Source organism: Ixodes scapularis, unplaced genomic scaffold (genome assembly GCF_016920785.2).
Source record: "Ixodes scapularis isolate PalLabHiFi unplaced genomic scaffold, ASM1692078v2 PGA_scaffold3__209_contigs__length_174095766, whole genome shotgun sequence".
NCBI classification, from domain to species: domain Eukaryota; kingdom Metazoa; phylum Arthropoda; class Arachnida; order Ixodida; family Ixodidae; genus Ixodes; species Ixodes scapularis.
The window spans coordinates 114,540,426-114,681,425 of record NW_024609868.1 but is presented as its reverse complement, the minus strand read 5'-3'; the positions used below and the strand labels follow the sequence as shown (position 1 = coordinate 114,681,425).

At 47.8% G+C, this 141,000-nt stretch overlaps 3 protein-coding genes, 28 non-coding genes and 4 pseudogenes across 31 annotated transcripts; 2 read left to right on the top strand and 33 right to left on the bottom strand.

Moving 5' to 3' along the window:
• Positions 1 to 290: 290 nt before the first annotated feature.
• On the bottom strand, positions 291 to 16,417 carry LOC115321141 (annotated as a pseudogene).
• Positions 16,418 to 16,686: 269 nt separating this feature from the next.
• Positions 16,687 to 18,866, bottom strand: LOC115321140 (annotated as a pseudogene).
• An 11,829-nt stretch (positions 18,867 to 30,695) lies between these two features.
• Trnaq-uug lies at positions 30,696 to 30,767 on the bottom strand. The gene has a single exon. It is a non-coding gene; the product is annotated as a tRNA-Gln (tRNA).
• A 6-nt stretch (positions 30,768 to 30,773) lies between these two features.
• On the bottom strand, positions 30,774 to 30,845 carry Trnae-cuc. The gene has a single exon. It is a non-coding gene; the product is annotated as a tRNA-Glu (tRNA).
• Positions 30,846 to 30,916: 71 nt separating this feature from the next.
• On the bottom strand, positions 30,917 to 30,988 carry Trnaq-cug. Its single transcript has one exon. It is a non-coding gene; the product is annotated as a tRNA-Gln (tRNA).
• A 6-nt stretch (positions 30,989 to 30,994) lies between these two features.
• Trnae-cuc lies at positions 30,995 to 31,066 on the bottom strand. Its single transcript has one exon. It is a non-coding gene; the product is annotated as a tRNA-Glu (tRNA).
• Positions 31,067 to 34,624: 3,558 nt separating this feature from the next.
• Positions 34,625 to 35,584, bottom strand: LOC115312981. Its single transcript, XM_040217192.3, has one exon. The coding sequence runs from the start codon at positions 35,582 to 35,584 to the stop codon at positions 34,625 to 34,627; it is 960 nt and encodes a 319-aa protein (XP_040073126.1).
• A 365-nt stretch (positions 35,585 to 35,949) lies between these two features.
• Trnaq-cug lies at positions 35,950 to 36,021 on the bottom strand. The gene has a single exon. It is a non-coding gene; the product is annotated as a tRNA-Gln (tRNA).
• A 6-nt stretch (positions 36,022 to 36,027) lies between these two features.
• Positions 36,028 to 36,099, bottom strand: Trnae-cuc. Its single transcript has one exon. It is a non-coding gene; the product is annotated as a tRNA-Glu (tRNA).
• Positions 36,100 to 36,170: 71 nt separating this feature from the next.
• On the bottom strand, positions 36,171 to 36,242 carry Trnaq-cug. Its single transcript has one exon. It is a non-coding gene; the product is annotated as a tRNA-Gln (tRNA).
• A 17,694-nt stretch (positions 36,243 to 53,936) lies between these two features.
• Positions 53,937 to 54,595, top strand: LOC115321152 (annotated as a pseudogene).
• Positions 54,596 to 67,897: 13,302 nt separating this feature from the next.
• Trnaq-uug lies at positions 67,898 to 67,970 on the bottom strand. The gene has a single exon. It is a non-coding gene; the product is annotated as a tRNA-Gln (tRNA).
• A 5,090-nt stretch (positions 67,971 to 73,060) lies between these two features.
• Trnae-cuc lies at positions 73,061 to 73,132 on the bottom strand. The gene has a single exon. It is a non-coding gene; the product is annotated as a tRNA-Glu (tRNA).
• Positions 73,133 to 73,283: 151 nt separating this feature from the next.
• On the bottom strand, positions 73,284 to 73,355 carry Trnae-cuc. Its single transcript has one exon. It is a non-coding gene; the product is annotated as a tRNA-Glu (tRNA).
• Positions 73,356 to 73,506: 151 nt separating this feature from the next.
• Trnae-cuc lies at positions 73,507 to 73,578 on the bottom strand. Its single transcript has one exon. It is a non-coding gene; the product is annotated as a tRNA-Glu (tRNA).
• A 151-nt stretch (positions 73,579 to 73,729) lies between these two features.
• On the bottom strand, positions 73,730 to 73,801 carry Trnae-cuc. The gene has a single exon. It is a non-coding gene; the product is annotated as a tRNA-Glu (tRNA).
• Positions 73,802 to 73,953: 152 nt separating this feature from the next.
• Positions 73,954 to 74,025, bottom strand: Trnae-cuc. Its single transcript has one exon. It is a non-coding gene; the product is annotated as a tRNA-Glu (tRNA).
• A 151-nt stretch (positions 74,026 to 74,176) lies between these two features.
• On the bottom strand, positions 74,177 to 74,248 carry Trnae-cuc. Its single transcript has one exon. It is a non-coding gene; the product is annotated as a tRNA-Glu (tRNA).
• A 151-nt stretch (positions 74,249 to 74,399) lies between these two features.
• Positions 74,400 to 74,471, bottom strand: Trnae-cuc. The gene has a single exon. It is a non-coding gene; the product is annotated as a tRNA-Glu (tRNA).
• A 151-nt stretch (positions 74,472 to 74,622) lies between these two features.
• Trnae-cuc lies at positions 74,623 to 74,694 on the bottom strand. Its single transcript has one exon. It is a non-coding gene; the product is annotated as a tRNA-Glu (tRNA).
• A 151-nt stretch (positions 74,695 to 74,845) lies between these two features.
• Positions 74,846 to 74,917, bottom strand: Trnae-cuc. The gene has a single exon. It is a non-coding gene; the product is annotated as a tRNA-Glu (tRNA).
• A 151-nt stretch (positions 74,918 to 75,068) lies between these two features.
• Positions 75,069 to 75,140, bottom strand: Trnae-cuc. The gene has a single exon. It is a non-coding gene; the product is annotated as a tRNA-Glu (tRNA).
• Positions 75,141 to 75,291: 151 nt separating this feature from the next.
• On the bottom strand, positions 75,292 to 75,363 carry Trnae-cuc. The gene has a single exon. It is a non-coding gene; the product is annotated as a tRNA-Glu (tRNA).
• Positions 75,364 to 78,923: 3,560 nt separating this feature from the next.
• On the bottom strand, positions 78,924 to 79,883 carry LOC115314424. Its single transcript, XM_029973482.4, has one exon. It carries the CDS (start codon positions 79,881 to 79,883, stop codon positions 78,924 to 78,926), a length of 960 nt encoding a protein of 319 aa, XP_029829342.2.
• A 444-nt stretch (positions 79,884 to 80,327) lies between these two features.
• Positions 80,328 to 80,399, bottom strand: Trnae-cuc. Its single transcript has one exon. It is a non-coding gene; the product is annotated as a tRNA-Glu (tRNA).
• A 151-nt stretch (positions 80,400 to 80,550) lies between these two features.
• On the bottom strand, positions 80,551 to 80,622 carry Trnae-cuc. The gene has a single exon. It is a non-coding gene; the product is annotated as a tRNA-Glu (tRNA).
• Positions 80,623 to 80,773: 151 nt separating this feature from the next.
• Positions 80,774 to 80,845, bottom strand: Trnae-cuc. The gene has a single exon. It is a non-coding gene; the product is annotated as a tRNA-Glu (tRNA).
• A 5,182-nt stretch (positions 80,846 to 86,027) lies between these two features.
• Positions 86,028 to 86,099, bottom strand: Trnae-cuc. Its single transcript has one exon. It is a non-coding gene; the product is annotated as a tRNA-Glu (tRNA).
• Positions 86,100 to 86,250: 151 nt separating this feature from the next.
• On the bottom strand, positions 86,251 to 86,322 carry Trnae-cuc. Its single transcript has one exon. It is a non-coding gene; the product is annotated as a tRNA-Glu (tRNA).
• A 5,205-nt stretch (positions 86,323 to 91,527) lies between these two features.
• On the bottom strand, positions 91,528 to 91,599 carry Trnae-cuc. Its single transcript has one exon. It is a non-coding gene; the product is annotated as a tRNA-Glu (tRNA).
• A 399-nt stretch (positions 91,600 to 91,998) lies between these two features.
• LOC115321151 lies at positions 91,999 to 92,649 on the bottom strand (annotated as a pseudogene).
• Positions 92,650 to 103,062: 10,413 nt separating this feature from the next.
• On the bottom strand, positions 103,063 to 103,134 carry Trnaq-cug. The gene has a single exon. It is a non-coding gene; the product is annotated as a tRNA-Gln (tRNA).
• Positions 103,135 to 103,140: 6 nt separating this feature from the next.
• Positions 103,141 to 103,212, bottom strand: Trnae-cuc. The gene has a single exon. It is a non-coding gene; the product is annotated as a tRNA-Glu (tRNA).
• Positions 103,213 to 103,281: 69 nt separating this feature from the next.
• Positions 103,282 to 103,353, bottom strand: Trnaq-cug. The gene has a single exon. It is a non-coding gene; the product is annotated as a tRNA-Gln (tRNA).
• Positions 103,354 to 104,742: 1,389 nt separating this feature from the next.
• On the top strand, positions 104,743 to 106,661 carry LOC115323534. Its single transcript, XM_029983934.3, has one exon. It carries the CDS (start codon positions 104,839 to 104,841, stop codon positions 106,252 to 106,254), a length of 1,416 nt encoding a protein of 471 aa, XP_029839794.2. The 5' UTR covers positions 104,743 to 104,838; the 3' UTR covers positions 106,255 to 106,661.
• Positions 106,662 to 141,000: the final 34,339 nt, after the last annotated feature.

Sequence of the window (141,000 nt, the reverse complement as noted above, 5' to 3'; positions counted from 1 at the left end):
CGTTCAAGTGCCGTCTGACGACACTCCATTTAGAACGGCGCTCGACTGCGGCCGTAAATAGCCTTCGGACGGCATTCTAGCATTCTTAATAATATTAATAATGATAATAATCTTTATTTGCAAGAGTAATGTAACCCCGGGTGGCTTGCAAGGCGAAGGCGGAAAGGCGAGAGCCCGTACACTAGTGTGCCTGTCAGCCAACCACCCGGGGCAGGAAATAACAAAACAAACAACAACAACAGAGAACAAATAAAAACAAAGTGAAACCGAACATTGATCATAGCGTAGATTCATTTTAGGTGCTTTGATCGTGAGAATGCACGGCGCAATGCAGCGGACTCGCCACGGTTGTTGGGGAGTGGAGATCGAATCGACAGGGGGGCCACAAGAAAGTCGCTGAGGACGGCGGGGAGTACGGAGTGCGAGTGGCGCACTGTTCGGGCATGCAGGAGTTCTGGCTGCCCGGATCGCTTTCCGATCCTGATGCATGAGTAGAGGTGGGTATCACTCATGGACCCGTCGAGCAACCTACAAAGGAGCCCAACCCGAGCCACTGTTCGGCGGTGGCAGAGACTCTGCCACCTGAGGGCCCTAAGGCGAGCTGCATATGGCGGCACAGGGACTTGCCGGCCCAACATCCGAGAATGAAGTGTTCGAGTAGCCTGGCGCTGCACGCCCTTCAGCCTGTCGATGAGGTGAGCCTAGAAGGGGCCCCACCCCAGTTAAAAATACCCATGGGTTCCAATACGCCTCGCAAGTGGGCTCATTTTCGTCTTCTGCGCATGAGAAAGGAGGCGCGAAGGCGGGAGAGGAGGTTGATGACGATTCCGACTAAGCTCCGCCCTCGCACATGTCGGGGGAGGCCGGGGGGTAAACAAACATCGGCGTCAGCCATGGCGGCCGTGTTGTAGCGGCGATCGCGAGTCTTTTATTTATTGTAGCCCGCTTAAAATTTGCCGAGTCCACAAGATCGAGCAGCTTTGTGCCCCTTACGATTCCTCCGTCGTCTGCTAGAGGCATTTCGAAGATTCCAAGATGAAGACGACGAAGAGCATCAAAGAGAAGGCGCTTGCCTAGCCTCGCGATTGAAACGCCGGTTGCGCCGGTCACTACGAGACCGCCGCCCGATTGTACCGGTAAGTTGCCTTTTATCTTGTTCTTCCTTTACGAACACAACGGATTTTGCCTTCTAGCAGGTCTTTATAAATCTTGTGTGGCGGAGTCGATGGGCGCTATTAATCGAAAAACGGCCGAGAATGTAGCGTTTTCGCGATCCTCCGAAGCCTATCTTCGCAGGTGATACTTAGGAATATACACACTCGTCATTTCGACTCGAAGCTGCACAGAGGCCGTATAAGCTATGTTCCGTTTCATTTTAAATGCGGTCGAAGTTAAATCTACATGGGCGAATCCCGAGCTTTGATCATAGCTGCCATGCATGTGCGATCTTGCAGTACAAGCGCTGATCAGATTCTCGCGTTTGTAATTTTCGCTTCGTTCGCATTTAGGTGAGACGCAGTATAGTCATACATCGTATTTGGTATAGTAGTTGCAGTCTACGGTTGTAATCATGGTACTGTAGAAAAGCACAGAGCTCAAAACTTGCCGCAAAAACGCGATCGTTTTTTCTTTCAGGAATGAAATATGAATGTCTGTTACGTGTAATACAGTGAACCAACTCGGACAGTACAAATTTGCCGTTTCACATTAGCCAGTATGAGTGAATTGCCGACGAAGTACCGATGCCGCCTTTCTGCGAAATGTGTTGCGCAGTGTATCTTGGAACCACATCGACGCTGTCAGTGTCTGACGTGTTTTTGCGTGTCGCTTGTCTCTTTTTTCGTTCCCATACCAAGATAAAAATTCGGAGATCGCACACTATCCAAGCCTAGCTAACGAGCGCCCCATGGAATTGACACGGGAGTAAACAATGACTAACATGTACATATTTTTGTTCGCTCAGCAGACTGGGTTAAGCAAAAGCCAGTGTGTAAGTGACAAACTTTCTAACATCATTTGTCATTTCTAGGTCCCAGATGGGCTGTTGACATCCAGAAACACACCAACAGATGGTGGTCATACAGCGATTGTGAAGACATTCCCATTTGGATCCGCATTCCTAGTCCACTCATTGATAATCTTTCCTTGTTTCATCAATGCCCAAGTATGCCAGGCGCCGAGCGACTGCTCGCATGTGTTAGTAATGGTGGCATGCGAGGCTTCAGTATTGTCGCTGCAGATAGGGCTCACCCTCACACCAATGCTGTTTGTGGTGTACCTTTCCATGGAATTGTTTGGTTGATTCCAATTTGCTAGAAACGCCAATATTCAGTTTGGTGGGCCTTGAGTCGTCGAAGAGGTCTCGTCTCTTTCCTGGGGGTAATACCATGTCAGCTGCTTTGCATGAGCCACTTGGAAACTGTTTGAACCGCTCTAAAGCACTTGTGATTGACCTTACCTGTTGTGTCCATGCTAATGCTGAAATATAAAGTTCACTGAACCAAGTTTTACTAATGAACAAACACAATCAGTGGAAAGGTTGAATGGCTTTATTCGTTTTCTCGAAGTATACAGTGTTTCATACATAATACATGATGCTGGCAAGGCTACTTTCATTAGCACGCAGGCAACTTATTCTACATTCTGTTTCACGATAGCTTGGTGAACTGTGGAGGCTACGGCTTCTGCGACCCAGTAAGAATGTCGGAGCGAGGCACATGGACACATGTCACAGGAGCGTTCGTGTCACCGCGCCAAATGCAAGGACCACCCGCCAGAACCGGCTGTGCAATGTTTTGAGCAGAAGTGGTCGATTCACGGCTACGGTTGTTTGAACTTCGATCACAAGCCATGTTTTTCTCAAAAAAGTGTTGATCTATATTAAGTGTCGCTAATCAGTAACATGTGTCTTCGTCTTTCTTCAGTGTCGTGTAGTGTTGCTGTCCGAAGAATCCGACGGCAACACTACTAAAAGAAGAAGAAAAAACAAAGCCTAGAACTATGTTTTGTCGCAGATGGCGTTCTTGCTGTGGCAATAACGAGGACTCGACCGTGGAGTGTTGTCACGTGCCTGGCTCCGATGCTCTTATTGGGTCACAGTGTTTGCCAATTTACTTAGAAACGGAGTATAGTGTCTCACCTGTACTTGCTATAAAGAAATGAGATGCCAGGTGTAGCAACTCTCGCAGCTGTAGCCCTTATATTATTCTTTGCTATGCTGTTTGGAAGAATACATAAAAAAATCAGTTTACAAAGCCGAATCTAATTTTTTGCCCTCTTGCATGTTACAAAAATAAAAGCATCACGCCTGAACACCAACATCTGTCTCTAAATTATTCCTTGCTGAAATGAAAAATAAATATACTGTGAATATGAACCAATACAATCTCAAACAGGTTTAAGAATGGATATGATTCAATAAACAATTATTTCAATCTGCAAGCTTGAAATCAAGTATGTGTGTGCATACTTGACCCTGGTCTTTCGACTATTCCCCGTTGACACTTGTTCTCGAAGGATAGGGACTTCGTCGATTTCACGGCAGTTCAAGCATTGGTCAGGCAACATGCTCATGTTTATAGTTTCGGCTGTGCTATAGGAATAACAAAGGTGAGTTGTGTATTGCTGAATCAAAACAGAACTCTCAGGTCTAAAAGGCTTCTTAAAAATGCACTAAATATGGTTTTGACTTCATAATTACATGACTCGAACATAAACTACTCACTTCAGCAAGTCTAAGAATTCACAAATAATCTGTGAACATGTATTCTGCTTTTATCTTCATTCACTTATGAAACTGATTGCTTATATAAAATATGCAATCAGCCTTGCACACCTCCCCATTGCGAGAAGGAAAAGGGAGATTCGTTGGCTTTTTTTTCTCGCCGGAAAGCAGAAAAAGAAAAGGAACAGGTTTCAATGTGCACATTCCGTTGAAGTGGGACAGTTACGGAAACAAATTCTGCATCTTCAATATTCATGAAGTAGGCAGATTACTTTCAAGTCATAAGAGGATAAAGTCAGAAACAACTTCAGCTCGCCTTCAATCAAATTTTCCCTTTAGATCCAGGGACGTTTCACCTTCATAAGGTCATCAGTACCAATTGGCATCCATTCAGGACTGTAATGGTAGATGTACTAGCTTGACCTCAAGGTCGCAGTGCCCTCCTTTCATCTGCTTGCAGTGCGACCCCTCGTGCACTTGGTCCCAGATGGTGAAGCTGGTGCTGGACAGGATGTCGTCCCCTGTAAAAGAGTTGTCCCAGTAGTCAAACGATCCGGTTACACTCTTGAGCAGCGTATTTGTCCTCCCACGCCATTACCAACTGAAAATCAGTGAAACCCCATTTTTTAAGCAGCAGAATGCATAAATGGACATGTCTATTCCATTCCCTTCGTACCGAATACCTGCCAGCATCCAAGGGATGCAAATCAAAATAAATAACATTGCATTATTTGCTCTTTTGAGACTCCTTGAACTTAAACCAACTTAAACACTACCACAATTTTAAAGCTGGGAACTTCGAGGACACCTCTCCATATACCGAGATTACATGCTTGTCCCACTCCTGGCTTGTCCTCAGCAGGGTTGGCCAGCGTGTCCCTCATACTCCCGGGTTTTTAGTCTTGGAAGTTAAAGCTTTGGTTTTTGTCATTGCTTGGTTGCTGGTAGATGCTGGAGGAAGCTTGTACTGTTACTTTGAAACATCAAGTTTACAAATTGAACACTAACCCGTATTGATGGTTGGATACAGAAGCTAGATTTGTCATGTCAAGGAGGTTGTCATAAAACAGTGGGCAAGGGACTGAAATTAGCGGCAGAGTGAGCGACCGAGGCGCATTCGGGAGTATCAAAGAAGACGAGGTGTGTGAGTTTTGCGCGAAAGCAGGACGATCGGCCAGAGATGTGAGAATGTGGCGTCGAGAGAACTTGAAACGGGCTAACTGCATGACTGTTATCTGAGCTACATTAACCAGAGGAGAAGAGAGAGTAACAAGTGAACAACACTCTATGGCCAAGGAGGTAATTGACCAGGTTATTTCACCCAAGCATCACAGTAGTCATTTCAACGACCAAGAAAAATACATCCAAACATCAGCACAGCAATAACAGCAGCGAGCCAAGGAATCGGGTTGTGTGTATGTTTATACAGTCTCAAACTTGATCTGCCTCAACGGGCGATGAGTCTCCCAGCTGTAGATGACCGCTAGCCTGGGGCCCTTAACGTGCATCACGTAGCAGTGATACACGACCGCACGCCAATACAGTGCTCATCCAGATCGAAACGGGCAAATGTGGGGATTGAACACACGATTCTGGGTTCTGCAGCGCGAGCTTTCACTCCACATTCTCCGAGCTGGTGCGTGCAAGCCCCCTCGCCCACCAATCCCGCAGTGCCAGGGAATAACATATAATAAATGACAATGATACAGTGGTCTGCAACAGGTAGCTTTTCAGTGCCTTGAGAAACGAGGTTGAGATCACGTGACACTTTCCTGCCATATATGGCTTGCAAAATAGAGATGCATAAGTCATAAAGCAAGTAATAATTTGATTTTGTTTTTACTAAAGACATCAGCATCTGTATTTGGCTTCCACAACTTCTGAAAGCTACCTCTGAGTGCATAGAGTGGTTTCTTTCATAATCTTACCTCCATGGAGAATTTCCCAGCTGGTAACGGGGCCGTGAAACGCAGACCCCCTGAAGTCGCACAGGCGCCGAGGGCATTACACAGGGCCCGCAACATGTCCTCCGAGCAGAGGGCCCTTTCAGTAGCCCGGCAGCCGGTGGATTCTGTTGGAATGATAGGGTAGGGGGAACACAAGCATTTGCAGGTTAACGGACCTAAGAAAACTAGTAGGCAGGTACGAAAACATGCTACTCGCCCCCGCAGCGTTTGCCTCACTGGCACTTTATGGTGAAACAAATCAGCAGCGAGCGACTGATGGAACACGCGTCAGAAGAACAGTTCGTCTTGAGTTTAACACCCTAGGACGGCGCTTTATCGCGCGCGTAAAGCATTGGCGTAGCCAGGTTTTCTTGGGGCCGGGGGGGATTTCGGGTGCGAAGTACTGAACACTCCCTCCCTGGCTACGCCACTGGCAAGAAGTGACATCGGATGTCACTTAGACACGGCGCTATCACTGCTAAAATAGACTACCCTCGAACACCGAGTCGTGACTGCGAAGTTAATGACCCACATACAGATATCCTACCACACTATCTGTTTGGACAAGTGGCATACAATCTGTCGCTGGGGGGAAAGACTAAGAACGGACAACTGCGCACTCGGCTCGGTCGTACCACACCGATCGCCTAATCCGCTGCTTTTTCGTAACATTCCGTTTTACTTTGCTATACTCCTTTCACGTGCAACTGTTTGTGAATGATGCGAACTGTACAGAAACGACGTAACTCACCTCAGCGAGCGCCATGGCGCGGTTCTCCGGGTTCCAGCGCTGCGGGAGATCGGCCTTCGAAAGCTCGGCAGCCCGTTCAGCTCGCCGAAGAGGGCTGTAGCTACACTTCGGTGCTTCACGGAGACACCGAGACACTTGCTGGCGAAAAGGGGTCTCCGCCAAAAAGTAGAAAGGCTCACTCGCGTCGCACATCACCGTGCTGACGTTGGGGGGGCTCACATCAACATCTCAGTTAAGAAGAAAGTTAAGGCCACAGAAAGGGATCGGTGGCTAGAGGGAATGCAGACAAAGACTGCTCTGGAAAGCTATAGATTAAACAAAAGAGTTATTGCCAAAGAAAGCATTTATGACAATTCTAGGGGAAGCTCATTGCTGTTTGAGGCAAGAACGGGTGTTCTGCGAACCAGAACATACAGAGTGAAGTACCAGGAAATGGATACAGTGTGCATTGCTTGTGGAGAGGAGGACGAGACGGCTGAGCACTTGATACTCTACTGTAAAGGGCTTCACCCTATGCCTACCGAAGACAACATAGATTTAATAAAGTCATTGGGTTTTAGAGACAGCGAAGGGAGAGTGGATTTCAAGACTGTAGAGATTACCAAGCAAAGATTAAGTGAATGGTGGCAGAAATCGAGAGAAAACTAGGTATTTTCTTATTCACTGATGGCAAGGGGGTTTCATAGCCTCACTTTCTTTGCACTGCGGAGTGAATATAGATTTCACATTTAAATATTCTAAGCTTAAATGGTAAAACAAAATGGCTAGGTGGCGTAAGCTACCGCCCGATCCAAAGGGCTCAGCCGTATTCATCCATCCATCCATCCACCGCCGAAGACCGGGACGCATATTGGTGCTTCGTATGCTCCCAGGGTAAATTCTTTCGCGTCAAACGAAGTAACGTACATTTCTAGGTATTTCCGGTCTCTTTTTTCCGTATGCCGCGTCTTCGTTCAAGCACTAGCAGTGGATTTCCGAGAGCCACAGAAAAGGCCTTCCGCAATGGCTGCGGAGAAAAGACGACACCGCTTTGTTTACCCCCGAGCTCCCGCCCGGAGCCGTCCTCCAATCAGAGCGCGGCGAGGTGACGTCACGCCACCGGCCTGCGCGAAAGAGCAGACGGCTTTCCCTCCGTGAACCCATGTCAGTTGGTACCAAACGTAATCTGAGAAATCCCAGTTGGAATCACGGAATCCAATTGGTTTTGGCATTACCAATTGGTGACTCCAATTGGAATTGAGATTTCCAATTGGAACCTAATCCACCAACTGGCCATTCCAATTGGGATGCATTCTTCCAACTGGTCATCCCAGTTGGGATAGTTGTTTCCAATTGGTATCCAGTGATACCAATTGGTGACTCCAATTGGAATTGGGATTTCCAATTGGAACCTAATCCACCAACTGGCCATTCCAACTGGGATGCATTTTTCCAACTGGTCATTCCAGTTGGGATAGTTGTTTCCAATTGGTATCCAGTGATACCAATCGGGTTACATTTTTCTAATTGGTTATACCAAATGGAATGTTTCCTTTAGCATCTTTTTCGAGATTTCAATTGGAATGGCAGTGCCCAATTGGTATGTGATGCACCAACTGGCCATTTCATTGAGTATCTAATTATTCCAATATTAATTGAAATAAACAACTTCCAAATGGTAAATGGTCTTATTGGGATTTAAACTAATCATCGGACATTCCAATTAAGGGAGGACACTATTCAAAAGGGTCAGCTTTGCAAATTTTTATCTGTGTATACATAAACTGTACAAAAGATTAGTCGTATTTATCAGGAACGCACTGACATCGTTTAGGAAAACTATAACTGGGAATTAAACTAACGTAATACGCCACATTTTTTTTTTTCAGTGCAACTGAGAAAAATTTTTTTTAAGTAATTTATTTTATACTAACATCACCTTGACAAATCAAATAGATTTTTCCATTTGTAAAAAAAAAAAGAAATTAACAATGACACCGTTGCGTTGCCCATTAAATTCCAGTTAGCAAAAACAATGAGTGAGCCTTTCTTTTTGTGCCATTGCAAAACAATAGTTTTCCGAAAGTGAAATTTATGCCCAGAAGTGGACTGGAGAAAAATGTGTTCAAAGTGCTTGAACCTCTAGCTTTTCTTTAGCATTGATGGACCCAAAATAATTTATAACAAAATAACTATGCAGTCAAAACAAATGAAACTTTCTGGGGATATTCTCTAGATGTTAGTGAATGTAAAAATGGCCTTTTTCAAAAAAAAATATATATATATTTTTTTTTTTGTATCGAAGGCATTGAAACAATCTACTAAAATCTCTATTGAAGAGTTTTAGTTGATCATTTCGATAACTCCGACAACGATACCCGATACTCTGCCACCTCCTTTGCGCTTGCATTAGGGAGTTTTAGTAGATCGTTTTCGAAGGCCCGCTACCGCTACAGGCGCGCGCTTCAGAGCACGCATAGAAGTGGCAGCGCGAGCTCCCGCTACAAAGAGCGGGGCCCGAAAACACGATCTACTAAAACTCTCTATTATATCGGGTATCGCTATCGGGTCTGATCGGATCACCTGCCCATACTTTTTTAAATCTCAAAATGAGGACAATTTGTACATGAAAATTGAAAGCGGAAGGATTTTTTTATTTGTTTTGTATTGTGTTGTAATCGATTTCTTAAATATCGCGTGTAATTTTTTTTCCGCTAAAATCGGCGGGAATCGTTGGAAGCATCTGTGCACACTGGGCAAACAAAGATGGCGTCCGCGTGTGATCTCTAAGTACCACTGATCTCTATTTTAGTAGGCTGGATCGCGGATCGGGACCCCGTCGGTGTCGCCACCGGCAGCCATTGCTTGACACCAGGCAATACACGCAAATCTATGGGAGAAACGCACAAAAGTAAGCATACTGAAGCACTTACGGTGTGCTGAGAGGCGAGTATTTTATGGTGCGGTGCGATCCTTATGTCGAGTGTTTGGAGATCGAATCAGTATTTGTCAAACGTCCGGTCGCCGAAGGAAAAAATCAAACGTACCGGAGCACCTATCGCTGAGCTGGCAAGCTTGCTCTCGTAGTGGAGTAAACAAAGGGACTTGCCGTCAATAAGACCGTCCTTAGGGAAGCCCAGAAGTTGATGATTGACAAAGAAGTTCCATCTCGACAGCGGCTTTCCGGGAGTGAGCGAATTCTGCGCAGCAAAGCCTTCGAGTTTGTCGTCTGCTAAACCCAACTCAACGAAACCGCCACCGACTCCGCGGTAACTCTAGGTAACTCTCGCCTCATTGAGCTGCACTACAGCGGAGTCACTCTTGACCACAAAATATTTATTTATAAGAACTGCGAGGGCTGTCAGTTTTAATGTTTGTACGCAAGCTATTTGACGGGCTTATCGAAAAGCATTTAAAAAGTTTCAGTGCCGACAGCGGCTTAGAAACAGGGGAAAACGTCACTTTTTCTCGTTCTTCCCATAGAGTCCCATGCATTGGCTGGTGTCAATCAATGGCCGCCGGTGGCGACACTCGGCCCCAGCTGCCGAGGCCGCGATCCGCCATCCAGCCCACTACAATAGAGATCAGTGCTAAGTACAGTCAGAGCACTAGAATACTTGGTGGGGCGGCTCGGCAACGGGAGCTCGTGAGGCCGCGTGTATTGACAGTTCGTGGCGGCGCTGTAGTCGAGTTATCCGGCACGCGCAGCACGCCTTTTTTTTTCACTTTGAGCGGTGCACGTGTCGGTACCACGATTTTATACACTCCGTTTCACTTTATGTTGTACCGCAGCGAGGGCTAGAAGCGCGAGCTCATAGCGTTGGCAGCTGCCCTTGGTGCACGAGAGCTTGTGCCGCCGAGATGTGCCCTAGAGCAAGGAGCTCGCGCTTGTAGCCTTTGCTGCAGTACAACACAAGGTGAAACAGAGTATAGGGTACATAAAAAAATCGGTATTTTCAAATCTTTTCTTTTTTGAAAAGTTTGCGGTAGGCAAAGGGTTAATGAACGGTTTAATGGGCCATGTTGCAATTGCAGCTTTAAAGGGAGCCATTGTTAAAGGCCAACCCACTTTAGAAAGTTCGCGAACAAACAACGAGCTTTGAGCGAAAGCAACAAGGCTCTCGCTTTTGTTGTGTTTGTCCGTCCCTTCTCGTTTTCTTCCTCAAGCTTAAATATCTCTACCAACCCGCTCGTTCTGTCCTGAGATATTCATCGCTAAAATTTTGCCTTTCTTCACTTAATTAAAAAACCGGGCGCTGAAAGCGCGAATGAGGTTGTGCTGATATTGATGCGTAGAAAAATGACACAGTTGTTTCTGTCCCCGCGTCACTAACTCGACAGCGTGTCTTTGGTGGACTCGCCGGCGCCACACATCAAGACGACTATGTCCACTATTCTACATATTATTTTCATAACGCGGTTTCTGAATCAAGCGAAGAAAGGCAAACTTTTACGATAAAATTTGCGAACCTCGTTGCTTTTTCGCGAATTGTCGAAATTGTGTTTGCCTTTAAAGGGGCGGTGAACCGATATTCAATTGGAATGTGTTTCACTTTACACGAGCTTACTGGCACTATGAAAATGATCGCCTTTGTCCTTGAAATTACACCGCAACAAAGGAGTTTCTTAGCCAGTGGCGTTGCGTGTGAGTATCCTCGAGTCACTGGGACTCGATCGGATACTCACACGGAACGCCACTGGCTGAGAAACTCCCTTGTTGCGGTGTAATTTCAAGGACAAAAGCGATCATTTTCATTCAATCTCTCCTTTGCAAAATTTGATGACGTAACTTGGGGATCGCAGTACACCCCAAGGACGATATTTGAATGCGGTTCATAGATTGAACCCGAGAATTGCGTGCGCACTCGATTTAAGCTCGTGATAATTGCTAGCTTTAGAAGCATTCGGGTAGTGGCCCGTGTCCAATCGCTGCAACGACGACAACAGCCGAGCCATAACAATGTCTGGAACTCAGCGCGTGTCCTGTGCTTTACCAACCCCAGCGCGTGGCTATGATCAACATTGGCGGCATATAATCGGCTCCAGATCACGTGGCCGCTTGTTCTGGCTGCGAGTTGAGGGGGTGAGCGCTGCTTGTTTTTCTTTAATTTTATTTTGGGACTTCTACTGCGTCGGGTGAAAAAACGAACGCGTGTTTCATAAGTCAGTAACGTCAGGGATCCGTTCTAAGTGGTATTTGCGCAAAGTACAAAAACTGTTGCATTGCCCTTTTAATAACAACTCCTTTTAAAACTGCAATTGCACCATGGCCAATTAAGCGGCTAATAAACAAGTTAACTAAAAAAATTTGGTTAATTATTAAACATTGCAACGGTTATTCACCCATTTATTGTCCACTGAGTCTTACAGATATAACGAAAGACGGCATCCACATATCTGTCACATCCTTTTTTTTTTTTTTTAAATATGTAAAGTTCTGTAAAGAATAAAACAAAAACACCCTGTATGTCTGCGTGAACCAGATACGCCCTTTGTGGAACCATGGGTCTTTCCCTTCAAATACCCAGCTCAGGCGAGACTTACCTGGTTGTCAGAAAGCAGCTGTTTGTTAAATATATTGTTATGGGCGTGTAGGTTTCAGATGGCTTACCCTCAAGAGGATAATGCGCTGCATTGTGACCATGTATGCGCTGCACATTGTAACCATTATTTCAATGCCGTGCTGTAAACTATTACAACTTTTTCTTTGCCTGATCTACGTGTAATCATGTTTTCTGCTCAAAATTATGTGAAATACTTGCTTTTTTAAAAATCTTATAAAGCATTACTTGTTCAGCCCACGTTGTCACAGTTTTTGGACTTAAGTTCAATGTTAAAACGCGTGATAAAAATTGTCACGACTTATAAGCCATTTCTTACAAGTGAACGTCGGGTGATCCTCGGATGGTCGTGGCAGCCATGAAGAAATGGAAGATTCTCACTCCTTTGCGACCGTCGCTTGGGTGGTTCGTCGCATAAATGAACACAAGAATAAGTGACAAGTGAAGCGAGCTGATTAAGGTCAAGAAAAAGAAGACGGGCAGAAAAGATGACAGAGAAGTTAACCTGGGGTATTAAAAGCATACTAAAACAATCTCGGACTTTAATATGTGCCGTTTCGTTTCATTATAAAATACAATAGGAAAAAAAAGAAAAAAAAAACTGCTTCCGAGTTTTAGATGTTCCTTTCAAATATCTAATGTTCGGCCTTTGCAACCAAGGAAATGGGCATTTCATTTAAAATGCTCGCCATCAGACAAACCGAAAGTCGCAGCTAATTCTACGCTGAAACAACTTGCAATCCGCTCCTTTAAAGTCGCAATTGTTTTTTTTAATCTAAAGTAAGGGTAATGTAGCTTGTACCGTCCAATACGTTGAAGCATCATGTTGCTAACGATCGTGTCGCAGCGTAATTGATGCCGCTGTACGACCGCTGGCTGGTCGTAGCTGTATCAGAAATCCTATGTGCACTCCACCAAAGCGGCACCAAAGATTCATATTTTCGCGCGTGCAGCCGCGCATGCGCACACCTACCGGATAACGCGCCGGTGTCGACACCTGTCGATTCAATACCACGCGCTTCAAGCGAGCCCCTCCGGTCCCAACACTACCCAAGTATTCTCGTACACTGTACTCTAAGCGCATACGGCTAAAGTGAACTATTTAACATGGCTCCAATCATACCGATGGCACGCACAACATTTGTTGCATGGTTACAGTAGAGATTCAGCAAGTCATGTTTTATTGCTGCGAGTGCTGAGTAGTGTGGTTATAATTACTTTATTTTTATTTTATTTTTTTTATTTAGAGGATACTACAAGCCATCGAAGGCCCAAGTAGGTGTGGGATACAACATATACATTCACACATAAAACGAAAGCAAATAACACGACATTAAAAGGTTTACAACTAACTAGCAAATATACAGGATATATTATTTAAAAAAAAGGGGAGGGGGGGAAAGCAAGCATCAAGCAGTATGTAATTCCATCATGCACTAATACAAAATGACCTATCCAGATGTAGTATGAAGGTTTATACAATCCTAATGTCCATGCGAAAAAGATGAAGGTGCAGCAATGTACAAAGCAAAACATGTTAGTTATCAAGACGCTCGAGACCTTCTACAAAGTTGGTGTCGATAAATAGTTCGAGAGGTAAACCGTTCCAGTCGCTAATAGTGCGCGGGAAAAAGCTAAACTTAAACATATTAGTCCGCGCAAAAATGGGTGTTAGTGAAAACTGATGTCTGTGCCGCGTAGCTCTTGACGCTAAAGGGGAAATATATTGCAATGGGTCTATGCGAGTCTGTCCTTGCTGAAGATGAAACAAGAACTTCAACCGCGCTAGTTTCCTTCTGGCCTGAAGAGTCTGTATTCCGTTAGCCTGCATAAGTAAGCCTCATTTGGCCTGCCGCCTCGTTGGAGCGCGAAGGATGGATAACAAAGTTTAAGGGTGCAAGGTAAGGAAACTTCTTTGTTTCTTTTCTTGATGCTTGCTGCATTGCAAATAGGCGATTTCTGATTAATAAATATCCTGAGACACTCCTAGCTATATGGTCAGTGCAGGGTAGGAGCCTGAATGAATAAAGCTCTACAAAACAGACTCTTTTGAGCTGTCCGCTTGAGAGTCTTTGTTTTACCCAGTGTAATGAAATGTCAGTGAAAAAAAAAGAAAAAAGTGTTTTAGGCGCATCTAAAAAAGAAACTGGATTCCTCCTGAAAGCACTGACCTGCCACAGTTTACCTTAATACCCATAATTTGCTTTTGAGATTATGTCTTAATTTACTTTTGTATTATTAGACAGAGTGTACACATTAAGTGTCATGCTTTCAGAAGTTGTAATTGTGGTGTGAGCAGTTACTAGTTAATAATCTTGAGTGCATTGCTAATGAATTACAGGTTTCAGTTTTCAGTGGAAAATGGAGTAGGTGTCAATTTCAGTGGGAAAATGAAGTACAGGTGTCAATTTTAGTGGAAAAATGGTGGCTAACAGCTCTCGAATACATGAAGCTGAATGGTGCCAGTTACCAAAAATGGGCCCCATTCTCGTAATATTTTTTTTGAAAATCAGTTATAACTTAATTGAGATAAATTAGTTCTGAAACTTTGGCATTTGGTTTCAGACCGCTGACGCTACATTTGGGGGGAACGCGGTACTTAAAGGGGCCGTGTAACAATATTATGTCGAATGTTTCTTACTCTACACAAGCTTACTGGCACCAGTGGGACCCGAAATACTCGCACGCAATGCCACTGACCAAGGAGCTTCTTTTTTGCCGCATAATTTAAAGAGTAAAAGCGAATACCTCTTTTCAATCTCTCCTTTGGTTGTGGGGATAGTGTTGTCTTCATTGTCAACAATATCAATCCTCAGGAGTTTGCCAGAAAGCTTTGTGATACCCACGGTGACAAGATTTGAGTGTGGCTCATACAGTGGACATGAGCACAGCGTGAGCATTCTATTTGAGCTTAAGACAATACCTCGACACGCACTCAAGTAGTGGCTCGTGCTCAGTTACTGCGACGACAGGAGTAGCCGAAGCTTAGCAATCTGTGGAATTCATTGTGTGCCCTGTGCTTTGCCAACTACAGGGTGTGGATATGATAAACATAGGTGGCATGTAATCAGCTTCAGATCGTGTGGTCACTTGCTCTGTCTGCGAGTTTAGGAGGTAAACGCTGGTAGTTTTTTTTTCTTCTGAAACTGCCATGCGTGGATAGAAAATCTATGTGTTTTATAGGTTGTGAATGTCAATGAATAATCAAAAGCTGTATTTACTGAAAGTACAAGGTTTGTTGTACTGCCCCTTTAATGACGCGTCGAGCATCATACAACTTTGACCTCATGTGAGCCAAGTGTTTACCCATTTGTTTTAGGTCTAGACTTTGCTACATTCTTTCACAATGCTTCTTAGGTATGCAACTTAACTGGTACACATGTTCGACATGCAGGAGGCAGAGCTGAGCATGAATGAGATGGTTATCCTGTCATCAACTGCATCCAAGTTCCGCGAAACATTGGTCTCAACGTTTAGTCTCTAATATTTAGGTATCCTGCTAGTCAAAATAAAGGTTTCATTTTACATATACTCTTCACTGTTGTGCACCCTGTGCATATAATGAATGTCCAGTTAAGCTAATTGCTTCTTCTTGCTTCAAGATTTGTGCCAATGAATGGTAGCCAAAGAACAAGCAAGTGGGCTTTGTAGTTTCGAGTTTGAAAGTCCCAAAACACAACTTGTTACACTTCCAATGGGGAAAATACTAATTGGAATTTTTATAATTGGGAGTCAGAAAACAGATGGTTATGGTTCCAATTGGAATACAACCAATTGGTTACGGTTCCAATTGAAAAAAATGCCAATGGGTATTTCTCCAGTTGGAAGTCCGAAAACACAGATGGTTACGGTTCCAACTGGAATAGTACCAACTGGTAATGGTTCCAGTTGGTAAAATGGCAATGGGTTTATTTCCAATTGGACAGATACCACTTGGTATTTTTCCAGTTGGGAGTCCAAAAACACAGATGGTTACGCCAGCTGGTACCAATTGGAAAAACCAATTGGACCAATGGGTATTTTTAACTGGGACACAAAGCAGCAGTATTCCAGACGCAGGACTAGGGCAGTGTAGAGCGCGCGGAAAGTTTCATGTCCCCAGTTCATTGAGACACGTGTGACAAAGCCAAGAGTCCGCCGGGCCCTGGACACAGTGTCTGCAATCTGAGACGAGAAGTCCAGAGTTGAACTAAACACAACCCCAAGGATCGGGAGGGACTGAACACTAGGAATGGGAGAGCCTGACAAGTGGCATGCAGGAGGAACAGTGGAACGGCTGTTGGACACTCGCATTGCAGCACTTTTTGTGGGAGCTAATTGAGAGGCAGTTCGTTCTTGCCCAGCAGTCAATGTGGTCCAGGAGACTCTGGACACCCGGCGTGGAGAGTATGTCTGCTGGGGCCAGAATGGTGGTGTCTGCATATTGCACCAGCAGACACTCTTGCAATGAAGGCATGTCGTTCACATACAAGAGGAATAATGTGGGCCCCAGTACTGAGCCTTGGGGTACCCCTGAGGTGACAGCGAACTTATCAGAGGCCTTTCCATGGAACAATACACGGTGGGAGCGACCGATAAGAAAGCGGCTCGGCCAGAGCAGCAGGGGGCCACGAACACCAGATTGTGCAACTTTCTGGAGGAGGATAGAGTGGTCGAGGGAGTCAAAGGCATTGCACAGGTCTAGTTGAATGACATCAATTGGAGAACGGTTATCTAGATTATTGCTTATGTGGTGAACAATAGTAGCGAGAGCTGACTCACAGCTTCGATTGGGCCTAAAACCATGCTGGGTGGCAGAAAGAAGGCCGTTGTTGTCTAGAAAGCGAAGAAGGTGCTGGTTGATGGTGCGTTCAAAAGTGCGGCAGAGGATAGAAGTAATAGAGATGAGCCTGTAGCTGGAAGGGTCGTTGAGAGGTTTCCCTTTACCCTTGGGAACTGGTGTCACAAGGGCCTTCTTCCAGGCGGAGGGCGCGTAGGAGTGGTCGAGAAAGGATTGGAAAAGTGAGAGCAAGGAGAAAGATAGGTAAGGGAATAGGGACTTGATGAAAGTAGGGGTGAGCAGGTCAGGCCCAGCACAGTGGGAGGGCGGGATCAGTCGGGCAGCTTCATGCAGGTCGTCGAGAGACAAGCACAAATATGGAAGGCAGGTTACAGGTTGGGAGGTGGAAGCTTCAATAGTCTGCACAAGAAGGTCGGGATCTGGAGTAGAGGAGTTGTGGCTGAAAGCAGAGGAGAACTGTGAAGCGAAGAGTTATGCTATGTCCATGGGGGACGTGATGGGGTGATGGTCTCTGGAGAAACAGGGACGCTGTCGGCTAGACTGCAGCCCATTGAAATACTGCCAGAACAGCTTAGGGTCCTTCTTTGCCTTCATAGAGATGGTGTGGGCGTAAGCACTGTGAGCACGAGAGATGGCAGACTTGGTTGAGCGCTGCAAGTCCTTAGCCCTCTGAAGTAAAATCTGGCACTGTGTACGAGCGGCACTTTTGAAGAGGGCTCGTTTCCGGCCAGCCATTTTCCTGATTTCGGGGGTGATCCAAGGGGACCTCTTCCTTCGCGTGGAGCTACGCGAGCATGGTACGCATTCTTTCTGGATGGCGCCAACAAAGTCACACCAGAGTTCGTAGTTGTCAGCGCAATCGTCTCCCACGGTAAGACACCAGGGTGCAAGATGTGCTAACTTAGCCATATGGGCATGGTCGGTCTGATAAAAGTTCCACAGAGTCCGCGCGAACCGGCCTTTCCGAGAGAGACAAGTGGCATACTCAACCTCTATTGCTTGGTGGTCGCTTCCGGACAGGCCAGGATACAGGTCACAGGAAAGCATCCGAGTGATGTCTGTGGTAAAAACTAGATCGAGAAATGATGAGGCACAGCCCTGCGCTAGCTGGGCTTAATAGGTTGCAGAGCGCGGCACACTTGTTGGAGGTCCACAGCAGATGTGATGTTAAGGAGAATATCATCGGTGTGGTCGCTGGGATAAGGTTCTTGGCGGCTCCACCAGTCAATATGGGAGTTGAAGTCGCCAAGGAGGACGACATCCTTGTAGCACTCAAATCTCACGCAAGAGAGCGAGGCGCCCAAGAGTGAGTAAGATTCTTCGCGGCGGTTGGGTGGGCAGTACACACAAGCAAGCAGAGCAGTCCCACGCTGGAGGAACACCTCCACGAAGACAGCTTCGAGGTCTGAGGACTCAAGATCCTCCCTGCGATTAACGCAGAGACTGGATGGTGTTGCGATGAGGACACCGCCACCCCTCCCGTGTCTGTCCTTCCGGAACACCGTGTGAGAGGGATCGAAGAGCTCGCTGTCGTGGAACCCGGGATCGAGCCAGGTTTCGGTTAGGAGGATGACGGCAGGACGTGCGAGTGACGCGACAGTGGCTTGGAGGTCGAAAATCTTATTTTTGACACTACGGCAGTTAGTGTACCATAGCGTCAACCCCTTGTTGACACCAGAAGGATGGGTTTGGTTTTCGGCATCAACCCGACGGCCGTCCTCGATGTCGGGCGTTGGCGACGGTAAAAGGGGGCACGGAGCTTTGCTAGGGACGTCGAAATAATCGTCCGAGAAGTGCGGCAGCGAACACACCATGCACACCCACGGATCGCTGCAGGATCGTCCCAGCGACATATGGACGCAACCGCGGTGGAACCACCCCTCACAAGTGCCACAACAGAGAGCGGGCCTGATTGGGACAATCAGGCCGCTCTCTGTGAACGCTTCTGTGAACGCTTCGTGCAACAGGCGCAAGCAGCAAACTACTTGCGCCTGTTGCACGAAGCGAGTACGGGACGTACTCGCTTCGTGCAACAGGCGCAAGTAGTTTGCTGCGGACCCGGGTTGGGAGCGATATCGCCTGCGGAAACCAGGCACCATACGATGTGGTGACGGTGAGCGTGCATCGTGAAGCCAGCGGCGGAGGACCGACGGCGATCCGTCGAGTAGCCCGGCCGGTTAGGCCTAAGCGACGTCGTAGCCCCAACGGCAACCCAGCTGGAGAGGGGTGAGTAGGTCAGCAGACGGATCAGGGGATGCTTGGAATCCATTCAATTCCAATTTCATTCCGGGGAATTGGAGCTCCCTGCCATTCCTTTCAACTCCTCGGAACGGAGACACTGAACCCATCCCACTCCTGGAGTGACCGAACCCTCTATTCTAGTTCTCTAATTCCTAAACACGATGAAATGGCCATGGACAGCCACATTCTGTTCCTGAAAAAAAGCAGCATAAAGCTGCTGACGTTATGAAACATTGAGACGTGCAATATAACATACTAAACAGCTAAAGTATGTACCAAAGACTAAAGAAAAAAAAAAGCACTGAGCAAAGAAAACCTCGATTATTTTTTTCGCAGACTGTCACACATACATCTGCAATTTTAATAAGTTGTATACAACCCGTCTACCAAGCCACTCGTAAAAGTTGGTACCGTCGGTTCAACGTCAGTGCTCTGTTCGTCGAACTGAAGTTTTGGGGTGTATAATATGCGACAAGGGGTGTAAGAATATAGCCTTTTTTTTTTTAGAGTGGGGTGCTACTTCAGGCATCGATTGGGCGATCAAACGTAAAGGCAGGCGAGTCGCAACAGACGCCAATAACCAAAACCACACACGTTCTTCGCCAACGGCCCGTTCACCCGGCACAGATACATGATTAGCAGGTTGTTTGTTTGATAAGGCCTTAAAACTATCTAGCTCGTGCGTGGCGCAAGAAGCCATCCTGCTCTCTGCTTCGAACACTTGCACGACAGCACCACTAATGCGCTGTTAGAAGCGACGCCGCGCATATAGCAGCCCCAAATCTCCAAGCATTGCGGCAAGAACAGAAATCCGCTGACAAAGTGGAATCGGTATACGGCTCCAGCACAAGGGACTGCAGCACCATATTATGGAACATGTCTTAAAATGTAAAATGTTTACGTTGGCTGTACGATTCTCGCGTTAACATATTCAGTCCACATCTTCATTTGTGTTCCACACAAACTAGAAGATCGGCTGGTTAAAAGTAGGGAGTGGAACTGGCCATCATTGCGGTTCGGTTCGGGTTCGGGTTCAGTAGCTTTGCATTTTGTTCCGGTTCGGATCTGGTTCAGCGATGCATGTGAAATAACGGTTCGGTTACCGTTCCACTAAGCGCGAACCAGTTCAAACCGGTTCTTAGAAAATTAAGTCCACAGCTGCCGGCTAGAAGAAAAGGTGAGTTCACACATCGTCATCTGCATTAAAAATATTGGGTCATCACAAGCCGTGCTGCGAAACAAGGACAACAAATAAATATATATGCTTAATTTTGTTTTGTGATCTTGAATTTTTAACACAAACACCGTTCTATAAAAATGAAAGATGGTTATACAAGCGCTTGGAAACTGTCAAACTACAGTACTCGGGTGTAAAGTCCATCAGCCAGCATGCACAGTGACACTGGGACGGTAGCACTAGGTAGTACTTGCAAACTACCCACAAAAACAAATTAGTCGTTTAGACAGCAGGAATTTAGTCTGCCAGAGTATGGCGACATCGTTGCCCACTGTAGATGAGAATATTAGACAGTGCAGTAGGACTGCTAGTCGGGGGTCTTTACTGACACCACGCAGTACTGATAACGTCCGCACGCCGGTACGATGTTCCTTCAAATCGAAACGAACAAACTATACCCACACCGCACGCTTGAATGACTTGCTCGTACGACTGAGTTGAAGAGGAGGAAGACAGCGAAGGCCTGTTTAAAACAATTAAAACAAAAGACACAAAAAAGTCAACGGGCGACTGCTGTTTCTAGAAAATTCGTACACAACGTTCTTCAAGCCGCGTCCAGAGCTCTGGGCGACTGACATCCTGGCGCCGCAGTGTAGCGCTCGTCGCGGTTTTTGCCACTTAACAAGAAACGTACCGACAGCCGTCAACTTTTTTTTTTATGTTGAAGTTTACGTTTACTTTCTCGGGTTTCCTCTTACTTGAATATTGCTTTGCAGCAAAAAAGAAAACGCACCCACTCACACACACACACATACTCGCACACACTAAGAAGATATATTTAGCCTCTCGCAGTTTCAACTTGCGACGTACTACCGCGGTGGATACTGCGAGTTACATTAGCCAATCCATAGACCGTAGCTTGTCTCGTGTCTTCGCAGTTCCCGTGTCGTTCCGCCCAACCAGGAGGGCACGTGACACCCTCCAGCTGTGAATTGGCTCCGGTGTCTCGTAGCGTCTTTTGCGGTTCATCATAACGTGAAACAAATTATTGAAGTGCACGCTTCCACACCGACTGGCCGACGCCATTCATGCTGCACACAGACGTAAAATATATTTGTTTCATTATTATGGAGTTGTCTCCATGTCGTGGCTGCTGTTCGTTTAATCAAAACTGAGCCGTTGACGCCACCGTCGCGAATATTTTTCTACTCGTCGCCACTGGCAAAGATGGCGCGGCTCACATTTTATTACGCCAACCCGTTACCAATGACACGGTAACCGCCACATGAGATTACGGTTCAGTTCCGGTTCAGGTTCAATATTAAATGTATGATTTGGGTTGCAGTTTTGTTCCGGTTCAGTGAAAAATAACAATTTTGCTCCGGTTTTCTCGACATTATGGTTAAAATCTACCTGCTAATCGCGTACGATTATAACATTCGCATTGTCGCGTCTCGCGGCGCCAGAAACGACGCCTTATTCGTCTACAACTATTCAGTGTTGGTTGATTCATGGAGGGCACGCCATTTTCATCATCGAAGGAGCGCAAGCTAGTGAGACAATCAAGCCGTCAGTCACATGCAGTGCAATGATGCTGCGAATAGACCCTTTCCGAAACTCAGTCTGGCAACTTTGATCACTATCATCATCTGTGGAACGGCATCTGTGCCATACCAATGGCGGCCTTCTAGTGACTGATAAAGGAAGACGTTGAAGATGCTCCAAAGCGGATCTTGCGAGGCCTGTGCATTTGGGGGTCAGTGCGACGCGACGTAGGAATGGCACACAAGAGCTACGTAAGCGTTTATTTCTAATAATTCAGATTCAGTCAATCTGTGGGCAGCACACAATCGGCTTTAAAGCTCTTTGGCGTATAGAATTTTCTTGAGGCATCTGAGTGGGTTGGAGCTTTGTTCTGAATGCGGGTTCTTGGTCACCATCGAATTGAAAGTGGTCGAGGAAGAACTCACACTGAACAATTCCTCGCGTGCCGTTGACTTGCAAAAGTGACGGTGCCGACACAAGTTCATTTCCGCCATTGATATGGCAAAACCTTAACTGTTTTACGAACCACCAGATGGCACTGAATTTCGGAAAGGGTCTATTGCGCCATCAGCACATTGGCCCGAAATGAAAATTGACACAGCTCGCATAAGAACCGAGCCCATTCCATTCCCACTCCATTGCGGGTAAAAGGCATTTAATTCCATTCCCATTCCATTTCCCCCATCGCTGCCGCCATTATACTCCCCATTCCATTCCGGGGTCCCGTAAGTGCAGAATCATTCCAACTCCGGAGTGGCAACTCCGCAACACGACACTCTATACAGTGCGTTTTCATAATTCATGTATGTGAAATATTGTAATTTAATGAAATTGGTCCTTTACGCAGGTATGTTGTCTAAAAAGGGTTTTCAGTCGTGATGCCTTCAGTATCCACGCTAAATTCAAATAAGTTGTAAAATATTTGTATTCGAAAAAATTCGATCCCTCAAGACCAACATTGCCAGAATCTAACTTCGCGTGTATGCATTTCGTCTGGCTCGAATATTCTTTTTGAGCATGAGACCATGGATCATAAAAAGCCATGAAAACCGATACAACAGCACAATGCCAGGTTGTATTGATGGGTGGATGAGCGTTGGGCTGAGGCTGCCCTTCATGTCTAGTTCGACCTTCTAGAAAAAGTTAAAGCCACCTCATATGTTTGTCTTTCAAATTCGTCGACACTCGAGATAGAACCATGGCTTGTGCAGCCCTAGGAAGCAAATCGCGCAGCACTGAAATGAGTTGCCCTTGGAAGCGAATGGCGCCGGAGCACTCACTCGTATAACGTGTCTCGCGCGTTCCCAGAATAATGCTTGGTGGTACTTGAAGAAAACACCATGCGTGAATAGAGTGGACTGTACTTAAGACTACGTCACTGAACCATGGGAAAGTAGTGCGCCATTGCCTTCCCTGCCTGCTAGCCGGACACAAATTGATACTAACATACAGACGACTAAACCTCGGAAGGTGATCGGCTGATCGCATCTCTCATAATGGCAATTGCCATTTCGGTCCTTTCGAGTCTTCCAAGCTTCGAAAGGGTCGTTCTGAACCAGTCGCGCCAAGATTGTTATAGAGCATCATATCGCACTGAAGGCGTTCCTCGCCAATATAAGAGTCTTTGGCACTGTGCATGAAATGCATTTATCAACCATGCTTATCTCCACAGATCTCTTACAATGTTATTATTGTTCTTGCATATTCAAAGAATAAATTTATTTTTCAAATCCGCCAAGCACCAACGCTGCATGTGACAGCGATGCGCAGATGTGCGCTTGTTTCGTCGGTGTGTGGATAAAATCTCGGTATTCAAGAAATGTGTGTAGATAGTTTTATTAGATGGTTCCTATGACTCCGATAACGCTACCCGATACTCCGCCGCCGCCTTTGCGCATGCATCATATCGTTATCGGGGGTATTGGAGATACCGGATTGGCGCATCAAGAAGGGATAGGTCAAGGAGAAACTGCTCATTCCATGAACCGCAGGGAGCTTGGCATTACTTTCCCAGGATTCAGTGATATTACTTTGTACTTTCCAAAATCCCTACACGCATCACAGCGGGCGATGAGACCTTTCGGTGGCGCCACCTGGCGGCCGCAGTCCTCTGACGTAGCGAATATGATTCTAGCAGACTACGCACGTAGCGAATATGGTTATCGTCGCTCGCTTTCAGGCCGATTGATAACAGTTTATTCATGTTTGTAAAGGTGCATGAAGTTTTTGTAGATTCTTATTCCAATACAGCCGAGTCACTTTGTTTATGCAAACTTCATAAACGAAAAAAAAAAAAAAGAGTTTGACATGACAGTTTGAGCAGTGTGCGTCACGTCTGTTCTCAGCGTCTCCGATTCTCGTTTTATTAGATCTCTGGAGGATCCTGTAGAAAATTTAGTTTTGCCGTCACCAAAGTGGTAGGACGGCACAGCGCGCACTGTTCTGTTGCGTGACGCCGCACACTTGTTTTGGCTAATAAAGCTTGCCGATACCGACGCTTCCATGCTGGGGAAATGCGAGTTGTTGGCTAGCACTTGTACGTTAGCCCGAGGAGCAAGTAAGTTTTTTTTTGTTCTTTTGGGGTAATGTTTGCCATCTCCCACATCGCATCTGTTGCAAAGCAATTCGCCTGATCACGATTTCCTCTCAAAATAAAACTGAAATCCCTCAACCAATTTTAGCTAAATATTGAATACAAATTCAAATACTCTCTACGAGAAGCGCACCATAAGTTTAGCGGACAAATTTGGGTCCGAAAAAATACATAAACGTTCGTAGTCCACGACAGGTGTCTAACTAATTTTCGGGGCGCTGAAGTGTAACCGTCTTATCATATATTACGGGTCTCAATCGCGGACGTTTCTCGTCGACCGGTCGACCCGGCGATTAACCAGGCGCTTGGCTGAAGCAACTCTGGGAGCCAGTCACCGCATCTTTCAGTGAGTTGTTTCAAGGAAACATTTGTTTACTGATTAATAAAATGCAAACAAACAAACAAAAAAAAACAACAAAAATAAAGTCTCAGCTTGGAACTAATAAGCGATCAGCATTCACAGAAAGCAGTGAAACCAACAGCGCACACGCTTCCATGGTTTGCCGAAATGTTTAGGGCTGAGCTGCTTCAACTTCAGAAGAAGCTCGGTTAGCACACCAGGTATTGTGTACCAGATCGACACTCTGGCGTCTAGCTACGGCCATAAAGTTCTGCGACTGCCCCCGTATCACTGGGAGTTCAGTCCACTCGAACCTATATGGAGCAAAGGGAAGGGCGATCTAGCAAGCACGTTGAACATGTCGAAACAAGCCTGGGAACGGGACATCATTGTCGACTGAACGAGTGGTGTTCAGTATTCGTGACTTAAGGCAGCTCCTCCTCTGACGAATCTAGCCCAGATATGAGCGACATCGAGGAGCTTGCTCTTAAAAATATTTGCTGTGAGGACGACAGTATTGTACTGGCAGGAAGGGTTTCTTATTGAGGAGTTTCAGCGAATATAGGGGGCGCTCCGATCGATCCAACATGGCGGACAAAAGGGGGATAGATTTGCGACGCCCGTAGACCCGTAGCGTATAAATAAAACAAAGCGTGTCGTTCTCTGTTTCTTGTCGTGTGCGAGACGATCATCATTTCAACCAAGACCTACCGTGATGCTACAGATGAAGTGTTCAAGCCAGTCGAAGGCAAGAAATCTTGCCATAGTCAAGAAATGTGTGCAAGTGTTCGACGTGAGCTTTCACGCTGGTGCAGCTGTCATCAAGTTGAACCGAATGTATGCGGGTCCAAAGAAAGGTACATATCAACAATGTTCGGGCGTTGAAACTATGACGCCGTACTTTATCTAAAACTAAACTTATCGGTCTGCGGCTACAAACATTTTCGTTGACGTTGCTTAAATGATGTGACCATTCAGGCCTCGCATTAAAAGGTGTTGCGAACTCTTCGGTTGCTCTAGTTAATGGTGCTAAAAAGTGGTTGGATGGAAAGTATGACAACTACAGCATACAAGGGACGATTGAGGTCTTTATCCTGCGTTCTATGTATCGAAATATCGGTATCCTTGGTGTTATATTGCGATCAGCTGGTTGCCGATCATCCCGTTTTTGCGCATAATGTAAACAAGCCCCGGAAGCGCCAATCTCATTTCGATGTGCTTTTGCATCCCTACAAGCCTCGATTTGGCTCTTGTGGAAAGCTTTATTGTAATAGCAATAGTCTCATCGGTCATTCGAGTTATATGTGCCACGGTGATATGTGCTGTGTGTGATTGGCTGACAAACAAGTCTGTATTAAATGCGAGGAGGATAACGAAGGTAAAGCTTTTTTAACTGTTTTCTTTATACAGAACAGGGCAAAGCTTCTAAAACAAGAGCAACCTAAGCTGATATTTGAGTGTGCTCAAGAATGAATTGCAAAAGGTGCTTATGCTAAGTGGTAGATGTATGCAGTTGATTTTCTGTTTGCTTCTGAATTGTAAATCGGAAGATATGTATCAGGCAGAAGACATGTGTCCTTTTCAAAATGTGTTTTATTACGGCACATAGGTTTTCATGCACAACCCAAGAGTTCGCAACACCATTTAATTCGAGGCCTAAATGGTTACATCATCTAAGCAACGTCAACGAAAATGTTTGCAGCCGCAGACCGATAAATTTAGGTTTAGATAAGTATGCGTCATAGTTTCAGCCTCAAACACGCAACATTGTTGATATGTACCTTTCTTGATGACAACTGCACCAACGTGAGAGAGCCCACGTCGTCGAACATTTGCACACATATCTTGACTATGGTATGGCAAGATTTCTTGCTTGAAGTGAAGATCATCTTGCTACGACTAGCTACGACCACCCACCGCAGCGATGCAGGCATCGAAGGGGCGCAACGCAGTCAGTCGCCGTCACCCGACGCTGCTCGTTTGGCATTCAGGGCTTTCCACCCAGGTGCTTCGTTTGTCCTGGGCACCGAGTGTTATTTTCTGTGCTTGTGTGTGCTCAGTGGCTAGATATGGGCTTCAAGAGCTGTTCTTCAGGCTCAATAGCGTTCGCCAAAGAACTTCTCAAGAAAATGCCACACAGGAAAAAAAAGCACGAAGACGCAACGCACCAGCTTGGCGAACTATGCACTGGGTGCGGAAATCGGGCCCTGCGAATTATACACCAAATGCAAACTATCTAAACAAAACAAAAACAATTTTAGGCTCAAAATGGCTTCTGCGGACTATATGCCTGGACACTGGTGCCTATTATGCATTGTATATTCACTGCTGTTAGTTGTGGCTTGAGAGTGCCTTCCTGTAATGATGCAGAGGGGTCCACTGATCCTTGAAATAAAGATATTTAAGCACATCTAGATGCATTGTCCCTTGAAGCCAGATGGTCAGGGAGAAGGTGTGCCATTACCTAATTTGCCAACAGCACACCAATGGTCACGATCAAAACTCACCGAGTCAATGGGCAGTTTTCCACCACAATATTTATTGCCGTGTAATCACCAATTTGGTCCATTAAAAGTCTTGAGCCTGTAGCCTATAGCACATCCATTCTGGATCTGCAGAGCTTATGCTGTAGACATGCATCATCACATGAGCATGTTTCTTACGAATCTTAAACGTAAAACGCTAGTTATGCAACGACATTCCCACATCGCATTTTTAGCAAATTGTATGGTCCCACCTGTCACACTGTTAGCTTTGGAAGTAAACCAATTCACAATACCACCAGTGGCATACATCGTGCCAAGCATTAGTGCCGCATGTGGCACAAAAATGTCCTAAATAGGGAAGCAAACTTAATCGATCGTGTTGATTAAAGCACTTAAGCACGGGCGAAATTATCAATCAAAGAATGTCACTCGAAAGGGAAGTTTTCTCGCTGAACGGATATGACTTTTTATTGGGAGTTCCGTAATGTAAGGCCGAAGACTCCGTGATAGGTACAGAAGCATTTTCAATCGGTCGTGCGTGGCGTGCTAAAAACAACAAAAACAAATGTGGATTAAGAACGCGATAGATTCGCCTTTGCACGGAGTACTTACGCTCAAAATCATGTCAACATAACGCGACTATGGCCCACCTTGCTGGCAGCAATCTTAAAATTTATCCGTGTAGTCGTCGCACCCATGCACCAACCGAAAGCGTTGCTGCAAGCCCCTCCGCCGTCAACTTTGAGTCGCTGTTGAGTCTGAAGAACTGCTCTATGAGGTCCATATCCAACCACTGAGCACATACACAAGCACAGGAAAAAACACTCGGTTCCAAGTGCAAGCGAAGAACCCGGGGCGGAAAGCCCCGAATGCCAAACGACCTGCGTCGGGCGACGGTGACTGACTGCGTAGTACACAGGTTGCGCTCCTTCGATGCCTGCATCGCCGCGGCGGGTGGTCGTAGCTAGTCGTAGCAGTTCGTGTCATCTCTGTTGCTCGTACCGGAACGCTAGAGCCGCGTAATATTCTTGCTGTCGAAGTTTATAAGCCTAAGTTCGCGGCCAACGCATTTACACAAAGCCAACGCCCAGCGAACCCACTGAGCGAACCTATCCCCCTCGTTTTCTTTCGGCGACCGGCCGCCAGGGCGGTGACACCGTCGCTGAAACTCCTCAATTGTGATCTTCATGACATTTTCAGGTATCACCACTTTATGGTGTGTGGTTCGGAAGACTGTATGAACTTCTTTCCATTAACGTTTTTCCATTGGTTTTGCAAGACCTCGGTCACGAGTGTAATATTAATCGGAATTCTTTGTATACTGTAAGCTGTTCTTGACAAAAGTCCTGGCTGACATCAACTGAGATACCCGATGCAAGAGCAGTTTGGGTACAAATAAAAATAACTGCTAACTTAAGATGAAATCTTCAAGCCACAAGATGTTTCTGTTCATTGCATTACCATTCTGCTTTGAATTTGAGTTAATAGTCACACTCATTATATAAACCTTTAATCTCCGCTGCATTTAAGTGACATATTAATTTATCGTTAAATCCTGTAATCCCGGACAACTGAGGAAATGCGGTCAAGCTATGGGAGCAAGTGCACTTTGGCTAATAGCTAATGATATGCTGCTAAATTCCTCGAAAATATACATTTATAGCAAACACACACACAAAAATAGCCCCGTCGGTGCATTCTAACTTCGACCACCCGTGCACTCGTGAACGCAATAGCAGCAAGTTCGAAGCACTTTTTTTTTTTTCTTCTTTACTGCACAGAGCACAGAACGCGCAAAACAACTTTAACGCACTTTTTTTTTTTTTTTTTTTTAACGCGGTACTCCAAGTAAAGAAGGAGTAAAAAATCAGCTCTCACCGAGATTTGAACTCCGATCGCTGCATTCGGAGTCCAGAGTGCCAACCATAAGCACCAACTGCTGGCAGTCGCGGACAATGGCTGCAAGTTGCGCGTCTGCCAGAAAAGGACAGGTACCGAAGAGCGAAAGCCGAGGGGACCTACCTACGGGGGTGCAGCCCGCCGGCGCTCTTCCGCAGGCATTCGCGGCTTGGGGTTGAATCGCTCTCTCCGTGTTATTCCCGTGCGCCACTTCAACTCTGTTCGCACTGCGGCGGAAGCCTCTGCGGAGCGAACGTCCGGTGGTTGCTTGAAAACGGCATCCTCAGAGTCACTCATCTCCGACTCGCCGTCGGTTAGAGTGCCTGCATTGCCCGGGTCCGTGTCTCCTTCAGGCTCGCTGTTGAGTTGTCTGGTCTGCTAGATGCTGCACGGTACCTTGAGGCCTTGAGCGGGGGCTCCTCCATCGTGCGGCTTGGGTCACCCCCCCCCCCCCCCCTTTTTTTTTTTTTTCGGTGCATTCTTCACTGTTATTTCAGACGGCATCGAAACCACTGCAGCGGGCCTCCCGGCGTGGTGCTCGCCGCGGCTGCCTGAGCCTCTTCTTCGTCCATGGCGTGTTCGTCGACATCCCCGCTACGGCAACTTCTGTCACCGCTGCGTGAGTGCGCGCGCAGTTCTCTTTCTCGTGTCCGACGCGGTTGCACTCATCGCATCGAGGAATACGACAGTCCCTGTGGATATGACCCGTCCTCTTGCAACGAAGGCATAGGAGGGACCCTGTCGGGAACCCAACACGAGCACATTACCTTCCTGCACACGCAGCTGGTGCGGAAGAGTGCCCTTGGTAACGCCATTCTTGAGCGTCATCTTCACGAACCGCGTTGTGAATTGAACGCCCGCAAAACCATCCGCTCTCCACGTGTCGCGGGTAACTTCGCTCACCTTGCCGTACGGCTCGAGCGCTCGTCGAACCAAGTCGTCGCTCACGTGAAAGGGGAGCCAATGAAGCTTTAGGCGTACCTCACCGTCGTTGGGATCTACGACGAGGCACTTCTTGCTCTTCACTTGTAGCTCCCGGGCTTCAAGCAACTTCCGCGGGACGTCCGGCGACTGGAAAGTGAAGAGCCAGACATGATTAATTTGGTACGCCCCTCCCACTTTTAGGGCAGGAAGGGCGCCCAAGCGTTGCAGTTCGCCCTTGAAATCTTCAATCTTGTAAGGGCGTCCCGTAATGTCGGCGTGAAGAATCACCGAGTTCAAAAACATATCTCCTGATGGCAGGGGGGGGGGGGGGGGGGGCAGGGGTGCTATGTTGCGCTTTTTGGACTCCCAGGAGACTAGGGAGAGGGAAGTGACGTCAACGACACAGCAAACACAGATTGGGTGTTGATTTCGTTTCCTTCTGTCAACATCCAATCTGCGTTTGCTCTAGTCGTTGACGTCACTTCCCTCTCCCTAGTCTCCTGGAAGTCCAAAAAGCGCAACATAGCACCCCAGTACTACTCGATAAGGATCCGGGGATGGTTCAGCCGAGATACCACGGCCGGCGACGGCCGCTATCGCCGCTCCTTGGGAGCTCATGACCCTGCGTCCGCTCGATACGAGTGCCGGAAACAGAATCAACCACTAGTCCACGCCGGAACGGCGAGTGCTGAAAAGTATGTGCTTTTTCTCTGGCGATACTCTAGCTGCAAAGGGATTCAAAAAGAGAAAGGTCTCACCGAGATTTGAACTCGGATCGCTGGATTCAGAGTCCAGAGTGATAACCGTTACACCATGAGACCCAATCCTTCCGACGCCGGGAATCGAACCCGGGCCTCTTGGGTGAGAGCCAGGTATCATAGCCACTAGACTACGCCGGAACGGAGAGTGCTGAAAAGTATGTGCTTTTTCTCTGGCGATACTCCAGCTGCAAGGGGATCGAAAAAGAGAAAGGTCTCACCGAGATTTGAACTCGGATCGCTGGATTCAGAGTCCAGAGTGATAACCGTTACACCATGAGACCCAATCCTTCTGACGCCGGGAATCGAACCCGGGCCTCCTGGGTGAGAGCCAGGTATCCTAGCCACTAGACCACGCCGGTGTTTTATTTCTTTATTGCAGGAGGAATGCAAAAACGGTCATGTCACTTTAAAAAAATACTCTGCAAGACTTATTGCAGGGTACATTAAAATCCTCGCATTTCGAGGAGCGGTTTACAAATTTCTAGCCACTCGGGTTTCGTTTTACGGTTTGAAAAAACACTTTCCACTTGCTTAACAAGGCTGAAAAAATAATGATGCACTTCTTTCACACTAGGGTCGGCATGACGGACCGCCATGCGCGACCTCCAAATACTGCACAAACCCAACAACATAATCATATCAAAGGGTATGCCATCATCGTTACTCACATTCAAGAAACGTATAACTGATTGGCTAATGCACAGTTGTTTCTTCAACGTGCGCTGGAGCACATCCCAAAAAAATACCGCATCCCAGCAAAAAATGAAAACGTGCTCGATGGTCTCAGGTTTCTTACATAAAATACAGTCTACCGACCACGGAACATCAATACCCTTTCCTTCAAGCCACACCTTAACGGGCAGTGTATTGGAATGCAGTTTAAAAAAGAACGTTTTAACGGAAGGGGGAACGCACATATTCTTCACTCGCTTGAGCACATCTTGGCCCCCGCTACAGACTACAGTTCTATACAACGGGTTTGGAAACAAACTTATCAATAAATCGCGTGTAAGTGTTTTCTTGCTAACAGCAGACAAATATTCAAAAGAAAAACGAGCAGACAAAAATAACACTGCGTCTACCACCTCGTTTTGATATCCCACTAATCTCTTAAGTTCGCCGCCATGGGACGAAACGAGAAAAGATGGTAAATGAGGAGACAATTTGGTTTGTATAAATGTACGTATGAAAGGATGCTCTTGGTCTCGTAGAAAAAAGAATCGGGACACAATCTGTTTGCAAAACAAATGCGAGAGACCGAGACCACCGTGACGAATCCGATGGAAAAGATTGTCTCTCCTCATCGGCTCCCACTTTGAATTCCAGATAAACGTGGCAAAAACACGGTGAAATTTCTGCACATTCAAGCGAGCACAATGAATGGCCTGCATCACGTACCATAAATTTGCAATGAGAAAAATATTACATACTGTCGCTCTGGCAAATATGGACAGCTCACGCTGCTTCCAACGGGAAGCGCGTCTGTCCAGGTCGGCGGCGACTCCCGACCAATAGGATTTGCTTTGCCTGTAACAGTTTAGTGGCACACCGAGGTAAGTGCACGGCACACGGTCCCAACACACCCCTTCAAACACCGAAGGGGTTGTGGCCCACTCTCCGTGCCAAAACCCACGGCACTTGCTCAAATTTAAGGCTGCCCCTGTAGCCTTACAGAAGTCTCTTGCCAACTTCACAGCCGCGCTAATACTTGGCTTATCGCTACAAAAAACCGCGACATCATCTGCATAGCTCATGACTTTTATCTCCTCATTTTCCATCCGGAATCCGTGACATTGATTACTGTTCTGAACACTTAAACAAAAAAGTTCCAAATAGAGGTTAAACAATAACGGCGACAAGGGACATCCTTGTCTTACGGATGTTCGCACACGTATCGGTTCAGTCAACTCCCTGTTCACAATGAGCCTAGTGGTACACTCTTGGTACGCCATTTTAACCCCGTCCAAAATACGCTCGCCCACATTCACGTGCTTTAAAACATCAAAAATGACATCGTGCTTAACACGATCGAAAGCCTTATCTAGGTCCAGTTGAAGCATGGCAACTTGGCCCATGCCATCGTCACATGCCTCCAAAACAGTTCGGGCAACGTGCACATTCGTCAAAATAGATCGACCCTGTATTCCACAGGTCTGATGATCTCCAATGAGCTGGCAGGCAACACTCTGGAACCTCCTCGCTAGGATTTTAGCAAAAATCTTGTAATCTACATTACACAGAGCTATCGGGCGGAAACCAGTGACTTGACGTAGTTTCGCAACGTCATCACTTTTGGGAATTAACACAGTGTATGTACGTGAAAAAGACGGCGGCAGTACTTTCCTTTCGTATGCTTTACAAATCACTTCTAAAAAAAGCGGAGCGATTACGCTTTTGTATTTCTTATAAAATTCGGCGCATAGCCCGTCCGGTCCTGGCGTTTTCGAGCTCGGCAAATCGTCTATTGCTCTCTCGACCTCTTGAAGAGTGATCGGCTCTGTGAGGTTTTCCTTCTCCTCTTCCGTTAGTTGCGGCAAGGACTCTAGAAGTTTTCCACACATAGGGTCCTGCCTTCCTTTAACTTGGGTTTCAAAAACTTGCCTATAGTGTGCGACAAACGCCTGCTCAATACTACCGGGGCTCGTGTTAATCACTCCGTTGTACTCGATTTCGCCAATTTCGTTGCGAAGCGCGAACCTTTTCTCATCCGCCAAAGACCGTTTAGTAGGCTGTTCTCCCATCAAGTACTTCTCTGATCGAGCCCGAACAATGGCTCCGCGGTAACGCTCTTGATGAAAATGCGCCAGGCGTTGCTTAACCGTTTCCAAATCTTTAAGAGCTGTGCCGGGTCGCTCACACTCAGCTCTTGACAGAGCTTGCAAATCTTCGATTAAGCCACGTTCGTCGCAACGTGCCTCGTACGCTAAAATCGACGACCTTTCGATAGCGAGCATCTTTACTTCCTGTTTGATGAGCTCCCATGTCTCGAATACATCGTCCCTTGCGATTTTAAAAAAACGTTTTGAAGACGTTATCTACCGCTGCAAGAAAACTTTCATCATCAAGCAGTTTTGTGTTAAGCTTCCACAGCTTCCAGTTAAACTTGGCCTTCGGCGGCGCTTTTTCGTCGATCGTTGTCGAAATCATGCAATGATCCGAAAAAAACACTGGTGTGACGCGATACTTTCTTAGCATTGCTGCCGCGGAGGCCGATACGTAGACTCTATCTAGGCGCGCATGAGACGACGCTTGGAAATGGGTGAAACGAATCTCGCTCGTTTCATTCGTCACCGTTCCGGCGTCAACCAAGTCAAAGTCTTCAACCAGTTCGCTTAAAACTTGCGCACTCTTGTCGCTGCTCCGCCTCAGGGGCGTCCTGTCTGCTGCCCTTACAACGCAGTTAAAATCGCCCAACAACACAATCGTTTTATCACAATCTAGAAAACGGCGTAAGCCAATAAAAAAGGAAACACGGTCTTTAACCGTACTAGGCGCATACACACAAACAATTCGCCACTGAAAAGACGCCAAGGAAAAATCACACATGATGAACCGCCCTTCCGTGTCGGTGGTTACAGCTAACTCCGACAAGGGCAGGGACTTTTTAAGAAAAAGAAAACATCCGGCAGAAAAACCAAACGCGTGGGTGACACAAACTTCGTACGACTGCAGAAAAGGCCTAAGCGCACTAGCAACCTGTTCCTCCTCAGCCATTTTAGTCTCTTGCACCGCTAAGAAATCGGGTTTCTCTTTAAGCAGCAAACGCTGCAATTGGTATTGTTTTTTCCTGGCGCTCAAACCTCGAACATTTAGCGATGCGACCGTTATTGCTGGTTGGAACGTACAAATCATGTGTCTTGCTGTAGCACTTGCCTTGGCATTCGGACGTCAGTCTTTGTAACCAGGCGTCAGCCGCCTTACTTGCTGTTGAGTCGCCTCCGGTCATCTGGGGTTAAGGTGGGCGTGGGCTGGAAACGCCCCTTCTTTGTCCTCTCCATCCAAGGGTTGGGCCTGGGTGTCATGCCCGGCGTCGATGGAGGGTTCTCGTCGAGGCCACGCTTGATGGACTCGGTGGTTTCGTCCATAGTGTCGTGACCTTCGGAAGGCGCCTTCTCGAAAGTCGGGGGGGAGGCCTCGCGCGGGGCTGCGGTCTTCTCCATTGGCGTCGCCGTGGGAGGGGGTGCCGCGCTGCCTGGTTCAGGAAAGCCACCAGCCACCTCCTTCTTGTCCTTTACAGGCGAGATTTCAGTCGAGCCGTCCGCTCCAACAGGATGGCTGCAGGGCTCACCAGACGGTGAAGCTTCGTCTTGTTGTCCCTGAGCGGAACGCTCAGCCTCGTCGACATCCATGGTTAGGGGCGAAAGGTCTTCCGCCGCCGCTCCACCAGTTACTCGGGCGTAGGTCTTTACGCACTCCTCCTTCTCGTGGCCGAAACGTGAGCACACCGAGCACTTAGGCACGCGGCAGTCGCGCCTGATGTGCCCGGCACGCTTACAGCGCAGGCAGACCGGCGCCCTCCCCGGGATTACGATAAGGACGTTCGCCCCCTGAAGCCGCAGCTGATGAGGCATTCCGTCGGGCGTGACGCCGCTCTTCAGCGTCATGCGTGCCACCCGGGTAGTCGACTCGATGCCCTCGAATCCCTCGACGCGCCACTTCTCACGTGCGACTTCTATAACCTTGCCGTAGGGTTCCAAAAACTTGCTCACCGCGTCGTCCGTCACATGATACGGGACCCAATGGAGACGTAGACGGACTTCCGTGCTGCTGGGGTCGATGACGACACACCTCAGGTCCTTCACCTTCAACTCTTTGCAGTCGATGAGCCGCTTCTTGGCTTCCGGCGTTCGCAGCGTGGCTAACCAGACATGGTTCATCTGGAAAGCACCGAGCGCCACAATCTCGGACAGGACGGCGCACCGCTTCAGTTCTTGCCGGAAATCTTCGATACGATAGGGGCGGCCTCTCAGATCGCAGTGCAAAAGTACTGAATTTAAAATCGTTGCACCCATTGGGATGGGAGGCAACACCACCTTGTAGTCCTCGGCAGACGATGACGCAGCAAAAGTACCGCGGCCAACTGGGGCCGTTGTCGCAGCTCCGTTAGAGCCAGCCATCCTGCGACCGTTCTCGGCGAGTGCCAGAAGCAGAATCCACTAGACCACGCCGGAACGGAGAGAGCTGAAAAGTATGTGCTTTTTCTCTGGCGATACTCCAGTTGCAAGGGGATTCAAAAAGAGAAAGGTCTCACCGAGATTTGAACTCGGATCGCTGGATTCAAAGTCCAGAGTGATAACCGTTACACCATGAGACCCAATCCTTCCGACGCCGGGAATCGAACCCGGGCCTCCTGGGTGAGAGCCAGGTAGCCTAGCCACTAGACCACGCCGGAACGGAGAGAGCCGAGAAGCACGTGCGTTTTCACTGACGATACTCTAACAAGGAGATTAATAAAAAAGAGAAAGGTCTCACCGAGATTTGGACTCGGATCGCTGGATTCAGAGTCCAGAGTGCTAACCATTACACCATGAGACCCAACCCTTCCGACGCCAGGAATCAAACCCGGGCCTCCTGGGTGAGAGCCAGGTATCCTAGCCACTAGACCACGTCTTTTTTTTTCTTTTCTTTATTGCCGTTTTTTACAAGTCAATATATACAAGTCTGAGGACAAAAACAGCAAAATTCCCCCCCCCCCCCCCCCCCCCAAGTGAGAGAGAGTTTGATGAGTGGGAGGCACGGGCAGAGCCAGGGCGTGCACCAGACACAGAAAGAGGGCTTGACATGCTCTCTTGGCCAACCAGAAGCCCAGAAGAATCCTCTAGTGGTGGTAGCGAGAAGCAGTTTTAATCGTTTCAGTGAGTGCGTAAGAGTTAAACGTAGTAATCCTTCATGGTTGAAAATAGGGTGCACGTGATGTTTTGATCATGATCATGCAGAAGGATGCAAGAAACGAATGTTCCGCTCGAACTCTGTTTTGCGTACAGTGTGACTGCTCGGACGGCAGATTCCCTGCCCTCGGCGCTTGACGTACAGATTATGTCGATCGCTCCGCAAGTCACCCTTTTCTACCAAGATTTTTTTGGATGACCGTGATTGAAACATCACGTGCACCCTATTTTCAATATGGTGCACGTCATGCACCATATTGTATTTTTTTAAGCATAGACGATAAAGCATCTCGTTTATTAACCATACTCCTAACATTTGAGAGTAGAATTGACAGGTCACGACGTACAGGCTTAGAGTGCGTGTTCTCTTTTAAGATAAAAGGGCGTCATCATCACCAGTTGCAAACGTAGACTGAGACGAGGCTGGAGCTCTGGCTGAATCACTGTTTGATTCCAGTTCACACAATGAGTCAGTAGCCAGCAGGGTTGTAAAGTACCTAGATACAAGTAACTGGAAATAGGTATCTAAGTACTTATGTTGTACCTCAGGTAAAAACATAGGTGTTTTCATTTCTCGGTATCTGTATCTGTATCTTAAGAGCATTTTCCAGTAACTTGTACCTAAGTGAAGTTGCTTTTTACAGGTACTTTTCTATTCACTTGGTCAAAATGGTAGAAACTATAAATCTTGAAGCATTAACACACTACCATGTGCCGTGATAAACGTTGAGTTGGATACGACCTGGGACGTAGACCTGATCGAACGACGTTTTAGCGAACGATTTTTCATCGAACGACACTTTTGCGAACTCGGTGTTCATTTGAGCGAACGGTGGATGAGCGATGCCCTTCTAGCGACGCCAATTCGTCGAATCGCTTCGGAATTCCGTTTAGGGAAACTAGAGATCTGCTTCGTTCATCTCAAACTGAAATCGACTTCATTGCATGTTTGAAGCTCCTCTGACAGCTTTGCAAGTGAGAAGATAACTTGAAAGATGTGCGCAGTGTCTGTTGCCTGTATGTCCTGGTGGTGGCTCTCTTTTGCCATGAGTACAATATAAAATACAATTGAAAATAAAATATAATTACAATCGTAAAGCAATGTAACGTAGCGTATATAATACAATTTCCACTCTATAAATTGAACTCAAATTTTGCAGCTATCAAAACTGAAAACGTTCCGAAGGAAAAAAAGAAGAAAAAGAAACGTACTTTTCTTCCAACTGACGACGGAAAAAAAGAAGAAAAAGAAGTTTGAAGCTTATTGCTTGTCGTCGGGAAGGTTAGGCGCATATGCACTTGTCTTATGCGTTTCTTCATGCGGCCGACGTCTTCTGGGCCCGTCGACGTCAGCACCGGTTCTGAAGGAAAGAACGTCAACAAGCGAGTTTCGTCGGTTTTGGCGTGACATAGTAAACAGTGGAAGCTATGGCCTTGGCGAGCCGATTGGAGCGGGGGGATAAGGCACATGAAAACTCAACTCCGATGTGGACATCGCATTGACACCTATAAAGTTCATTGATCAAACTCGTTTTTGTTTGTATTCTTAAATAAAAAGCTTCACTTCCAGTATATTCTGACAAATTCGGGGAAAGTAAATAAAGTATCTTTGAAGAAACTGTACCTGTACCTGGGAACATTTTTAAGCGAGTACCTAGGTACCGACTTAGGTATATTTTCGTGTGAGTAACTGTAACTGTATCTTAGATACATTTTTGAAGTAACTTTTACAACCCTGGTAGCCAGTGAGCATACATAGTTGGAGTTGATCTGCTGCGGTTTCACATCCGGCGAGTAATCTTCTCATGTCCTCCACACTGTTGGCCATCAGTACGAATTCATCAGCATAGGCAAATCCGAGCAGGTACCACATCACCACATTTCCGTGTTGGCGGTGCAACAAGGAAAAACCAATGCCCATTTCTTCGACTGCTTTATCAATACTTGACGCATACAACATATATAGCATCGGCGACGAAGGACATGCCTGTCGTGATCCCTTTTCAATGTAATCTGGCTTGAGTTCACACCATTGAAGGCTGCATTCACTCGATTGCCGTCATACAACCGCTGTATTAGCCTTATACAGGCTCCGGGCATGTTAATATGCCGCAGCCGTTCCAGCGATGAGGGATGCAATTGTATGCTTTGGGAATACCCCAAAAGCAGCATACCAGTGACTGCATTTCTGCCCGAGAAATCTCAATGCATTGTATCAGTGCGAAGAAAGTATCGTCTAAGCGACGGCCAACTCAAAACCTATTCCGCTGCTCCGTAAGCATGCCGGTTCCCTCTGCCCATTGTGTGACGCGCCAATTGATAATGGTCGCGAACACTCTGTAGGCACATTGACGGTGAGCGGTCGGTAGTTACGCAGCAGCCTCGACCGCGCCTCCAGTCACTGGGGATCTCGTTATCTTCGCAGCATATGCGACTGAACAAGTGCGCCAATTTCTCACGTGCGTCCCTTCCTTATCCCTTAAGCACCTTGGCTGATATTTGACCTAGTCCCTGCGTAGTGCTGCCGTCCAATCGCGCAAGTGCACGTTCGACGTCTAGTCATCCCACTAGTGACTAGTGTTACGTTGTCAATAGTTAAAGAAGGAACCGAGAGATCCCTGACGTATAGGTTCCCGGGGGACATATTCTCTGGATTGTGGCTCTTCTGTGTCTCCCCAAAAGGGTGTAGAGATGTTAATATAATACTCTCTTTACATTTTCTTCCTCCGTTATTGGCATCCACCAGCTGTGGAGAACTGTCTCTGCTGTTGGGTACCAACACAGCGCCAAAATGTTTCGGCCGGTTTTTTGCCACCTTGTCTAAGCGTCTAAGCATCCAGGATCTCTTTGCAGTCGTGGGCTTATTTTTTTTCTTCGACTATATCTTGCGTTATTGCCTTCAGCTTCTGATAGTCCCCCCAGAGTTGCAGGGTCTCTGGGGCTTTTCCAAGAGTTTTTAGTGGCCAGCGATGCTCCCAGTTAGCTTCCTGCCAACGCTGGACGGTTTTCCCAATTTCAGCATCCCACCATGGGACAAGCCGATTCTTCCTCTTATGCCCTTCACTACCAAACGTGTGGGAATAGCTTAACGCCGCGACATATTCTTCGTATGTGAGAGCATCTATGTGCTAATCACTTTCTTCAAAGTCCCGACATACAGCCTCTACGTCACTGTCGCGCAAATAAAAATGTTAATTTGCGATTAGGACGGCTTCGTTTCGTCAGATTGTGCCAAAGTGGAGTATTACGCAATTGTGACCGATTCCAACGCTCCAATCCCAATTTTCATCCACTATAACATTTTTTGAAGGTGGCCTGCCTGCATCTTGGGAATTAAAGCGTAGTCTAAACAGGTTCTTCGATTCCGGGCCATTCACGTGTGTTGTCCCTGACATTCTTCTTTCAGGTTTAAAAATTTCAGCTCTAAATCTTCCGGCATCTGTCTCAACATTCGGGTATTGTTGTCTTCATGATCGTCAGTCTCTACCAGATGACCATCAAAATCTCCTATGAGTAGCATAGCCAAGCTTCGATCTATGTTTTGAATATCATGCCGAATACACTCCAGTATGGTCTTGTTTTTCTCATGCCCGTTTTCTCTCCAGAAAGGTAAATAGTGTATATGGCTTTCGGTATCTTGCCCACTTGTCCATGTACCCGTATGTGTTCTTGAAACGTTTCAGACATCCTAAGCCATGCCTGTCCAGCGCATGCCCAAAGAGGACCCCCCTCCCCCTAGCGGTCGCCTTCCACCCTGTTATACCCAGCGCAGTACAAAGAAGGGACTACAGGGTATCTTCCGCATCGCGCAAGTGCGCCTCAGCTACCTTAAACAAAGAAAAGGTTTTCTACTAGGAGGTTTAAGCACACCTCATTCCATTTTCGTTTATGTCTTGCACCAAACAAATAAAAAAAAAATCATGAGCCATTCCACTTTGTCAAGGTGGATGACCAGCGAAGCTCTTTAGCACACGACACAGACGTGACAGATAATTTTGAACAAAGGTACGAACACATTTATTGTCTTTATTGGTAGTCCTCGATCAAGTGCAAATGGTCACCGACAACTTTGTTGCAGCGCAAGAGTGCGCTTTGTAGGATCCCGCACATTGCCGATGCTGATCAAATCGTTGTCAAACCACAGCCGATTACACACCCTACAACTACACTCAAACTGTCTGTCCAGAAAGTCCCGCTCGAATTTAGCGTATGTTCCATTAAAGTTTTCCGGCTTAGAGGCATGGTAGCTGCGTCTTTGGGATGCGTTCTCCGCCCCGCGATGTTCGTCGTATTGCCTGGTTTGCCGCATGCGCTTGGCGTTTTGTGCACGATCTTCATCGGTGGTGCTTGCCGCCCGCCGCCGCCGCCACAGACATTCTCGTTGCAGTTCCTGGCGTTGCTCTTCGTAGGCGCGTTGCTCTTCGGGAGTCCGGACTATATTCGGCCTCCCCATTACGACGGAAGAAGAGAAGTGAAATTGAAAACGGAGAGCGGCAACTCCGTGTCTTTTTAGTTTTTTATATACGTTCGCGTGGACGACTATCGCCGCCCCGAGGAGCCGGAGGAAACTAGACACGCGCGACAGAACCGCCACCCCGGGAGAGGGGAAGGAAACTAGGCACTCAAGCTCTTGGAATGACGACAAAGAAAGGGCGCTGCGAGGTTTGGTTGACGCACATGAAAATCCACGGAACTCCAGCCATTAACAGCTTCGCTGTAAAAACAGAGCAATGACAACACTTCCTTCCTTCCGAGGTCTTCTTAGCGGCCGCGCCAGGTATTCGGTCAAAACTGTGCTTTCAGTTTGCCGATTACCTATTCCTTTTCATGTTTCATGGTTGCCAGCTGTTGGCGAAATATGTGATTCACAAAGTGCACTAACTGCGGCGATGGGGTGCAGCTGGATGGTGGGCGTAGCCAGTGAACCAGTCGTTTGGTGCTGGTTTGCGCACATAGAGTTATTATAATGTACGCTAGAGGTTCAAGTGGTACTAGTGTGCTGACGCAAATTGAAGCAGACAGCAACCAGTCGAAAATTGACTTCCGGTAATGCATTTCTATGGGAAAAAGTGAGTGAATTTTCTCCCTGCGCGCGGTCATAAGAGCAAATATCCCGAATAATTCGCACGTACTAGGTAGCTTGGAACCTTTCTCAGTCAGGCCGACGAAATAATTGGTCACTTACGGCGTTTTTCTTTCAAATTCATCGCATTAAAAACGGTGCTAAAACGGCATCGTACGTGTATTTATCAGTGTTGCGGAATGGGCACCCCCCTTCAATTCCAATTCCATTCCGGGGAATTAGAGTTTTCGATAATTCAATTCCTTTCAATTCTTAGGAATGGAGACACTGGGCCAATTCCCACTCCTGGAATGGCTGAATCGTTCCATTCCATTCCTTTAATTCCTAAACATAAAAATTGGCACTTGACAGCTACATTGTGTTTGCCGGCATAAGCAGCATAAAGCTGGCATTATCAAATGCAGAGACAATTGAAAGAAAAATAATGCAAAATTCCTCAAAAAAGCACTGATTTTACTAAGTGGACCGCTGGTGGCACAAAGTGTTTATTTACAATGTACGGCAAACATCGAGAAAGCCCCTTGATATGTCGATGCTTCTTTAGGACATCGGTCTCGCGACCACGTGCTTCGCAACAAACAGCAAAACTTAAATCCACTCATTTTCTTTTCGTTTTTTAACTTTTTGGCATTTGACTTTTAGGACACACGCGGCCAGCGTGTTCGTTTGATAAGATCATAAACATATCCAGTTCGTGCGTGCCGCAGAAATAAGCTATATTACTGTATTCTTCAAATACAGCAACACCTGGAAGCGACTCCGTGCACAGCGGCAAGAACACATCCTCTGACAAAATGCAACCTCTGCGGCGCAGCACGAGGGACCGTATAGACCATGTCACGAAACCTGCTTTAAAACGCATAAGTTCACGCTTGCTTTACGAATCTCGATATTTGTTATCATATTCAATTCAATTTTTGGCTGGTTCGCCTGCCCTTTTCCACCCTTCGCATACTCATTCTCCTGTTTCCTCTTCAGATGGCGAATAAAGTTCGATGATATACGCCGACTGCACCGTGTATAGTTTCGTTGCACAACTTTCAGCGTGCAGCTTGTTTATTTTCTTCGCGACTAATGTAGAAAAATGTTTTCTACGATGCCACGACTCGACCTGTATTTGTCTTGTCTTCTCGTCCGAATTGTGATGTTCCTCTTCGCACTAATCAAGTGGCGGGTTCAGGCAGCAGACGGTACCAACCGATTCATTCTTCTACCTCGGTGTCGGTTGTTCGCGTTGTGGAGACGGGTCGGGAAGTCAGTGTTGAAAAAGCTCTTCACATCAAGATACAATTCACGGGGTAATACCGCACCGTTCGAATTGACATTCCCCGTGTTTCCTCAACAAACACCGTCCAACTGACTTCTCACCGCCTCAAATAGGGTTTAGGACAAGGAGCACGAATACAGACCGGACAGCCGAGACGCGCGGAAGCCAAAACCTCAGTGGCAGCTAGCACTCAGCTCACCTTCTCAGTTGCCCTCACAGCAACGGTCGCGCCTCGTCTAGCGCGGGACGATCTCTCTGCAGGTCTAGTCAGTTCGGTCACACCACGAGCGGTGATGATAGTCTACTTCACCTTACGATGGACCTCAACAGACAGCACGAGAGCCATCGTAACCAATCCAGTGCTTCCTGAGTGTCGCGTGAACCTGCAGTCCCGCTGATGGTGCTGGATTGCCTAGGGTGACTCGTAGCGTCCGCAGCGGTCCATCGCAAGGTGAAACGAAATATGCACAGACTAAAGTCAAAGGAAATGAGCGGGAATCCGGTGGCTTGCTTGTAACCCCAACCCACTAAAACATATAACACAGAAAACAAGAATCGGAACAAAGACCAAGTAAAAGGCGGACTTACACTACAAATGCAGTATAAAAAAACAAGCCTCGGAGCAAAGCGCAAGAGGAGAAGAGGGAAGTGAATCTCGCTTTGTTTTAATGCCGAAGCAAACCCACATTTCGCACTTCAAAGGAGTGCGCACGAATGAACGTGGAAGGCAGCAGGGTTGGCTGCCTGCTAAACAACGCGCCTCGAACTATAAGAAAACAATACCTGATCATCTTTCGACGCGCCCGAGTCAACGATCGAGTTATCAGAGCTCTGCGAGTTAGGAGCCGCTTCCGCTCCCAGATCTGTCTGTGCGCGCGCGTGCATTCTACAAACCGTCGCAACAACAATAAAAAAAGAATGACAAGAAGGATGATGAGTTGTGCATGGCGGTTTCTTTCTTTGCCGCTCCCTTCTCTTTTGCTTGGTGCTTGGTTTCTTGTTTCGCTCTCGTGTAACGCCATCGAAGCTCGACGCCTGCGCGTCCGTGAAAGGCGCCACGTTACCCCCCTTTCCCCCTTTGCTCTTTGCTTTGACGCTTGTTTTTTGTATTGCATTTTTTTGGCGTATAAGTCTTTTAGGGCTCCACGCGGGCTAGCAGTTTCCCGCTCATTTTATTTCTGAGCAACTGACTCGCTGACTGGCTCGGTTTAGCTAACCGTAAACAATAAAAAAAAAGGGAAGAACCGTGCCCATTCCATTCCCATTCCATTCCGAGCAAAAGGCACCTAATTCCATTCCCATTCCATTCCCCTCAACGTTGCCGCCATTCCATTCCCATTCCATTCCGGGGTCGCGAAAATGCGGAATGATTCCGGAATCATTCCAACTCCGGAGTGGCAACTCCGCAACACTGGTATTTATGTGCACTGTCGGACATTCTTAGCGCGAACACGACGTCGGCGCTTTTCAGCTTGAGGGATATACGTGCCAAACGAACGAAGGACATCTGGAAATTAAGGGAGACGGCAAGAAAAACTAGATTAGTAACTACCTGCGCATGTACGATCAAAATAAATTGAAGTCCACGTAATATATTCCGATTTTAATTAAGTAAGTGCCCGCTTTATTCTTTCTGCTCTATGCGAACTTCTACGTTCAAAATACACCAGCCCGATCGAAACCTTTGAGAACAAATGCAAGATATAAGCTGCCCGGCTGAGGAAACATAACGAAGAGTCACATTTCATAGCCGACGTGCTTTGTTATTTACGTTTTGAAGGCTTTTATCCGCTCATGCACGACGGAGTCATTTCCATAAAGTTACAAGACTGGCATATTAGCAATATATAAGCGTCACCGAAATGCTGGCGAGCCTTGAACACACTCTATATTCCTTTCGATTGTAATTTTGCTTTGAATCGCCGCTTGTTTTTGCATACGTGCTGCGGAACACACGTTTGGGATGGAAATGTAGCGAAGTTAAACATTGTTCAATAATGAAGAAAAATGCGCTAACTAAAGTAATTACACCTTTACAATGTTAATTAAGGTACATACTAGGGTGCCTCAATGTCCTTCTGTTTAGGGTGATGCCACCCTTTGTAGTACCCGATGCCGACAGCACGCGCTCACGGGGAAAATACAAAGAAATCAACGAAAACAAAATGTCGCCATATTACAGTCAACGCCACAATCGCGTGCAGGGCCACGCTCTTTCACGCGCTTCTGAACAAAAAATAAAAATAAACGTGTGAGACAAAATGGCGAGATGCCACCACCCTAAGCAAAGCGCACATGAAGGCACCCTAGTACATACTATTCGGTACGCCCCAAAGAACTAAAGTGTTCCGTGTTATTTTCCGTGGAAGAGACAAAATGCACGCGCGTTTTCCCATAGGAATGCACGTGGGCACCGCAAAAGTAGACTGATTGCTGTCTGCTTCAATTTGCGTCACAGAAGTCACATAGACACTAGCGCCAATTGAACCTCTAGCGTATATTATAATAACTCTACGGTTGCGCATACACAGGTTTCATCTCGTAGTTGGCCCCAGAGCAAGCCGTCCTTCCTGACTGTCTGCCCTTGGCAGTGTCATTCCACACGTCTGTCTCTCTGGATACCCGATTTGTGCGCATGAGAACCGGCGATACCCATGCCTTTTCGTCGAGGAGTTGCCGGTGGGAGGAGTTTCCTTTGATGTAGCGAGGTATATGCCCGACCAATGGCGGTTTTCACCTTTTGGCTTCCAGTCTCCTCTTCTGCTATTAGTGATGAGTTCAGGATGTTGTGGGGTCCACCAGGGGGTGGTCGAGTAGCCAGCCTTGGACGGTTTTGAAGCATCCCTTTCTCTGTTGACTCTTGCGCGTGTTCCCTTATTGGATACGTCCCATATCGCCCTGTGTTGTTCCTTCTCTGGACTGTGATAGCGCCCTTTCTTCTCAGACCTTAAAAACGGCTCGCCACCTGTTCCGTTAGCATTCGGGCGCCTTCTTCGCGATAGCGAATCCCGTCTTTTCGTATTGCTCCAATGCTTGTCAGTTCTCAACTTAGGTCGGTAATCCTTGCTTTGATACGATTGCATAGCTGCTTCAGCTTGACGTTCAGTAGCTTGGTCGCAGCGTGCATTTCTTTGCCTCTTTCGTCAACCTCTGGCACCGAACAGATGGCTAGGAATGACGTGCATTGGGTTCACTTCAGCCTCATGCGTTCTGCAATTGTGGCCGGTTGCTTGCTCTTCAGGATGTCATTCACTACCACGTGCAATATATACATACGTGGCGCATTCCTCGCCTTTTCCTCATATGTTTCGATCAGCTCATGCGCTACCTCTGTCGTGGCGCCTATGTTCAGTACAAACTCTAGGCTTCGGGGAACTCGGACTTCCTCGAGAAGAGCTCAAGCAATACGCGTGATACTGCCATCACCGGCGACAATTACTTCCCAAATGATCTCCGGTGGGGATCGAATCGGCTCACCCTCATTTACCAGGTGTGTGTTGTCCTTCACTCTCCATTGAGGTTTCACTACGGGCGTGGCACTTGTATCACTCTTAGTGTGGGTGTCAGTGGCTGTCGCGTTCAGACACTCATTCCTCTTGCTGGCAGGACCTGCTGGTAGGCTTAAATGTATCGACCGCTCTGTCTAGCGACATTTCTCTACCTACCATGCTCGTAGTAGGGCCACTCGTAATTCCCGCACTGCCCAGTGAGTCTCGACTGTAGTCAGGTACCTCATCGTGATACTCTACATTTATGCTGCCCTCTGAGTTTATTTCCTTAGTGGTGGATGGGCAATCCTGTTTGCTGTGGTCGCACTGCAAAGGGGTTATATTACACCCCCTCTGATTGTCTTGCCGTCAAGAAGGCACATCTTCGGAATTTGTTACGTTTACCTGCCGTAGAATGTCTGTGAGGGTTTTCAGGAATAAAATATCTTCAAAGAAAGTCTAATAACTGTATAAAAGAGATTAAAAATTTTACTGAGAAACAAGACGTATATACAAACTTTTAACCGATAAGAAATCAATTTGAAAGACGTAGAGTAATTGTACATATAGTGGATGGCCAATCGCAAGCTGATCTTATTGAAGTTATTAAATTTTCACGAAAAAAGAAAGGTTATAAATATATTCTAACCCGTAAAGATATATTCTCCAAATATGCACGGGTAACACCGCTAAAGAACAAAACAGGAGTACAAATAACTCAAGCATTCTTTAAATATTTACGTCAAAGAGAATACACAAAAACATTCAAACAGATCAAGGGCTAGAGTTTTATAATAGTAAAGTACTGAGATTGTTCGAAGATAAAAACATTAAACTTTTTAGTGGTTACTCAGAACTTAAAGCATCGGTTGTCGAAAGAAGGTTTAATAAAGCAATAAAATAAAAATTAGACGAGATTTTTAGAGTGCAAGATAACCATTTTTTGTCTAATGTTTTAGATAAAGTCGTTAAAACCATAATACATCCTATCATAGCTCCGTTAAAATGACTCCGACCGAAGCCTTATTAAAACAAATGAAGAGGTCGTCAGGAGCGCTTTGTATTCGCCGATACGTAATAGAAAGCCGAAATTCAAAGTTGGTGATACTGTGAGATAATGAAAATATAAAGGGTTTTTTGAAAAAGGGTTACAAGCAAAATTATACGTCTGAAGTGTTTAAAATCAAAGAAATCTTCAGTGATCCGTATCAGCATTTAGTTGACATGAAAGGAGAGGACATACTGGGAACGATTTATGAAGAGGACATGGTGATCTTTGTGTATTGTTTTCATGTTATTCCTTGAAGGTCGTTTTTGAAGGTCAGGGGAAGGGGGATGGTCCAGAACTCTCCTTTTCTATTGGCGACTCCGAGAAGCTCAGGAGAGTAGGTTCTTTCGACTCTGTCGTCTGCTATGGCTGCTTGGTTCTCGTAGGCAGCATAGAAACAAACATCGTTTCTAGTAATCATTTTTAAGCTTCCGCCGTGACCTTCCTACGCACTGACTTGAAGAAGGTTTCTACTGTGGAAAAATCGCTTTGCTTTCATATGTAACGCTGATTTTACGCTGCAGTGCAAGGAGTTTATAGTGTTCCGCATGCTGAACGACAAAAACGACATCCTTTCGTCTGCCGTTATGAGTCGCGAATAGTACTCGCGTTCGCGCATCTTAGGCGATAAAGTAGACTCGAACTCGAACCTGGTGGAATCTTAAATCGTCTTGTTTGAGCATAACTCCCGTACTGCACTGTCTATGTCAAAAACCGAAAAAAAAAGAATAATATTTGCTAAATCAGGCCACACTGGTATCGCCGTAATCGTTCTGAATCGAACAGAACCCTCGATGACGTTGACTGAATCTGCCCCGATTGGATGGCGGGTGTCTCTGATCGATCGCAGATTGGAGTCATTGCCGCCTGATTGACTCTAGACAAGACAGAATCTGACATGGATCTAACATTTTCGTACTTTTCGTACGGGCTGCGTGCTGCGCAGCGTAAGCGTTGTTTGGTCATGACATCAGTGCCGTCCCGTTTCCTGCCCTGTGAACTGCTATATAAGCGATGCCAATAATCCTTCCTTCAATTTTGTTCACCGAGCCGGCTGCGTCCGTCTGACTATCTTATCGACCGAATGCCGGTTGATACATAAACGTTTTCAGTTTAGTGAACGCTTCGTAGCATATTTGCTGTCGAGTTTCTTTCCGCGTCCGTTAAAATGCCGGTGAGCTACATCTCCTCATCTAACGGTCTTTCGGTGGGTTTTTCTCCGGTAAGCCTTTCCGATAAGGTTTTTCCGGTATGGTTTCTCTGGTGAGCTTTTCTCCGGTGGTATTTCTCCGGTGAACTTGTCTCCGATAAGATTTTTTCTGGTGACCTAATCTCCTGTAACAAAATTTGCGCCCGCCCCCCTCTCCCACCACTGCGTCACATTCGCGGTCACCAAATACATCATCAATTTTCGCGAAGGAGCGACGAAAATAAAATAGTCAGATTTTTGGTTTAAAAATTACACAGTAACAAAAAAATGCGGCTGGCTCAGAAGCGTTTTTTGCTTTGCAGTGTATATTTCTGTTGGATTTTGTTTCACAGTTTTAGTACGCTTGTATAATATGCGCAACATTCAGATTCAAAATACTTATGACCCCTTTAAGATCAACCCATGATAACGTGGGTAACTGAGTACCTAGAAGGGCGATCACTGGTGACCCTTGCGACAATTGGCACGACATATCTGACCGTGTACAAGGTTCAACTTGCAACCAGGAAGTGACGGTCAACGGTGTATTGCCCACAACTCGACACAGGATCAATCGTCAAACAACGACTTTCACCTTTGCCTCCAACCGCGTCTCGATCAGTCACCCTTTCAAAAGAATTCATCTCGCGAATAATCGACAATCAAAAAAGCAGTGCGCAGAACGGTGGATCGCATGCTTAGTGCAATCGCATCCCCATCGCCATATATTGTTACGAAAACCTTGCCAGGCATATCGGTGTTTTTTTATCGCGTTGCATTCGTACTTTTGAAAACTTGCTTTTGTCTCAGCGGTTTCCATTACGCCCGCTTTCTTTGATCTGTCAGGTCAGGAGGAAAGCAGCAGGCAGGACGAAGAGTGGGCCTCAGCTTCCGGTCAGTAGGGTCTTCGAACGAGGGTCACAGAGGTCTGACATGGATCTGACATTTTCGTACGGGCTGCGTGCTGCGCAGCGTAAGCGTTGCTTTGTAATGACGTCAGCGCCGCCCCCTTTCCTGCCCTGTGAACTGCCATATAACCGGTGCCAATAAACCTTCCTTCAGTCAGAAAGATATTTAATATTTTGAAAAGTTTTTCGATGAAAATTATTTCGGAGAAACAACAGCTGCATGGAAACAAACGTCTGAGGCCTTGTTTGGTAAAGAACGACTGTCAATGAAGTTGGACAGAAACATTCGAAGGTGAGAATTACACGGTCTGGTGTCTAACGCGGTGCAGTACACATGGTGCACGGCACTCCTGAACTTGACTGACTGGACTGAAGAAGTCGTTTAATATACTCACTCTTAACTGAAATGAAACGTGCCAATGTAATTTTTTTTTTTAAATTTGCAACACTATAACTAGTAAGAAGCTAAATAAATTCAAATATTTTTTATGACCCTTGAACTATCGACATGTACAAAACAGACATATGGTAAACGGCAGACATGTGATTGCAAGCAGAAACAAAATTGAGTTCCGAATAATTTTAAATATCTTGTGATGTCAAGGTGTGCTGCGACTTCTAACCCGATGTTGTTTCCAATCCGGAAAAGATATTGGCACATAAACGAAAAGCGCCGAATAGGCAGGGACTATAGAAAGATATTTTTTTTTTACTAAATCGTAAGGGGCGTGCTGGTAGAGGCTTAAGGTACACAGAAAGAATGAACACAAAGAGGACAAGAACACAGATACGTACTCGTCTATGTTCTTGTCCTCTTTGTGTTTATTTTTTCTGTGGTTTTTGTGCTTCTTTTATAAGTCGTATCTTCCAACATTTGTATATTACCATTCGACTATGATCAGAATAGAGCTTCAGGCTGAGAGATTAATAAGCACTGATGTGATTTGTTATTTTAATATTTTTAGAAACTCTTAGAGCCCTAGTATTAGGGGCTGTAAAATGTGTAAAATACAAAAAAGACAGCACGAATCGTTTCTGCAACATTACCTTATTTGGAATTAATGTTTTGAAATATTTTACCACATAAAACAATGTAATATCACGTTACTTGGACACTATTTTTAGAAAAAGTATGAGGAAACTTTAAAAAGCGCTGAAAACAAATTATACTGCCACAGCCGGTGCAGCTTTGCACTCAGGAGTGCGTCTTTTATGCAGCACTCTAAAAAAAGCCCGTGCGTCTACTTTCCCGCACGACACTAGGAGAGCTAATGACCAAAACTTACAGAGGCAGCTCAGCGAATGACGATGTCGAAAGATATGTTTAGATAAAAAAAAAACGCAGTCTGAGTTGTGACATCAAGCAATGCAAGTGTGACGTTTTGCGTTGCTTAATGTCACAACTCAAACAGCATTTTTTTGGTCTAAACATATGTTTCAGCATCGTCATTCGCTGAGCTGCCTCCGTAAGTTGCGGTGATTGACTGTCCGAGTGTTGTGCAGGAAAGTAAACGCACGGGCTTTTTTATAGAGTGAATACGCAGCGTCAGATGTTCGATGAACCGCAACGGTTGATACATTTTCATCAGGTGACGCAGTGTTTGAGCTATTGCGATTCTTTTTTATATATTACATGTCAAAAGCTGCAGCCTATGGCTACAGCTGAATGAGCAAAAGTAGCTCAGTTTCACAATATGTGGGCCGTCACTCAGCGTTACGGCGCGATACTGTAGAAATCAGTAGGGAACCTTACAATAAAATGGCGCGGTGTTTTTTTTCTCTTTGTAAGTACAACTATATATCATGCATTTAAATATGTTTACAGTATATTGTGATTTATCGGAGCTTTTTTGCGCAAGCAACATTCAGTAGAGTTTTTGCGTCGAACAGGATGAGCAGCTATTATTGTGTCTAAAGCTGTGAGGTGATAAATGTCTTAATCTGCGGCTAAATTCAGAATTCTATGTATACCTCGTGTTCTTAATCAAATATACTGTTCATATATACGTGTAGAGTCATAGACAGCTTAATAAGAAGCGCAGGGTATGACTTTTGGTGCTCACACATCTTCATTTGTGATTGGTTCTTTTGCAATATTATCGGCTAATGCCGCAATGTTATTGGCTGTCGGAGTGGTAACAAGATGGTGCTGGGAACTTTTCGCACCCCCCTGCCCTGCGCTTATAATGCGGCCAGAGACTATCTAGTAAGCTGGTGACCTCTCTATGTTTCTCAAATAAATATGAAGAACCTCGTAAAGATGAAAGTGTCTGAGACAATGGAAACTGATCAAGCTTTCATGCATGCCAGTTGTGGCTTGAGTACGAAATTATCCGAGTGGCACTCCGGTCAGTTCCAATATGTGTCACATACTCGGTCCTTCTACGGCAAGGCCAAGAATACATTACTTACTGCTTTTTTCCGTACATCATATCGTCATATCACAAATATCCCGTGTCCGCATATTAATATCTTCTATTAAATTATATAAAAAAACTATGGCTCTCTATGCTCACTTTCCTGTAGAACGCTATTACAGCCAGTTACGGCGAGGAAGAAGAGGATTCCAACCAATAACAAAGCTCAGAATACGACTCGGCAAAGAGAAATAGCATTTGAGCAGGGATAGTGAGCACGCGATCTAGCATGCTTACTGTCCCTTCGCACAATGCATTTTTTTGTGATTTAAACGTATTCTGGACTTCGCCGTTAGCTGGAATCCTCTTTTTTTCCCGCCGTGTTTGGTTGTCTCAGGTGTTCTGCAGGAAAGTAGGTTCACAGACATTTTTAGAGTGCAGGCCATTTCACGCGCAGGAAAACGCTCGAAAAAATTTTTGGTATTCGCAATATTAACGCCCTATAGATGGTGTGGCGGTAGTTCCAAAAGAGGAGAAGAGACGGGGATAGACTTTCCGAAATTGTTCGCGTCCCAGCTTGCTGATGCTGACGCTGGTCGGTGGGCTTAAATTATTTTTATTTCTCTAGATATGCGAAGCGGTCAGGGCAGGGGCATATCACAGGTAACGAAGATGTTATAGTGCGTTAGCAAAACGAGCATCTTGATTTTTAGAAGTTGCGGAAACCTCGCAGATTTTGTGATTTCGTGATGCTTGCACTGTGCTTGGCCACGTGTGCTACTAAAGTGAGCCTTGACTGTCAAGCTCAGGAAAAGCAGCATTCATAGTGTTGATGTCTTTGCGAGAGGCTCACAACTCAGTACACATCCTCGCTGTTTTAGTACGTTGCGACACTTGGTCAACCAGTACCATGGTTTCTAATAGGCAGTTTTAGTATAGCTTGAACCCAGGCTACCATATACGATGCGGCATCACAATCGGAAACTCGCTCTGCACGTCTGAAGAATGTTTTAGCGTGTAATCGGAACGCTGCCGCGGCCATGGTACCTGCGGTAACGCTAAGTTAAAACTGCATATTAACGCCATCGGCGTGTTTAGTTGTTTTATTTATTGCTCTATCAAAAATTAGTAGTTCGCTTTAATCTACAGTCCAGTCAGAGCGACAGCTGCGACGCGTCACGGCGAAGTTATAAGGCGTTGGCGTCGCGTTCACGCATCGTGGGGTGCGTGAACAAAAGCGTTTGAAACAAAATACGTAAACTGTGGTCAGTTTTTTCTGAACGCTTTTGTTTCTTGTTTGTTCCAGAGCGCGTGAAAGCGCGTCTCCCGGTACAAGCCATTGGTATTGACAGTGCTACGACGGCATTTTTCTATCGCCTATTTCTTTGTATTTTTCCAGGGAGCGCGTGCAGTGGGCATGGAGACTACAAAAACCTTAAGTTTTAAGCGGGTTGTAGACGCTGTGGCGTAGATCGGTTCCACTTCCGATCACCTTAGCGAACGGACGTGTTCATGATTAGCTCCACGTCAGCGGTAGCGGCCGTGTCCGACCGCGGTTATAAGGTCGGCTCTTCGCCGAAGGATTATCGTCTACAGCTGCCGACGTTTCCCATCGGAGAGGTGGCAGAGCTCAGCGTCATTTCGCACGCTGAACTCGAAGGGCGACTGTACAGGATCGAAGATTTCAGGTCGCTGTTGCAACAGGTAGGCGTCTTGTCAAACGGGGTGGGTCTGGAAGCCAATCAGATGAGGTACGTCTGGCTGCTTAAGCTGCATACGTCGGAAGCCTAGGAGAGGCCTTTGAAAGTCGGGAGTCTCCAGGTGAATGGGAAGACGTGTTTTCTGGTCGACCCAAACTGGAGGTAACTGAGCGTCAAACTTCATAGGGTCTCTTTCGATGTGCTTGTAGATGCAGTTCGGCGGGCCTTCGAACCGTTTGCGTTCGTCAAGGAGGTCACGCGGGAAAAAAGTAAGGTGGACGGTTTTGTGGACGTCCAGTCCACGACCCTTTGCGTTCGGATTACCTTCAAAGAGGGGCTCCCGCTGGAAAGCCTTCACCACCAGCTTCGGCTCGGCGGGGGCAACGTACGTCTTGGTAGTGGTCTCCGGCCACGCACCGATATGCCTCCATTGCTGTTCCACAGGGCATATCCGCCGTGACTGCAGGGCACCTCGGTGCGCCAAGTGCAGCGCCTTCGGACACGAGACCAGGGACCGCGTCAAGACCTACGCCCGTGTAGCCGACAGAAGTGCCACAGAGGAATCCTCCGAGCTGCTGATGGACGAAGAGGAGGCGGAAGGAGCAGCAGCACCGGCGTCACTGAAAGAGCACCAAGGGCGGAAGCAGCTGCATGGAAGAACAGGGGGGCTTAAGGGAGGTAGAGGCCGGGGCTTCTTAGTCGGAGCTATCGCTCAAGGCGGCTCCAGAAGGATGCTATGATGCCTCTGACAAGGAGGGGAAGGCGACGTCGGAAGACGCCATAGAGGGCCCTCCGCTAAGGGATACTGAAGAAGCCAAGAGTGGCGACGACGATATCGTCAAGACCGCTGAAAACATGGCGGTGAAACGGAGGTTGGATGACTTTGCATTTAGGAGTGGGGTGGTAAGACTGAGACGCCTCGAACGTGAATGGTGCGGCAAGGTGGGGCGGTACAAGCCCCGGCCTGCGTGACCCGCACGCCAGAAGGAACAAACTTTAGTCAGTTCTCTCGTACGTCGCTATTTGTTTCACACTGTAAGTGTCGTACTCTCGTACTGGTCTCCCTCTAAAACAGCCTTTTTCTGAATAGGACTTTAAAATTTGTAACTTTAAACGTGCGCTGTCTAAATGCATCTTGCAGGCAATGCCAAGTGACCCGACTGTTTATTGAAAAAGACCTCGACGTAAACGCCATGCAAGAATTAAAAATAGAGGGCGAGGCACAGACGGAGAGTATGGTGCGGCTCTTTAAGTCACGTTACTATATGTGCGTCACTCACCCTGTTGGGACGTCGGGCAGTTGTATTTCATTTATTAGAAAGTCTCTAGGGGGACTGTGACCCAAATGGTTAGCTGTGAATTGGGACGACTTGTTCTGTGCGATCTGTCTATCTCAAATTCTAATTTTCGCATTTTGTGCATTTACGCTCCTAATAAAGTTAAGGAAAGAAAAGTATTTTTTTTTTAATATTTATGACTATCTACAAACTGATCGAGTTGTAAGCTAGTTGGGGGATTTCAACTGAGTTTGGGAGCCGCGTGACAAATCAAATAGCACCCGGTACAGAGATGCGAGTACTGTTTTTTTAAGTGAGTTGGGTGAGAAGTGTGAACTGGAAAGTGAAGGTGTAAGCCACTGCAAGCCAGTCTCTAATTGTTTGCAGTTTATGCACTTCCATGGCGCAAGTTACGCGCGGCTGAATTGAACGTATCTTTCTTTGGGACTTGTCGGAATGTAGTAAGAACGAAATAGCCGAGATATGTTATCAAGGGATTTTGCTTAGCGACAGAAAGTTTATCAAATGAGCTTTTGTGGATTATTACAAAGAACTTTTTATTTATCGTGCTCGAAAGAAAACGGTGTTTCAACGAGTATTTTTGCCGCTAATGCCGCCACTCGATAACGAAGTAAGAGAAAGGTTAAAACAACCAATAGCTTTGGAAGAAGACGAAAGGGCAATTGATAATCTCAACCTTGGAAAATGACCTGGCCCTGATGGGTTAGGAGGCAAGTTTTACTAAGCTTTCAAAAACGAAGTTGCACCCGTCTTACTTTGCGTATTTCCAGAATCGTACGACCGTAAACGTTTCGCCTCCTTCCTTCCTGTGTAGGCACAGATTTTTTATTACAAAAAGTGACGACCCCGTGCGTCTCCGTTCTGTTGGGTGTTATAGGCCGATAACTTTTGCAAATGTGGACTACAATATTTTGATGAAGGTATGGGCTGACCGTTTACAAACTGTTATAAACGTTATCGTAGGCCCGCATCAGTCACGCGGCATTTATTTATTTACTTATTTACAACACCCTCAAGGCCGTGAGGCGTTAGAGATGGGAGTGGGTATTACAATATTGTTGAATCACTTCGCGAAATGCGGCGGAATCCTTGATGGCTGCGATGTCACCGGGAAGGCCATTCCAGTCCACAATTGCGTCGGGGAGAAGGGCGTTTTGATGTGCTGTGGAAAAACATCGTGGCCGGGCTATTTTTTTAGGATGATTTAGACTAGAGGAAGAATAGATTGGCGGAGTGAGAAGAGTCTGATGTAATAGGGGGGAATAATAGACTTTATGCAATAGGCACAGACGAAACATTTTCCGTCGGGTAGCAAGTAAGGGAAGAGAAAGGTCAGATTTCATTCGAGTAACACTAGAAAAACATGAGTAGTCAGATGCAATGAACCGGGCAGCACGGTTTTGGACAGCCTCTATACTGTCTGTTAGTAAAGAAAGGTGAGGGTGCCAAATGGAGCATGCATACTCTAATTTCGATCGCACTAAGGAAATGTAAAGGAGTCGCTTTAGGTTACTTGGGACAGATCTGAAGTTGCGACGGAGGTAACCTAGGCTTCGGTTAGCAGCAGACACCACTGAATTGATATGGCTGTCCCAAGAGAGGTTTTTTTGTTAGAAGAACACCAATATACTTGTACGTGCCAGTTTGTTGTAGAGGAACATCCTTAAGAGTAAGAGTAGAGGAAGTTAAGGGGAGGAGTATTGTCATCAACTTGCACGTTGCACGTAGTACTCTGGAATGCTGTGATGCAATGCAACGAAGGGTTGCAATGCTTTTTGGATTACTTCTGCCACTGCTGCCATGTGTAAGGAGGGGGGGCCGAGGGCCCGTCAAGCTGCATGATGCAGCTTTTTTCCTCGGTCTCCCTCCGTCATTTGTGTTTTGACGGAAAATAAACATTATTATTATTATTATTATTATTACAAATCGACTTCGAAAAGGCTTTTGTCTGTGTGTCACGTGAAATTCTTTGTTCTATTTTAAAACACGTGAATGTGGGCTCGCTCTTATGTAGGGGTGAATTTATGCCGAACCGTAACTGCGTTACCAGTCTAGTCGGGAACAAATCCGTCAGTGAGCGCATTCCTCTTTTTTCTTTGGTGCGTCAATGTTGTCCACTCTCGCCAATTCTTTTTTTTTATTTTTCTGGAGCCCGTTTGTTTAAGTGGGTTTAGGTTGTAGGCAACTGAGGTTCATATTTTGTCCTATGCGGGTGACATCGCGATTTTTCGTGTGGACAATGAAAGCGTAAGAGAAGCTGTACAGTTAACGGAAAGTGTTTGTGAACACACGTGTAGTGCAGTCAACTGGCAGAAGTGTTTGGGCTTTTGACATGGCGATTGGACTTCAAAGCCTATGGTGTTCGAACGTATTACGTGGTCTGACACTCCTGCGCGTTATCTTGGAGTACCGTTGGAACAATGCCGCACCAACGGAAGCTTTGCGCGCCAAGTCAGTAAAGGGGGTGGGGGGGGGGGGCATAAAAGTCTGTTGATTTTCGCGCGAAAAACTGTTTGCAATGAGTTTTTTGTGGCAAAATTGTGGGACGTGTTGCAGGTGTTGCATTGTTAACGGATTAATAATCAACGTATGCATCGCATTTTCGCCGTTTTTGTTTGGAGCTCGACGTGGGAAAGATCGAGCCGAACTAATCTTTTTCGTCGTGTCAAAGCCGGTGGTTTAGGGCTTTTGTATCTGTTCTTGAGACAGCTGGTCAACAGGTTTATTTTTCTTAGAAACCAGAAAGACCCGTATCTACGTACTGTAATTCAAACTTGGCTGCGCAGTGCGGTGCCCGGGTTCGTGGTGACGACAACTGTAGACACCAGTCCTTGTTTACGCGGGTATTTGAAAAAAAAAGTGGTTCCTGCATATCGGTTTTTAACAACCGGTTTCTGTTTGGAGTACTTGTTTATTGTGTCGCGTAAAAACTTGTCAAAAGATTTGAAGGATTTTCTTTTACCCGTGCCTTTGTACCGTTCAGTATACAGTGCAGGCCCAGGACATAATGTTTTGAAACGTGTTAAACGAATGTTAGTCCCCACGTACACTAAAACACTTTTTTTTCAGTTACGCAGTCAAACACTTTCTGTTCAAGCTTGGTTAAGGGAAAAAAACATCCCTGTTCCATGGTCAGATAACTGTTTTTTATTTAAAGAGAAGGAACGTATCGAGCAGGTCTTTTATAGAGTGTTCGGACACTGCGTTTTTCTGGGACGTCCTGCAAAGGACTCTTGAAAGGACCTCCCTTTGACCCCTCAAGGAACTCGTTTTCTGCCAATGGAAGGAGAGGCCGATGTACTGTTCACATGTTAATGCTCATGGGCCTACAGAGTATATGGAGGATTCGTATGGCTGTCCGCCACACTAACGTAGACGTTCATCCTGTTTGTAAGTATTTTGTTGAAAACATAAGTTTTCTGAAAGAAGTGTACAAGGCGCAGCAATCTAGACCTGAGGGTTGCCGGTACTCGAAGTGCTGTCTACCCTGAAAGACTTTTAACGTTTTGACATCAGTCAGATTTACTGGTGTTTTTATCCTTTCCTTTAAACGTTGAGCAGTGATGTGTGTTGCTGTGCTGTATAAGGCAAGAAAGCAAAAAAGAAATAAAAAGCTGTGGCGTTGATCCGTGGTAACACCTTTGTTTCGAACGTAACGGACCCAGGTTCAATTCCCGCGGGCGGCGGACGACATTTTTCAAGGATTTAGCCACATCCACGAAGGACACCTTACGTCCTACAGCGCCAACTACATCAATAACGACAGCTACAACTACCACACCAGCAGCTTCAACATCAACAATGGACGTCATTTGCAGTGGTGGAACAAGCTCATCTGACCATTTTGTTGCGAACGCTTTTGTGCCAATTTTGTTCCGAAACGCATAAAACCGCGTCTCTCGGCATGAGCCTTTGTCATTGACATTGCTACAAAGGCATTTTGTTATCGGTTATTTTTTTTTCCACAAAGCGCGTGCAGTGGACATCGGGTACTACAAAAATCCTAAGTATAATGCGGGTTGTTAGCGCTCTGGCTTCCCACCGGTTCCTGACGGAACTGGAGGACTCTTCAAACTTGTGCGGCGTGTCCCCGTTTCCACGGCCACCGAGGACTTGTTCGTCCGCATGCACCTGGATGTGCGGCCTGTGAAGATATCTCTGTACCGGAGGAGATTCTTTGCGTCCTGGTTTCTCAGCTGCGACCTCTGAGGGAACACTGAAACCATCCAACACGTTCTCGTCGAGTGTTCAAGTGCTTACCTATTCTGGGACGAGATGAGGACAACTTTCAACCCGAGGACGGCCTTTGACGTGGAGGGGGGGGGGGGGGGGGGGGAGGTGGGGGGGCTTCAAGTACCTGCTTCTCGTCGGGACGGACGTGGTGAAAGTGACGTGTGTACTAGTGCTGCTCTGACTACACGCAATCTGACAGTTGCGCACAGCCATGGTGCAGTGCGATATAGACACACGCCCAACCTGGAGCTACTTTGTGGCCAAGCTGGAGTGGGTTATTTCAGTAGCTGACAAGGAGGCCAACTCAGCAATGGACGAGTGGCAGTGCGTGAAAAAACAGCTTGAGGCCAGGGTTTGCCGCTCTGGGTGCCAGTTTTTGCTTGCCGGGGCGGTCGGCCTCCTCTCAAGAAACAATGACGGGAAGTTAGGTGGTTTGTGCAGTGCGCAAGAAGGTTTTTTGTTTAGAGTAGTCTGAATTGTGCGTCTGGGTGTGTCTACGCGTGCGTGCTAAGTCTGTCGGGTACAGCTATTTGTGGTGCAAAACATATAGCCCCAAATACTGACCATGTTGAACTCATAGCCCCAAATATTGACCTGTTTTCTTCACGTATTGCCTATATAAGCTACTGTGCAGAAACATGGGACGTTCCAGTTTTTTCTGCTTCATGATATTGTTGCTGTCCTGCATTCTGTTCAAGTAGATCTGTAAATATTCTGTAAATAAATAAATGACGCTTTCGTTAACAAAAAAGAATGTGGTGTAGCTATGTGGTAACTCCTCCGCTTCGTACGCAGATGACCCACGATCCATTCCCGCAGGCGGTTGGCAAACTTTTCCAAGGATTGGACAACAGCGTCGATGGACATCTTCTGGCCTACTGCGACAACTACAACATTAACAACGAGTGTCATTTCCAGTAATGGGAAGAACCCATAACAGATATTGCTGTAAAAAAAATGTTCGTATATACAGTATACTATACATATGTGTACCGTGTTACTCTCAGCGTCGCGACCCGCCTCGCCAAAATTGCCCATTCTAAGCACTGGTCAAGAAACGGCTGGCTAACGCAGACGCGCGTAAAAAGGCTACGAGCACTTCTTTATACTTACCATTGTAATGACGTGAAAATAGGTACGCGTCGTTTGTCTTTGAAGATCTTGGAGTAAACGGTCATGATCCCTGACTCGGCCCTTCGGCGGATAGACTTCGGAACTCCGTAGACTCTAAGCGCCATATCGAAACTCTGCTTTTAATCACTTTTGGCCGGCTAGCTGTGAACGGAATTTAGTGTAGTTGTCTGCTGCTCGTTCTTTCTTAAACGATAGATTGAAGGATGATGATGTGTCACCGCTGCTGCCGCACTGCCTCTCGATCGTGCACAAAGGAGTCATAAGCTCTTAGTCAGCTTTGAGGTAGCATATGACTTCAAATTTCTTCTCATTAAGAAGTAAAGGAATAAGTAGAGCGATGCATCCACAACAGTCACGCTGCCGCACTACCGTCAAGAATAAACTTATCCATTTAATCCGGCATAATTGAACTCGGTTTTCGTTAGTCAACTTTATTAAATGCGGATTAAAGCTTTATTATGGGTAGTGTTTATTGTTGGGAGCAAAGCAGTAAATTAGGAGCAACTTACCCTGGCCCTTTAAGAATACTTGTGCACATGATCATGGCGAATGTTCCGCACTACAAACGTGACATCACACGGCAGGGCCAGTCTTCATGGTAACTGTGTACCAGTGTTGCCGTCCCTTTCGGGCTGGCAGTTTTGGTCTTGCCATAAAGCTCCGAATCAAAACTTTGAAATCGGACTCCTACAAATCAATACAGAATGCTGAAGACGAAATTACGCATCCGAATGTAAAAATGCCAACTTAAATTAAAATTGCTGTACTGCCAAAAAAAAAAAAACGCAGATTCTTTTTCTTTTTTTTACTTTAGGGACATGTTCACAGGTTCATCATTCGCGCCACGTATAGCCATTTATATATACAAAAAGATAACGAAGAGGCAGAAGTACCAAACTGCTCACGTTGCATTTTGGTGAGTATTGGACGCTCAATTTGATGTATTCTATATGAAACTGACGAGTCTGCGGCGATTGACCTGTGGAGAGTCATGTTGGAACGCTGGTCTGAACCGTAGCTCCTATCGTACAGTGGCCAATATTACTGGCGTCTGCAATGTCCTGTTGTTTCCTCCCCGAGAGCGATTGCGCTCTGGAGAAAGTACTGAACAGTATGGAAATATGACGGAAAGTACATATTTACAGTTTGAAATTTTAGCTTTAAGAAAGGATAAAAGGTAAAATCGTTAAAAAAAAGAAAAACGTATAATTTATTTTACTGCTTAAATATACTACGATTCCTGGAGAAACTGCCCTCCAAGTGGCGCGCTGGGATGAGCGCTAGAAATTTTCGCGCTCACCACGGCGTAGCTTCGTTCACTTAGTACCTGCCGCAAATCGCGGCTTTGACTGCATTCAAGTTGATGGAAATGCGATTTCTCTGCCAGTGAAGCTTCGCTTCCACGTAAGTGAATACCCCCTCTAGAGAGAGTAATTCAAGACGACAAATGCAGCCGTGCTTGAACAGCACAAATTGAAACAAATACTACAATAGAAATACTGGCTACGACATGCCGTGCGGAGAAGCAAACACGTTGCTTGGAACCTCCGTGGAGTGGTTTCATTATTTGCGCTCAAATAATTACGGCATAAGCGTTTACTTTTTACTAAGAGATTCATACCCTGAGCCGTTCTAAATACTCTCAGGAGTATGACATTACTGAAAAAGAAAAATCAACATGCGGGAATATGTTTTATTGCTTAGGTTGTCCCCGATAAAATCCGTACATTCGAAACGACCAGTAGAAAAGACGGAAACGCGGAGCACAGAGGTAGTGATTGGGTTGGCGTGCTGTGGAATTGATGTTTGTATGTGCCGTGTATGTTTGTGTGCGCTCAATGTATATGTGCAGCTGATGCTAGTGGTATGCGTAATGTATCTACATGAGTGTATAATAAAGGTCCTGAAGGGCCTGAAGAGTAATGGTGGCGTGAGCAAATAAAAATGCTTTTTTTTTGTGGAGCATTAATTAGGTTGTACCTAGCGCCACCTAGCCTGGCTGCTTACAGTTACTCTGCTTGTCCCTGCCATGCGGTGGCAAGCGAGTTAACTTTCTTTCACGCTTCGCCATAATCTGTGGTTACCGTGGAACTAAGCTGCTTCGAGTTTTCTCTTTTCGAGAGTGGCTTTTGGCTTCGCGAATGGTTTACCGCTCCTCTGTGTTGTGCAGCTGACGAAGGAATTGTGGCTCGAGGAGTAGCTTAGATAAAACGTAAAGTGCGCCAAGTACCTGGCTATCGGTTGTCTCCGTTTAACATCGCAGTGCTGACAATGAGAAGACTGAGTGACTGCTTTCGAAAGGCAAGTCTCTTTACCTGCGAGAGAAAGCCGGCTTCGGAAATAAATACAGTTCGTAAAAAGCTCGTGTTACGCTTTTATTTGCTGCTCCTCTTGCCCTGTACAATAGACGTAGCGTCATCGTTAAGCCTTATTGAGCTCGATTTGCTCGATTCGGGGCCACCATAATGAGATGCAGGCGACGGAGGAACTTTGCCCCCTGCTTTCAGGACAAAATTTTCTCCCTTTTGGAAGGAACATATCAGTTCAAGGGTGTTCCTCCATTTAGGGAGGACTCTAGTGAACCTTTTTTTCTAAAAGTGTGCCGTCAGCGATCCGTGAAGTGGGTAAGCGCGGTGGAAGCTTCTAAAACCATCCAACATTGCGTGTAGCGAGTGGGTACTGCGAAGTGGGGTTTCACATAACGGGAGTAACGTTTTTAAACAAGTTTTTAAAGAAGACGATACAATAAATCTCCCTTCGTTGCGCAATACTCGGCGAGATGCCAGGGCGGCCCTCTTCGCTTGCTCGCGCTCGCTTTGCACGGCACGGAGGTTGGCCCTCTTCTCGCAAAAAAGGCCAATTTCTTTTTTTTAAATTTTTGGCGCGCACGCGGCGACGACGGGCTACAACGATAAAATCTCTGCGAAATGTCGCCCATAAAACTATTGCTTTAAAGGAAAAGTGTAATTGCCACCCTTTTTCAGGGTGATTTACACACTAGCGTTGAGTCCGACCGACGTCTGGTTTGCTATGACAACAGCTGCGTCGGCCCATCAAAACAGGCTAAAAACCGGTTTTGTTGGAGCCGACGCAGCTGTTGCCATAGCAACCCGTACGTCGGTCGAACTCAACGCAAGTGTGTGAATCGCCCTTTACTGTTTCCATGCCTGTCAGACACGTACGAGCCGATATATATGCTACATGAAGTTATATTGTAAGTCGGAAGTAAAGGAGAGTTGTTTACAAACAAGCCTGCGTTTGCCCAAACCGGGTGCCGGCACTGCGCGTGCACTGGAAGCAGATTTGCGGGAGGTGAATCGTCTGGGCATGTTCTCTGTCGACAGCAACACCACCGCAGCGGCCTGACGCCAGAGCCGCGTGTTGGTCTATAAAAAGGTTGTACATTTTGAAGTATAACTCGAGGAAGAAAGACACAAACAACGCCCAAGTGCAGGCTTCGCCGTCACAAGGACGAGAAAGATAACCGGGATGGATATGCTGCTGAGATGAGGCAATGTAAGGCGAAGTTCCAGACGTTTCAGGACCACGAAGACCTTGACCCACAACTGGTCACGGCCAACCTCAGTTACCTTGCGTACGGCTCCAAACGTTGGGGCACCGCTCCATCGGGCATGTGAATTGAGGCCCAATGCGGCGGAAGGCGAACCTCGGTTGAGCTGGGGTTGCTTAAAAGCAACACACCGCAGGTCCTTCACTTCGAACTCTGTGCAGTACAGGAACCGTTGTTCGCTTCAAATTTTCCGAGCACAGCCGGAACATTTGAACGTGGTTCACAAACGTGGCTCATCTGATAGGCGCCCAACGACACGATCTTGCCAGCACTGCTCATTTTTTTGGCTTTTGCCTGAAATGCTCGATGCGGTACGTTCGCCCCTTTAAGTCACGATGCAAAAGAACTGGGTTTATAAACACACTGCCCCCGATTAAATTGGGGGCAACACGACCTTGTCGTCTTCAGTAGATGGCGCACTGTCAGAAAGTGGAAAACCGCGGACACCATCGGTGGGTGGCACTACTCCGTTGGAGGGAGTCACCCTGCGACCGCTCTCGGAGAGAGCAAGAAGCAGAACCAAATGCAAACTCTATATATATAAACAGTAATAAAGCAAAGGTAGTCTTTTTTTAAATTTTAAAATAAAGGCTGTTTTTATATTCTTATGTTTTCTCTAGGTACACCTGAAATAAATGTAGTAGAAAGCCTAAAATCGATAGCAATATTATTTGATCAGACCATGCTATGAGATGAGACGGTACAACATTCAGGGTACGGCCGTAAGAACTAACACATTTGGCACGCCTTGCAAAATTCGAATTCCAGACGTACATACTGAATTTGGGCAAGCGAATGTAGTTTCTCAAGAAGCTATATATATTTTTTTTTCAAAGCTCTAATCAGTAATGGTAAAAAAAAAAAAAATTAGCAAAAGCGGCAGTTGCGCATTTCCTATGCCCTATACCGGATGTTCGTCGTTTGCAGGCTGCTTTGTGAGCTTGTTCCCAGGTAATCATTGTTCATATAATCCGTTAAAATTATTAATTATAGAGATTATCTTGCTCATCAAAAGCCTCTTCTATAAGTGGTTAGTGTTTTTTTGTTTCAACAAGCCACCTGGAAGCGAGTTCATAAACTGGTGTGCAAACGACAAACAGGCTAGTATAGGACATAGGAAATACACGGCCTTCGATCGTACTTTATTTTTAATATTTCAAGACCTCGAATTTGAGCTATAAAAATCTACATAAAACTTCTAATGAAAGTGCGTTCGCGTGCCCAATTTCAGGTATGTACGTTTGGAACTCAAATTTCGTAGGGCGTGCCAAATGTGTTAGCCCTTACGGCCGCACCCTCTACATGTAGGAAACTCTCGTGAGGTTTAGGTAAAATGTTCAAATATCGCCATATACATCCTACCTCCTATAATGCCTCTTATTTATGATTATCTCTTTCACCCAAGCTATAACTAGTGGTTTTTGCTTGTTTTTATGGAGAAATCAGTGCTTGACAAATCGTAATAGAAAACACACTGTTCTGGAAAAGCCCAAATTTTATCACACGCAAACGATACTCATTGTGTACATAGGCGCCCCAGGCAGCCTTCACCAGTGCCGCCCCCTCCTCTCCCCCAACAATGGTCAGTGCATGGGGAGCGGGGGTTGGGTAAGGGGGAGGGGGGGGGGGGGGAGTAGCTACGCTTGGAGTTAAAAATTTCAAAAGTAGCTAGCTTGGAAGCTAGAATTCCCAGAGTAGTTGAATTTGGAGCTAGATTTAAAGAAAAACAGCAAATAAAATTTGGGAGCGGCCTCCAATAAACTTCTTCCAAAATCGAAGCGCCCCATCGCGGCGAAATAGCACGCAGTGCACTCTGGGAACTAATTGGCCCCTCAGTGTCGGTTTCGTTCGAGCAGCTTCATTTCATGCCACCACGCCGTGACCGAATGCGCTGCTTGCGTTTTCGATTATCTGACTTTTCACGAATGCACAATACACTCACTCTCGAGCAATACAAAGCGAAGGCCCGAGGCCCTTTCTTTGGTTCCTGAAACACCGGATATTGTGCGTGCGTATGCAAAAGTAGGAAGACGTGCATGGCTTATTCAGCTCACCCCACGAGTGCATCTTTGAGCTCAATTTCAATAATCCCGTCAGATACCTCTGAACTAAAACTGAAATTTGGTCATCTTGAGCCTTACACATATTTTGGTTGCCAAATGTCCGCTTCTTGTTACTTCAGCAAGCCGAAAGCAAGCCGCATCTTGACTGGAGTATCAAAGTTGAGCCCAGCGTTGACGCATGAACATTTAAGGAAACGCAATAAATTCGACCTCACTACTGCACAAAAGTTACTAGGATGTCTTCATCGTGTTATGATATATAACCCGCTAAAATTTTATGCTGATAGGAGATTAAGTTTTCGCAAACGCTGAGATCGGCTAGCTACGACGGAGGCCCTAACAAGCGTCCCCTACTCCTCGCTAAGCCTTTTGAACGAGCTTCTACTGATGTCCAAGATCTGTGTCTGAACGGTGTGTTTGAAATTATCTCGACATACTCAGGCAGGAAGAAAGCAAACACATAACAAATATTATGGCCATTAGCAACCGTCAAATGCGCTTCGAATCATTTACTTCGTTAGGCGCACCGCATACGTGGATTCACGCCCGTCCGGCGCACTTCGGCGAACGGTGCGATATTCTTCACACAAGTGCTCGACTTTTGCTTTCTTAAAATGGTTTGTATGTGCGAATGTGCCTATACGATTACAGGATAACTTTATGCGCATACTCGATGTTGAATATTAGAGGAATGCAATCGGGTGGGGACTTCGCTTCGTGCGGTGCTGCGGGTCAGTACAGATAAGAGACAAGAAGTGTATTCGATTATAGCTTTTCAATGGCGCCTCCAAGTTTTACCTCGCATACTCGGGCGTATAAAGAAAAACAGTAATTGCAAAAAGTTATATTTCGTCTATGAACGCACAAAACAAACAAGCTTCCTGATCAGCAACACTAATGTAAAGGTGCGAGCTCGATGTATGCATACTTATTGGTTGTTACAGCTTGTTGACTCGTACACAAGCAAGATCCCGGAGCTTCGCAGCGTCGACATACCCAGCACTGGCTCGTCCGTACCCCTCGAAACGCTGTCAGAAAGGCTCAGGTACAAAAATACAACAAGCATGTCTTAAGACAAGCTATACGTGTCGGGCTTGTGCTAAAGCTTCGAGGTCTGGCCATTTAGGTTAGTAGACCAAAAGTGATGCTCTCGGGACCAGAAAACATGAGATACGCTCTGTGTATATTCTCTCGTGGGCGTGTCGATCGAAACCGAAACCACACCGCTCTCCTCCCTGTCCAACTAGTTCTCAGAGTGCAACACGCACAGTGTTGCATGCAGGGATTTATGGAAGTAGTCCATTGGCCGCCCCAAAATTCTTCCAGCCTAGGCAGCTGCCTACTCTGCCTAGTGGTAAGTCGGCCCCTGATGCTACAGGTTGCACTATAACTATAAATTCTCTGTTGTATATAAAAGGCCTGTTAGTCATAATAAAAATATATTGATATCACTTTCCAACCTTAAAATTAGGAAAGCCGTGTAGGCTGTGTGTAAAGTTGGCTCTGTAGACACCGCATTCCAGAACGAACTACAGTAATGAGATGTTGACATGCATTGTGCAGCGCTTCTTAAAATCGTTTCACTGAATTGTATATAAATTTTTGAAGTGAAACAAGCAATAATTTGCCTTTAATATGCCTTAAGACGTTTTCTATGACTACTGTGAATAACAGCAATCTAGATTACTTGCTTGCCTTTGTTTTTCCATCAACAAATATCTGTACTCTTTATACTTTTGTGTGTTTGTGGTATTCTTTTGAATATTGTGTGCATTCATGCTAATTCTTTGCTGCTGTAAGGGAAGCAGAGACCTATGGTCATGGAAGAGCGAAGTCAATTTTTTTTCTTTATGCGCATTCGCTCGTCAGATAAAAAAAAAATAATTTGAATTCTATGCCCATAAACCACGCAAAAGAAATAAAAAAAATTGTGGGCGGTATCTACGAAGTAATTTCCAAAGAAAAGTCTCACCGAGATTTGAACTCGGATCGCTTGATTCAAAGTCCAGAGTGCTTAACCATTACACCATGAGACCCAATCCTTCCGACGCCGGGAATCGAACCCGGGCCTCCTGGGTGAGAGCCAGGTATCCTAGCCACTAGACCACGCCTTTTTTTTTTTTTTTTTTTTTTTTTTTTTTTTATTGCCGGACTTGGACAGTACACAGTAACTAAAGTCACAGACAGTACGCATACAAGAGGTAATGCTAAAATTGCCAGCCGGCTTGCGGCTAGCAGTGCGGGGTTAAAATTTGCTCATGTTCACCAGCTTTTCAATGCAAGGAAGCCACTCAGGCGCGCATTTCTGAGCCTTATGAACTTCAATAAATGAAATAATACTTTCACGGAAATACTCCTTAGCTTCACGCATATCACGGTCTGCATGGCGGACAGCCATCCGAGACCTCCAGATACCATGCAGGCCCAGCAACATAACAAGATCGAATGGGGCGCCACCCTCGTTTTCTACCGGCAGGTACCTAATCCCGTGAGAGTCAAGTGGAAAGTCTTTCTTCGAGGTGCGCTGTAGGACATCCCAAAGAAAGACGCCATCCCAACACTCCAAGAAGACGTGTTCAATAGTCTCTGGTTTTTTACATAGGAAACAATGAACACCCCACGGGACAAACAAGCCCCTCTCTTCCATCCACGTTTTAACCGGTAATGTACCGGTATGCAATTTAAAGAAAAAAGACTTGACCCCGGGTGGAACTAACATCTTTTTCACACGTTTCAAGACGTCCTGTCCTGGGCCTGCAGAGTACATGGTCCTGTACAATGGAACCGGAAAAACAGCATCGCAAACATCCTTATACAACCGCTTACGGGGTACTACACTCAAATATTCCAAAGAGAAACGGGCCGCCAAAAAGCGGCATGATGCGACTACTTCTTTGAGGTACCCATGAATACCGCCGGGCACACTGGACGAGGAAACAACAAACTCAGGCAAACATCGACCTAATCTTACTTGACAAACCGTACGCAAAAACGGATCACTAACATCGCGAAAATAACAGTAACGGTTTACTAATTGGCGCAAAAACAGGTGCGATAAGCCTAGCCCTCCCTCGCGAACTCTTCGGAAAAGGTTCATTCTGCTTGTTCGCTCCCAAGAGGAGCCCCAGATGAACACTGCAAAAACACGATGCAGTTTCTGTACGTTAACACGCGAACAGTGTAACACCTGCAAAACGTACCACAGTTTACTCACAAGAAATAAATTGCAAACTGTGGCACGCGCAAACATCGAAAACCCATTACCCCTCCATTTTTCGGCTTTGTCGCGAAGGACTACTGATTGACTACGCCAATATTCCTCACTCACACGATAATACTCAAGGGGCACCCCTAAGTACTTTACAGGAGTGGTGACCCATTTAACATTGGCAAACGCACTTGGGGTAACACTCCACTCTCCATGCCAGAAGCCCAGACATTTATGCCAGTTGACCGCACTACCACTTACACGACAAAAATGTTTGACTATATTAACAACACTGATGATACTCTCGTGATTCGTACAGAAAATAGCGATGTCGTCCGCGTACGCAAGGACACGAACTTCAGATGAAAATAATTTAAACCCGCTCACAATGTCATGCCTTATAATACTTAAACAGAGCGATTCCAAATAAAGGCAAAAAAGAAGAGGTGACAAGGGACACCCTTGACGAACAGAGCGCTGCACTTGAATGCGCTTGCCTACGGAATGATTTATTACAAGGCGCGTTGTACAGCCGCTATAAGCCATGCGTACTCCTTCGCGGATCACTGACCCAATATTAACATGATCAAGAACAGCCAATAACACGTCGTGCGGTACCCGATCGAACGCTTTCTCTAGATCTATTTGTAGCATTGCCACGCCACTCTGCAAGGCGTCGCAACACTCCAACACACTCCGTGCTTTATGAATATTCGTTAAGATAGTCCTACCTTTAATACCGCATGTTTGGTGGGGGCCAACTATTTCCGTAATTACAGTCTGTAACCGCCTGGCCAGTATCTTCATAAGTATTTTATAATCCACATTAGTTAAACTGATAGGTCTATACGAAGTTACCTGTCGCAGTTTGACAGTGTCTTCAGTTTTCGGGATTAAAATGGTGTGGGACGACAAGAAGGATGGAGGTAGGACACCTAGTTCGAAAGCCTCATTGAAGACCTTAGCCAGAACTATTGAAAGCTCATGCTTCAGCGCCTTATAAAATGCAGCGCTGAGCCCGTCTGGCCCAGGGGACTTTCCCGGGTTCAGGGCTTCAATAGCAAACAAGACGTCCTCGGCCGTGATGGTCGCTTCCAAAACCTCTTTTGTTGCGTTGTCTAACCGCGGCATTAAAGGCAAAAAGTCACGCTTAAAGCTCTCCACATCGACTGGACTCGCCGCGAATAGGGTACAGTAATAATCAAAAAAGGCGCGCTCGATTTTCACCCTGTCGCTCGTGACTGCACCGTCACATTCGACCTCAGTTATCGCATTACGACGAGCGTATCTTTTTTCCATGTTCAGTGCTCGTTTAGTCGGCGCCTCCCCCGTTATGAACCGTTCCGCTCTCGCCCTGACAAGTGCGCCACGATAACGCTCTTTATCTAAAATCTCCAGTTTTTCCTTCACAGAACAAATGTCGTCTTTACATGCTCCCGGCATTCTGCATTCCTCTTTGACCAACATTTCCAAGTTCAAACGCAACACTTTTTCAATTTTTTTTTCTTCATTTTTAATTATACTAGCTCGTTCTAATGCCTTCATCTTTATCTCCTGCTTAAAATGTTCCCAGCTTAGCCTATACCCACATGCCTTTACATCCTTTAATTTTTCTATTGCGGCCTCGACATCAGCTCTAAAAATGTCGTCATCCAGCAGCTTACAATTTAGTTTCCATAAGTCCCAACTAAATATTTTTCGATTTCCCGATTTTTTTCCAACGCAGAACTTGACCAGACAGTGGTCGCTGAAGGAAATAGGACACACTGTGTAGTCGAAACAAAATGGTACCACCTCCAGCGATACATACGCTCTGTCTAGACGGGAATGACTGGTCCCTTGAAAATGGGTAAACTGAACGCCCCTCCCACTATTGACACATTCTCCCACGTCTTCGAGGCCGTAGTCGTTAACTATGTCGCTTAAAAGCACGGTGCTCGAGTCTTGGTACGGAGTAGAGCTTGTTTTATCGTGTGCAGAGCACACACAGTTAAAGTCCCCCAGCAAACAAACAACCCGTTCAGTATCACAGTAGTGCCTAACACTTTCGAAAAATATGCGCCTTTCCTGAACCCTAGTTGGCGCGTATACACAGATGATGCGCCACTCTCGATCCTCGAAAGAAAAATCGCAAACGACCAGTCTCCCCAACTCACATGTGACCACTGAATGGATAACAGCCCCTAAACATTTGCGAACAAAAAGAACACATCCCGCCGACTTCCCAACCGCGTGACTAACACAGGCGTCATAACGCGCCGTAAAAGGTCTCACCATGCGCTCCGTCTGGTCTTCGCCCTCAACTTTCGTTTCCTGGATCGCGACAATATCCAAGTCCTGCTCTGTCACGAGGCGATACAGCTGGTTCTGCCGCCTCCCAGCAGCCAGCCCTCGTACATTTAGGGTCGCAATTCGCAGTAACCTATCTAGAGACACGATGGTAGAATAATTCAGACGGAGCACTCGGTGCTTACCCCCTCAGTTTTACGAGGCGCAGTGTTCCATGCCCGCAGGCGTTCCGGCCGCCGTCTTGTCACCGCGTGGAAGCGACGACGACCGCCCTTGACTGGCGACTCGCATCTTCTTTCCCCTTCCGCCGACAACTTTCCACTCCTTTTCAAGCTGACTAAGCCGACGCTCCTGCGATGCCTCAAGGCTGGCATCACAGCGACGCTTTGACGCTGCCCACTCGACTTCCATCTCCGAGTTGCTGTTGACATCGTCGCACACAGGAACATCCACTCCAGAGGCATTGACCTCTTTGATGCCCGACTCCGGCGTGGCCGACTGTTGCGCCTCCGGCTGCTCCGGCCTCGAAGTCACCGCCACCGGCTGCAGGTCAGCACCGCTCGTCACAGCGGTAATGGTGGTGGCCCCTTCCTGCGCCTCTCTCGGCTCGGATTGAGCCGTTGCAGGCGCCGCTGCGCCCTCCGCCTCGTCCTCGTCCATAACGAGTTCGCTGTGGTCTCCGTCCGTGCCACGCCCAACAGCACCCGCGTACGAGCGTGTGCAGTCGGCCGACACATGTCCAAATGCGCGGCACTCGGAGCACTTAGGTACCCGGCAGTCTCGCCGAATATGCCCCTTGGTGCGGCATCGTAGACACATCGGAGCCCGGCCGGGAACCACCACCAGAACCGCGCCACTGCCAAGGCGCAGCTGGTGTGGAAGACGGTCCAGCGAGACGCCCTCGTGGAGCACCAGCCGGACGAGCCGCGTCGTAGACTCCACGCCTTCGAAGTCGGCGACCCTCCACTTCTCTCGCGTCACCTCTTTCACTTCGCCGTACTCCCCGAAGGCTCGTCGTATCGTGTCGTTGGTCACGTCGAACGCCACCCAATGTAACTTAACCCGCACTTCTTGCCTTGTCGGATTCACGACGAGGCACGCCTTCTCCTTGACAAGGAACTGCCCGGCGTCGAGCAGCTTCTTCTTCGCTTCGTCCGACCGCATATCGAGGAGCCAGACATGCGACATCTGGTATGCCCCGATTCCGGTCACCTCCCCGATCACGCCGATGTCTTTCAGCGGCTTCCGAAAATCTTCAAGCCTGTAGGGTCTTCCGGAGATGTCGCAGTGCAGAATAACTGCACGCTTCATCGCCTCGCCGGCTGGCAATGGAGGAAGGACGACACGATAGTCGTTTGAACCAGAAGATGCCGAGTCACCGCGACCCTCGACGGCCGCTATCGCTGCTCGCACGGAGCCCATTCTGCGTCCGCTCCTATCGGCAGCCAGAAACAGAATGACGACTAGACCACGCCGGAACGGAGAGCGCTGAAAAGTATGTGCTTTTTATCTGGCAATACTCCGTCTGCGACGGGATGCAAAAAAGGAGAAAGGTTTCACCGCGATTTGAACTCGGATCGCTCGATTTAAAGTCCAGAGTGCTAACCAATACACCATGAGACCCAATCCTTCCGACGCCGGGAATCGAACCCGGGCCTCCTGGGTGAGAGCCAGGTATCCTAGCCACTAGACCACGCCGGAATGGAGAGCGCTGAAAAGTATGTGCTTTTTATCTGGCAATACTCCGTCTGCGACGGGATGCAAAAAAGGAGAAAGGTTTCACCGCGATTTGAACTCGGATCGCTCGATTTAAAGTCCAGAGTGCTAACCAATACACCATGAGACCCAATCCTTCCGACGCCGGGAATCGAACCCGGGCCTCCTGGGTGAGAGCCAGGTATCCTAGCCACTAGACCACGCCGGAACGGAGAGCGCTGAAAAGTATGTGATTTTTATCTGGCAATACTCCGTCTGCGACGGGATGCAAAAAAGGAGAAAGGTTTCACCGCGATTTGAACTCGGATCGCTCGATTTAAAGTCCAGAGTGCTAACCAATACACCATGAGACCCAATCCTTCCGACGCCGGGAATCGAACCCGGGCCTCCTGGGTGAGAGCCAGGTATCCTAGCCACTAGACCACGCCGGAACGGAGAGCGCTGAAAAGTATGTGCTTTTTATCTGGCAATACTCCGTCTGCGACGGGATGCAAAAAAGGAGAAAGGTTTCACCGCGATTTGAACTCGGATCGCTCGATTTAAAGTCCAGAGTGCTAACCAATACACCATGAGACCCAATCCTTCCGACGCCGGGAATCGAACCCGGGCCTCCTGGGTGAGAGCCAGGTATCCTAGCCACTAGACCACGCCGGAATGGAGAGCGCTGAAAAGTATGTGCTTTTTATCTGGCAATACTCCGTCTGCGACGGGATGCAAAAAAGGAGAAAGGTTTCACCGCGATTTGAACTCGGATCGCTTGATTCAAAGTCCAGAGTGCTTAACCAATACACCATGAGACCCAATCCTTCCGACGCCGGGAATCGAACCCGGGCCTCCTGGGTGAGAGCCAGGTATCCTAGCCACTAGACCACGCCGGAACGGAGAGCGCTGAAAAGTATGTGCTTTTTATCTGGCAATACTCCGTCTGCGACGGGATGCAAAAAAGGAGAGAGGTTTCACCGCGATTTGAACTCGGATCGCTCGATTTAAAGTCCAGAGTGCTAACCAATACACCATGAGACCCAATCCTTCCGACGCCGGGAATCGAACCCGGGCCTCCTGGGTGAGAGCCAGGTATCCTAGCCACTAGACCACGCCGGAACGGAGAGCGCTGAAAAGTATGTGCTTTTTATCTGGCAATACTCCGTCTGCGACGGGATGCAAAAAAGGAGAAAGGTTTCACCGCGATTTGAACTCGGATCGCTCGATTTAAAGTCCAGAGTGCTAACCACGACACCATGAGACCCAATCCTTCCGACGCCGGGAATCGAACCCGGGCCTCCTGGGTGAGAGCCAGGTATCCTAGCCACTAGACCACGCCGGAACGGAGAGCGCTGAAAAGTATGTGCTTTTTATCTGGCAATACTCCGTCTGCGACGGGATGCAAAAAAGGAGAGAGGTTTCACCGCGATTTGAACTCGGATCGCTCGATTTAAAGTCCAGAGTGCTAACCAATACACCATTAGACCCAATCCTTCCGACGCCGGGAATCGAACCCGGGCCTCCTGGGTGAGAGCCAGGTATCCTAGCCACTAGACCACGCCGGAACGGAGAGCGCTGAAAAGTATGTGCTTTTTATCTGGCAATACTCCGTCTGCGACGGGATGCAAAAAAGGAGAAAGGTTTCACCGCGATTTGAACTCGGATCGCTCGATTTAAAGTCCAGAGTGCTAACCACGACACCATGAGACCCAATCCTTCCGACGCCGGGAATCGAACCCGGGCCTCCTGGGTGAGAGCCAGGTATCCTAGCCACTAGACCACGCCGGAACGGAGAGCGCTGAAAAGTATGTGCTTTTTATCTGGCAATACTCCGTCTGCGACGGGATGCAAAAAAGGAGAAAGGTTTCACCGCGATTTGAACTCGGATCGCTCGATTTAAAGTCCACAGTGCTAACCACGACACCATGAGACCCAATCCTTCCGAAGCCGGGAATCGAACCCGGGCCTCCTGGGTGAGAGCCAGGTATCCTAGCCACTAGACCACGCCGGAACGGAGAGCGCTGAAAAGTATGTGCTTTTTATCTGGCAATACTCCGTCTGCGACGGGATGCAAAAAAGGAGAAAGGTTTCACCGCGATTTGAACTCGGATCGCTCGATTTAAAGTCCAGAGTGCTAACCATTACACCATGAGTCCCAATCCTTCCGACGCCGGGAATCGAACCCGGGCCTCCTGGGTGAGAGCCAGGTATCCTAGCCACTAGACCACGCCGGATTTTTTTATTTCTTTATTGCAGGAGGAATGCAAAAACGGTCATGTCACTTTAAAAAAATACTCTGCAAGACTTATTGCAGGGTACATTAAAATCCTCGCATTTCGAGGAGCGGTTTACAAATTTCTAGCCACTCGGGTTTCGTTTTACGGTTTGAAAAAAGCACTTTCCACTTGCGTAACAAGGCTGAAAAAATAATGATGCACTTCTTTCACACTAGGGTCGGCATGACGGACCGCCATGCGCGACCTCCAAATACTGCACAAACCCAACAACATAATCATATCAAAGGGTATGCCATCATCGTTACTCACATTCAAGAAACGTATAACTGATTGGCTAATGCACAGTTGTTTCTTCAACGTGCACTGGAGCACATCCCAAAAAAATACCGCATCCCAGCAAAAAATGAAAACGTGCTCGATGGTCTCAGGTTTCTTACATAAAATACAGTCTACCGACCACGGAACATCAATACCCTTTCCTTCAAGCCACACCTTAACGGGCAGTGTATTGGAATGCAGTTTAAAAAAGAACGTTTTAACGGAAGGGGGAACGCACATATTCTTCACTCGCTTGAGCACATCTTGGCCCCCGCTACAGACTACAGTTCTATACAACGGGTTTGGAAACAAACTTATCAATAAATCGCGTGTAAGTGTTTTCTTGCTAACAGCAGACAAATATTCAAAAGAAAAACGAGCAGACAAAAATAACACTGCGTCTACCACCTCCTTTTGATATCCCACTAATCTCTTAAGTTCGCCGCCATGGGACGAAACGAGAAAAGATGGTAAATGAGGAGACAATTTGGTTTGTATAAATGTACGTATGAAAGGATGCTCTTGGTCTCGTAGAAAAAAGAATCGGGACACAATCTGTTTGCAAAACAAATGCGAGAGACCGAGACCACCGTGACGAATCCGATGGAAAAGATTGTCTCTCCTCATCGGCTCCCACTTTGAATTCCAGATAAACGTGGCAAAAACATGGTGAAATTTCTGCACATTCAAGCGAGCACAATGAATGGCCTGCATCACGTACCATAATTTTGCAATGAGAAAATTATTACATACTGTCGCTCTGGCAAATATGGACAGCTCACGCTGCTTCCAACGGGAAGCGCGTCTGTCCAGGTCGGCGGCGACTCCCGACCAATAGGATTTGCTTTGCCTGTAACATTTTAGTGGCACACCGAGGTAAGTGCACGGCACACGGTCCCAACACACCCCTTCAAACACCGAAGGGGTTGTGGCCCACTCTCCGTCCCAAAACCCACGGCACTTGCTCAAATTTAAGGCTGCCCCTGTAGCCTTACAGAAGTCTCTTGCCAACTTCACAGCCGCGCTAATACTTGGCTTATCGCTACAAAAAACCGCGACATCATCTGCATAGCTCATGACTTTTATCTCCTCATTTTCCATCCGGAATCCGTGACATTGATTACTGTTCTGAACACTTAAACAAAAAAGTTCCAAATAGAGGTTAAACAATAACGGCGACAAGGGACATCCTTGTCTTACGGATGTTCGCACACGTATCGGTTCAGTCAACTCCCTGTTCACAATGAGCCTAGTGGTACACTCTTGGTACGCCATTTTAACCCCGTCCAAAATACGCTCGCCCACATTCACGTGCTTTAAAACATCAAAAAGGACATCGTGCTTAACACGATCGAAAGCCTTATCTAGGTCCAGTTGAAGCATGGCAACTTGGCCCATGCCTTCGTCACATGCCTCCAAAACAGTTCGGGCAACGTGCACATTCGTCAAAATAGGTCGACCCTGTATTCCACAGGTCTGATGATCTCCAATGAGCTGGCAGGCAACACTCTGGAACCTCCTCGCTAGGATTTTAGCAAAAATCTTGTAATCTACATTACACAGAGTTATCGGGCGGAAACCAGTTACTTGACGTAGTTTCGCAACGTCATCACTTTTGGGAATTAACACAGTGTATGTACGTGAAAAAGACGGCGGCAGTACTTTCCTTTCGTATGCTTTACAAATCACTTCTAAAAAAAGCGGAGCGATTACGCTTTTGTATTTCTTATAAAATTCGGCGCATAGCCCGTCCGGTCCTGGCGTTTTCGAGCTCGGCAAATCGTCTATTGCTTTCTCGACCTCTTGAAGAGTGATCGGCTCTGTGAGGTTTTCCTTCTCCTCTTCCGTTAGTTGCGGCAGGGACTCTAGAAGTTTTCCACACATAGGGTCCTGCCTTCCTTTAACTTGGGTTTCAAAAACTTGCCTATAGTGTGCGACAAACGCCTGCTCAATACTACCGGGGCTCGTGTTAATCACTCCGTTGTACTCGATTTCGCCAATTTCGTTGCGAAGCGCGAACCTTTTCTCATCCGCCAAAGACCGTTTAGTAGGCTGTTCTCCCATCAAGTACTTCTCTGATCGAGCCCGAACAATGGCTCCGCGGTAACGCTCTTGATGAAAATGCGCCAGGCGTTGCTTAACCGTTTCCAAATCTTTAAGAGCTGTGCCGGGTCGCTCACACTCAGCTCTTGACAGAGCTTGCAAATCTTCGATTAAGCCACGTTCGTCGCAACGTGCCTCGTACGCTAAAATCGACGACCTTTCGATAGCGAGCATCTTTACTTCCTGTTTGATGAGCTCCCATGTCTCGAATACATCGTCCCTTGCGGTTTTAAAAAACGTTTTGAAGACGTTATCTACCGCTGCAAGAAAACTTTCATCATCAAGCAGTTTTGTGTTAAGCTTCCACAGCTTCCAGTTACACTTGGCCTTCGGCGGCGCTTTTTCGCCGATCGTTGTCGAAATCATGCAATGATCCGAAAAAAACACTGGTGTGACGCGATACTTTCTTAGCATTGCTGCCGCGGAGGCCGATACGTATACTCTATCTAGGCGCGCATGAGACGACGCTTGGAAATGGGTGAAACGAATCTCGCTCTTTTCATTCGTCACCGTTCCGGCGTCAACCAAGTCAAAGTCTTCAACCAGTTCGCTTGAAACTTGCGCACTCTTGTCGCTGCTCCGCCTCAGGGGCGTCCTGTCTGCTGCCCTTACAACGCAGTTAAAATCGCCCAACAACACAATCGTTTTATCACAATCTAGAAAACGGCGTAAGCCAATAAAAAAGGAAACACGGTCTTTAACCGTACTAGGCGCATACACACAAACAATTCGCCACTGAAAAGACGCCAAGGAAAAATCACACATGATGAACCGCCCTTCCGTGTCGGTGGTTACAGCTAACTCCGACAAGGGCAGGGACTTTTTAAGAAAAAGAAAACATCCGGCAGAAAAACCAAACGCGTGGGTGACACAAACTTCGTACGACTGCAGAAAAGGCCTAAGCGCACTAGCAACCTGTTCCTCCTCAGCCATTTTAGTCTCTTGCACCGCTAAGAAATCGGGTTTCTCTTTAAGCAGCAAACGCTGCAATTGGTATTGTTTTTTCCTGGCGCTCAAACCTCGAACATTTAGCGATGCGACCGTTATTGCTGGTTGGAACGTACAAATCATGTGTCTTGCTGTAGCACTTGCCTTGGCATTCGGACGTCAGTCTTTGTAACCAGGCGTCAGCCGCCTTACTTGCTGTTGAGTCGCCTCCGGTCATCTGGGGTTAAGGTGGGCGTGGGCTGGAAACGCCCCTTCTTTGTCCTCTCCATCCAAGGGTTGGGCCTGGGTGTCATGCCCGGCGTCGATGGAGGGTTCTCGTCGAGGCCACGCTTGATGGACTCGGTGGTTTCGTCCATAGTGTCGTGACCTTCGGAAGGCGCCTTCTCGAAAGTCGGGGGGGAGGCCTCGCGCGGGGCTGCGGTCTTCTCCATTGGCGTCGCCGTGGGAGGGGGTGCCGCGCTGCCTGGTTCAGGAAAGCCACCAGCCACCTCCTTCTTGTCCTTTACAGGCGAGATTTCAGTCGAGCCGTCCGCTCCAACAGGATGGCTGCAGGGCTCACCAGACGGTGAAGCTTCGTCTTGTTGTCCCTGAGCGGAACGCTCAGCCTCGTCGACATCCATGGTTAGGGGCGAAAGGTCTTCCGCCGCCGCTCCACCAGTTACTCGGGCGTAGGTCTTTACGCACTCCTCCTTCTCGTGGCCGAAACGTGAGCACACCGAGCACTTAGGCACGCGGCAGTCGCGCCTGATGTGCCCGGCACGCTTACAGCGCAGGCAGACCGGCGCCCTCCCCGGGATTACGATAAGGACGTTCGCCCCCTGAAGCCGCAGCTGATGAGGCATTCCGTCGGGCGTGACGCCGCTCTTCAGCGTCATGCGTGCCACCCGGGTAGTCGACTCGATGCCCTCGAATCCCTCGACGCGCCACTTCTCACGTGCGACTTCTATAACCTTGCCGTAGGGTTCCAAAAACTTGCTCACCGCGTCGTCCGTCACATGATACGGGACCCAATGGAGACGTAGACGGACTTCCGTGCTGCTGGGGTCGATGACGACACACCTCAGGTCCTTCACCTTCAACTCTTTGCAGTCGATGAGCCGCTTCTTGGCTTCCGGCGTTCGCAGCGTGGCTAACCAGACATGGTTCATCTGGAAAGCACCGAGCGCCACAATCTCGGACAGGACGGCGCACCGCTTCAGTTCTTGCCGGAAATCTTCGATACGATAGGGGCGGCCTCTCAGATCGCAGTGCAAAAGTACTGAATTTAAAATCGTTGCACCCATTGGGATGGGAGGCAACACCACCTTGTAGTCCTCGGCAGACGATGACGCAGCAAAAGTACCGCGGCCAACTGGGGCCGTTGTCGCAGCTCCGTTAGAGCCAGCCATCCTGCGACCGTTCTCGGCGAGTGCCAGAAGCAGAATCCCTAGACCACGCCGGAACGGAGAGCGCTGAAAAGTATGTGCTTTTTATCTGGCAATACTCCGTCTGCGACGGGATGCAAAAAAGGAGAAAGGTTTCACCGCGATTTGAACTCGGATCGCTCGATTTAAAGTCCAGAGTGCTAAACACGACACCATGAGACCCAATCCTTCAGACGCCGGGAATCGAACCCGGGCCTCCTGGGTGAGAGCCAGGTATCCTAGCCACTAGACCACGCCGGAACGGAGAGCGCTGAAAAGTATGTGCTTTTTATCTGGCAATACTCCGTCTGCGACGGGATGCAAAAAAGGAGAAAGGTTTCACCGCGATTTGAACTCGGATCGCTCGATTTAAAGTCCAGAGTGCTAACCACGACACCATGAGTCCCAATCCTTCCGACGCCGGGAATCGAAACCGGGCCTCCTGGGTGAGAGCCAGGTATCCTAGCCACTAGACCACGCCGGAACGAAGAGCGCTGAAAAGTATGTGCTTTTTATCTGGCAATACTCCGTCTGTGACGGGATGCAAAAAAGGAGAAAGGTTTCACCGCGATTTGAACTCAGATCGCTCGATTTAAAGTCCAGAGTGCTAACCACGACACCATGAGACCCAATCCTTCCGACGCCGGGAATCGAACCCGGGCCTCCTGGGTGAGAGCCAGGTATCCTAGCCACTAGACCACGCCGGAACGGAGAGCGCTGAAAAGTATGTGCTTTTTATCTGGCAATACTCCGTCTGCGACGGGATGCAAAAAAGGAGAAAGGTTTCACCGCGATTTGAACTCGGATCGCTCGATTTAAAGTCCAGAGTGCTAACCACGACACCATGAGTCCCAATCCTTCCGACGCCGGGAATCGAACCCGGGCCTCCTGGGTGAGAGCCAGGTATCCTAGCCACTAGACCACGCCTTTTTTTTTTTTTTCTTTATTGCCTGGTTTAAACAGAGCATGAAACACCAACACATACACTCAGAGCATTGCTAAAATCGCCGGCCACTCCTTGGCTGGCGCGGGTGGATTAAAAAGGTTTTAAAGCAACCAGCTCGTCCAAAACAGGGAGCCATTCAGGCTGCTCCCTCTGCGCTTTGTACATCGCCCTTATATGCACAACACTCTCCACGAAGTACTCTCGGACTGGACGCGCATCCACGTCCGCGTGACGCACAGCCATCCGCGTTCGCCAAATACTATGGAGGCTCAAAACCATGAACATATCATAGGGCACGCTGCCGCTCTTGTCGACCGGAAGGAAACGAATGCCGCGGGGTGAAACAGGAAGATCCTTTTTTAAAGTGCGCTGAAGGATGTCCCAATGGAATATGGCATCCTAGCAGTCGAGGAATATATGTTCTACGGTTTCAGGTTTACGGCATAACAGGCAATTGGTCGTCCAGGGAACAAAAAGACCGCTTTCCTGAAGCCAGGTTTTAACGGGTAGCGTGCCGCTATGTAGCTGGAAAAAAAAACTCTTTGCGGACGGTCGAATCGGCATTCTTTTGACCCTTTTCAGCACATCGCTACCAATGTCCGCACAGTACAATGAACGGTACAGAGGAACAGGCAAAACCTTGTCCACCAGGTCTTTGTACAAACGCTTTCGCGGCACCAAACTCAAATATTCTAATGAAAAGCGCACCTTCAGAAATCTAAAAGCCAAAACTACTTCACGCAGAAAACCTTGGATCCTCCCGCATTTCACATTGTCAGAAGACACAACAAATTCAGGCAATGCACTACTCAACCTTACTTGCACAACATTGCGTAGAAATGGATTTCTCAGGTCACGCAAAAAAATAAATCTAGATACCACCTGCCGTAAGAACAAATGAACCAGGCCGAGACCGCCACTTTTAACTGAACGAAACAGGTTTGTACGACTGGTGCGTTCCCACACCGAACCCCAAACAAAGACCGCAAACACTCTATGGATTTTCTGAACACCGGCTCTCGACATGCACAACACCTGCAGCACATACCATATTTTAGCCACAATAAACAAGTTACAGACCGTTGCGCGAGCAAACATCGAAAAACCGTGTCCCCCCCACTTAAGTGTCTTCGTTCGAGCCTGTTCCGCTTCGTCTCTCCAATACTGTCTTGTGTCTTGGTAATGCTCGAGTGGCACCCCGAGATACTTAACAGGTCCACGAACCCACTGAACATTCTCAAAGACTGCTGGCTTGCTTTCCCAGCTACCGTGCCAAAATCCCAGGCACTTGCTCCAGTTAATGGTGCTTCCCGACAGCTTACAAAAACAAGCAGCTTCTTTGACAACCTCACGTATACTATCGGTGTCATCACAAAAAACGGCGATGTCATCCGCGTAAGAGAGAACCTTGACCTCACATGAGGTCAAGCGAAAGCCGCGTATTTTCTCGTTCTGAATAAGCTTTAAACAAAACGGCTCTAGGTACATTGCGAACAACAAGGGTGACAACGGACACCCTTGCCTGACCGAGGACCGGACTTTAAAACTTTCGGTTACATTTTTGTTAACAATGACACTAGTAGAACACTCCGCGTAAGCCATTTTAACACCTTCTAAAAGCACTGAACCAACATTGGCATGTTCTAAGATGCCAAAAAGAACCTCATGCGAGACACGGTCAAAAGCCTTTTCTAAGTCCAGCTGTAGCATAGCAACGCGGCCTTCAAGTGCGTCGCAACATTCTAGAATGCTTCTGGCCACGTGAATGTTGGTGGCTATCGTTCTTCCCTTGATGCCACATGTTTGATGGGGGCCTACAATTATTGTTATTACAGCTTGCAGTCTCCTGGCCAAAACTTTCATAACAATTTTATAATCAACGTTAGTCAGGCTAATCGGTCGATAAGCCCCTACCGATAATAGTTTTGAAGGTTCATCAGTTTTGGGTATCAGGACAATATGCGACCGTCGAAAAGACGGGGGCATTTGCTTTACCGCGTAAGCTTCCGTGACTACACGGTGCAGAGCCTCGGCCACCTCAACTTTAAACGCCTTGTAGAAGGCCGCGCCTAGGCCATCAGGCCCAGGGGACTTTCCTGGGCTTAGCTCATCGATAGCTCTTTCTATCTCACGGGTGGAAATCGGTGCCTCGAGACTAGTTTTCACTTCGTCATCCAACGTGGGCATCAGCGGAAGAAACACGCTTTGGAACCCTTCCTTGATATGTCTTCTCTTCCCCAGGAGATCACGATAATGCTCAACAAAGGCACGTTCTATTATTTTCTTGTCATCGGTCACTGTATTTTTGTACTCTATTTCCTTTATCTCATTTTGTCGGGCGTATCTTTTTTCATCAGCAAGGGAGCGCCTGGTTGGTATTTCGCCCGCCCACAATCTTTCGGTGCGAGCTCTTATGACCGCGCCACGGTAACGTTCTGCGTCGATAAGCTCAAGTTGGCTTTTGACTTGTCTGATTTCCTTAGTCATCTTTCCTGGTTGCGTGCTTTCGGCGCTTAGCAGGAAATCTAATTGGCACTGGAGTTCCCTTTCATTTTGTGTTTCGCGATGTCGCAGAAAAGTTGCTCGCTCAATCGCGCTAATTTTAATTTTCTCTTTAAATTCCTCCCACGTAGCATGAAAGCTGCTAGCTTCAGCTGTAAGCATTTTTTTTAAACTTTCATTAACACCCCTTACAAACGTTTCGTCTTGCAGGAGCTTGACATTAAATTTCCACAGGTCCCAGTTAAAGCGCGACTTCGTGACTTTCGCACCCAATGTGACCATGACCATGCAGTGGTCGCTAAAAGAAATGTTTTTAACTTCGTAATTTTCAATCAACGGAACGAGACCCGCCGATAAGTATACTCTGTCCAGCCTCGCGTGGCTTTCACCTTGAAAGTGCGTGAACTGAGGGAAATTAACGTTAGATAAAACATTCGCGGCGTCTTCCAGATTGAACTCTTGTACAACCGTGTTCAAAAAAAGCGCACTCTGATCGCGAACCGGCGAGTTTTGCACCCTGTCCTGTGGGGCACAAACACAATTAAAATCACCCATTAAAATTACGAACCTTTCACAGTTAACGTAACGGGCAACGCGCTCAAAATACATGCGGCGGTCATTTTCTTGGTTAGGAGCGTACACGCATACTATCCGCCATTGGAACCCGGAAAAAGTAAAATCACAAACAATTAACCGACCAGTTTCGCAGACAATTAAGTTTCTTCTACTATACCCAAAGAATTCCTAAGAAATAAAGCACAGCCTCCCGAAGTGCCAACGGAGTGGCACACGCATACATTGTAACGCGACCTGAAAGGTTGCACCATGCGACCCGTTTGCTCTTCGCTTTCAACCTTCGTTTCTTGGACAGCGAGGATGTCTAGATCGTTCTCTAGGCACAGGCGGCTTAGCTGATATTGCCGCCTCCTCGCTGCCAGGCCTCTAACGTTTAGCGTGGCCACGCGAAGGGCTGTTTTAAGTCTTACTGCCATCTAGGAGCTAGGGCACACTCATCGCACGGTGCGTACCTTCGGTTTGCCGAGCCCTCGCGACTACGAAGACGGTGTTGCTGGCGGTCTCCGGTCCGGCGGGATGATGGGCTTCGGCTTGAAGCTCGATCGACGTACCGGGGCCGTCTTTAAAGGCGGCTCGTCCGAGATGACCGCGCTGGAAGCACTTCCCCCGTCGTCGTTCGGTTCATGTGCCCTCTTGGCGACAGCACCGCTGGCGCTTGCTTCCCCGACGTCCATGGTCTCGGGCCCTTTGCTGGTTGCCGCCACGGGAGTTGAGGCCGTGTCTCGGTTAGCGCCTTCGTCAACGGGTTCGTTTGCCGGAGCATTTGGCGACGACGGCTCGCTGCAGCGTTGTGGCCCGGCGCCTTTCGCAGAGGCTTCGGAAGGAGGGGGCGTTGCATCGGCAAGCAGCTCGTTACCTCCCCCCTCTGCGGCTGCCTCAGCATCGACCTCGTCCATGATGTGATCAGCCGTCGGGTCGCTTCCCACGGGCCCTGCTACGCTCGCGTAGGACCGGACACACTGGCTCTCGTCGTGGCCGAAGCGTCTACAGAGCGTACAGCGCGGCACCCGGCACTCTCGTCGAATATGACCCGTGCTCCGGCACCGAAGGCAGAGAGGCGCCCGGCCAGGAACCACGACGAGCGCCAGGTCCCCCGCGACGCGTAGCTGGTGGGGGAGGTCCTCCACCGTGACGCCTACCTTGAGCCTGAGGGAGACCGAGCGCGTCGTCGACTCCATATCAGCACAGCCAGGCACACGCCACTTGTCCCGGGTGACCTCCGTCACCTTTCCGTACGGGGCCAGGGCTGCCCGCACTTCGTCATCCTTGACGTTGTGCAGCACCCAGTGAAGTTTCAGCCGTGTGTCCTGATTGGTAGGGTCGACGACGACGCATCGGCTTTCCTTGACGGTGAAGTCAGCGGCGTTCAGCATCCTCTTCTTCCCCTCGGCGCTCTTAAAGGTGACGGCCCACACGTGGTTCATTTGGTACGCCCCCAGGGCCGTCACCTCGGGGAGCAGTGCCAAACGAGCCAGGGCGTCTCGGAAGTGTTCCATGCGGTAGGGCCTGGCTTTTACGTCGCCATGAAGAAAAACTGTATTCAGAACGGCAGAACCTGTCGGCAGAGTCGGCAAAATTACTTGATAATCGTTCGACACAGTCATCCTGTCACCGCGGCCCGCGTGGGCCGCTGATACCGCTCCTGCGGAGCTCAACATTCCGCGTCCGCACGGTTCGGCTGCCGGAAGTGGAATCGCCACTAGACCACGCCGGAACGGAGAGCGCTGAAAAGTATGTGCTTTTTATCTGGCAATACTCCGTCTGCGACGGGATGCAAAAAAGGAGAAATGTTTCACCGCGATTTGAACTCGGATCGCTCGATTTAAAGTCCAGAGTGCTAACCACGACACCATGAGACCCAATCCTTCCGACGCCGGGAATCGAACCCGGGCCTCCTGGGTGAGAGCCAGGTATCCTAGCCACTAGACCACGCCGGAACGGAGAGCACTGAAAAGTATGTGCTTTTTATCTGGCAATACTCCGTCTGCGACGGGATGCAAAAAAGGAGAAAGGTTTCACCGCGATTTGAACTCGGATCGCTCGATTTAAAGTCCAGAGTGCTAACCAATACACCATGAGACCCAATCCTTCCGATGCCGGGAATCGAACCCGGGCCTCCTGGGTGAGAGCCAGGTATCCTAGCCACTAGACCACGCCGGAACGGAGAGCGCTGAAAAGTATGTGCTTTTTATCTGGCAATACTCCGTCTGCGACGGGATGCGAAAAAGGAGAAAGGTTTCACCGCGATTTGAACTCGGATCGCTCGATTTAAAGTCCAGAGTGCTAACCACGACACCATGAGACCCAATCCTTCCGACGCCGGGAATCGAACCCGGGCCTCCTGGGTGAGAGCCAGGTATCCTAGCCACTAGACCACGCTTTTTTTTTTTTTTTCTTTATTGCCTGGAACAGGACAGTGACATTCACCATCACCCCGTACTTAAAACAACAGGGATAAAAACGAGGACATCAGTCAGCTCGGCTGGTGTCAGAAATGTTAAAAGTCCTTTAGGGTAGCTAGCCCCTCAAGAGCAGGCAACCAATCTGGTCGTAGTTCCTGCGCCTTGTACACTTCAATCAGAAAACAGATATTTTCAACAAAATACTTGCGAACAGGGCGTACATCAACATCTGCGTGGCGTACAGCCATACGGCACCGCCATATACTGTGCAGGCCCAGGAGCATTATCATGTCATACGGCACATCGTCCGCTCTTTCTGTGGGTAAAAACCTAATTCCCTGAGGCGTTATTGGGAGGTCCTTTTTGAGAGTCCTCTGAAGGACGTCCCAAAAGTAAACCGCGTCCCAACAGTCGATGAAGACGTGTTCAATAGTTTCTCGCTTTTTACACAAAAAACAGTTATCGGACCACGGGACCGGTATACCTTTCTCAGATAACCAAGCTTTAACGGGGAGTGTTTCACTGTGTAACTTAAAGAAAAACGTCTTGGTATAGGCAGGGACCAGCATTCTTTTAACGCGCTTTAAAACATCTGGCCCTGGGCCTGCACTGTACAACAAACGATACAAAGGCATGGGGAAAAGCGCATCCATCAGGTCTCTCGACAACCGTTTACGCGACACACCGGACAAATACTGTAATGAAAAACGTGCTGTTAAAAACCGATACGCACCAACAACCTCTTTCAAGTATCCGCGTAAACCAGGGCAGATGTCTACATTCGTCGCCACCACAAAATCTGGCAGGGCCCTGCACAGCCGCGTCTGAATAACTGTACGCAAAAAAGGGTCTTGCTGGTCTCTAAGAAACATAAACCTGCTAACCAGTTGTCTTATAAACAGGTGTGAAAGACCTATACCACCAGCTTTGACCCTACGAAAAAGATTTGTGCGGCTGGTTCGTTCCCAGGCCGAGCTCCAGATGAAAACGGCGAAAACACGATGGATCCGCTGAATGTTAATACGCGAACAATACAAAACCTGCAACACATACCAGACTTTTGCAGCCAGAAACAAATTGCAAACAGTTGCCCGCGCAAAAACGGATAAACCTTTTCCCCCCCATTTCTCGGCCTTTGCACGCAGAACTTCGGTCTCATCCCTCCAGTACTGATCATTGACGCGGTACTGATCCAAGGGTACTCCAAGGTAACGCGCCGGCGTGTCGGACCAGACAATACGGTCAAAAATAGCGGGTGCTGAGGGCCAGTCACCGTGCCAAAAACCAACACACTTCTGCCAGTTGACTGCACTGCACGTCTGTTCACAAAATAGTTCTGTTAACTGTACAGCCTTGCTCACACTTTCGTGGTCAACACAAAAAATCGCTACATCGTCCGCGTAGGACAAAGGACGGACCTCAGTTTCCTGTAGTCTAAACCCACGTATCTGACTGTTATGAATGATGCTCAAACAAAAAGGCTCCAGAAAGACACAAAAAAGTAGCGGTGAAAGCGGACATCCCTGCCGCACAGAAGAAAGTAGGGGAATGCGCTCACTAACAAATTTATTTACTACGAGACTGGTGGCGCAGTTCTTATACGCCATACGGATGCCGTTGTATAAGAGAGACCCTACATTAACGTGTTCTAAAATCGAAAAAAGAATCTCGTGCGACACATGGTCAAACGCTTTTTCTAAATCCACTTGTAGCACCGCGACCCTACGGTGCATGGCGTCACAGCACTCAAGAATGCTGCGCGCGACGTGCACATTGGTTACAATACTTCGGCCTCTAATGCCGCAAGTTTGGTGCGAACCGACGATGACGTTAATAACCATTTGTAAGCGTTCAGCCAATACCTTCATGAAAATTTAATAATCAACGTTGGTGAGCGTTATCGGTCGATACGCTCCAACAGAACGGAGTCGCTCGGGGTCCTCGCTCTTTGGAATAAAAATCGTATGCGTACACAAAAAGGAAGGAGGCAAACAACCAAGGTCGTACGCCTCAGCGAAAACGCGTTGCAATAAAGGTGCAACTTGATCTTTAAACGTTTTGTAAAAATCCCCTCCTAAACCATCTGGGCCGGGCGACTTTCCAGGCTTTAAATTATCTATCGCTTTTTCAATCTCCCACAGCTCTACTGGTTGTTCTAACCTTTTTCTTGCTTCATCATCGAGTTTCGGCATTAACGGCAAAAAGGTCGCTTGGAACTCTGCTATCTTTGAAGCACGATAACTGAAAATCCCTTTGTAGTACTCAACAAAAGCACGCACGATGACTTGTCTTTCACTCGTCAAAGACCCTTGATACTGTATCTCGCTTATTTCATTCTTGCTAGCGTATCTCTTTTCTAACCCTAGGGCTCTTTTCGTGGGTAACTCCCCCCGTGATAAACGCTGTAAACGTGCTCGAACCATGGCCCCTTGATAACGTTCGGTATCAAGGGCCTCAAGGCGTTTCTTTAAAACACTGATGTCATCGGAAAACAGCCCGGGTGATATGCTGTCCGCGTTAAGCAAATCTTGTAGCAGCCCCTTTAGCTCCGTAATTTCTTTTCTTTCCCCATGTTTTAAGGCAACAGATCTTTCAATGGCGCTCATCTTAAATTCTTGTTTTAACAGTTCCCATTTCGCCCCGACACTTTTCCCTTCTTTTACTTTATCTAGTTGTTCGAGACTTTTACGCACCTCACTCGCAAAAATATCGTCTTGTAAAAGCTTCGAATTTAATTTCCACAGATCCCAACTGAAATTATTGGCTTTTTCCTTTGAAGAGCCCAATGTAAAAGAAACAAGACAGTGGTCGCTGAAAGACACTGGGTCCACTGCATACGTTTTACAGGACCTGACGAGTTCCAAAGAAACATAAGCTCTATCCAACCGTGCGTGACTAGCACCTTGGAAGTGAGTAAAAAAAAGGCAGGTAGGACTTGATGCACACTGACCCACGTCTTCCAATTCACACTTCTGGACCATATCACTTAGAAAAATGGTACTCGTATCTCTATAATGCGTGCTGTTCGATCGGTCACGCGGCTCGCAAACGCAGTTGAAGTCCCCTAACAGAATGACAAGTCTATCGGTTTCGAGGAACTCGAAAATGTTTTCAAAAAATTCTAATCTTTCTTCCGCCTTATTAGGGGCGTAAACGCACAAAATACGAAACAGTTTACTTGAAATGGTCAAATCGCACAGGACCAGGCGACCAGACTCGCAACTAACAACTCTGGTCACAGACCCAAGAGACTTCCTGATAAATAAAAGGCATCCCCCCGACGTTCCCACAGCGTGACTGACGCACACATCATAACGTGACTCAAAGAGCCGCACCATGCTCTCCGTCCGGTCTTCGCTCTCTATCTTCGACTCTTGCACGGCAATTACGTCGAGGTCTTTCTCAATAAACAAACGGCTCACTTGGCATTGCCTACGCCTCGCGTTTAAACCTCGCACGTTTAAAGTGCCTACTCTCAAAGGTCTTTGAAACATAAAGAAGGGCTAGAGAAAGACCAGGCGGGGAGCACGGTGCTTACAGTGTGAAGCAGGCAGCAACGTGCCGAGACGACTCACTGTGGCTACTCCTTGTGGCGTACAGGAGACGCGGGCCGGCTCTTGAACCGTCCCACCTTCCCGCACCACTCACGCTCGAGGCGTCTCAGCTGTCCTTCCCCACCCCTGGACGGCGCATCATCCAGACGACGCTTCACTGTAGTGGTTTCGACGACCATAACGTGGTCGTCGTCGCCACCCTTGGCGACCGCGGGCTCCCTTCCTTGGACGGCATCCACTGGTGCTTCCGGAGTCGCCATTCCATCCCTCGCCGAAGCACCACTGGTTCCTTCGGAAGCCGTCTTGGGCGATGGCTCCGTCTGAGAAGCGGCGGTCTCCGTCTCGCTAGGGCCTCCCTTGGCTTCCTCCGAGTCGGGCTGCCCTTGAGGCACTGTCAGCGTCGCCGGTGCAGCCGCTTGTTCCGCCTCTTCTTCGTCCATCAGAAGCTCCGTGGACTCCGCATTGGTACTGCCGCTGGCTGCACGGGCGTACGTCTTGACGCAGTCCTTGGGCTCGTGTCCGAAACCGCGGCACTCAGCACACCAGGGTGCCCTGCAGTCGCGGCGGATATGCCCAGTGCGACGGCACCGGAGACATTTCGCCGCACGCCCGGGCACCACGACCAAGACGTTTCCACCGCAGAGACGGAGTTGGTGCGGCAGGCTCTCCAGCGAGACTCCCTCGTTGAGGGTGATCCTCACGACGAGGGTCGTGGACTCAACGTCGACGAAACCATCCACCTTCCACTTTTCCCTCGCGACTTCCTTGACGGTCCCAAATGGTTCGAAGGCGCGCCGAATAGAGTCCACCGGCGCGTCGAACGAGACCCAGTGAAGCTTAACGCGAAGCTCCCTCCGGTTCGGGTCGACGAGCTGGCACGTCAAACCTTTCACCTGAAGACTCCCTGCTTCCAAAAGCTTTGCTTTCGCTTCCGGAGTTTTCAGTTTAAGCAGCCAGACGTGGCTCATCTGGTAGGCGCCCAGACCCGCCACGTCTGACAAAACGCCCACCTGTTGCAACGGCTGCCTGAAGTCTTCAATCTTGTACGGGCGCCCGTCGAGGTCAGCGTGCAAAACGACGCTGAGCTTTGCAGCATCACCGGTGGGCAGTATCGGCAACTGCATACGATATTCCTTAGCAGCAAAAGACCTGTTATCACCGCGGCCGGGCACGGCCGCCACCGCTTGCAAGGAGCGATCCATATCACGTCCGTCCGCTATCGCGACCGGCAGTGGAATCGCCACTAGACCACGCCGGAACGGAGAGCGCTGAAAAGTATGTGCTTTTTATCTGGCAATACTCCGTCTGCGACGGGATGCAAAAAAGGAGAAAGGTTTCACCGCGATTTGAACTCGGATCGCTCGATTTAAAGTCCAGAGTGCCAACCATTACACCATGAGACCCAATCATTCCGACGCCGGGAATCGAACCCGAACCTCCTGGGTGAGAGCCAGGTATCCTAGCCACTAGACCACGCCGGAACGGAGAGCGCTGAAAAGTATGTGCTTTTTATCTGGCAATACTCCGTCTGCGACGGGATGCAAAAAAGGAGAAAGGTTTCACCGCGATTTGAACTCGGATCGCTCGATTTAAAGTCCAGAGTGCTAACCACGACACCATGAGACCCAATCCTTCCGACGCCGGGAATCGAACCCGGGCCTCCTGGGTGAGAGCCAGGTATCCTAGCCACTAATTTTTTTTTGTCAGCTTGGCGTTTTTATTTATGAAATGAGGCTATTTACATGATAAAACCAGTCAAGACTTTTCACAAACATGTTTTTTTTTAGTCATGACAATGCGAGTTCCATATGCGCTTTTTTTCATTGGGACAGGCCTTTGGGCTGCCTTCCATCAGGGGAACCGGCAACATCAAAGCCAATCTACTTTAGACAAGACTCCAGCACCTCCCAGCGCTCATGCTCTTCAAAGTATGTTTCTTTAATTATTGAGCATACGTAGCAAAACTCCTCCGGGAAGTTGCGCCACGCAGGCGTGCCCCGCTCCCGAACCAAGGTGTGGTCCGTTCGGGAGTTCCAAATGGCACGCAAACCAATGAGAGTTAGAATATCGACACACTGGCTCTGTCCATGCTCGCCTGCATTTAGAAATTTGACGTCGAACCATGTAGGGTACAAGTCTACCCTCAGCACTGCCTGAAGCTCAGCCCAAAACAATTCTGCATTGGTACAGTACAAAAAAGTGTGCTCGAGAGCCTCTGCGACAGGACAGAGGGCACAGTTAACACCCCCAAAGGAGAAAAAAAAACCTTTTGCCTCTCCCATGTCTTTACTGGGAGTACCTCGGCATGAAAACGAACGAAAAAAGTCTTTTGTCCCAGGGCGGACAGAGTACGCCATTAAACGCTTGAACACATCTGAGGTTTCACACTGCGGAAACATTTGACGATACACTGGTGGTGGCATTACGAGATCGAGGGTGTCCCAGTACAACCGTTTTCTTTTAACTCTGTTTAGGTACTCCGACGAAACCGCTGCTCGAAGAACCCAACCGCGTCTCTTATTTCCCGGCATTACCGTAGTGTAGTGACTTTCTTGGGTACGCCTTCAGCTTCCTCGAGCCAGGGAGTAAGGTATTGTCCACCCAGAACCCGCAATGTCTCCGCCATTACAGGGTGCCTTTCGCGGTCACGGAAGATCAAAAACCGTTGAACTTTAAGCTTTATGTCTACGTTTACTAGGCCGAGTCCTCTATTTTTCTTACTTTTAAACAAATTGTTCCTTCGCATTCTTTCAAAACACGAGTCCTGCACATAGGTTGCACAAAATCGATGCATTTTTTGCACGTCAGTGTTAGTACAAGGCACGGCCTGTGCAGAGTACCATACAGTCGAAAAGAACACAGCGTTGCAAATGAAACTTCTGCTTACGAGAGGAACTTGCCTTCCATGCCATTCTATCGCTTTTCCTCTTAGCGTGTTTAAGTGTATTCCTCCCGCACCCGTGCTTAGCGCCTGTCTGCTCAGCCTAACTCCTAAATAGTTTTCAATGGCCCCGGACCACGTGATGTTTAAATATCTTCTGCCTTGGAAGGCCAAGGTCCCAACCAAGATCCCGCTGATTTTTTGGGGTTCATTTCAACCCCAGAAACAACACAAAACTCGTTCACATGCTCCAAAGCGATCACCATTTCTTTCTGGGAAGAACATACCACAGAAACATCGTCTGCGTAAGCAAAGAGTTTTGATGACGCTATGCCCACCTTCACTCCTCGGATGTTATCATCCATTATAATCGCCTTGCACAAGGGTTCGAGATAAAAAGCAGAACGAATACGTGATAGTGGGCAGCCCTGTCTTACACAAGAGCGCACAGGAATGCGCCGTAACTTGCAACCGTTGATTAAAAGACGCGTATTTATGTCTCTGCAGCATATATTCACGAACTTCAAAAGATACTCGCCAGTTTTACAGTGTTCCAGTATCGAAAATAGAAACGAATGCGAAACTTTGTCAAATGCTTTTTTTAGGTCAATTTGCAACACAGCAGTGGGGCGTTCCATTGCCTTGGCGGTTTCAGCGATAATTCGCATGACATGCAGATTTGTCTTTATAGATCTATTTTTAAAACCGTATGTTTGATGGCCTCCCACCACTGTTTTGTACGCAATTTCTAGTCGCTTAGCTAATATTTTCGCGAGGATTTTATAGTCAGCTGTGAGCAGGCTTATCGGTCTGAAGTCGTCGCACTCACGAACAGATTTATCACTTTTCTTTTTTGGTATTAACACGGTTAACGCTTGCCTCATTGACGGAGGGAGCAGGTTTCGGGTATGGACGTCCGCGTAAACCTTAGCCAATATAGGAGCCAATTCGACAGAGAATTGCTTATAGAAAGTCGCACCGAGGCCGTCTACCCCAGGTGACTTCCCAGGCGCCAATTCTTTTATCGTTCTACAGACCTCTGCTTCGGTAATATCTTCGTTAATAAGATCGACTACATCTTTTGGTACGTTGGGCATTAACTCTAAAGCCTTGTCCACTAGAGCCTGATCGTAACTGCTTGATTGATTGAACAGTCGAATATAAAATGGAACTAATTCTCTCTCAATTTCTTCGGCTTCAGATATAGTACTCTCCCCGGACATCAGTTCATTGATTTGATTCCGACTCGCCCGTTCCCGCTCATGCGTTTTAAAAAGTTTCGTAGGGTCTTCCGCCCTGCCTAGCGTGCGTAGACGAGACCTCACCATTGCTCCGCGGTATTCTGTGTCCAGGATCTCAAGCAGATATGCTTTACGCTCTTTAATGTCTGCCGCGAAAAGACCATGGAGCTTTACTTTCCTCGCTCACTAGCGTGTGCAGCAACTTGCACAGCCTTCGCTTTTCGGCGCGCTTCTCTAACGCTTTCGCTTGGCAAAACGATATTACGGACATTTTAATTTCTTCCTTTAGCAACTCCCAGTTAACCGCGTTTACTTCCTTACTCTTCGTCATGTTCGCGATAAGGCCTTTCACTATCTTTTGCAAATCCTCGTCCTCCAGCGCCTTGTCGTTTGATTTCCAGTTTTGCCACGATGACCGGCGTTTCTGACCTTTTATTTGTTCGTCTATCTCGGTAGCAACCAGCGCGTGGTTGGAGAAGGCTACGGGGCTAACGTGATAGCCGGTCGTGGCCCTTGCCAAACAACTTGACACGTAAATCCGGTAAAGTCGTGCATGACATTCTCCCTGCCAATGCGTATATGCCAAGTTAGGGGAATCCACGATCTCCGCTACGTCCTGGAAATCAAAAGCGTTTAACAGCTTTCTAAGCTCAGCAATACTGGAGTCTTGCTGGATGCCTCTAGAAGAGTTCTTAGCATTTAGCATACAGTTAAAATCGCACCCTAAAATGGTTGGTGCCGAAGTGCTGACGTACTGGCGGAGTTTTACAAAGAAGTTTCCTTTCCGCGGGCTGACTCGTCGCGTGAACCCAACACCACCTAGATGGAAAGCCGCAGCGCTTCCCTCTCTCCCTGCGAGGGGCGTCGGTATGAGTAGGCTGAACTGGTAGTGCGCTTCTCCGCAAGGCTCCCCTTGACAGTTGGCTTCTTTGCAATGCGCGTTCTCTTTTACTTTTTCTTTCCCTCTACGCTTAATGGGGCGCAAAAAAAAAAAAAAAAAACGCCACGGCGTTGCGTTATTTTTTTTTTGTTTTTTTTTCCTTTTTCTCTTTCAACGGTCGTTTATCGCGTTCCTTTCTTCGACGGCTTTTTTTTACTTACTCCATAGAGTTATTATAATGTACGCTAGAGGTTCAACTGGCGCTAGTATCTATGCGACTTCCGGGAGGCAAATTGAAGCAGACAGCAACCAGTCTACTTTTGCGGTGCTCCTGTGCATTCCTATGGGAAAACGCGCGTGCATTTTGTCTCTTCGCCGGAAAATAACACGAATAACTTTTATTATTTCGGTTGTACCGGATAGTATGTACATTTATTAATATTGTAAAAGTGTAACTGCTTTAATTACAGCATTTTTCATTACCACTGAACGATGTTAAGCTTTGCTATATTTCAGGCCCAAACCTATGTTCCATGGCAGGTATGTAAAAACAAGCGACGATTGTAAGCAAACTAACGATCGAAAAGAATGTAGAGTGTGTTCCAGGTTCGCTAGCAATGCGGTGGCGCTTATATATTGCTAATATGCCCGTCGGGTCACTCTATGAAAATGACTCCGTCGTGCATCTTTACGACGGTTAAAAAACTTTCGAATGTAAGAAATAAAGTAGGTGGACTGCGAAAGGTGTGCCTTTTTATTATCTCCTATGCCGGGCAGTTTTTATCGGGCACATGTTTTGCGACTTTTCCCTATTTGCAAATATTTAGAGCGTGCGGTTGATGATTTGAACCCAGAACATACATCTTTGCACATATTCGTGAGCAGAAAGAATAAAGCAGTACTCATTAATTGCAGATCTAAATATATTACGTGGCTTTCAATTTATTTTGATCGTCTGCATTCACAGGACGTACTTATCCAGTGGTACTGCGTAGTTCTTGCCGTCTCTTTTGGTTTTCCACTTGTCCTTCGTTCGTTTGGCACGTATATCCCCATGCTGAAAGCGCCGACGCCGTGTTCGCGCTAACAGTGTCCGACAGTGCACATAAATACACGTACGAAGCGGTTTAAGCACCGTTTTTCATGCCACACATTTCAATTAAAAACACAGTAACTGACCAATTATTTCGTCTGCGTAACTGAGAAATGTTCGAATGTGCCCAGTACGTACGAATTGTTTGTGATATTTGCTCTTATAATCGAGCGCAGAGAGAAAATGCACTCGCTTTTTCTCATAGAAATGCATTACCGGAAGTCAATTTCGGACTGGTTGCTGTCTGCTTCAATTTGCAGCAGCACACTAGCGCCAGTTGAACCTCTAGCGTACATTATAATAACTCTATGACTTACTCCTGCGGGTTGGGTCACGTGACAATAAGGCTGGAGGAATCAACTAGAACAACTCTGGAAGCGAGTAGGTTTTTGGACGCCGAGGGTCAAAAGTTCAACTCTTGAGTGAGGTCGAGCACATTTTGGAATGTGCTCTCGCGGCCTCGTGTGTGGACGTGAAAGCTGCTTTTCGGTTGCCGGTGCTGTCAATCCGTACAGATGTTGTTTATCCGCGCTTTGACGGAAAACTGGATGTGAAAGTGTCCATATTTGAGTTTCTGCAAGGATGACTACTAAAGCGTCGACTATACAGCGAATCGATGGGAAGATCTCGCTCCTTGACGGCATGGCAGGGTGAGAACTTTTTAATGTTTATGATCGTGGTTTCATTTTTTCTTTTACTTTTCGCTGAATGCATGCTTGGGAGTGATTTGGTTGTGGCCTGGAAGCAACATATTCAAATGCTGGCGCTACTTGCAGGTGCAGAACTAAATAAAAATGACTTGATTTATGAGTTCAGGTTGGAATGTTTTCGCAAGGTACGCAAGTGATAGGTTATCGCGGATGCAACCAGCACATCAATTAAAAAACAACAACTGCAACAACAGAAGTACATTGTGTCGTTTCTGCGTATCGTCATCGGAGCGCAGAAATGATCCGCTACAGCTAACTAGTAAGACCTATATTTTAGCGGGTCTCTGAGCAGTAGCTTGGAGTGCACGCAAGCCGGAATATGGTTCATTGATCAGTTTACTTATCCATACACCAGAGCCATATACTAACGATTTTGCTGGAGCCGCTCCAGGCTCCCCAAGAAATCCCACCACACACCAGGGAGCTCTATTAATTATTATTATTTTCTGTACCTGGTTCTATGTGCTCGTGCAATAAGCATTATTATTATTATTATTATTATTATTATTATTATTATTATTATTATTATTATTATTATTATAATTATTATTATTATTATTATGATTATTATTATAGCGCATTGGGCACGTCAAATTCAAGAATAATTTTGATGTTTGTGATCCAAAATACCAGATCGAAACACTGCCAGTGTTTTCTGTCAAATACGGAACCACTTCAGCTTAAAGAAGAGCATTCCTTCTTCTTTTTTTCTTTCTTTTTATAACCATTTTTAATTACATTACCTTTCTTTAAGTTAATATGATTTCCTCCTTTTTCGTTATATTTCCTGCAGAAACGGTCACACATCCCGGATACTGCTTTGATGAACTCGGGCTACTGTACGGCCTCCATGGGACAAGCTGAAAACTGACACCTTTGAAGAGTACTTCGGAATGTATAGGCAACTGGTTTGCTTCTAATATCACGTGTCTACAAGGCACATTTGCGAAGATGAAAACAGAATACTGCTGTGGAGCACAATGTCAACGGTCACTACAGCTAGCAATGGAAACTAGAAAGATCTTCCCAAGCGAGCGGATACTTGACGCCCTACCTGCAACGTGGTATACCTGCAATGTGGCCCTGGGCTGTAAAAAAATAAGGCACAGCCTCCCAGCCTTGGGCTATGTGGCCAGCTGTGCAGTCTACACCACCTTGAAAAACCTAAGGGGCGAAAAATGCAAGGCCGCATCGACAGCACGAAACAAGTTGGCTACAGTTTGCTCGCACAGGAAGACATAGTTGGTGTAAATGCTGTAGCGAAATGAATGTTTGCATTAATGCCAAGAATGCCAAACAGAAGAAATGAAAAGATGAAACTCTATCAAAGACACTCGCTGCCAGCCGTCATGGATGTCAAGCAGCGAACTCGGACCAAGGAAGAGTATGTCTGACGCCTGTGATGATGAACCCGTTCGTGAGTTCGAGCTGAAGCATGTGTTGGACTGCAGTGAAAACTTTCAACTGAGAAACCTTTGTTGCAAGATACGCTAAGAGGTCAAGGCTAAACAAATTAGTTTGTGTCCGGCCAGCAACATGCTTGCGCTTCATCCTCATGCAAAGGCAACTGCTCTCTGAAGTCGATCGATCTGTGTGTGTGTGTGTGTGTGTGTGTGTGTGTGTAGATAATGGTGTCTTTGTAGCAGTCTGTTGGGTATCTGGTGGTGCTACAACGTAAATGCCAACATGCTGCACAGATATTGTGTGTCTCGGTGTCACATAATCTACAGCATCTAAGATGCATGTGTATAAATGTTTTTGAAGACGGATATTTTCAGAACTTATGGATACCAGGAGGCTCGTTTCGCAGTGTTCAAAGGTGACCAATTTCTTCTTTATGACTCTTCTGCATTGTAAATGCAAGCAACTTTGAATATGAAGCTCCCATCCCCACCTCTGTTTGTGTACAAAACTTGTTTTTAGCTCCCCTAACTGTGCCTTTTCACAGACTCGGTACTGTCGAAGTACATCTGCATATGGGGCAACGTTCGGGTATTACGGTACTTTTTTTTTTGCAAATATAAAGTTTTCACATTATGACATTGCCAAGAAATAGGTCACAGGTGTTTTTTGATGTAATAACCGGATAGGTTGCTTGCTTCAAAACAAGTACTGTATTTGAACAGGCAGAGTGCTTTGAATTGCTGAACCTATGCAGGTTGATCACAGGTCTAAGAAAAGTTTGCCAAAATATGTGGAATGCATTTTTCAAACTATGTGCAATACATTTTTCAAACTATGTGCAATACATTTTTCAAACTATGTGCAATACATTTTTCAAACCAGCACATCACAATTTTAGAATGTTATTACTTTTATACTTGTCTGGCAATTTGGGTCCCATTGCTGTTGCATCAGATGTCCCTAAGGGTAGTGTACTCGGGCCTCTATTGTTTCTAATATATATCAATGACCTACCATTATCAATTAAATCGACAATTAGACTTTTTGCTAATGCTTGAGTTATTCACCGGAAAATTAATACACCTATATTAATCACAATATTGTCCAAGACGATTTAGATACAATATCATTGTGGTGTTCCCTATGGCAGATGAACATTAACACATATAAATGCAAACAAATGTCCATAATTAAGTCCTCCACCAAACACTAACCCAGTACTTGTTACTTTCCGAACCACTAGAACACTCACTGTCGTACAAATATTTGGGCGTGTATTTCACAGACTTATTATCATGGGTTGAGCAAATAACAAATAGCGCACTAAAAACACTTAATTTCTGAAAAAGCCATTTGTACGAGAAAATTATTGTGTTCAATAAACGCATGAATCATGTAAGACATAATAACCATATAAGAACTATATAAGATATATAAGAAACTTCTTACAAATTTCTTATATTATTCTAATCTAGTTCTTATAGGGCTCTTATATGTTCTTATATATCTTGTATGATTCATATGTGTTTATTGGACACAGAAGTTTCTCATACAAATGACATTTTTCAGTAGGGATCTAGCTCTTATTAAAGCAAAACTACTCGCATACAAAACATTTATCCTCCCACCATTAGAATATGCGAGCATAATTTAGAATCCACATCTAAGTTAGCTATAATCTAGAGGCTCGAATCTTCAGAACAAAGCAGACAGATTTAAATGTAGTGATTATTCATCTGAAACTAGTGTCTCCGCTTTAAAAGCTAGCATAAATCTTCCTGATCTAGAAAGAAGACAAAAATAGTCTAATTGTGCTTTTTTTTTCTTTTCAAGGTGTATATTACTCAGATTCCAATTTTAAATCGACTTAGTGCTGGGCTGCCAATTTCATATCGTTCATATTAGATAATTCCTTCAAGATTGAACCATTTCAGTGCCACACTTACACTTTCCTTTTCCTTAGTACTTTGCAACACTGACTAGAACAAACTACCTGACCATATTGTAACTGATAGATATCCCATTTCATTGAAAAAGTGCATCAATTTGTATAACAACTTTGATTTGTAAAACTGCATCATAACAATAACATGCTAATAAGCGGTTTTCTGTGTGTGTGTGACATTTTCTTTTTGTTGGTGTCTTTTTTTATGTTCAATTACTATTTTGTCTTTTATTTTTTTGAATTCCCCTTGATGTAATGAGTCTTTGGATGCCTTTGAGGTGAATGAAATTAAATGAAATGAATGCCTCTGCATCATTTATCCAATTGTTACTTTAGTTCGTTTTCTCTGGTCCTACTACTTCGATTATTGTCATTTCATAGGAATTATTTTTTATTAGACAAGTCCCATGTCGTTTAGAGATAATTACACCACCCAGTTTATCGCTTAAAAAAATAACACATCTGTCTCAAGATATCACTTTCTTGTATTTCACTACAATAATTCTAGGTTATAAGAATTTTCCTGCGTTCTAAAATTGGTTCTTTATATCACTCGGTGTTCACAGTTCTCACGTTAGCTCATAAAAAATAAATTGTGCGAAAACCCGCGTTTCTAGGACGTAAAAGGTACGCGCGAAGCCTTCAGCTCAGCTCTATAGCGCGGCACTCGTCAGCCTGCTGCCGTGACGTCACCGGAGGCGTGTGCTGGCCTTCTCCTCTAGGTGGTGTTGGTGAACCGCGACCACTCGAAATATGTCGTTCTGGTATAGCATATCTATAGCACACACCTTGCCGCTTTGGTCAGTCTCCCAACCTGGAAAAACTGCCATGCCTTTGTGCTTTCGGACAAGGACTGCCGTGCCGGCACTGCTTGAAATGGCACAAGAATGACGAAAAACATAATGTTTTCAAAATATTTTGACGCTTCTTCAACGTGCCTGGAAGTGAGCTTCGTTTCTTGGAGCAGTGCTACGTCAATTCGTTTGCTCAAGAGCGTATTTAACAGCCACTGCTTCCTCTTTCGAACAATCAAGCTCACGCAATTTAATGTGAGAATATTAAGTCGCGAAATCGCTGAAAGGTTTTAGGCTTACCACCAGCAAGCGACACTCTCGACAGGGTTACCAAAAGTGAACGTGGTCCGCGGAGATCCGTAAGTGACATCTACTGTGAGTGCTTTAACCGGCGAGGCTCTGGAATACGGGGCTTTGGGTCGAACTAGGGTGCCTCACTGTCCTTCTGTTTAGGGTGATGCCACCCTTTGTAGTAAGTACCACATGCCGACAGCACGCGCTCACGGGAAAAATTCAAAGAAATTGACGAAAACAAAATGTCGCCATAGCACAGTCAGCGTCACAAGCGCGTGCAGGGATACGCTCTTTCACGCGCTTCTTAACCAAAAATAAAAATAAACGTGTGTGACAAAATGGCGAGATGCCACCACCTTAAGCAAAGCGCACATGAAGGCACCCTAGGTCGAACCGGTGCCTCCGCTGGCTGGGGGCCTTCCACTTAAGGCAGTGGTCGGGCATCCCTTGGTTGTCCTCATCCGCGCTTGCATCTTCGACGCCTTCTGGACGGTCCTCGGGAGGGTTGAGCTTTTCTGTCGGTGTTACCTCCATCGGATAGCTGGCCTCGTCGTGTCCGGTCGTCTGTCGCTTTTGGCTGGGGGGAGTGTCCTCCGGAAGCACGGTGCCGTCATTATCGGTCGAGCTCTGTTGCCTCTTGGCCGTCACAGCTTGCACGGGCTCGGCTTGCGACAATGCAGCGAAAGAGGGGGCGGTGTTCGCAGGGCCTGCAGCATCCAAGACGAACGGCGACGGGTTGTTGATTGCGCTGACGGGAGCGGTGCCTCCCGCCGCAACCTCAGCCTCCTCCTCGTCCATCAAGCGCTCGGTCAGGTTATCGGTAGCTCCGTTATCTGTTACCGTGGCGTATGTCTTTATGCAATCTTTTTTTTTTTCGTGTCCAAAGCGGCGGCAAAGTTCGCACCGCGGCACCTTGCACTGTCGTCGAACGTGTCCGTCTTTCGGCAGCGCAAGCACAGGGGGGCGCGCCCTGAGGCCATTACGAGGGCAGTACCGTGCACAAGGCGCAGTTGATGCGGGACCTTGTCTAAGGTGACGCCTTCCTTGAGCGTCAGCCGCACCGCTCTTGTGGTGGACTCCACGCCTTGGAAACCGTCCTCGTGCCAGGCTTCTCGGGCGATGCCTTCGACTCTCCCGTAGGGCTCGAGAGCCCTACGGATGGCATCGTCAGGAACGTCGCACGGCACCCAATGAAGTTTCAGCCGCACCTTGGCCTTGTTGGGGTCGAGCACGAGACACCGTTTACCCTTTAGCAAAAGTTCCTTGGTTTACAGAATCTTCTGTTTGGATGCCAGCGAGTGGAAGGTAGCCATCCACACGTGATTCAATTGAAACGAACCACAAGCTTTCAGTTCTTTTAAGACCCCAGCATTTTCGAGCCCTGATTTAAAGTCGCCTATTTTGTATGGCCGCCCGGAAATGTCGCAGTGCAAAAAAACGGTTGTATAAACCACGGTACCTGTCGGCAGAGGAGGCAGAAGAATACGATAATCCTGGAGAACATCCGTACTAGCAATACCACGGCCCGAAAAGGCCGCTGTCACAGCTCCGTCGGAGCCAGCCACTCGTGCGTCTGAGCTTGACGAGCACCGGAAACAGAATGCCACTAGACCGTCTAGACCACGCCTTAACGGAGAGAGCTGAGAATCATGTGATTTTCCTTTGCGGATACTCCAACAACAAGATTAAAAAAAAAAATGAGAGGTCTCACCGAGATTTGAACTCGGATCGCTGGATTCAGAGTCCAGAGTGCTGACCATTACACCATGAGACCCAATCCTTCCGACGCCGGGAATCGAACCCGGGCCTCCTGGGTGAGAGCCAGATATCCTAACCACTAGACCACGCCGGAACGGGGAGCGCTGAAAAGTATGTGCTTTTTCTCTGCCGATACTCCAACTGCGAGGGGATTTAAACAGAAGGGTCTCACCGAGATTTGAACCCGGATCGCTGGATTCAGAGTCCAGAGTGCTGACCATTACACCATGAGACCTAATCCTTCCGACGCCGGGAATCGAACCCGGGCCTCCTGGGTGAGAGCCAGGTATCCTAGCCACTAGACCACGCCTTTTTTTTTTCTTTATTGCATGTTTTTACATTTGTACAATAGGATATATACAAAGGAGGGTTTAAAAACACGTCAGCCGTAACTTGGCTGCCGTGGAGTCATTAAAATTCTTTTAGACGCACCAAACCATCAAGAATGGGCAACTCATCGGGCTGTTCGGGCTGTGCCCGGAACACTTCACACATGCCGGCAACATATTCAATAAAATATTAACGCGCCGAGCGGACAGTTTTATCAGCGTGATTTACGCGTACTCTTGTTTTCCATAGACTGTAAAGGCCCAGTAGTAGGATCATATCATAAGGTACGCCATTTACATCCTCTATTGATAAAAACCGTATACACCGTATACCTCTGGCGGTGATCGCTTCACGTACGCTGTCTCGATCGACACAAATAACAGCGACATCATCCGCGTAGGAAAGAACCTTTACTTCACTTGACTCAATTTATAACCACGAATATTACTATTATGAACAAGCTTTAAACAAAAAAGCTCTAAGTAAAGCGCGAACAGTAGTGGCGAAAGCGGGCAACCTTGCCTTACAGAAGTCCTAACTTTGATACCTTCGGTGACTCCCTTACTTACAATCAAACTAGTCGTGCAATTTGTATATGCCATCTTTACGCCCTCAAAAATAACAGAGCCAACGTTCGCATGCTCTATAACACTAAAAAGCACTTCAAGCGAAAAGCGATCGAACGCTTTTTCTAGGTCGAGCTGCAGCATCGCCACTCGTCCAGAAAAAGCATGCATCACAGCACTCTAGGACAGATCTGGCCACGTGAATATTTGTAGCGATAGTGCGCCCTTTAATAACCGCACGTCTGGTGCGGTCCCACGAGACATTGAATCACAGCTTGCGACCGTCTAGCCATAACTTTCATAAAAACTTTGTAATCCACATTGGTTAAACTGATTGGTCTATACGCTGATACTGCCGCGCGCAAGGCTGAGAAAGCCACGCTCGGTCACGGTCCTCCAGAAAGTTCCCGTTTATTCATGTACCGCACGTAACTTCTATCATTTATCCCTGCATTTGTTTTCTAGAAAGTGCGTGTTCATTCTCGCCCCGATCACGCGACGCTCGAACCGCTTTCGCCGAATCTTCGAGATAGCGACGCACTCTAGATAAGAGGCCGACCGCCACCTTGTCGAGTCGGCTTTCTTCGGCGTCCGAAGTGGACGGTTGCCGCTCAGCTGCGTCCGCTGTCGTCTCGAAGCACGCTGTGTTGTTCCTGCTGTCACATCTAACGCCGAAAACCTCGCCAGTACGAGCGTTGAACTTCAGCCTTTTTTTCTGGGGCCTTCTGGGAGACGCCGAACATCGCCCGGTGGCCCGGTCTACCGCAAGCAAGCGCCGCGGGGGGCTCGTGCAGAGCCAACCTCAGCCCCTTGCCGACGACGGAATGTCTGCTGGCCAACCTTCATCCCAAGTTGACAGGCCCACCTACCACCTGGAGCCGGAGCACGTGCCGTCGGGGACTCGTCCGTCTCCCCGACAAGCTCATGAGGTAGCCGAATCTTCGGAGGACGACTCTACCTTCAAGGAAGGCATCTCCGATATGGACGACTCTGAAGGGTCCCAAGACTGGACCGAATCGCGAGGCAAAAAGCGCCGACGGAAAAGTGGCGGCTCGGGCACGTCCGGGACTACTAGCCACAGGCTACTTGAAGAGGGGTTCACCGTCTTGTTCGTCCCCACCAACTCCGACTCGGTTGCGTCGCTCAGTCCATCCAAGCTTACAGAATACGTCGAATGTGCTGCGCCAGGTGCCGTCAAAGAAGTCCGCGTCAACAAGGCAAGGAACTTAATCGCGGTCGAAGCACGGACACCCAAGCTCAAGGGAGTACTCCTGGACCTCAAGGTACTCTGCACCACTCCTGTCCGAGCATTCCTCCCCAGTCCCCCGAACACCTGCATCGGGCTCATCAGGGACGTGGAACTCGGCCTTTCTGACGCTGACATCCGGAACCAGATACGGGCTCCAGTCAAGATCTGGGACGTGCGGCGACTTGGGGAGAAGTCTAAACTCGTGAAGATTGTCTTCCTCGGGAAGACGCGGCCCGACTCCCTCCTCTACGGACTAGTTCGAACTCCGGTCCTGCCTTTCAAGGTAAAAGCCCTGCAGTGTCGGCGGTGCCTCCGTTACGGCCATATATCCGCGGTCTGCAATCGTCCCCAGGCATGCGCACGATGCGGCGCCTCACACGACGGCGGGTGCGAATCACCCGAACCAAAGTGCATCAACTGTCGTCAGAGCCATGAGGCCACGTCCTCGTCCTGCCCAACCCGACGTCGAGAGGTCGCCATCTCGCGTTACCGCTCAGAAAACAACGCAACGTTCCGGGATGCTCGCGAAGCACTCCGCAACTCCTCGTCAGCCAAGTCAGACAAGAATTCACGCAGTGAGCAGGGTAGCACCCCCTCAGACAAGAATGTACCCCAAGACGCGCGTCCTTCCCCGACTGACACTCATGCACCGGCGGTATCATCCCCTACCTGCCAAGAAACCGATGCCACTCCCGGCACCAGCCTCTCAGCCTCCAGCACCACGGTAAAACAGACCTGGGCAGAAACTGTCAAAAGCTCGAAATCATCCAAAGGCCGCGACACCCGAGCTTCTCGACAAGGCGCACCTGTACCGCCATCTTCAGGCCACACCGAAGCCGCCGCCCCCTTCTCGCCGCATCCCTTCAAGTCCATTGTAACCATGATCTTTGGCGCCGTGCGTGACCTAATCCACATCCTGCCAACATCCTCGTTCCGTAAGTTCCTGGAAGCCGTCCTAGCGCTCGAGGGCATCATAGGGGCGCTGCTCTGAAGCTCGACTGACAGCGGTACCCTTAGCCCCGCTGATGCCTCCCTCAGTGCATCAGTCCCCTGCTAGAGGGCGACGACAGACCCCTGTGGCTCTACAGTGGAACTGTGCAGGTCTGCTGACCAGACTGGCAGAGTTGTCCCTCTACCTTCAACAATGGAAGATACCCATTTTAGCTCTTTGCGAAGCTGGTCTCCCAGGAAATCGCAGCATCCCTGGGTATTTTGCTTATAAAAACCCGTCCATACCAAGCTTTCCAAACGGCAGCGCTGCAATTTATATCCAAAAAGCTATCCCTCACCATGTCGTGGATGTCTCTGACCTCTGCACTGTTAACCGGGACCTCGTTGCGGTGCGTGCTGAGATCGCCGGGCGGCGCCTCACTATTATCTCAATTTATGTCCGCCCAGGAGGGGGCGCTGCGGAGGTCGCCGGCTTGGTGGATTCCCTGCGCACCAGGATCACCGATCCGGTTGTGATCTGTGGGGACTGGAACGCTCATCATGCGCTATGGGGTGACACCAGAGAAGATGCAAGGGGCAGGATGCTGGCAGAACAGTTTGGAGAACACAACCTTGTTGTGGCCAACGACGGCTCCCCGACATTTTTCCGGCCACCCTGCACTTTCAGTGCCATCGACGTCACAGCCCATTCACCGGAGATCCCACTGTCTTGGCGGGTTGCAGCCGACACCATGGGCAGTGATCACTTCCCAGTCTTCATCGACATCATAGGCCTACAACGTCCTGGGGTCCACGAGATCTCCGTTATTCACTGGGACCGGTTCCGAGACAACCTAGGGCGATCTACACGACCCCTCCTGGAGGCCATCAGCGACGCGGCGAAAGAAGCCACAATCAAGGCATCCGTACCTACATCCTTCCCTGCACCCGACCTGACCCTTCTAAACCTGTGTGCAGCAAGACGGAGGGCCCAGAGACTTCTGCAACGTAAGGGTGGCGTGACCTTTAAGACCCTCTTTAACAGGATTGACGCTGCCCTACGACGCTATGCCAAAAAATGCTTCAAGCGGCAGTGGGATTTGATCTGCTCTTCGGTGGATGCAACCACACCAGCCCGGCGTATCTGGAGGCTTATGGACAGTCTGTCCGGGAAAAGAATGTACAGCCTCCCATTCGCTTCTCTGGCCCTATGCACGGGAAAGCTACAAGCGGCCCTGGCCGAAGACTTTGCTACTCTCTATGCCGCGGCCGTTTCCCAGCCAAAGCCGCGCTGCCATGCGGATAAAACACCTTTCTGCATGGATGCCCCTTTTACGGAATCCGAACTGAGATCCGCACTGAGAGCCTCCAAGAGACGAGGGGCACCGGGACCAGACGGGGTCACGACGCAAATGTTACAGAACCTGCCAGATTCACGTTTACAGGAACTTCTTTCGTCGTTCAATGATATCTGGGCCTCATCAGAATCTCCAGCGGTTTGGCGACTGGCATGGGTGGTCCCTGTACTCAAGAGTGGCAAACCAGCAGGAGACTTATCGTCCTACCGGCCGGTGTCCCTCACCTCATGCGTTGCCAAGCTCTTCGAGCGGCTGGTACACGCCCGCTTGATCTGGTGGCTGGAGGAACACAACCTACTCCCGTCAAATATAACTGGGTTCAGGTCCCGTCTCTCCGCACAAGACAGTATCCTGGACATTGTCAGTGCAGTGCAGCATGCAGCAGCTAGCCGTAAGTCTACCGTGGCGGCATTCTTCGATATTCAGGCTGCATTCGACAATGTGGAACCGGCATCAGTCCTGGCCCAACTAACCTCTTGGGGTATCACGGGAAGAGTTCAGGGCTTCCTCGAGGGTTTTCTTTCGGACAGATCAATCCAAGTCAAACTGAGCAACACACTCAGCCAGTCAAGACCGGTGCAACGCGGTCTACCCCAGGGCAGCGTCCTGTCGCCTCTACTCTTTAACATCGCCATTGCGGGCCTCCCAGCCGCTCTTCCCAACTCAAGGATCCCGATTGGCATTTCTATGTACGCGGACGACTTATGCATCTGGGTCTCTGGCTTCCGACACCCAACCTTGAGAGCCGTAATGCAATCCGCCATAAACAAGATCCAGGCCTTCCTCGAGAACCAAGGTCTTTCAATTTCCGGTCACAAGGCAGCAGCCATGGTCTTCCCAGGAAGGAACCGCCGGTTGCGGGAGGTCAAGCTCCAACTGAACTCGCAGCCCCTGCGCCTTGTATCAAAGCACCGCTTCCTCGGCATTACTCTTCAGAACCGCTGCAAGTGGCACGACCAGATAAAGGCCGTCACGGCTTCCACCATCTCTTCCCGGAACGCTGTGCGCCGGGTCGGAGGGCAGAACTGGGGCAACTCTCCCCGATCCATGCTGACCCTTCATTCTTCTTTGGTGGTGAGCCGACTCATGTATAGCTTACCATACATGGACCTCCTCCCCAGTCAGGCCGACAAACTCGAACGGCTACACCGTGCGGGCCTGCGAACATCGCTAGGCGTTCCCAGAAGCGCCAAAAACGAGAGGGTGTATGAGGAGGCCCGGTCGCTTCCTTTGCACCTCCAAGCCTCCCAACGCCTTTTGCTGCAAGTCATTCGTCTAGGGGAGACTCATCCTGGCCAGTCCCTGATCAAGAGGCTCAGGACCCGAACTCAATCCAAACTCAGCCTCGCCACCAAGACCCTTGCCGCACTTGGATGGGAACCCCCCCAGATAATCAACCCGCACGGCAGGACACCCCCTTGGGAGGCAGGCCTGCAGTTAGCCGAACTCCTACCCGGCGTCCGCAAGAAGGCCAACACGCCCCCTCTGGTTCTCAAAGCAGCTGCACAAGAACAGCTAGCAGCAAGGTACCCTCGGCATCTACACATATACACGGACGGTTCGGTGGACAGGTCTCGGCAAAGCAGCACGGCAGCCTACCACATCCCGGACTTACAAAAAGACTGGAGCGCCCGCACTACTCACATGGTGTCGTCCACGACCGCCGAGCTGCTGGCGATCGCAGAAGCCCTGACTGCGACGAAGTCGCTGCCTCCACAACAAATCGTTGTCCTCACGGACTCACGTGGAGGAATTCAGCGCATACGCAAACCTGGTCCATGCCCCACTGCCAACGAGGTGAGACGGGTAGTCCGCCAGCTTGAAGAACATGGACACTCCATCTCGCTCCAGTGGGTCCCATCCCATGTGGGCCTCCGCGGAAACGAGATTGTGGACCGCATAGCCTTACGTGCCCACGACCTCTCTCCTACACTAAGGGCGCCTCCTAATCCCAAGCGCTACCAGCAAGCCATCCAGGCTTTCTTCTCGGATATTTCCCCCTGGAGCAGCTCAAAGCGGCCACCTTGCCTGACCCAGGGGTTAAAACGGTCCGACGCGACGCTGCTCTTCCGACTTAGAACAGGGAGCGCATACACAGGGAAGCTCCTCCACCGGTTTGGACGCAGAGACACTCCGCTCTGTCAGCGGTGTGCGGTCACAGAGGACGAGGTTCACATAGTCTGGGGCTGCCCTCTTCACGAGGAAGCTCGAAGGACGTTTCTCTCCGCCCTATCCTCACAACACATCCGACCGATGACAGCATCAGACGTAGTTTTCCCTGAAGGTCCCAGGCATAGAAGACGGATCATACAGTCCCTCCTACTGGGTTTCCTACGAGAGACCGGTCTAGCAGAGCAACTATGACGCCCTCCTGCTCTTCCGCTAAGTGCCACTAGCCCAGCCCGGACTCGCTAACTGGCTCACTGAGACATGAATGCTGCTGGTTTATTTTGCCTTCCCCCCCCCCCTCCCCCCCTACTCACCTAAGTCCCATCTTTTCCCCTCCTCCTATCCCAGGGCGGAACAACGCTTGCACTTTTGGCAAAGCTAACCCTGCCTTCCCCACATCACGACACCCCCCCCCCCCCCCCCCCCCCTTGTCGAGTCAGTCTCGCTCTAGCGCTCGATTCCGCTGACACGCCGACTTCGACGCCCGCGACGCTCTGCTTTCTTCTGTTTCCTTCTTTATTTGTTTGGCACAAGTTCGCCACATTAAACGTTTATTTCTTTCTGTTTATTTCCTGTTTTTTGTTTGGTCACCACCCGTGACATTTGGTGGAGGTGCTGGGTACCGCATGCCCCTGCCACGTACCCCTCCGAGGGCCCACAGTGCAAGTCCGACGCCTAGCCCACGAAGAACCGACGAAAGCACTTCCGAGATCCGGTTCAGTCGTCGCACCCAAGGTCTACACCCGGAATTCGGACCTCTACCGCCCAAGACTAAGCAGCCAACGAGGCCAACGATGGACAGCCAGTCGTCCCAGAACCCGTCCACCGCCAGCGTCGTATACCTGCCCGTCGCACCCAAAACTCCGACGCCTTTCCACGGGGACACCCACGAGGACATCGAGGACTGGCTGCAACATTATGAACGTGTGGCCCGACATAACGGGTGGTCAGCTGAGCACTGCTTGCAGAACCTTTACTTCTCGCTGGAAGGTACTGCAAGGTACTGGCTGGAGAACCACGAGGCTTCTTTAACCTCGTGGGAGGTGTGCAAGCAAGAGCTAGTGAAGACGTTTACCAGCCAACACCGACGCGAGAGGGCCGAAGACATCCTTCGAACAAGGACCCAAGGTCTGAATGAAAGCATCACCAGCTTCGTTGAGGATGTTCTTCGCCTGAGCGCCCGCGCCGATCCTCAGGCTACAGAGGAGAAGAAGCTGCGACACCTGATGAGGGGTGTCAAAAGCGAGATATTCGGAGGTCTCATTCGCAATCCTCCGACAACTGTCGACGGGTTCGTCACGGAGGCGACGAATATGGAGCGTGCGCTACTAGCACGCGCCAGACACTACGAGCGGCACCCTGGCGTGACTACTCTGGCGACATCCGGATACGACCTTGGTACCGACCTCCCAGGCATCCGTGACATCATCCGTGAAGTCGTCCGGGAAGAAATCCGCAAGATGCTCCCCTCTACGGATCGCTCGTCCTCCCTGTCGCTCGCCGAGGTCGTCCGAGAGGAAGTCCACAGAGCCTTCCAACCTGAGATTCCGATCAAAGCGACGACGCCAGAGGAGCCTACTTTGAGCTACGCCGCCATGGCCCGAAGATCGCCGCAAGCTAACCGCCAGACCACGGCGCCACCCCGACGAGACCCTCCGATGCCACAGTATCCTCGACGCCAGGAAGGACAAGTCCACGACGTTCGCCCGGAGCAACCCTTGTCGAGGAAGACCGACGTGTGGCGAACGGCCGACCGACGCCCGCTCTGCTACCACTGCGGGGAAGCCGACCATGTGTACCGCCGATGCCCATACCGACGACTCGGGCTGCGCGGATTCCACCCAAACGACCCGCGCCCCCGGTGTGGTGAACGCCCTCGGGAGATCGACGAGTACCTGCGACGACCCCAGTCCCCCGAGCCTGCGTCCCGCCGAGAGTTCCGGTCGCCATCGCCACGACGTCCAGCTTCGCCGATGCACCGACCCCGACGTGAAAGCCTGTCGCCCCTCGCCCCTCGCCGGGGAAACTAGGCGCGGCAACCCCTGGAGGTGGAGTTGCCGAAGACGACCGACGTAAAGAGCCTCCAAGAACGCCGGAGCGCTCCCACTCTCCCGACGCCACGCATCGCTACGACGCCCCTGCAACGGTGTCCAACAACCTAAACGTCGTCATCGACGGTCACGACGCATCGGCACTCGTGGACACCGGAGCAGACTACTCAGTCTTGAGTGGGAGGCTCTCTCGCCGCCTTCGAAAAGTCATGACGCCGTGGGAAGGACCCCAAATACGAACCGCCGGAGGACATCTCATCACACCAGTCGGGAGATGCACTGCTCGCGTCGAGATCCACGGTGAAACGTGCCCTGTCAAGTTCGTCGTTCTGCAAGACTGTTCGAGGGACGTTATCCTCGGAATGGACTTTCTCTGCGAGTATGGCGCCGTCATCGACCTCGGAACAAACCGGCTGACGCTACGAAAACCTGCTCCACCAGCGGAGGAACCCGAAGCGACGTCACCCACGGTCCGAGTCCTCGCAAACCACGTAAACCTACCACCGCGGTCGAGTGTTTTCGTACTTGTCGGGATCGATGAAGCTTCCTGTGGCGAAGTTCTTCTCGAGGGAAGCCTCCAATTGCTCCTGGGAAGAGGCATAGGCGTCGCAAGGGGAGTAGCTGAACTTCAGGATGGGCGGACTGTGGCCCTCGTGACGAACTTCCGAAACGAAACGCAACACCTCACGAAAGGTGCAGCCGTGGGCCACGTCGAGAAACTCCGAAACCCCGCCGAAATCACTGCGATCACTGACGAATCCTCGCCGCCCCAGCAAGACAGTACGTCGCCAGCGCAGCTCGACATTGACTGCTACCACTGCGGTCAATGTAAGCTTCCGGACCCTGAAGCTAAGCTTCCGGACCCTGAACGGCGTCAGCTGGTTAACCTCCTCGCCGAATACCGCGACTGCTTTGCGACGTCGTCGAAGGTGCGCCAGACCGCGGTTGCCAAGCACCGCATCGTTACTGAGGACGACGCGCGCCCTGTGCATCGATCGCCGTACAGAGTCTCCGCTAAGGAAAGGGAGGTGATCCATCAGCAAGCTCAAGAGATGCTGAATGACGACATAATCCAACCTTAAAGCAGTCCATGGGCCTCTCCAGTCGTGCTGGTTAAGAAGAAGGACGGAACTCTTCGGTTCTGCGTGGACTACCGGCAGCTCAACACGGTTACGAAGAAAGACGTCTACCCACTCCCCCGCATCGACGACACTCTAGACCGGCTGCGCCACTCTCGATACTTTTCATCGATGGACCTGAAGAGCGGCTACTGGCAAATCGAGGTCGACGAACGGGACCGAGAGAAGACAGCCTTCGTCACGCCGGATGGACTGTACGAGTTCAAGGTGATGCCCTTCGGACTATGCACAGCGCCAGCAACTTTCCAGCGTGTCATGGACACCGTACTGGCAGGGCTGAAGTGGCAGAGTTGTCTCGTCTACCTTGACGACGTCGTAGTATTTTCAGCTGACTTCGGCGAGCACTTGAGACGACTCCGAGCTGTTCTTCAAGCCATTCAGACCGCCGGACTCACACTCAAGCCGTCAAAGTGCCGGTTCGCCTATGACGAACTGAAGTTCCTTGGCCACGTGGTTAGTAACGAAGGCGTCCGCCCAGACCCCGAGAAGACTCGCGCCGTCGCGGCATTTCCAGCGGCGACAGATAAGAAGGCCGTGCGAAGATTCCTTGGACATTGTGCCTATTATCGACGCTTCGTTCGGGATTTCGCAAGGATTTCCGCACCACTTACGAATCTCACGAAGGACGCCAAGAAGTTCGAATGGGCCGAGGAGCAACAGCAGGCATTCGACGAACTGAAACGACGACTCCAGACTCCTCCTGTGCTTGGACATTTCGACCAGGATGCGGAAACAGAAATTCACACGGACGCAAGTAACGCGGGACTGGGCGCAGTACTAGTCCAAGTGCAAGAAGGCATCGAGCGAGTCATCGCCTACGCAAGTCGGACATTGTCCAAGGCGGAGAAAAATTACTCCACAACTGAGAAAGAATGCCTTGCGGTCGTCTGGGCAATAACGAAGTTTCGTCCGTACTTGTACGGCAGCCCGTTCCGTGTAGTCACGGACCACCACTCGCTCTGCTGGCTTGCGAAGCTGAAGGACCCGTCAGGACGCCTCGCTCGATGGAGTCTTCGACTACAAGAGTTCAACATGACAGTGGTCTATAAGTCAGGCCGCAAGCACAGCGACGCCGACTGCCTGTCCAGAGCCCCCGTCGAAACCCCTTCCGGCTGCAGCGACGACAATGACGACGAGTGCTTTCTAGGAGCAGTGAACACCGACGATATGGCACGACGTCAACGGGACGATCCTGAGCTGCGCGCATTAATCGAGCACCTGGAAGGGGGCAGGAGTACCGTGCCACGTGTCTTCTCACGAGTACTGCCGACCTTCGCCATCCGACAAGGTGTACTCTACAAAGAGAACTTCGGCAACAACAACATACCTTGGTTGCTGGTAATCCCGAGTGACCTTCGAGAGGAGATCTTCCAAGCCTGCCACGACGACCCGACATCCGGACACCTTGGTTACAGCCGGACACTGGCCCGTATTCGTGTAAAGTATTACTGGCCGAAGCTCCCCAAGACCGTCCACCTATACACACGATCATGCCACGAGTGCCAGCGACGCAAGAAACCGCCGACGAGGCCGGCCGGACTTCTGCAGCCCATTTCTCCTCCAACTACACCCTTCCAGCAGATCGGAATGGATCTACTTGGTCCTTTTCCGCCTTCGACGTCGGGGAACCGCTGGATCATCGTCGCCACAGATTATCTCACGCGGTACGCCGAAACGAAAGCTCTTCCTTCAGGGACTGCTGTGGAAGTCGCCAAGTTTTTCATCGAGTCCATCGTCCTCCGGCACGGCGCTCCCGAGGTTCTGATTACAGATCGCGGATCTTCGTTCATGGCCCAGCTGACGCAAGAGATCCTTCGTCTCAGTGGCACCGGCCATCGTCGAACCACTGCATACCACCCGCAGACCAACGGACTGACCGAGCGACTCAACAAGACAATCGCCGATATGATCTCTATGTACGTCGACGTAGAGCACAAGACGTGGGACGAGGTGCTGCCCTACGTCACGTTCGCCTACAATACGGCGGTTCAAGAGACCACTGGATTCACCCCTTTCCAGCTGGTACATGGTCGGAAGGTAACGACCATGCTGGACGCCATGCTGCCCCATGAGCCATCTGACAACGAGAGCGACGACGCCCAGGCGGTTGCTCAACGCGCCGAAGAAGTTCGCCAGCTCGCCCGACTCCTGATTCAAGACCAGCAACGCGTCGACGCCGGCCGCTACAACCTTCGTCGCAGGGACGTCCGCTTCCAGCCCGGAGACAGGGTGTGGGTTTGGACGCCCATCCGTCGCCGCGGCCTCAGTGAGAAACTGCTGAAACGGTACTTTGGACCATACAAGGTACTTCGTCGCCTCGGCGAGCTGAACTACGAGGTGATGTCCGACGGAACACGAACATCGTCACGCCGCCCACCACGACCTGAGGTCGTCCACGTCGTGCGCCTGAAGCCGTACTACGCTCGATAGGACTGTGGACCTTTTGTGCTCCAAAAGACTCTTTAGTTTATCGTTCTTTTTTTTTATTTTGATTTGTTTTACACTGCATCGGGGCGATGCATTTTTAAAGGGGGGAGTAATGCCGCGCGCAAGGCTGAGAAAGCCACGCTCGGTCACGGTCCTCCAGAAAGTTCCCGTTTATTCATGTACCGCACGTAACTTCTATCATTTATCCCTGCATTTGTTTTCTAGAAAGTGCGTGTTCATTCTCGCCCCGATCACGCGACGCTCGAACCGCTTTCGCCGAATCTTCGAGATAGCGACGCACTCTAGATAAGAGGCCGACCGCCACCTTGTCGAGTCAGTCTCGCTCTAGCGCTCGATTCCGCTGACACGCCGACTTCGACGCCCGCGACGCTCTGCTTTCTTCTGTTTCCTTCTTTATTTGTTTGGCACAAGTTCGCCACATTAAACGTTTATTTCTTTCTGTTTATTTCCTGTTTTTTGTTTGGTCACCACCCGTGACAATACAGACAGAAGCTTTACTGGATCTTCAGACTTGCGAATGAGCACAGTGTGCGCCCTTGAAAACGAGAGCGGCAACATGTGAACTTCGTATGCCTCGGCCAAAACCTTATGCAGTGCAACTGCTGCCTCACTTTTAAAAGTTTTATAAAAACCTGCCCCAAGGCCATCCGGCCCGGGTGTCTTGCCGGGACTTTATTCGTCAATAGCTTTTTCAATTTCTTCAATACTAATTGGCACTTCCAAGCTTTCGCAAACCTGCTGATCCATTTGCGGCATCAATGACAAAAAACAAGTTTTATAATCAGTGACTAAAGGGGTACTGTTCCCTAGCAGATTGCGATAATGTTCTACAAACGCTTTTTCAATCGCATTCTTATCGCGGGTTAGAGTGGCGCCGTAACTTATCTCTTTGATTTCGTTGCGTTTTGCATATCTTTTTTCGTCGCTAAGCGAGCGCTTCGTCGGGCTTTCTCCTATCAAATACTTTTCACTACGCGCCCGCACAATAGCCCCTCTGTACTTTTCAGCATCGATAATTTCCAATTGACTTTTAACATCTCTTATTTCTTTCGCGAACTCGCCGGGTTTCTTGCCTTCTTCGGCTATGAGCATGTCTAACTTGCGTCGAAGATCATTCTCTTTAATCTTTTTGTGATGAGTTATGACGCTACATCTCTCGATAGCTATCATTTTGACGTCCTCTTTAAACAATTCCCACCTTTCCACCCAATTTGCTTGGTCATTCATACTCAAATTTTTAAAAACTTATTTAACTCGGGAAATAAAAGGTTCATCATTAACGAGACATCCGTTCATTTTCCACAGCGCCCATCCCCAACGCGGTGGTTTCTTCTTGTTCCCAAGAGTAAAAAATACCAAAGCATGGTCGCTAAAAGACATGTGTTTCACCTCGTAGTGGTCGCAAAGGGGTACAAGATCAAGTGAAATATACGCTCTGTCAAGCCTCGCATGGCTATTACCTTGAAAATGGGTGTACTGAACCCCTCCCTTAGATGCACAAACAGTGACGTCCTCTAATGTATTTCTTGCAATAAATTCACTCAAAGAAAAAGCACTGGAATCTCGAAAGCGCACTTGATTCGCTCTATTGTCAGGAGAGCAAACACAATTAAAATCGCCAAGAAAAATAGCGACCCTATTACAGTTGAGATATTTTTCGATACTTTAAAAATAAAAAAAAAAAAAACTTTACGCTCACCTTTTTGGTTTGGCGTCATAAATACAAATAACCCGCCACTCAACGTTAGAAAAGGAAAAATCACAATACACAAAACGGCCAGAGGAACACGAATGTACGGCCGTTTCTACAACACCTACTGACCGGCGAATAAATAAACCAACCGCGTGCGAAACGCATATATTGAAAAGAGACTGAAAGGGTCGCACCATACGGTACGTCTGTTCATGGCTTTCGACTTTCGTCTCCTGCACGGCGATTATGTCAAGCTCATGCTCGGCAAACAGCCGGCTTAACTGGTATCGCCGGCGTCTCGCTGAAAGGCCACGCACGTTAAGCGTGGCGACTCGTAGGGCAGACTCTAGTAGTCGGACGGCCCTCTCCTCTGACTCTCACACACCTTCCACGACTTTCGCGCCACCACCGAAACGGTCGCCTTTCCTACGCAGTCATGGGGGTGGCTTGGCACCCCTGACTACACCTGCAGCAACGTTCGGGACGGCGCCGGGCCGCCTCAACCTCGTAGGTGCCGTCTTGGCAGGCGGCTGCTCCTTGATCGCTGCCTCTGGGTCAGCGCCGTTGTCGTCCCGAGTCCGCTTTGCGGCGGGCTCCGGTGTCACGGCCGTCTCCATGGGCACGTCGCCTGGTTGTTCAGAGGAGGCGTCGTCGCATGCGCCGGCTGCCTTGACTCCAGGCCTCGACGCCTCAACGGACTGAGCGTCCGGAGACTCGGCCTGGCTCGTCGACCCAGCACCAGGTGCCACGTTGACTGCGGACGTGGCCGTGCCGCGCTTGGGCGTCGCCGCCGCCGCTCTCTGCGATGGTGCCGCCCCGCTGACCGGACCCGAGACGGCCTCCTCGACGTCGGCCTCGTCCATGAGAAGCTCGGATTTCTCCTCGCCTCCCACAGGGCCCACGGCCGCCGCGTAGGTCCTTACGCACTGCGTGCCGTCGTGGCCGAACCGTCGGCAGACGTTGCACTTGGGTACGCTGCACCCCTTCCAGATGTGCCCCGTCCGCTGATACCGCAGGCAGAGCGGCGCCCTACCCGGCACGACAACGAGGGCGAGCTCACCGGCGACGCGCAGCTGGTGCGGGAGGTCGTCGGGACTCACGCCCCCTTCAGGCGCAGCACCGCCGTCGGCGCCATGGTGCTAACGCTGTGGCAGCCGTCGATGTGCCACCGCTCCCTGGAGACGTCCAGGACCTTGCCATAAGGCGCGAAGGCTGCCCTCACGTCGTCGTCGCCGACGTTAAAAAGCAGCCAGTGGAGCTTGAGGCGTATGTCCCGGTTTCCCGGGTCGACGACGATGCACCGCCGCCCCTTGACGACGAGCTCCGACTCCGCCATTAGTTTCTTGGACCCTTCGATAGTCTTGAAGGTGACGGCCCAGACGTGATTCATTTCATATGCCCCGAGGGCGACAACCTCGGGGAGTAGTCCTAAGCGAGCCAGCGCGTCGTGAAAATCTTCGGCGTGGTACGGACGTCCCTTGACATCCGCATGTAAAAAAACCGTATTTACCACTAGTGACCCGGTGGGCAGCGAAGGCAGGATGACAGCGTATTCCTTATCTTCAACATCCCCGATACCACGGCCCGGCTGGGCCGCCGAAACCGCTCCGTCTGAGCTAGACATTCCGCGTCCGATCGCTTCGCTTGCCGGAAGTGGAATCCGCCACTAGACCACGCCGGAATAAAGAGAGTTGAGAATCATGTGCTTCTCCTCTGCGGCTACTCCAACAACGAAAAAAAGATTTAAAAAAGTGAAGGGCGTCACAGAGATTTGAACTCGGTTAGCTGGATTCAGAGTCCAGAGTGATAACCATTTCACCATGAGACCCAATCTTTCCGACGCCGGGAATCGAATCCGGGCCTCTCCTTTTTTTTTTTCTCTTTATTGTCTGCATGACACAACGAACACAAGATCACGTACACCACACTTCAATGTTAAAAAGGCCTGCCATACCTTGGCTGGTCCAATTGGCTTAAAATGCCCTAACGGTGACCAGTTTGTCCAGAACAGGCAGCCATTCAGGTGGCTCACGTTGCGTTTTGTGCGCTTCTTTGACGTAAACAATACTCTTAGTAAAATAATCTCTGACGGAACGCGCGTCCACGTCGGCGTGCCGCACAGCCATCCTTGTCCGCCATATACTGTGTGGACTAAGCGCCATAAACATGTCATAGGGCACTTCCTCACGTTGTATACAGGAAGGAATTGTATGCCATAGGCTGTTATTGGAAGATCCTTTTTTAGGTGCGTTGTAAAATGTCCCAGTGGAATACTGCATCCCAGCAGTCCAAGAATATGTGGTTTACAGTTTCGGGCTTGCGGCGTAAAAGACAGTTTACTGACCAGTGAACGAAAAGACCCTTTTCCTCAAGCCAACGTTTAACGGGGAGCGTGCCGCTATGCTATTGAAAAAAGAACGTCTGTACAGAAGGTCGAACTGGCAGTCTTTTAGGTCTTTTAAGAACATCTTTTTCGGGGCCAGCACAATATAAGAATGTTCACATTGGTTCCGGTAACACCACATCGATTACGTCTTTGTACAACCACTTACGCGAGACGTCGCTTAGGCACTCTAACGAGAAACGCACCTTCCAGAAACTGATAAGATCGTACCACTTCATACAAAAAACCTCGCATTCTTGGGCATTAAACATTACTACAAAATCAGATAAGCTCCTCCAGGGTCTATCCTGTAATAGAGTGCTCCAAAAAGTGAAAGCCCTTTACAACTCCCTGTAACGCCGAATTAGAGCGCAGCTCTTGAGGAGGAGGATGGAAGGGTAGTGAGGAGAGGGTATAACCCACCTCCCTCCTCCTCAACTCCTTATCATCCTCCTCCCCTCATTCTTCAATCTGCTCCGGGGGGGGGGGGGTGTTACGTGACCTCGGCGGGGGGGGGGGGGGGGGGAGGGGGGTCATGTGACCCCGGGGGGGGGGGGAAGAGGGGCTCGCGTGGTGCTTTATAGGACATTTCCCATAATGCACCGCGCGGTTACGCCGACGCCTACGCCGAAGCCGACGCCGCTCAAGCCGGAGACAGGCGTCTAAGAGCTGCGCTCCAAAAAAAGATCCTTCTGATCGCGCAGGAAAATAAACCTCGACACGACCTGTCGCAGAACCAGATGGGCTAAACCCAACCCCCCACTTTGCACAAAAGGAAACAAATTAGTACGTCTGGTTCGTTCCCATTCCGAACCCCATATAAAAACTGCAAATACTCTGTGAAGTTTTCGAACATTGACCCTTGACATCCATAACGCCTGCAGTACGTACCAGACTTTAGCCATGATAGACAGATTACAAACAGTCGAACCCCCCCCCCCCCCCCCCCCTCCCCCTTCCCGTTCCCACTTCACTCTTTCATCTCGAACTTGTTCTGTTTCCTCTTTCTAATACTCCATGGTGTCACGGTAGTGCTTGAGAGGCACACCGAGGTACTTTGCCGATGAACAAGTCCACTGGATGTCCTCAAAAACGTCGGGCGTGCTTTCCCAACTGCCATGCCAGAAGCCTACAAATTTGCCCCAATTGATGACTAGAGACCGGATCTTTAGGCAAATGCCTATTTTGTTTCCTTTGGTCCCTATCGTGCCTTTTCTATAGACCTTTTCATTCTCCTTCGCATGGGCGCTGCCATCTTGGAATCACGTGACGCGGCAACCATTAGGTTGCTTCAACTTGCTGCTCCGCTCTCCCCTCCGCGCCTTGGCGGATGCGTTGTATTCGCGTTTTTCGTCGCGTTTCACCGCGCTTTCTTTCCTCACTTCGGAAACTGTAGTCCGATACGTCTACCCGACGACTAAGACATCACGAAGTTTCAAAGGTCCTTATGACAACTGAGGTATGTTTACTAACATTGGCGGAATTCCATTAAAAAGCGCGTATATTTATATCGCGCATTTAGGATCGGAAGGTGTCAAAAATAGTCAGCTCAAGGAGAGTATTTGTATTTCCTGAAAGTATCGTTCTTTGTATTCATAATATGTCAAAAACAGTTTCTTTTGATTATGTGAGGAAACTCGCGGATGAGATAGACAACGAACGTTTAAGTTGTACTTTATCTGAGGTTGGAAGTAATGGTACGTAAACATCAGGCAATTTGTTTGTTCATATCACACCTACATCTGTATAAGGTTCTTTATCTTTTTTCGCGACGTCAACGTTCGGTTGGTCAGTTTACTTACGAAGTTTAAGGAATTGTATACCGTGCTCCCTCCCATTTCAACAGTCATTTAAGTGATTTATTGATTATATTTAGATAACCATGCCACCCACTTAATTTATTTTAACAGAATGGTTTGGAATTCTCGCGTAAGGAAATGCCACAGACACTTAACAGTCGTGGGTTTTAGAATAGTATGCACAAAGAAATAACGTCTTTTCTATTTGCAAATTCAAAACGCCGTTTAAATTCGACGCATAAGCAAAAAACATTTTTTTTTTCTTTTTGCGTACGTTGGTTTAACTTTTGTTAGTATCTAAAATCTGCAATATTTGACGCCGAAAAAAAGGGAGCCGTCTGCATAACAATCATTTGAGTACAGGATTGTCGATGGCGAATACAGGCTTACTTTTGGTGGCTGGCGACGCCGAAATTTGCAAAGCGAATCTGTTCAAACAAATAAATATTTGTTCACACAGGTCCGTGAAGTGGTGCCTAGCGCTAGAATTCGGCCAAACTTTCTGAGGTATTTTTCCTCCTGCGCCCTTTAATTTTATTTGGCCAATTTTTCGGAAGACAAATGTCAGATTTAATTTGACAGGATTGTCAGTTATATCACGTGACGATCTTGAATAAGCAAATGTTGATATAAAAATAATTTATTTCCTGGGTCCCCATATCGCGAAATTCTGCTTATAATAACTTTAGCAGGGTTGATAGTTTAAGAAATTTACTACTCGGCCTGTCAAAGCATGCTCGAGTACTGAATTAGAAAAAAAAAAGAAAACAGAAAAAGAGGCTGAGACGATACTACTTTACATCAATTATCTGCGTCATTACACGATACGTTTTAAGATTGCGAAGTTCACTAAAGGTTGAGTGCCCACAAAAAACAAACAGTGAGTAGTAAACTCGCAAGTTCATCTGTTCTTCCCGATTCAGCACATTGCTAATCAAGCTGTCGATAAGTTCATCTGTTAGACTCTTCATTAGTTTGTTTTTTCTGGAAACTGGTGTCATCGGGTACGGCCGTAGACGATGGTAATCCTTCCTGTACAGCAGTCAGGCGTTTCGTTACCAACCATAGTCAGATACATCAAAGGAGTTGGTAAAAAAAGCACGCAATTTAATCTTTAAAACGCCTCGTAGTGCTCAAAGTGGCTCAATACCACTGTTTCGTTGGTTGCGTGCTACAAGGAACATAATTGTTTCACAAAGTTAAGCAAAAACAACGTAGAACGGCAACATAGCCGCGTTCACGTTGAAACCGAAGACAACCAAATTGAAGCAACCTAATTTCACCGAATGCATCAGCGTCCCCTATCCGCCGGTGAGGCAACTACTACAATGAAAAGGTCTATATATGACCACGAATCAGGAGTTACGAAGCGCTTTAAGAGGGGTTTTATAGTACTTATAAATGCCTATTTCGGCGTTTGAGCCTAAATTATCGTTTCCCGCGTATAAATGCATATTTTCGACATTTTTTGCTTCGCTACGCCAAAATGATTTGTTCTGTTCAGTTTCAAGTGGAAGTGAACAATTTTTCATCTTGGTGCAATGCATGACAACAGTCTGCTTCAATCTCTGTCCCGAGATCCACCACAAACATCGTTGTTTTTTTCTTCACTCCTGTAAGGCGCAAACAGCGACTTCCTTCTAGTCGAGGGCCCTTCCCGCCCTTCCCCACGCACCGTCCTTCTTTCTATTTCTCGCCGCGCCTTTGCTCTCTCCCCCTCTCGCCTCGCCCGAAACGCCCTAAATGAAACTTTGTGGATGCTAGAGCGTTCCAGGCAGCCCTGCGCTGGGAGTGTGGTATGTCACCTGGAGTCTCCGCGTGTCGCTTCGCCCAACTGGAAGCTCCACTCACGTCTTCTGAGTACTGGATTGGTTAGGATGGCTCGTCCTATCCGCTACGGTTCATTGCAAGATCGGGAAATTCAGCGCAATGCCCACCGAAAAACTTTTTTTTTTTTTTTTTTTTTTGTGAGCAAGTGCGTGTGTTTGTGGACTTTTCGCAAGGTGACTAGGAAAAAATATTTCCGTGGCGTCCCGGAAAGGGGACCACCAAAAGGAGTTGCATAAACTTCTTGACGCTAATTGAAATGTTAATTATTAAATTAAATATACTGAGTAACAAGACAAAACACACTGTGTCTTTCTATCGGATTACTGATCTCCAGTACGTGCTTGTTGCCTCCCGTCATGCTTTCGTTGTGCCTGCACAGTTGAAACTCCTTATCTTTCGCGACATAATCGTCAAACCAACTCCAGAAAGATGAATAGCGTGCAGTATCTCACCATTCCCCCCATAAAGAGCACATATCCAATGGACCTTTTTCAAGAAGCGTTCTGCGCACGCGCGAGCGCCCGATGCCAAGCGGCGGAAGTCGGCAAGAGAAATCGAGAAAATTCTGATGGAGGCTGCGGATCAGCGAGTATATAACGCGTAATTGCAGCATATATACAATTGTGTTACACAAAAAAAAGTCGACGAAAAGAAAAACGCGACGTTTGGGTGGACGCCACATATGCCCCTCTTCAAAGTTGCGTTGGTCGCGTGACCAGTCGACAACTCCGTAAGAAAAAAGAACCTAGAATGGCGGCTGTACCTCTAATCACCCTAGTAGTCAGCTTTGCTACCTGTGCTTCACCGGAATCACCAGTTCAGCACGCCTTCACCGCCTCTTCTTATAGAGTACGGTCAATCCCCCTCCCGCGGCCGTGCCCACGGTCACCCAAGTTTTAAAAATCCACCAGATTGAGCGAAAGTTTCCTATTTTGTGACTGGCCGTCCCTCAACGGGACGGGGCGCCGGCGTCCCCCGTCTTTCGACGGCGCCGAGGACGTAAAACACCGTCGTTCGGCTCATTTCGGCTCCGGCGGCCCGATTTCGGTCCGAAACCGGTCCGAAAACCTTCTCCCCTGGCGGGAACGCCGCGCGGCTCTATCGACGGGACGGGGTAAAAAACGGCTGTGTGAATGAGGCCTTATGCTTCTGATTGCCTCCTGCCACACCCGTCCGCCGCCGTCGCCATCATTGCTCGCTGCTCGCTAGGTTACCTTATTTTTCGCGGGTGCACGCTGGTTCTCCATACAAAGCTGATCACGAGGTATGAAAGTCCCTATTTTTTAGTACCTTCGTGCTGCTGACCTGGCTCGCGTGCCGCCGCGCACGGGCCGCAGCTCAGAGAGCGAAGAAACTGGTAACATAGCTCCCATTATTGATTGGTAGCGCAGGTCACTTCCTGAATTTTTAGTTCGTGCAGACACCACCTGGTGCCATCGGTACGTGGAAAAGGTCCGTTTGGGCACGAGTCGTAGTTCCTCCAACAGCCCTGCGCCCTGTTATCTAAGCGGCAGATAGTCTCGCTAGAGTGAGCTTTGGCAGCGGAGCGTATGGCAGCTCTGTGCTCTGATGCTAAACTAAAACCCGAACAAGCTACACAATGGGTAGGCTTTTTCACTATTGTAAAACATTTATATATTTCCAGCGTCGCTATATTTAGAGGTATTAGGAAGATATCGCTTAAAGCCATCCGCGCTCAGGACGGCGCACTACGCTTTTCAACAAATCGTAATGTTGTTTTTTCAGAGATTCTATTTGAGAAGTGCCACCCGGCAGAACACAAAAAAAAAACAGCAGGAAATAAAACCAACGCAGAACGCAACGTGCCCTCAACGCCTAGGCAGTCATTTTTGAAAGGAAACCTCACGCATGGAAAGAAGAACGCACTTTGTGCAGACTTGTGTAGAGACTTATTCGCCGCTAATATTTCTTAAGCAAAGGTGAAAACACAGTTTAAAAAAAAATATTACAAAAATACTGCAGTCATATGGTACCGTCGGAGTCGACTCTTCGCAAGAACTACCTGCGGCCCATGTACCAGGAAAGACTAAAACAAATCAGAGATGAACCTGGGTACTCGTGCATTTGGGTGTCCGTAGAGGAAACGTCAGGTGCGACTGGACGCTCTGTCACGCACCTGGTAGTTAGGAAGCCTGTAGCAGACGAGAGAACAACTCGTTTCCTTGTGTGCTCCAAGGCGCTGGAGAACAAATGGGGAGACCGTGGCGTACTTTCTAAACGCGTCCTTGAAGGTGCTCTACCCTAGTGAATTAAAAGACAGCGGGGTGTTGCTACTTTACAAGGATACGGTGGCTTATATGCACAAAGCTGCCCTCCTCCTGAAGGCTTTCTGCCTTCAGGAGGAGGGCAGCGGATGTGGCACGCCACCTGCCTCGCCCACGGCATGCACCGCATTTGCGAAGAACTAAGAAAGCACTTCAGGCATGTAAACGATCTCGTTGCTGCTGTGAAGGCTGTGTACCTAAGTCACCGTCTCGTGTATGTGCCTTTAAGGAACAGCTACCAGGGGTTTCCAGCCGACGATAGTGTCTCAGTCAGAAAGGCTCAAGGTGTCCGCGCGAGGACACTCTCAAAAGTGACCTGGCGTATTTTTTCTCCAATTTCACGTTTCTGGTCGACACAATCAAGAGCCTCGAAAGTGCTGGCGAATCTCTGGCTTGGAACATTGGGCTCATTTCAAAGGTTCAAGAACAAGTCGACGCCGTCCCCGCAGGCCCCGCTGCTGTCCAAGTTCGTTCAAAGCTTTAGTCCGTCTTGAACAAAAATAGTGTGTTTTTGGTACTAAAAGAAGTCTTAAAGGTTCTCACCGTGGAAACGCTCCAGGGTGCCAGAGGGTGTGGAAGCATTGAGTGTTCCTAAGCAAATGTACGCCCCACTCACATTAGTTGACGCCGAACGCTCTTTTTCAGCGAAAAACTGGTTCTTAATGACAAGAGGAAGAAGCTTAAAACCAAGAATCTTGAGATGGTGCGTGTTGCTATTGTTTTCGTAATTTCTCCCATTGTTTCTATGTACAGCATGGGACAGCTTAGTACCGGTGTGGGCTTGGGTCAACTTTTTTTCCAATGTTGGACAAATAAAATTGTAATTCCACTTGTACCACTTTTTTCTGCATTTCTTTGAATGGCAGAGGCCCTATATGCTTTCAAAAGCAATCTTTGAATAAAAACTAACTGCTTGTGCCTATAAATGTCTCTTACAAAGTTTTTAGTGGCTTTTATAGGCGCCTAAAAGTGGCTTTTTAGTGCCTAAACATCCTGCCTCTACTGATGACCTAGGCATGTGAATTAGTTTGCACGTGTCCGGCGCGGAAACTAGTAAATGTATTAGTTTGTTACCATTCAACGGAGCCGAAACTTGCTGGCTCTGATCCGAGTGGCTTTTTGTTGTCTATTCAGTACACATGGTCCGTGACCTGGCTCAGTTTCGAAGCGGATAGACAAGCTACACAAACATTTTTAATCTCGTTCCACACATTTTCGGCGAGCGTGGACAACACCCCAACTTTTCCGCCGAGAAGTTTATGAGAGATGCCAAAATCTATCAGGCAAGTCTAGTCTTCATCGTCTACAGAGTACGGCTTATTTTGGACGTGATGGTCTGTTGGTTTAGTACGGTGCCTATTCAAGATATATATATATATATATATAATGGGGGGATGTTTAGATACAAGTGACATGATCGGTGATTGAATGTCCGCAGTCCACAGTACGAGTGCGAGCCTGCCCCCTTTATTGTCCTTGTCGTCGTCCTTTCTCCGGCGTGGAAAGGGCTGGGCACCCGGCACTTGCGGCAGAGGTAGTTAGTTGTGACGGTAATATGGCTTCATGCGGGCAACGTGCACAACTTCTCTCGACTCGGAGCGACGGTCTCGAGGCGGCAAAACTGGGGCCTCTTCATAGTTCGTTTTGGAGAGTTGGCGCAAGACATGGAAAGGGCCTACAAAGCGCTTCAGAAGTTTCTCAGAGCGTCCGGCGGTGCGGGATGGGGTTCACAAGAGAACGTCATCTCCGACGTTGTAACAAGTCGAGCGATGGAGGTCGGCGTGACGTAGTCGCTGGTGCTGCTGGGACTGGAAGGTATGAATGCGGGCGAGTTGACGAGCGCCTTCGGCCCGGGATGTTACTTCATCGATATAGTGCTCAACCGGGTGGTCGTCGATGTAGGGCAGGACAGTGTCAAGCGGTGTGAGAGGCTCACGGGCATACAGAAGGTAATAAAAAGAATAGCCGGTTGTGGCCTGACGGGCTGTATTATAAGTATATGCCACATAGGGAAGGATGGTGTCCCAGTTTGTGTGGTCGTCGGAAACATACATGGAGATCATGTTAGCTAGGGTGAGACTGAGGCGCTCTGTAAGACCGTTGGTTTCAGGGTGATAGGCGGTGGTGACGCTGTGGACCGTTGATGCTAGACGTAAGACTTCTTCGAGGACTTTTGAGACGAAAGGGGTCCCTCGATCGCTGACGATCTGTTGGGGTGCACCGTGGCGTAATAGGATGTTGTGCAGAAAGGAATGAGCGACTTCTTGGGCATTGCCAACAAGAACACACTTGGTTTCGGCGCACCGCGTCAGATGATCGATGGCTACTATGATCCATTTGTTGTTCATTGCCGATCGAGGGAAGTGGCCAAGAAATTCAATGCCAATGCGTTGAAATGGCCGATCAGGCGGCAGAAGTGGCTGTAAGAGCCTGGTGGCTTTGTGGTTGGAGTTTTTCTTGTCTGACACTGATGGCATGCTCAAACTTATTTACTGATAGTGCGGGTCATGGTGGTCTAAAGGTAGTTTCGGCGAACTTTAAAGTAGGTTTGAAAAATCCCAAGTGGGCGGCTGCAGGATCGTCGTGATGAGCTTGAATCATTTCTCGCTGTAGGTTGGACGGGACAACAAGAAGCCATGGACGTCCTTCGGGCTCATAGTTACGCCCGTAAAGGATTCCGTTGCGAAGTACGAAGAGGCGGGAGCGACGTTGCGTTCGTATTGTCGGGTGGTGCAGCGTTCCGTTCAGAGGTTCAATAATAGGCCGCAAAGTTACGTCGGAAGATAGGGCAGCGGCGATGTCAACGGTTTCGAAGGCTGCGGTGTTATCCGAGTGAGCGACAGGGCTGAATCCACATGAAGAAACAGGCAAAGGACACCTGGAGAGGCTGTCGGCGTCGAGGTGGCGTTTTCCAGATTTGTACAAGACGGTAAAATCATAGTCTTGTTGTTTGAGCGACCAACGTCCAAGGCGTCCTGAAGGATCTTTGAGAGTGGTTACCCAACATAGGGCGTGGTGGTCAGTGACGATAGAAAAGCGGGTGTCGTAGAGGTAAGGGCAAAATTTGGATATTGCCCATACGACGGCTAAGCACTCGCGTTGGGTGAGGAATAATTACGTTCGCCTTTGGTAAGTGTGCGGCTGGCGTAGGCGATGGCGTGCTGAGTGCCAGAGGTGGTTTGAGCCAACGCTGCACCAATTCCATAGCCGCTAGCGTCTGTACGAATCTCGGTGTCGGCGCCCGGGACATAATGACGTATTTATTCCACCATGACAGGCCGAAGTACACTACTGGTGATCTGGGCAACTGACAAGCGCATGTCGTCGCCGTCTTTCTTTTAGTCCCAGTTCCTAACAACTTAATTTCTCTCCTGGCGACCGACTGCCAGGCTTCCCGACGATTGTCTCGATTTTGTGCGTTGTCTGTTTAGGGATGAAAAATGCAGGTTTATTACCTGGTCGCAACTAGCCGAATGCTTGGAAAATGCTGTACTAGTTATAGATATTTTTTGTTGACGTTAAGGTTCTTCACTATTACCAAAATGGTTCGTGCTTCTGGAGTGCTAGCGGGTATTGACAATCTTGAAGCTAGATAAAGGGAAGGTATTACAGTGTTATTGCCTAGTGTGAAGTGCAGTAGTTGCCTTTCAGTTTGCGTTCATGTTTAAAGAGGTTAGGACACAAAAACTAAACAGGCAGGTAACTCTTGAAATTGAATGTTCATAGGTTGCTTAGTATATACACCAATTTTTGCGACTGTTAGAGCTCTAGTAATTACAATATTCTATTTAACGAATTTGGGCAGTTACATTTTTTTGGCGTCCTGACAACACTGGCAGAACTCTGATGTCAACTGGCCAGGTTAGTCACACCATGCATGGCCAGAAATTTGTGACAAGCTGTTCTAGTTCACTTATTTACCGACACGTGGCGTATTCACCTTTAACTTTTACGTCGTGTGCAAATTCCCGCCAAACCGAAATGCGTTCCGCGTGCAATGAATAAAATTGTGAAAAATAGAAAATAGAGCTACGTTATCAGAGCTTCTCAAACAGTACTACAGAAAGGGGGAAGATCAATTGATGGACAGCACAAAGAACACGCAGAGAGCGTGCTGACGCGGCAGTAAAACCCGCGCCAGTGTTGGTGGTTAATTCGACGAGACGGGTTGTTTGTGTGTGTCAGTGTGTGCGTGCGTCCGTGCGTGCGCGTGTGCATGTGAACGCGCGCGCGCGTGTGTGTGCGTGTGGTGGGGGAGAGTGTAAAAGCAGCCTGTGAGCGCATTTTGAGGCAAACAAACGCAAGACCGGCGCAAAGAGCGGACGAGCACGCCGTATCAGCGCCTCCCGGTTGGAAGCAGTCCATAACACTATTATTCCGCGTTTTCATATCTAGCGATATGGAAGCAAAAAAGTCAGATCTGCGGAAGAATTCCGAACAAGTATTCGAAAAACTACCCGACAATACATATGCGATATTTTTGGAAAGTTGTTTGCAGATTGGCGAGTGTGTCGAGTAAACTACAACAAAAAGAATCCATATTTTGTGTTGCCTAAATTAGGCTTTCATGAACTCCACATCCATCGTATCGCTACACTGCCTCCGCTGAAGTCATCAGGAGCGAAATATTCTCTTTGGTATGACCACTCGCTGTGCTGATGTCTGGCTTCTTTTTCTTGGGATTTTTCTTGAAATTGGTAAAACTGAAAAACTCCAAACTGAAATTTTTGCATTAAATGAAACCCCAGGTTAACTGGAAAAATTGCTTTATTTCTGCTGACCCCGAAAACAAACCGCCCTTTTCCGCGAGGCTGCTTCCTTCTGCTGCAATTATTGTTTCTGCATGGGCCACTTAGTGATAACTGGCGCGAATAGCATTGTGTGTTGTAAAAACGCGATAGATGTGCAATAGCTTTTACGACGTAAGCCCTGATAAACCCTGATTTCTGGTCGACACCAGAAATAGATACCGAAAACAGAGAACTTTGAAAAAATGAACACCCAAAGACACCCTTAAATTTAAAAAAAGAATACACAAAAATACGGAACCCTACCTATAAGTTATAACGAAATCTAAAAGCTGCACCAACATATAAGAAATCCAGCTTATAATTAGGATTCTGCGTTTTCGGAGTTTATTTCTGCTTAAAATCGCGGAGTGTTGTTTAGTGCTTATTTTTTACCATAAATTCGGAGTTCTTTGGAGCTTTCTTTCATCGTACAGAGTTTTTCGGCTTTTTCGGTGAAGTGAACGAAAGGTTGAAAACAGCAGTTTGTGAATTTAGTAAAAGTATCCTTTTCAATGAGAAACGTGTTCGACGATTCCCCTTTTTTAAAATAGAAGCTAAACGGAAGTTCTTTGTGATCATACAAACGAAAGTTGATACTGCGAGGGCCTGAAAAAGGCCTGCAGTTTTTCAAATAAATAAATAAATATTAGATATAGAGAAGTAGAGCAAAACTTGTTCGAAGATCCCTGGAAAATATTAAGACCAGTAGGATTCATAGCAGTTGGCGGTCCTGAAAAATCTGAGTTTTTTGGGTAAATATAAATATTAAAATATTTTACCGAAAGTATTTTTTCGATTTTATCGAATTTGTCCGAAAACACAGAAGCATACTTATAATACTCACGTCCGCCCCAGAAACCGGAATACGCCTAATATATTTAGAAGGCTTTATTAAGTAAATGGAGGAAGGATCTCCACGGTGACGATAAAAATGGAAAGCCGGTTTAATTATGCGAACTGTGTTAAAATAGAAGGAAATAATGAATTATTTATTTTGGAGGTATCGTTGAACTGTACCCGACCGTCATCTCGATCCTTTCAGTGCGAGCGCTCTCTCCTTCCTTTTTCTTAGTTTCTTCCGTGTCTATTTAGTCTCCGGAAGCTTGCACCTTCTTTTTCTTAGTCTACAATACTTAATGATATCACCAAACGTACAGAATTACGCATTCAGAACCCGTCTAAAACTGTACCGCGCTATTCATATAGTCTCATTCTCGATTTATTAGCGTGTCAGATCTTAGGCAATGTAAGTTCATTCATCCTCTCCAGACTCGTCGACTAATCTCGCTCTTTTGCTTACTTCATCGGTTTTTTCAAAACTTCGGTCAGTCCAGTTCACCTCTTTTGGAACCACTGCCAAGCGGGGCAATGCCAGCTCCAACGGCAAGGCTAAGTCCGTCCTGATATTTTTTATAGCGTTGCTCCCCCCCCCCCCCCTCTCTCTGTCTGTCTCTCTCTCTGCCTCTCTTTCTTTCTATTTTATTAAGAACCACCGGATTCTTTTCGTAAAAAGCAGCGAAAGCTTCCAGCGAATATTTCGTTCAGCATCCATCCTTTTAAAACCTCAGCACTTCCTCGTGCCATCCAGAACTCAAACGATCTTTACGACAATAATTGACACCATATCAGATCGCAAAAACTTGCGCGGTGCACTGGTTAACAGTTTCTTTCCACCAGGCTGGCACTCAACAAACTGAGTTTTTTCTTCTGTTGTTGAGCTATTGTAACCCTTACATTGTGTTCTTGCTCCCAAGGGCTTACTTATCAAAGCACGTTTATTCCGATTATCACAAAACGTTCGTCTGCCGTCGAAGGAATATTCTAAACTGTATCTTTGTTTTTTGTGTGTCACTATTGGGCTTATTCACATGTCATCACTTTTTACATTAGTGCTACATACCTCTTCCGCGGCAGACGTTTTCAGCGCTCAAGAATAAATAAAGTTGTGGCTACGGTTTCCGTGAGAAAGTCAGGAAATGCATGAAATACATTTGTTTATTGTTCATTTTTGTTTATTTATTACCTACAGTTCGCCCTTGGGGCATTATTATTTTTGTTTATTTATTACCTACAGTTCGCCTTGGGGTAATAATATTTAAATGGCGGGGAGAAGTTCGCACAAATATGTGGCCGAAGACTCGAGATTGCCTTTTCGAGTAACCAGACACTTCGTTTGTTTTGACGTTCGCTCGCTATGTAATACCTCACCTCAGCTTTCAGGCCCACGTGACAAACTCCCACAATTCAGCTCAAAACGGCGTTATGACCATATCAGGAGTTCTTAGAACTTATCAGAAATTTGCACACGCCACCACGTTTTTGGAGCATGACATAAGAGCAGTAGTGAGGACTGCTGCACCGAGATTGTGAAGATTATTCACATTTCAAGAAACAGGCTGCTGCGCATGTGCGTTGTATATAATCAAAAACACATACGTGTGGAAAAATACAAATGTTGTTCTGTCAACAACATGAATGATATTGCCTTTTTCACTTCCGCATAATTCCAGCGTAACTTTCTGATACTCCTATCAGAAAGGTAGTTCCAAAAGTGCAATGCAACGCCGTTCTTATTCTAATGCGTGAGTACTACTCCGCTGACACAGCGGCCACCGAGCGAGATTGGTTCCTGCTAGTAAGAAGAGGAAATCGGAGGATTTAGGAACGACTTTATAACTCCACAGTAAATTCAGCTCAAACGAGCGGAACTCCCGAATCTTTCATTTTGTCCAAACGCCGAGGTCTAATATAAAAACTAATTCGAGTAAATATGCGATATATTCCTGAAGTATGCAATTCTTTGGTCCTATTACGTTAATTGCTTTAAACAGACACAGTCGTTAAAATTTGATCATATAGCATGACCTCACTACAGTGATTAGAGCCTGTGTTCCTCAAGGCCTTCAAATACTCTAACAAAAACGTCGTGAGCTTATGTTAATGTCTGCCCTCACACATCATAAAGTTAAAAAACCTTTCTCAGTTTTCACGTCGGTCGGTCTGTCGAAGGGGTGGTGGTTGCAACCACATAAGATATCGCACCTTCGGTGGTCGCACGGACACGTGATCATGATCATAAGGGATCACCTGTCCATCGTCACTGAGGTCACGTGACCATAGTCCGTGGGGTCCCGTCCACCACGTGACCACATAAGAAATAGCGCACCTTTGATGGCCACACATGGTCGCGTGACTGAGTCGGAAGCAACCTGACAATACTGATAATAGCGCACTTTTGCTGGCCACATGTTCATGCGTAAGCGTCGTTTGTTTGTGGGTGGGGGTCACGTGACCATGGCCCATCGGTTTTCGTCCACCACGTAGCCACACTAGAAATAACGAACCTGCTGGTCGCACGGTCAAGTGCCCATGATCCGTGGGGTCACGCGTGACCGTCGACCACTACGTGATCCCCCCGCAGTACCCTTCCGGAGCATCTTCAGAATTCCAAAAAAGCACTCACGGAAGAAGCCATATAAAGGACCTCACGGAAGTCGACAAAGATTCATGGAGGTTCCATAACAGTTCCGGACCCCTTTAACGAAGAAGCGTTTACGCCATAAAAGACGGTGCAAAATGCGGCGAGTTCCATGAGAATCTCCTACAAAATTTGGTTTCTAATTTCTTATTTATAGCTATATCTAATTTTTCTCTTCAATGAACCGCAGCAAACGTTACGATTCATCCCAGCCAACCCAGCCCGGTGAGCGTGCCACATGACTTTACATTTTTCGCACTGCTGCGCAATACCGTCTGATCACGTGGCGCACTCTCTGTGTTGGTTTGGTTCCGAGGTTCGTGAAGTACCTTTCTGTTCATTTGTGACTGAGACAGAGTAATACCCGTTTCTTTCTCAATGCTCTTTATTCCAGGGCTAACATAATTTTCTACAGCAGTACGCTTCCGGCCACCGTTTTATTGAACAAAGACTGAGGGTCTGGCTACTTTGTTAGGAAAGGGGAGATCAAAGTTAGTGTTAAAGAAAAAACATAGCTTAGATTATCACTTCGCGTCCGCATACACGATGCACGCACGCGCGCACGTTGCGCTTTTAGAATTGCTTTGAAGGCTCGTTGGGCGTTGTCGTGTTGTCCATGGGCCAAGCAGTTTGGCGAGTCTGAAAGGTTTCAGTGTTCATCCGCTCAGATGTTGTTTCTATGATATCTCCTCGAACCTTGGTCTCTCTATACTCAAGTGGTAGACGACGCGAAATATATAATTTTCATCTCTCTACCACATGCTGGTATCACGGCAAATACTTGAAAAAAACTCTATTTTGAAAAAAAAAAATTGCTTCAAAGTGGACCTAGTTTTTCAGTACTGACGGTTTCGCCCTACTTTTTAAATTTGAGCACACGCGCCTTCACAGGGAAATTTTGGAGCACGGCTCATGCACCCATTCTGGGCGAAATGTATAATTTTCATCCCTCTACTACATGCTAGTGCCATGGCAAATACTTGGAAATAAATCTGTCTTGAGAAAAACCGCTCCGAAGTGGACCTGGTTTTTCCGTTTCGACGGTTTCGTCCCATTTTTAAAGTTTGAGCACCCGCGCCTTCACAGGGAACTTTTGGAGCACGGCTTATGCACCCATTCTGGGCGAAATATATAATTTTCATCCCTCTACTACATGCTAGTGCCATGGCAAATACTTGGTAATAAATCTGTCTTGAGAAAAACCGCTCCGAAGTGGACCTGGTTTTTCCGTTTCGACGGTTTCGTCCCATTTTTAAAGTTTGAGCACCCGCGCCTTCACATGGAACTTTTGGAGCACGGCTCATGCACCCATTCTGGGCGAAATGTATAATGTTCATCCCTCTACTACATGCTAGTGCCATGGCAAATACTTGGAAATAAATCTGTCTTGAGAAAAACCGCTCCGAAGTGGACCTGGTTTTTCCGTTTCGACGGTTTCGTCCCATTTTTAAAGTTTGAGCACCCGCGCCTTCACAGGGAACTTTTGGAGCACGGCTCATGCACCCATTCTGGGCGAAATGTATAATGTTCATCCCTCTACTACATGCTAGTGCCATGGCAAATACTTGGAAATAAATCTGTCTTGAGAAAAACCGCTCCGAAGTGGACCTGGTTTTTCCGTTTCGACGGTTTCGTCCCATTTTTAAAGTTTGAGCACCCGCGCCTTCACATGGAACTTTTGGAGCACGGCTCATGCACCCATTCTGGGCGAAATGTATAATGTTCATCCCTCTACTACATGCTAGTGCCATGGCAAATACTTGGAAATAAATCTGTCTTGAGAAAAACCGCTCCGAAGTGGACCTGGTTTTTCCGTTTCGACGGTTTCGTCCCATTTTTAAAGTTTGAGCACCCGCGCCTTCACATGGAACTTTTGGAGCACGGCTCATGCACCCATTCTGGGCGAAATGTATAATGTTCATCCCTCTACTACATGCTAGTGCCATGGCAAATACTTGGAAATAAATCTGTCTTGAGAAAAACCGCTCCGAAGTGGACCTGGTTTTTCCGTTTCGACGGTTTCGTCCCATTTTTAAAGTTTGAGCACCCGCGCCTTCACAGGGAACTTTTGGAGCACGGCTCATGCACCCATTTTGGGCGAAATATATCATTTTCATCCCTCTATTACATGCTGGTGCCATGGCAAATACTTGGAAATAAATGTGTCTTGAGAAAAACCGCTTCAAACTAGACCTGGTTTTTCCGTTTTGACGGCTTCGTCCAACTTTTCAAATTTGGGCCTCCGCTCATCCACAAGGAACTTGTTTAGAACATTCGGGTCTTTAACTGGGAAAAATGATAAAATTTAAGTACATCATATCAATCATGGTACAACTGCATATCCTTGAAAATAAACCTCCTCGATGGGAAAGGCGTTCGAGCGAGGTCGTTACGTAGTTCTCATTTTCCAATGTTCTCCTCGCAGGATCGACCGACATGTTTTTTACTTGATATTTGGAATTTATGTGCTTGACGTGTCATGAAGAGACCATCAAGTACAGTCAGCTTCCTTGCCAAATAATCACTCAATATTCCCACTTTATTCGCCCTAAATGTAGCTTCGCCAAGGGCAATAATTTCTTAATGATTAATAACAATATTTCTATACCTTTTCTTAGCCATGATAAAATTTCTAAATGAAAAAACAAATAGTTGCTTTCTTTGTTTGGTAGTTTAGTGATCCCAGCAGCAGAATGCAGGAAACGATTCTGAACAGCTGGCTGATCGATTATGCACCTGGTTCGACAAACTGGTCTCAGGAACCCGAGCAAATAAGTTTGAGAGAAGACAGAGCGTACACTACGCTTCCTGGATGTTTTTGCCTTGTCGCAGTTATATGGCAAATCTCGTATCTTTCTGTATTTTTAAATTAGGGAGGTTTGAATATCAATTTGTGTGGCACGTTTGCGAGAGGTGCCCCAGAAGGATGTTTTTTCTACGCATTACAAAATATCATACAAATCACAAAACTTTGTCATATGATTGGGGGAGGGTTGTATTTATAATATAAAATTAAAATTTATTTCACTCACCTAATAATACATTTTAAAAACCGATCAAACCTGATACCACCCATAGTGGCTATGCATCAAATAATTTACTCGAATGAGGAACCTGCAGTTTATGCGCTGTAATCTTGACTTTTTCGCGGAAGGATTGGAATGTGTCAGAGATTGGACGGGTAGCATGGCAAATCTGAAAAAATGTGATGTTGAGCAAATATTGCCGTATTTCTATATTTAATACATTGCTTCTATGGGAGCGTTGCCATAATCCGCCAAGAGATGGCGCTAGCATGCGATGGCACAGATTTCTGGGGATGCGGGTGTTCATAAACCATTCTAGGCTCACCCATGCACCCCATGCTCGCCCAGGTACGTTACGCTACGATCGTACCACCTTATGCCACTCGGATACTTCAACTCTACTCTCACTCTCGCTCCTGTGCCATTCGACCTTTCGCCCGGCGGGCACGTGCGTCTTGCTGGTTCGCTCGACTACCCCTGGCCATTCGGCCTTAATTCGCTCGCCGGTTTCCTCCCCGATCGCATGCGTCGGGTCTCAAAAGAACGTTCGCGTAGCTGTCAACGCGAAAGCAGTCTCAAATGTCGCGCGAAGTCTGTTGTGCGGTGGTGGGATGCCGGAACGTGCAGGAGGAACAACCGCCCGTTTTGTTGTCTCGTTCCGAAGAACCCTATAGGTGACGGGAGACATGAAAGCGTCATGTCGCGGGCGCTGGCTGGACCCCGTCGGACGCGACGGTTTTGTGTACGGGTCATTTCACGGCCGAGTACTCTTGGCCCGTTCACACTCTTGAGACCTCTTCATATAGAGTGCCTTAGAACCTCTTAATATCTCTTACAACAAAAGGACACACTGGCACCGTCTATTGGGTAGAAGTGTAAACTTGGCGGTTCGGCATGTTTTCTATTTCTCTCGCGCATTATTTTTTCTTTCTTGGCTCGAAAATTTTTTATCAACGTTATAAACGAGCCTTTCTTATAGGTATTACGGACATTTGACCTCGGAAATCCCGCAAAACCTTCGCTTTTGTGAAACGCAGTTCCAGGATCACCGCATAGATGGCGCCAGAATGCCGTCGTCATAAGAAATTTTAAGTTTTAACAGATCTCTTCTCTCTCGGTCCTACTCGGTTGCAAGAGTGTGAACTTGCCGCCGCCGACGACGGCAAGTTTGTCCGTGATGATCCTGTCGCCGTCGCTGGAGCTGTTCTCCAGCGCGTCGAAGTTACAATGATCGCGTAACGTCTCTTGATACCAATCGCTCTCGTCGCTGCTGCAATCGCTGTTGAAGACTACTACGAAGCGAGCGATGCCGTAGAAGCCCTCTCGAGACCGCGAGACGCCGAGGAGCCAAATCTTCGAGTGCGTGCAAGGGCACGCCGTGCCGCCAGGGACAGAGGGCGAAGTAATTAGTCACCGACCCACCCAACCTCGCGGTTTTACCGAATAGGGTGGATCCGAGGGTCCCGCGAATCAATCTATACATCCAGGAAACTACTGCTCCTTTTATAGAAAAAGAAATACAAATTTAACATAATTATATGAACATATAATGGGTCCTTGTAGTATAGTAAACTCTATTTTATTTTGGCGTGTCCCAGCACCGTTAAAGGGGAACTCCGCCGACTTTTCAAGCTACCTAATCCAAGGGCATAATCTGAATGCGGATGGCTTCCTGATTCCGAAATGCTATCTCGTTCTCCCAGATTCACTCTAGTTCATTAAAAAAAGTAATATTTTGTTTGCTGCCAAAACCGAAACATCATTCTCCCTAGGGTTTCCCCAGTTTTTCCCGCCCCCAAGCGTCTCGTCACTTCTGTGCAGCGAGGCGCGCGGCCGGCAATCGGGTACGCTCGCGCGCGCCTTTTTCGCGTCTAACTGCAAGAAAACCTGGGCGTTCGTGCTGTTTGAAGTTGCTAATTATATATATTTGTACAAAGCATGGTCTTGGTTTATGTGCATAACTATAAGAAAGTAAAAAAAAGAAAAGAAAAACGGGAGCTATTGGAATTTTCATAAAACCGTTTTCGCAACTCGCTACGCTCAAGCCGCGCCTCGCTAGTTTCGTGATATCGCTGGTAAATCCGTTCCCTTTTATTAGAAGATGGCTGGCGAAGAAAGGTCGAAGAGTCACGCAATACATTTTTGTAAGAATTGCCAAAGCACCGCGGAAAATGCTCGGAATGTGGGTACAGATGCCCCACACGCTCGTATGACCTGAGGGAGCTTGCTATTTGTTTTAGATTTTCTTTTGAAAAGTTACTGTTGCAGGCGTCAGCACGTGTAACTACTCTTGTGGCAGGAATATGCTCCTTGCTGCTTAAGTAATTTAGCAAAAGATCTGTAGACCATTTCTGAAAAGCGCTTCTGGTCGATACCATTTTCAGCGTTCGTGCGTGTGGCGCGTACATTGCTCGCCTTCCAAAGCTATGAACATGTGCGTGCTGGGCTGGGACCTAAGACATGTAGGCTGTGATCCTCGTAAACAATGAAATGTATAGAATGAAATGAACTGCGTTTGTGTAGATCATATGGCAGGTTACTGGTCATAAAGATCGTGTTAAAATGACGATTAAAAGAATTCACAACCACCAAGCCAAACATCAAGGTGCAATGGAATGCGTATAAAGTACCCAAATACACTGTTCACCTCCAAATAAAGAATATTTGCTTGAAGATACAATAGTGCCTGAGGTACAAGGTACAGAAAGACATCATAAACCTTTTAATTCAAAATATGTTAACAAAAGTTACTAAAAAGTGTACACGTATATTTTCTTTTTACTTTTGGAGTAGAATGCAACGTGTTCAAACACCCATCCACGAGAGCACATGGGAAGGAGGTAACTCTATATAATTTAATTTTTTTTTTAAGGTTAAGTTGGTTTAGCACAGTTTCCATCAGCTGTAAATTTGCATGCCTCCCTTTAACAACATTCATATTTTCATAATTAAAAAAAAAGTTCTCAGCCCCATATAAAATTTCTCCGCAATATAAAAAAATAAAGACGTTTTCATCATTTCTTCTGCAGCGAATATTGCACGCCAACCATTTGACAAACCAGGCAGGGCTCGATCGTATATATTAATGGAGCTCAACACGTGCTCCAGGAGCCTCTGTAATAGCAGAGAGGAATACCAATGCGTCGAAAGTCATGTCTAAATTCAGTCTTGAACTTTATTTAGACGTTTCACTTCTCGTCTTCAACATGTCGGCCACGTGAGTGGAACTCCGAGAGTAGCCCGAGCTAGATTAGACGTCCGAAACAAATTTAGTGTTTCTAAAAAATAAAAAAGAAATCACTGAACCAATTGTGAATAACAAATGTGACTTTGCCAGATGTCGACTATAGTGGTGTACTATTTTTCTTAATATTATTAACACTCTTCTTTGGACGGATGTCGAATGGTCACAGCCGGTTTGAGTTTGCGCTCACGGTTATAAAGTATTTCGAGCAAAAGTGAAAATGTTTCACGTGACACTAGTTCTCTCGGTACACAGCTCGCGCAAAAGCACCTGGACGTGGCTGGCCTCCATTGCTGCCGGGGAACGCTTTTCTTTTTCTCTCCCACGAAAAAAAGGGTGAAAAAGAAGCTTTTTCCCGGCACTGTTTTTACAATCTATCGATTAGCACAGATTGCTACCCATTGCAAAGGAACTTTCAACCTTGAAGCTGCGAAAAAATTATCTCGATCGCTGGCGTCCATAAAGCCACTTCGCGGCTGGCCGAGTCGCTCGTCCGCCTGCACATGCGTGACGTACGCGGGTAGGGAAAAGTAGGGACTTTTCATTGTTGCCAGTAGAAAGTCGCCTCCTGGAACCCTCGCGGCCGGCGTTACTTGAAAATTTAATAACTTCACGGAAAAATATTATTTCTTTAAAAAATTTCGGTTATTAGTTAAGAAAGGGTTATTAATGCGGTCTGCAAATTTCCAGCCAAATCGAAGTCAACCAAAAAATCGGCGGAGTCCCCTTTAAATCTTTCTTACTTGTAAACTCGGTAATTTTTTTTAACAGAGGTTTGTTGATTTGGATGGGACTATGTACTTTAGAATTAATAAAGGACGAGGCGCAATATACGCGCAGTAGTTATGTAAATGTAATGCGTGTAGGTTCACTTCTTTCGCTATAGTCCTCTGAGGGCAATATATTCTTAATCACGAAGCACGGAATAAAAGGTATCGCGCTAAAGTGTATGTCTCTTTTGTTATAATAAAGGAAAATAAAATAGCTCGGGCGTCTTCTTATACAAGTAAACAGACACTTGAAGCATTTTTTTTAGAAAGGGCATTTTTTATTGGGTTTTAGTTGTATGCTGCCTGCTTAGTACAAGCCAGTACAGCTTCAGACAGTCCATATG

Excerpts from the sequence above, each read along its gene's own strand:
- LOC115312981 (XM_040217192.3), bottom strand. The coding sequence starts at position 35,584 with ATGAACCATGTCTGGTTAGCCACGCTGCGAACGCCGGAAGCCAAGAAG.
- LOC115323534 (XM_029983934.3), top strand. The coding sequence starts at position 104,839 with ATGTCTGCTGGCCAACCTTCATCCCAAGTTGACAGGCCCACCTACCAC.
- LOC115314424 (XM_029973482.4), bottom strand. The coding sequence starts at position 79,883 with ATGAACCATGTCTGGTTAGCCACGCTGCGAACGCCGGAAGCCAAGAAG.